Here is a 119,589-nt window from a genome sequence, read left to right as displayed (position 1 = left end):
TTAACTCGGTATGGGAAATGCCATACCTACATTTCTTAACTCAAGATGGATTTGATAATACCATACCTACATTTCATGTTCAAGATGGATAATACCATACCTACATTTCACAACTCAGTATGGATGATACCATACCTACATTTCACACTTTGCCATGGAACAACCATGGTCTTATCCAATCAATTCATCACACGTCACGATACTGAACGTACTCAATCCTGCGTTTTTCCTAATTTGCATTTCCACATTTATTCTTTCATTAACAAAATCTACACAATCCCACAACAAATTCAGTATATAATAACACATTATATACTTCAATCATTCACAAATAAACATCTAATTTCAATCATATGAACTTACCCGGCTAATTTGTAGAAGATATTGAAATTTTGGGACTATTCATAACTTTTTCTTTTCCTCGTTCTTCTTTGGATTCTTGATCTATAATATAAAATATTTCTACTCATTAGCATTTATTTGATTTCTATTTCACTTCACAATTTATGCTGTTCAAATTTCGAAATTGCACTTTTACCCCAAAATTTACAGTTTTCACAATTTAGTCCCTACTCAATTCACCCATCAATTGAACTAATTTTTCTCAATTAACACTTTATTTTATCATTATAAACTATTTCAAAACCTTTTATATTCTGAATTTCAACAGCAACCTTCAATTCACAACTTTTTCACAATTAGGTCCTAAATATCATTTCCTATCAAAATCACTTAATAAAACCACCTTAATATGAAATTAGAACTTAAATTTCATAATAATTCATCATAAAATTCCCTTATACATCCAGGGTAACTTCCAATTTCACCCATAAAATCAAAAACTAATGAATTCTACAAGTGGACCTAATTGTAAAAGTCATAAAACATAAAATTATCAAGAAAAGCAAGAATTAGACTCACATGATGTAAAAATATGAAAACCAGATTTCTCCAGACCTTCTATGGCGTTTTGGCTGAGAAATTATGAAGAAAATGTCTAGATTTTTCAATTACATCATTATTTAACTATTAACTTTTATCTATTTCCAATTTTGCCCTTGTTCACATTGTTTTCTTGCTTATTTCATACCCAAACCGTCCAGCCATTAACCTTTGGGTCTAATTGCTCTTTAAATCCATCTTTTTAAATACTTAAGCTATTTACTCACAATTTAACAAATTTTGTGCTATTTTCAATTTAATCCTTTTCAATTAATTAGCCATCCAAACGTTAAAATTTTCTAACGAAACTTTAATACAAACTCAATGACACTCCATAAATATTTATAAAAATATTTATAGCTCGATTTTCAACTTTGAGGTCTCGATACCTCATTTTTGACCCGTTTGACCTAATAAATTCTTTTAATTCACTAATTTCACCATTTCACAAATTCTTCTAAATTCTTACTTGACTCATAAATATTAAATTACTATCTTGTTCAATCTTATTTGTCGAATTTAGTGATCTCAAATCACCATTTCCGACACCACTGAAAATTAGGCCGTTACAACAATTAAACATTATATTTCTCATTTTTAAAATTTGAATTTCTTTTGAAAATGGTGTAAATTAACATGGTACCAATTTTGGGAGTTGTTGTCGTGTTATAATTTTCCCTACGTGTAACTGACTTTTGAATTTTCTTTTTTTTTTTTTTTAAATTCAACGTAGACCTAAATTATTTTTTTAAGGTGTCTGATCACACTTAACTAAAAAAAATCGCTACGGCTCTCTATTTTTAAATAAAACCCCAGATTTTGCAAACTCAAAATTTTTTTTGGTAGCAATTGCATTATGGCGAGCTCTTTAAATGATTTTTTTTTCAATATTTGATGCCACATTAGATGGTCCAAGGCAATATAAGAGAGGTCGAGAGATGAGCCAGTGGTACTAAAAAAAGTGCATTGTAAGAATCATTTTTCGAAAAATGTCACATAAGTTTATCTTTAACGATTGAAGATTGAATAAGGTTTTTCTTAATAGCCTCTCATTTCTTTTGGCTAAAACAAGATTGAAGAACATCATGCTTTCAAGATCTCTCATACAGAATCAATCAAACCTTTAACCATAACAAAGTTTATCTCAAAAGAAAGTGAATAATCATAAAGATAACAAATCAAGGACACAAGGACCCATTGATTGTGCCAAATCATAATGTCATGACCACTACCTATGTTTCATTGAAGACCTTTTTTGAGCAAGTTGATACCCCTCTTGAATGCTTCTCCAAATTCGAGTTTAAGAATTTAGCATTGCAAACTCTAAGCACGAAGATGAGGGAAAGTAGATGAGCCCAAAAAGTATCTGAATTAGAAAATAACCTCCAAACCCATTGGACTAGAAAAGCAACGTTAAAATTCAAACATACAATTTAAAATTCCAAACATATTCTAAAGGAGAAATTAAAATTTATTGTAAAATAATAATTAAAAATTTGGGTACCATATCTGCCAGCCTCCCTGTGCCTGGATACAATCTTTTTTTGGTTGGTCTATTTTCAATAATATTTTAATATTAGTATTTATGGCAATGTATCTAACAAAAGAATAAATCTATCGTTGACCAATTAATCTAACAAATAAAATTAAATAAATTTATACATACTTAAAGGCTATTGTTATATTTTCTGGAATTAAGTGAATAATTTATCAAATCAACTTTAATATCGGACTGAATATTAAAAAATTAATATTATTATCTTTAGATATTAAAATATATAATTTTTTTATTAAAAACAGTATTAAATTGAATAAAAATAACACAAATATCATATTAAAAAAATAATGTCAAACTCAGATGACAAATGAATTATTAAGCAATCTAAAATTTGTAGTTTTTCTTTTTTAACTTTTGCATTTAGAAAAACACATTTGAGCGGAATAACTTTTTTATTGGAATAAATAACATTTTTAACACTTAAATATCTAATGTATAATATTTATATTGAATATACTATTATTTTTATATTGAAATTTATTTTATTTTAATATCTAAAATATAATTTATACATATTTAAATTAAAATTTACAAATACTTTATGTTAATTATTTAAAAATATTTAAAATTTATGTTTTATATAAAAATAAAATGTCGATTGATTATTATCAGGAGGGCATTATCACGCTAAATCTAACTTTTAAAAACAGTTTTCCACTAACATGTTTTAAAAAGAATATTTTAAATTCAGACATGAATAGGAACCCATGTAATTACGTGTCCCTTGTATGATATTTACCCAATCCAACCGCCCCCAAAGAATAATACTGGTAACTCTTCAGAGTAAACTTAATCTCACAATTCCTCCTTTTTTTTTTTTAATCATAGTTTTTGGGGTATTATTGATTCCCCATTTGCTTTGTGTTGGTTTCCCTTTTTGGTAAAATTGGATCGCTGCATTTTCTGGCTGAGATTCGGTCTTAGATCTGATCCCATTGACTAAGATTTTACTTCTTTTAGAACGAGATAAGATGCCCCTATAAACTATAATGTGATATTGAGCAATGGGTTGGGTAAAAATCCGAATTTAGATTAATTTTTAAAGTTTGGGTCGGATTAATGGGGACTTGTTTTAGCATTGAAGAAGAGCCGGACCGATCTCTCAGCAACCCTCCAGGTTACACTTCTTGTGATTTTCAACTCTTGTTTTAAGTATTATGCTTATGTTTTTATGCTTTTATGGTGGTTTGGTTTTCTTTGTGTTTTCTTTTTACTTCGTTTCCCTGCTCTCGGTGTTGTTGTTCTATTTGGAACTTTGTGTGTTGATTGGTAGAAGTTTATTAGGCTTTTTACATTGTTCAATGTTCACAGATGGCGTTTTCTGGTTTTGATTTGTGATTGTGATTCATTTGAGGTTGCAATTTTGTGAAATGGTGTTAAATTGGAGAGTTGTAGTGTGGAAGATTTTAATCAAGATGATTGCGGGTTTGTTTTTCATAATTTAGTTCACAACTTGTTATACGCCGTACATTTGAAAAAAAAAAAAAAAACTAAAATCTATTGCAGAGAACTAGAGAATCATGACGGTACGGGTGTGTTTGGTTGAGTGGGAAAGAGAGAAGGACGGAAAAGGAGAATGGAGAAAAGAAAAGAAAATGAACTTTTGAGTGGAAAAGTGAGAGAATCATGATCCTCTTTTATTATTGTTGAGGGGAGGCCGACAAATTCCTCAACAAGTCAGGATTATTCTCGGTCAAAGTTTTGTCTCCTAATTCTGCGGAGAGCCCGACTGCCTCAGGCAGGATCAAGTGGTAACATACTTGCCCATTGTTGCCATTTAAGGTGCATGGGTTCAAAAACTACTAAGCACGGATGCTCATGTCCCCTTGGTAGGTGGTTGTACACCATGTATGGTCCAATCTTATGAGGTGCTCTTGCCCTATTAACTTGCTGCCTTAAGCATTCAGGCTCTTTGTAGAATCAGGAGAGAAAAACTTGTCTAGGGACAATACGATCTATTGAGGGATTCGTTGGCTCCCGACAGATTATACTTTGAAGATTTTCCCATAAAGAGTCGGCCTCCATTCAACAATTTTAATGCAAAAAAGTAAATTGTTTCAAATTAAAATGTTAATAGGAGAGAACATGAGAGAGATGTTATTTAAATGTATTAATTTTTTAAAATTTATATTCTTTCCATCTCATTTTTCAATTCTATCAAGTAATGAATAGAATAAAAAGTATATTTTCTATCATTCTACTTTTCTAGTTTTTCCATTTACGATCTTTTTTTATTTTCTTTTCATCTTATCAAGCAAAGCCTAATTGTTTAGGTAGAATTTGAACAACCTGTAGAAGGTTGAACTCAAAGTTGTTTTCATTTATGTCATGTGTGACCAATCTTTTCTAATCCGCATTATGGAATTATTGAATAAGATGGATGTTGATGTTCCATGCTTGCAATATTTCTTTATTATGAACAACTTCAGATGGAGGACATAAAACTTCTGCATCCTCAAGAAACCAGGAAATGGCGAACTCACCTATAACCAAAACCCCAAGCTTCATTGCTTTGACGGCTAAGGATGTCAAAGATCTACGGCAGAATCCCGGATATAGCAATGTTGACATATTCTCATATCAAGAGATGAGGTTAGCTACAAAGCAATTTCGGCCAGACTATATTCTCGGTGATGGTGGCTTTGGGGTTGTTTACAAAGGAGTAATAGATGGGAATGTGAGACCTGCTTACAAATCTACAGCTGTTGCTGTGAAGGAGCTTAATCCCGACGGATTCCAAGGTGACAGAGAATGGCTGGTAATCTCCTTGTATAGTTTAATCGGCTTCTTCATGTAGTTCTTTTAATTTGAAGTGGTGTTGTTTCATATCTACATATATGCATACATAGTCTTTCAAGTCTGTTAATTTTTGTTTTTGTTGACTTAGGATAGCTGCCTTGGGTTAGATAAAAAAAGAAGTATTGTTTAAGCATTAAATTAATGTGTTATATAGGTATGTATATATTTTTAGGCTGGTGAATGTACTTGAGAGGTCCCTCTATTATATGGACCTGATCAAATTAGTACCTCTACTATTAAATGGATCAATTTGATTTCTGTACTATTTTAAAAGAATCAAATATCATTTAAAAATATCATTTAATAGTATTTACTATTTAAAATATCATTTATTGTTTAACAGAGTTAATATCTTTGAAGTTTTTATGGTTTTGTAGATGAAATCTTTTGTCTGGAATTAAATTGCAATTGAGAAAAATAATTTTCAAGACATTTTTTATACAGTAGATGTTAACTCTTTTACAATTTGGATTTCTTTGATTCTTTTTAATAGTATAAGCACTAAATTGATCCATTTAATAATAAAGTGACTAATTTGATCTAGTCCTTATAGTACAGGGACCTCCCATGTACTTTAACCCGTTAGGCATATACAAAATTTTAAAAGATTGATCTGGTTTTTCATATTATTTTATATTTGAGAAATATTTCATCTAGAAACAGCTGTTTATGTTACTATTTCTCATTTTATGGATACATACATGATTCAACAACAATTAGTCAAGCAATAAATGGGACCTGAAAAAGAACTTTTATCAAGTTGATATGTTAGATTATTGTGTACCTTCCTTTCTTTCATCATTTAGAATAAATGTTCAAGATCTTTTTGTAGTTTGTACCTCAATCTTTGTTTTTGCAGGCTGAAGTCAACTATTTAGGGCAACTTAGCCATCCAAATCTCGTGAAGCTAATTGGATATTGCTGTGAGGATGAACATCGGCTGCTTGTCTATGAATACATGGCCAGTGGAAGCCTCGAAAAACATCTTTTTCGGAGTAAGTAGAAGGGAAAAAAAGTTATTTGAAGTCTACGTTTACGATATAAATTACACTATGAAGCTTTTAGATAACAACATATGCATTAACACGTCTGCAAGCGGATTGAGATGATGCAAGTACCGTGTACACTTTCGGCTATACAAAAAATGGAAGCATTTTTTATTTACTGTATTTATTATTGGTTGTTAGGGGTTGGTTGTAGTTTGACATGGTCAAAAAGAATGAAGATTGCTTTAGATGCTGCAAAAGGTCTTGCTTTTCTCCATGATGCAGAACGACCCATCATATACCGTGATTTCAAGACATCAAACATCTTGCTAGATGAGGTTAGTCATCATTTCTATGTTATTCATCGGTTGGCTGTAAATTATCGAGTGCATGCTATTTATGGGATCTTTATGAATAGGAAGACGGTAAAAGTACCATAGAGGCTCTTGTACTAGGAGTTGGATTGTATTTTGCTTCCTCTACTAAAAAAGTGGCAAATTAGTTCTTATAAGCTAGATCAAGGAGCAAACTAGTCATTTTCTTAAAAATTCTATCAATTTCTTTTGTTAAAAATTGGTCCTTGTATATTAACATGATGTGCATGTTACTGGTCAGTTATTCCATCAACCATGCAAGTTTTTAGCCATACAAATGGATACAATTTTTAATAGAAAGGATCAATGTGCTCCTTGTTTTAACGTACAGAGACTAAATTACCAATTTTTTTAGTAAAGGGAGTAAAATGCAATCCAACTCCTAGTACAGGGGCTTCTATGTTACTTTTACCGAGGAAGAATAATAAACTGGTATATGATCACATATGACTAGATCTTTGGAAGTTTTAGTTTTTATTTCTAAATATGCATTGTAACATGTAGGACTTCAATGCAAAGCTCTCGGACTTTGGACTCGCAAAGGAGGGACCGATGGGAGACAAAACTCATGTGTCAACACGAGTGATGGGCACATATGGATATGCTGCTCCCGAATATGTGATGACCGGTTAGTAATTTAATTAATTGTTCTGTTCCAAGGCAACTGAAAATCTTCATCATTGCAAAATAAATTAGGTACATTCCTAGTCAATTAATAGTAGTTTTTCTCTTAGACAAGAGCTTAAAAACTCGACTGGGGTTTCGTGGTAATTAACATTATGTTTGGTTGAGTGGAAGCTGGAAAGTAGCATATTCGGAGTTTCCTTTCTCTTGTTTTCATAGAACATATACCTGGTGTTGCGGTAGCATACATCTTGATATTCCCGAAAATGCAATTTACACTATGTGAAATCATATGACAAAAGTCTACTAATTTTCGAACGATTTCAACTTTATTTTCACAGTCAAATGTTTGTGTTATAGAGCAGTTCTGTGATGGGTAAAAGTACCATAAAGACCCTTGTACTAGGAGTTGGATTGCATTTTGTTTTCTTTTACTCAAAAAAATGGGCAAATTAATTATTGTACATTAAATCAAAGAGTAAACTGATCTTTTTGTTAAAAATTTAATCAATTTCTATAGTTAAACACTGGTCTCACTATATGTTGGCGTGAGGTACATGTAGCACGCCATGCGTAATTGTTTGGTTATTTTATTAGTCACACTTGTTTTTAACAGCAGAAATGGATGAAATTTTTAACAAAATGGATCTATTTGCTTTTTGATCTAACATACAGGGACTAATATATCTATTTTTCGAGTAAAATAGGCAAAATACAATTTGACTCCTAATTCAAGGGCCTCTATAGTACTTTTTATCTTCTGTGGTGCTCTTCTTTTGTTAAATCCTTTCATAAACTTACTCTTAATGTTTAAGTTATGTCGGTCCTAAAACCGATAAAGGCTAACCAAGTTGCAGTACTTGATATGACCAGGCCATTTAACGGCAAGAAGTGATGTTTACGGATTCGGAGTAGTGTTACTCGAAATGCTCCTTGGAAGGAGAGCAATGGACAAGAGCAGGCCTAGTCGAGAACATAACCTAGTCGAGTGGGCTCGTCCTCTCTTAATCCGTAACAAGAAGCTTATGAGGATCTTAGACCCTAGAATGGAAGGCCAGTACTCAGCTAGAACTGCAATGAAGGTAGCCAATTTAGCATACCAATGCCTTAGCCCAAACCCAAAAGGGAGGCCTGTAATGAACCAAGTGGTCGAACTACTTGAGACTTTCCAGACAAAAGCGAGAGATGAAGAGACAATGATTAACAGCGGGGGCAGTGGCATAACCCTATACGAAGCTCCCAGTAAGTCATCCCCTCACTCCGGGAACCCCGCGAGAAGCGAAAGTCATAGAGAAACGAGTGCAGCACAAGGAAGCAAACTGGAAAACGAAAGAAGCAAGAGTGAACTTCCGAAAGAGGTTGATCTTTACGATCCTCCGAGTTTTGAAGCCGAAGAACCCACCAAAGGTTGAACATGTAGAAGGAAAAAAAAAAGGGTGGAAACCTAAAACTTGCAGTGCAAGTAAAGTTGTGTCAACTCTCCAATGGAAGGTAGGTTTGTTGTATTCTATTATCTGTTTTTCTTTTTCTTTTAAATTAACAGTAGGGTTTTTCTTTCAAACTTTTGTGTTTGAAGAAGAAGCTGCAAGTTGTAGTTTTTGTTTTTTTCACCTTCAATATGAAAATTTTAATTTAATATTCATTTTCCTCTGCTATCCATCAAATTCATGGTTTATATGTACAGTACAAATCTCTTGACTGTTTCCAGCTTATTTTTGCATGGTTATGCCTGTTTAAACCAGTTAAGGTGTTTCTACTTTATGAACTCGCTGACATTCTCGATAGAGTTAGAAGATAAAACTCAGATCAAAGATGATATGAATTAGTCGCTATACTATATATGCCTTTGCTGGAAAAATGATCAAATTAGATTTTGAATGTTAGATGGAAGAGTAAAACGGTCCATGTATTATATTTTAGATTGCATTTTGGTATCTCAACTTTTACATTTTTATTCAATTTGGTTTCTACTCGTTTATTTTGAACCAATTGAGCCTCAACCTTTAATTGTTAACGTGATACTATTTTTTTTTAAATTTCAAAGAAAAAACATAAATAAAAATCACAAATTTCAAAATTATTTCATAAATTTTAGAATTATACTTTTTATTATGAATTTTTTTTATTTTTAAATTTCTATAATACTTAAATTATTTTTCGACTTGAAATATACAATAAAATAATGTCATGTCAAGAAAATGGATCAAATTGAATAAAGATATAAAGATTGATAATTAAATTTGATATTATACTTAATATAAAAATATCAAAATAAATCTTTAACGGTATAATTTTAACTCAAAGTCAAATGCATAACCTAATCAGAAACTGTTATGATACTTTTATCGTTTCTCGATAGACCCAAAACACATCAATATATATATATATATATAATGTTGAATTATTTGGTAGGTGATTGTATTATTCGTAATCGGAGCTCTAAAGATAGTTTTGCCTTTTTTTTTTTTCATTTAGTTGTCTTAATAATTGAAGTCTCTTAGAATATAAAATTGTGTGTATATTATTAAATAAATTCCTATCAAAATCAACACTAATTTTTGTTTGATGCCAAATACGTAAGTATTTTAATGTGTTGTTCCATACATTACCACCCAAAATCATCATTTTATTCTTCTTTGTTTTTTTCAAGCATATATTAAACCAGCTAATTAAGTGCATTGCTGCTAAGAAAAAAAGAAAATGTGGAAGCTCAAGGTTTCTCAAGGGGACGATGAACATGGACTCAAATCCTTCAACCAACATATCGGCCGACAGTATTGGGAGTTCGATCCCAATCTCGGCACGCCACAAGACCGGGCTCGAGTCGAATTGGCTCGAAACCACTTCACCAGTAACCGGTTTCGAGCCAAGCAAAGCTCTGATCTTCTAATGAGGTTTCAGGTGCCTTATATCGATTGCACATTAATTCTTCTTCTTCGTCGTCGTCATCGTTAATATGCATGTATAGGTTGTTTTTGTGGTAGTTTGCGAGGGAGAATTCATCAATAGGCTATGAAACGAAGGTGCCTCTTGCTAAAGTCAACAACTCTTCTGGAACTGAAGAAACGGTGAAGATGGCATTACGAAAGGCTCTCGGATTCTATTCGACTTTACAATCGCATGATGGGTTCTGGCCGGCCGACTATGGCGGCCCTTTGTTCCTTCTACCAGGATTGGTACCTCATTTTCAATTACATTTATGCATGCTAGCCTTCTTTTTTTTTTTTTTTTTTTTTTTGTAAATATGCTCCAAAGTCATTATACATCCTACATTTAGAATTTAATTTCTTAACTTTTGAATTTAAATATATGAAAAGGATAGGAGATTGGAGCATATTTTAACTTTTTCCTTCATTTCCTTTTAAACAAAATTTGGTTAAAAATTTTAAATTGATCTCTAAATTTTAAAATATTTTAATCGAATCTTCAAAATAATCAGATAGAAAATATTAAATCAAATATAACTGAATATATAAATAAATTATAAACCTGTGTGTATTTATCATTATTAATAACTTTGGACCTAACATATTAAAGATGATATATTTTACGATTATTAACTCTGTGTATTTACCATTATTAATAACTTTGGACTTAACATATTAAAGATGTTATAACTAGAACATACTTTAAACTATTTATGAATTACCTAAACTATTTATGAATTATGGTAAATATATTTATAATTTAATCTCTATATTTTAAATATGTAGAAGTGGTTATGCTGTTTGGTTGTTGGTACATAAATTTGGATAAATTAAGATGGATATTGCAATCATCATTTAACTTATCTGTAACCTAAGAATTTAAATAACTTTATTGAAAACGAGGTTCCATCAATCAACATTACCTTTCAAATAAACTTAAACAGTCCCCTCTCATTATGCCTTTATATATATATATATTATATGCATTGGTACGTTTGAAATCTATAATTTTATATATCAATATATGGTAAAATTATATTTTGACCACCTAAAATTATAAAATTTTGATGTAATCTTTTAATAAATGTAAAGTTATAAGTCAAGATAATAATAAAGTTAGCATTTTAAGTCTATAATTTAAGATCCCAAAAATATTAACGTGCTTAGACAGACCACCGGGCATTGACAAAAAATTAGGCCTATTTGATAGGCTCGACTCTAGCCCAGCCAAAAAAATGGGTTTAAAATTTTATTCAAGCCAGGTCCGAATAAAAATACTAAAACTTGAGCCTAGCCCGTCCTATTAAAATTCTTTTATATAATTTTAAAAAAATATAATACATCAAAATTACTAAAAGTATTAAAATAAATGTTTCTCAACAAATTGTAAATAAATTAAAAAATCTTTATACTTAAATAACACTAACATAAGCGCAACTTAATAGGCAAATGCCTGTAAAATAGTAGCAAATTAAACAATAAAATAAGAGTTATACAATATCCAAACAATAACAATAAAATCAATTAAACAATAAATAAAATCAAAGTAATAGTGAAATGAAAGCAAAACAATCAAAAATCAATAAGAAAATAGCATATTTTTCTTTTCTTTTTGCAAATATGGGTCGAACTAGGCCCAACCCAAAAAAATTTTATCCGAGGCTTGACCCATTTTCTAAACATGCTTTATTTTTGTCCAAACCCTCTTACTTTTTGAACGGGCCTTCGAGCCGAGTGGTCCGACCAATGTACAGATCTAGCTTGACGTCTAGTGCATATAATCACTTTTGCCCTTATAGTGTACTAAATAATAATCAATAGCTATATACTTAATATCACAAAAGGTTTCATGCAAATTTATTTTTAAATATATAATGTTGAATTACTTGGTAGGTGATTGGGTTGTTTGTAACCGGAGCTTTAGACATCATCTTGCCATCCCAGCATCGACAAGAGATACGTCGCTATCTATACAATCATCAGGTTTTGTTGATAAACATTATTGGCATTTGTTTAGTTGAGATATAAAATTTGAGGGAAATGAAAAGTTTAATGGGTGTGGGAACAGAATGAAGATGGAGGATGGGGCATACACATAGAAGGGGACAGCACAATGTTTGGAACAGCACTCTCATATGTCACCTTAAGGTTGTTGGGAGAGACAAAGGATGGTGGGAATGGTGCTATTGAGAATGCAAGGAATTGGATCCTCAACCATGGTGGTCTCACCTTCATTCCTTCTTGGGGCAAGATGTGGTTTTCTGTAACTCTCTCTTTCTCTTTTATATATATATATATATATATATATATATATACACATATATATTTTCCGTTCCAAAGTCATGTTGGATTTGAGATTAATCTCTATTGAATCGGGAGTGCTAGTGACATGACCTTCCTAACATGTGCATTTCTTAGGAATTTAAATTCATGCTATTATCCATATGGGGGAAATGTTGTTACCACCTCAATTAACAATTTATTAGTTATATATATAAAGATTATGATATACTCACGAGTGGGTTAAAAATATATTTATTAAGCATTTATATAATAATGAAATAAAACTTTAGTTGAAATGATAGAGTTGAAGATTTAAAAATAATAGTGTTTAGTTCACGCCTACCATGTATAGATTTTATTGGTTTTTATGAAAATTTATTTATTTTAAATAAAAACTTAGTAATAATTTACTTTATAAATAGAAGGGTTAATATAACTTTTAGTCCCTAAATTTGACAATTAAGTTTACTTTGGTACCTAAATTTTTTTGTCCACTTTGGTACTTGATCTTGACAGCTAAATTCATTTTGGTCACTGAACTTGGCAAATGTAAAACTTTGATGACGCAACACTTTTATATTTTGCCATGTCATCACCTAAAATTTTAAATATATATATTTATTAAAATTTTCAGGTGATGATGTGATAAAATCTTAGAGTGCCACATTATCAAATCTTGATGAAATCCAAGTTCAAGTATAAAAAAGGACCTAGTTGTCAAATTTAGATACCAAAGTGGACTTAATTGCCAAGTTTATGGACTAAAACTTATATTAACAGTAAATAGAATGACTTCTAATTATTTCCCAATTGAGTTAGTATTTGATTAACTTGAAAGATAAACTCAATCAGAAATATTATGCATATTGTTGAGGGGGGTTGGTTCTCTTATTGGGAGAAGTACTACTGTCCTTTGAGTTGTTGATCGGACCCTCAAAGAGTAGAGGTATTGTGCCCGAGGTGTCTATACTTTGTTTTAGCCTTAGGTTTTATCTTACCCATTAAGACACTTTAAAGACATGGGTTCAAACCTTACCAAGGCCAAATGCTAACAATTTCTTTAGTGGATTTGTAGCTCCTGCATGCCAAATTCTGTGAACTTGTTTGGGCTCTCCTTGGAGCAAGGAGACAAAACCCGAGACTAAAATTGAGTATAGACACTTTGAGTACAATACTTTCACTGTTTAGGGGTCCAATTGCCTACTTAAAGGATAACACTTCAAATATATACACATATTTGTATATGTAATAAGGTAGCTAGCTGATGGTGATGATGTGAGTTGAATTTGACCGATTGAGGTGCTGGGAATATACGAGTGGAGTGGGAACAATCCATTACTACCAGAACTATGGCTACTGCCCTATCGTTTGAACCCCATACACCCAGGGCGGATGTGGTGCCACAGTCGAATGGTGTATCTGCCGATGTCCTATTTATATGCCACCAAGTTCGTAGGCCCTATCACTTCCCTTATTTTGTCGCTCCGTCGTGAACTCTATCCTCTTCCTTATCATCTCGTTGATTGGGATTGTGCTCGTTATCTTTGTGCCAAGGTACCCTACTTTTTCATTTCCATTTCATTACAATGCTATCACAAGGTCTTAGCTCAATGATAAGGTTGAGATTCTGGGGACTTTAAGATCTTAAATCCGAATCTCATTATACGAGGGAAAAGACAAATGGGGGCAGGCAATAGCCTTGCCCCTCAAATGGTAAATTTGTCATTTAATCTCTTAAAATTTTATGAGATTACATATTAGTATAATGATAAAATTGCACTATGATCTCCAAAAATTATGATTCATCTCTGAGTTTCCTAAAACAATTTTTTGACTTCACCGTGTTACCATAAATTCTATTTTTGTTTCTATTATTAACATTAATTATATGATAAACAATGTTTTGGCAGGAAGACCTATATTATCCACATCCCATTATACAAGATGTATTATGGGAATGCCTTGAAAAAGTAGTAGAGCCTGCTTTAAAGAAATGGCCATTGTCTAAGCTAAGGAAAAAGGCTCTTCACACTGTGATGCAACACATCCACTATGAGGATGAAAGTACTAATTATATTTGTATTGGCCCTGTCAGCAAGGTTAGCAGCTATTTGCTCCAATTTAATTTAATTACTTGTACATTAGTCATATATATAAAATATATATATATATATATATATATATATGTATGTCTGTGTGTGTGTGTGTGTTGTGCATTGCAGATCCTGAACATGGTATGTTGTTGGGTAGAGGACCCAAAGTCAGAGGCATTCAAGTGTCACCTTTCAAGAATTAAAGATTACCTTTGGGTTGCTGAAGATGGCATGAAAATGCAGGTTTATACATATACTCAATTACATTACCCTATGCTTTTTCCCACTATTTTTTCCTAAAGTATTCATGTTTAAAATTATATTCAATTTAATAAATATATTTATAAAGAAATTAATATAATTTATTAATAAAATTTTAATTGAATGGTAAAATAAAATGTTGAAAACTATAAAAGCTTAGATTCAAATACTATTACGATGCATTTATATTTCTATTTTTATTACACGACACCAAATTTAATAATGAGTTTGATATTAATAGTGATAATTTCCTTTGTAATTTTGTCATTACCAAATTGAGATGATATTTAATGGACTCGTGACATCAAATTCAATTTAGTAAAGATAATTTGTTTCGTAAAGTAAAATATATTTGTTAATACTCAACTGAGTTGATACCCAATTGTCTCGTAATAATAAACTCTTACAATATCTATGTATGTATGTATAGATGAAGAAATTTATGTACGATGCAGGGATACAATGGATCTCAATTATGGGACGTTGCTTTTTCAGTACAAGCAATCATGGCAACTAACCTAGTGGAGGAGTATGGTTCAATGCTTAAGAAAGCTCACAGCTTCATCAAAAACACACAAGTATATATATATATACACCATGATTAAAATCTAAAATCGATTTTTTTTTTCGCTATAACATTGTCTAAATTGGAGAATTATAATTATAGTAATTGTGTTAGTGTTGGATTAATTAAAAGGTAAAAGAAAACAGTGGAAATGGCCTTAATCTATGGTATCGTCACGTTTCTAAAGGAGGATGGCCTTTTTCAACCCCGGATAATGGTTGGATCGTCTCCGATTGTACTGCGGAAGGGTTGAAGGTAAATATTTTATCGGTGAGAAAGATATTACATGCTTAAGCATATTTGAATTTATGGTTTTTAAATTGTTGCAACAATCAATAATATTTGAATCAAATTGGATTGACCGATCAGACTGGTTGGATCAAGAATTGGTCGGAGTATCGATCTAGAGAATAGCTTTGAACAGATTAGATTGGAAACTGGTATGGGCCAGTTGGACCAACTAAAAACCTGGTTGAACCAGTTAAATCGGGGTTTTTTAAAAATTTTTAAACATTTTATTTGAATTTTTAATGATTGTTTTAATCAAATCGATCCATGAATAGACAACCTAACTAATACAACCACCATCTGATTTTAAAAACATTGACAACTACAATCAAGCTAAAACCCAAATCAACCGAATTGATATATAGAGGAAAAATGTAAGAGGCTTTGGCTGCTTCAAAAGTTTTAAATCTAATTTAAAAAAAATTTAATTTGAACTCAAAATTTTTTGAAAATTTTAATCAGATGGAAGACTTAATGTCAAATTCTGCCATTGTTGATAGAATTAAGTAGATATTACTTATATGATATTGGGTGATTTATTTGGTGCAGGCAGCACTTTTATTATCAACAATGCCATCCTACAGAGTAGGTGAAGAGGTCATAACACCAGATCGATTATATGAGGCTGTTAATGTCATTTTATCTTTACAGGTAATCGATATAAGCCCAAATATTGAAAAGCTTGAGTTCAATTGATCATCTATTTTTAAATTCAAGCTCGATTTAAAATAAAATTGAGCTATAATTCAAATTTAAACTTAATTAAATTTCTTTATCAATTTTGATACTCAACTCAAACTTGAGCTCAACTAAGCTTGTATATATTCAAGTTCGAGCTCGACTTAATAATTAAGCTTAAGGTTAATAAACGTAATTTAATAATATAAAACATATTTAAAAAATATATTAAAAATGAAAAGCTCGATAAGACTCGGGAGCCGTTCAAACTAAGTATAACTAAGCTTGAATTCGACTCGGCTCAATAATTATCAAATCAAGTTCAAGTTTTTTTTAGTCAAACTCGATTAGCTTGTAAGCACTACTATCTCATTTACACCCAAATTTGAATTATACTTGTCAAATAGGTGAGTCGTGTTGGTTTTAGTTCGGATCAATATGCAATCGAATTTAAATTTGTTGGATCATTTTCAGTCCAAATAATTTTGAATTCAGACTGTTTCAAATTTAGATAATTTCAGGCTCAAGTTATTCTGGGTTTAGTTTTTTTAGTCAAGTTTTTGGGTCATCCTAGGTTCAAGCCATTTTGGGTTTAGATTACTTCAAGTTTAAGTCATTTTTTGTTGATATCATTTTTGGATTTAGGTTGTTGACTTTTTTATGATCAATCGAGTTGGATTGGGTTTTAACTCAAGTTTTCCTATTCAAATCGAATATTTGTATATACTACTGACATCCAATTCCTACTACTACCTATACTTGTAAACCTTTAGATCAAAGGATAATACGCATTTAAACAAGCTCATACCACTTTCTCTTGGTTGCTACAACAGCAACAATACCAATTAAATTAAAGCTCAATTAAAAATTCAACCATATAAACATATTTATTTACCATTTTTGCTTGTTCTTAATTCACAGAACAACAGTGGTGGTTTTGCATCCTATGAGCTCACCAGATCTTATGCATGGTTGGAAGTAAGCCTTAATTCATAATTTTTCATCCATTTATATGTGTGTATATGAACGATGGTTTATTTTATTTGAGATTTCTTAACTTTTTTTCTCCTATATTTATATTGCAGATGTTAAATCCAGCTGAATTGTTTGGAGATATAATCATTGATTATCAGTATGATCCAAAAATATGTCTCTTTTTTCCAAGTTTCCATTTAGCATATAACATTTACCTCGTTTGTCATCTTGATTTTAATCCTTTATTTTGATCACTTTGACTCAAAATATTCAAAATTTGGTTAATTTACTTTTCTTTGGATAGAATAATTTTCTAAACTGTTAAATTTAACAGTAATGACACAGTAGCATGCGTGACGGTTTGCATGTAATTCATAAAAAATTATATTATTTCAATTAGTTTTTTGTCCAACAAAATATAATTTGACTAACGTGAGAGGCCAAATTTATGATTCTGATTGCTATTATGGTTTAACTCTAAAATCAATGAAATTTGATGATTTTAGGTATGTGGAATGCACTTCAGCAGCAATTCAAGGCCTCAAATTATTTCAAAAGCTGCATCCAAATTACAAAAACAAAGAAATACAAGCTTGTATTAGCAAAGCAATCAATTTCATTGAGAGCATACAATTACCTGATGGGTCATGGTATCTTTTCTTCACACATTACTTATTTCATTATCATATCTAGAGATTTGTTCTATAAAATTAAACATATAGAACAAACAAGATATTCATATTTCACTCGAATCAATATATATAGGTAAAAGTACTATAAAAGTTATTGTACTAGAAGTCAGATTTCATTTTGCTTCCCATATTAAAAAAATAAGTATACTAGCCCATGTATGCTAGATCAAAAAGTAAATTGGTCCCTCTATTAAAAATTACATCTATTTCTAATATTAAAAAAAAAATCTCCATATGTTAGTATGAAGTACACGTGGCACATCACGCATAACTGTCTGGTTATTCAGTTAGCTACACCAATTTTTAATAATAGAAATGGATGAATTTTTAATAGAAATGACCGATTTATCCCTTAATCTAATGTATAGAGACTAATTTATTTATTTTTTAGTAAAAAGGAGTAAAATGCAATATGACTCTTAGCACGAGACATTCATGATACTTTACTAATATATATGTTTCTTTAATTCCTTGCACCTGAAGCGATATAACGGCTCTAGTACTTAAAATGCCCGAAATTAACACTTGTGATGTTAAGGTATGGGTCATGGGGAGTGTGCTTTGTGTATGGAACATGGTTTGGGATAAAGGGATTGGTGGCTGGTGGAAGGAACTATCACAATTGTGAGAGTATAAGAAAAGCATGCGATTTCTTGTTGTCCAAGCAAATACCTTCTGGGGGTTGGGGAGAAAGCTACCTTTCTAGTCAAAATAAGGTGAGACACATCACATCATATTTTTTTAATATTTTTTATATCATATGAGTTTAATAGATGAAAGTATCGTGGAGGCATTTGTATTAGGAATTAAATTGTATTTTGTTTCATCTACTAAAAAATGGGTAAATTAGTCATTATATATTAGATCAAAGAAAAAAATGGTCCTTATGCTAAAATTTTCATCCATTTTTATTATTAAAAATAAGTTTTTGTATGTCAGCATGAGGTACACGTGGCAGGCTAGGTGTAATTGCCTAGTTATTCTGTTAATTACACCAGTTTTTAATAATAAAAATAGATGAAAATTTTAATAGAAAGGGTCAATTCACTCTTTGATTTAATATTAAGGGACTATTTTGCTTATTTTTTGAGTAAAAGACGTAAAGTGTAATCCGCCTCCTAGTACTTGAGTCTTCATAATACTTTTATAGAGTTCAATCACCATTCATAAATAATTTTGCTCAAGGGTTTTCATCATCTCAAGTCTAAAGGTTTAGCTTATATTTTGGAAGGGTTTGAACAAAAATGTTATATTTGAAAAATGAATTTGGATTTTGATTATTCATTTATAAATAAGGATAGTAAAACTTGAATCTCATGTTTCCAACCGGGCTGAGCTGATGAATAGGTGTACACAAATTTAGAAGGAAACAAGTGGCATCTAGTGACAACTGCATGGGCAATGTTAGCTTTGATTGAAAGTGGACAAGCTGATAGAGATCCCACGCCATTGCACAGTGCTGCCAAGGTTTTGCTCAATTCTCAGTTGGATAATGGAGATTTCCCACAACAGGTAAAATGTTATGATATTAAGTAACATGTTTATATTTATATAATGCATTAAAATCTATGAAATTAAGCTATTGTGGAGGTTCTTACATTAAGAGTTAAATTGTATTTTTTCCTTCTATTGAAAAATTGAGAAATTAGTCCATATACATTAGATCAAAGAGTAAACTAATTTTTCTGTTAAAAATTCTATCTATTTTTACTGTTTAAAATTGGTTCATGTATGTTAGTATGAGGTGCACATGGTACGTCATGTGTCACTATCTAGTTATTTTGTCAGCCACACTAGTTTTTAATAGTATAGATTGATGAAATTTTTAGCCGAAAAGACCAATTTACTTTTTAGAGATTAATTTAATCATATGTTTGTTTGTTTATAATTTTACAGGAGATAATTGGAGTGTTCAATAAGAATTGCATGATAAGTTATTCATCCTACAGAAATATATTTCCCATATGGGCCCTGGGAGAGTACCTCAACTGTGTATTACTTGCCAAATCCAAGTAACTGAAGAAATCCTGTACTTGACTTTTCAAAGAAGGTAAAGAAATAAAAAGATGGTCCCGTGTGATGAAATTAACACATTTTATGAATTCATATGGCAGATTTCATAAATTAAAAAATATTGATTAAATTCCAAACCAAGAGAATTGATCTAAGGTTTATAAATTAGGGTTGAGAAAAAAATCGAAAAGTGATTCGAACGGATGATTTTTATTCATAAATTAAGAAATCAAGTTTATTCAAATCTAACAAATTTTTATTTTTAAAAAGAGAGGTTTATTAAAAAGACTTTGAAACTTTATGATATAAAATGTCGCATAAAGTTCAAAAACCCAAAAATTAAAATTAATATAAAAAAAAAAAAAGGGAGAATCAAATACTGTGTTATTGGAGGATTTAGTCCTTCTACCGTTTCTAGTCCCATTACTTTCAAAAATGTGTATTATTAATCTTGAGACCGACTTTTTTCCATTAAGTTCATCAAATCATTTGACGTGATTTATGTTTTAAAACGGATGATGATGCGGTATAATAGCCTTTGATATTTTTTGTTTTCTTAAAAAATTAAAGTAATTTAATCCTTGTCAATTCTGAAGTAAGCACTTAACGATAATTAATCATGACATTAGTGTTTTATGTCAATTGTACATACTTTTGATTGGTATGATAACAAATTTAGCTTGCAATATTTATGTAAATGTTAAGGCTAATTTTTTTTAGAATCTAGATAAAATTGACAAAACATATAAACATTGAGAGCTAAATTTATTGTTATACTGATCAATTTGTGTAAAATTGACTGAAAATATTAATTTTGTGATTAATTGTCCTTAATTGATAGGGGTTAAATTACTCAATTTCAAAATTAACAAGTTCTAGGGATTAAATCCTACCAAAACACATAATACATGGAATTTGACTGATAATAATAAATATTATGGTAAAATATGGAGGCTCTTGTATTAGGAGTCAGATGTATTTTGCCCCCTTTACTCAAAAAATAGACAATTTAGTCCCTACATGTTAGATTAAAGAGCCAAATTGGTCCCTCTATTAAAAATTTCATCCATTTCTACTATTAAAAACTACTCGATATACACCACATGTAACTATCTCGTTATTCTGTCACCAGTTTTTAACAATAGAAATAGATGAAATTTTTAATAAAAATGACTAGTTTACTTTTTAATATAATATACAGAGATTAGTTTATCCACTTTTTGAGTAAGGGAACAAAAAGCAATTTAAGTCCTAAAACAGGGGCCTCTATGGCACTTTTACCTAAATATTTCCTTTATAGAATAATGGTTGGGTTTTGTCGAGACCCTAAGTCCTTGAGTACTAAGATTCAAGTTTTACCATGCATAATTACGATGTTTAACATATACCTCTACTACTAACGGGTTTTATCCTGTTATTTTCAATTCTTCATCCCAATTATTTTACATTGGTTTGATTTTACTCTACAATGATTGAGTCCGAGTATAGAACTAGAGTTGATATGTTCTAATTTGATTCATAAAAATGTACGAAATCAAAGGAGGGTATATCCAACAAAAGATAGTTTGATGCTATTTTGAAGGGGGCTTAAATTAGTTGCCTCCGTTTATGCAAGAGGGAGAAATAACCAAAAATATACGTACGTGGAATGGGTTTTTGCAATTCCAATTTCATCTTCTTCATCATTAGCCATGGTTTGATTCATTTGGGAGGGTTTAATCACAACCCCAGTTTTCTTTCTTTTGTTTCTTCCATCCCTTTTACGACCTCATAGTCTCCTCGCCGATGAGAGGAACGTAGAAACCAAATCGGATCGAAATTAAATGAAGAAATGTCTCAATATGTGCGAGGGGAGAATCCGGAAAGAAAGGATAGATTAGTAGCTGTTGGTGTCGATAAGGATAAATATAGTCTTCAAGCTCTTCATTGGGCTGTTGATAATTTCCTCACCAGAGGTCAAACTTTGAGGCTTGTTCATGTTCTTCAAAAACCGATCAACCCCTTTCAAGGTAATCAATGCTCAAGCTACAAATTTTATGTTTTTTTAAAGGGAGTTAAAATTGAAGTATAATTTATAATTGTATTAATTTATTATTTTGGAATTTTGAAGGGATTAAATTGAAATTTTATCATCTTAAGAGGGGTTGGAGTGCAATTTTATTACTATATTTGTAATTTCAAAGCTTTAGAGGGATTAAAATGAAACTTTATCATTTTTGGAGGGACAAGATCCGAACTCCCAACTGTTCCCTTGTTGTCGTTCTTGGCCCCGCAAAGCCATAAAACATTTTTTAGGAGAATTAGAATTAAAATACAAATTTTGAAGAGTTAAAGTGTAATTTTATTATTATATTAATTTACATTTTAATTAGTTATAAATAGATTAAAACTGAAAGTTTACCATTTTGGATAAAAGGACCATGCTTGCCCCTAATAACAGGGGCGGAGCCAGAAAATTTTTTAGAAGGACCGAATAAAATTTTAATTTATTATAGTTTATATCTTTATAATTTGTAAATGATTAAATCAAATTTTTATAATTTTAAGGGGGTTAAAATATAATTTTACCTTTATTAATTTAAAATTTTTAAAAAATTTTAAGGGCCTAAAATGTAATTTTATATTTTAGGGGGTCGGGGCCTATGCCAGCCCCTAGCTTCGCCCCTGCCTAACAATGCCTTTATATTTAAATCTATGGGATAACCATAATGTTGTTTAAGGGGTCAAAGATGAATAAGATTTTTTTATTGGCTAAATTATAAATTTATCATTATATTAATTTATAATTATATCAATTTTAAAGGAATTAACAGGATAATTTTACGACTTTGGGGCCAAAGTAACTACTTGCGCTCTTTGTCTTCGCCTTTGGGCATAGTTAGGAGCAAGTGGGGCTTTGAACCCTTGGTTGAATAGTATAATTTCACTCATTCAAATATCATTATATTAATTTATAATTGCATAAATTTTAAAAGGATTAAAATGATTATTTTCCCAAATTGGAGGACCAAAGCTACTGCTTTCCTCGTTGTCTCCCCCTCCGCCTTAGGGCGTAGCTTGGGACAAGTGAGGTCTTGGTCCTTGATTCAATGGTATAATTTCACTCGTTCAAATATCGTTATATTAATATGTAATTGCATAAATTTTAAGGGAACTAAAAAGACAATTTTACTACGTTGGAAGGTAAGTTACTGCCTACCCTTTCTGTGGGGTCTTGGCCCTTTGGTTGAATATTATAATCTCACTCACTTAAATATAAATAGTTTAATTGCCAATGAGACCGTAGTTCAAATGGCAAAGATAGAGCCTTGGGTCTTGAGTACCTAGGTTTTAGACCTATCATGTGTAATGACACCAATCTGAATTTGGGTCTCTCCAATTCAACTAGGACCCCTCAATTCTTGACCCAACTTTCTATCAAAATCAAGATCGAGAAAAGGAAGTTTTCTAATCATTGACTCAAATTCATTGGCGAAGTCCACTCAACGAAATATGAGGATATTTATGGCAGAATAGGCCAATCTAGTATTTCATGATAATGTGTAAGTTTTTAAGTCCAATCATGTATGGTTGTCATGGGTGAGTTTTAGTCAAGTTAGTCTAGTTGGTAATTTGAATTGTATTAATTTTTATTCTCTTTGTGATGTAATAGTTTAATATTTATAGTTACTCGGACTATATATTTGTAATAATTTAATCTTAGGTGATTGTGTTGACAACATGTTTGGTTGTTTTGTATGGATTGAAATCAGACGAAAGTAATGTCGGAGGAGAACGACAAGTTGATAATCAGAACTTGGACCTTTTCCTTCCTCTCCGAAGCTTATGTGCTCGTAAACAGGTTAGTTAATTAATACTCGGAAAATATTAAGGTCAAATTCTAATTTTGGTCCTTCAATTATGTTAGAAATTGAGATTTAATCTTTATATTTAACTTGGTATGATTTGATGCCACTACTTGTCATTAGTTAGTACAAGTAATTAATTTGTTAAGTATTTCAATTCAATGCATGGGAAATTCTATTTTGTATTGGAATGGTGTCTATTGAAATAGTCAAGGGAATTATTAATTATTAGTATAATGTTAAATTTAACCCTCAACATTTATATTTTTTTAATTTTATTTTCTTAGCTAAATTTGGTGCTCTGGCTTTAAAAAAAAAAGTCGAATTTAACCATCAATCTTTAAAAAGAGTCAAATTTTTTAATGAAAATATTGACAAACATTGAACTTTTTAAACATATCTCCCATAATAATCCACAAGTATGTCATGCTTCTTTTTATGAACTTTTTATATATTTTTTAATTTTGATTTTATTTTTATTTATTTAATTTTTTATAATTTTAAATTATTTTTCGATGTGTCAAATAAGACAAATAGGATCATGTCAACATAAAGTCGCATGGATTGCCATGTGGGTTACTAGGACGACATTAAAAAATTTAATATTTTAGTCAGCATTTTTATTTTTTTGACTCTTTTTGAAATGATCAAATGTAGCTCAAAAAAAGAATAAGGGTCACACTTATATGGGACTAAATTTGATATGATGCTTTAAATTAATTAATGAGATTATAGAAATAGAGATCACAATATGCCAACAACTCAAAGATGCAAGTAGTTATGAGCTTTAGGGTTGAAATCCTACCAATAACATCCCCTTCCCCCCAATATGTAATGTACCAAGAAAAGCAGATGCACCAATTTAAAATACAGTACTTGATCTAAATTATGAACATAGTAGAGGGACCAAAACAAAATTTGATCAATTCTAGTGTGTTTTTTTTTATGTGTGTATGTCAGATACAATGTGAAACAGTGGTGCTAGAGGACACAGATGTTGCAAAAGCACTTGTTGGATACGTTAACCAATATGGAATTGAGACTCTGTTTGTTGGTGCTGTCTCAAAGACTGGAATTTCCAGGTAATGCCTGCATCTTTACTTCTACCTGTCAACTGCTAAATGCATGCATGCATGCATGGATGTAAGTATGTTTATGGTCTGAGTTCGGTGTTATGCACGTACAGATTATTCAAGGGTACAGATACCCCATCTAGCATACTAAAACTGGCACCAGATTTTTGCAATGTTTATGTTATTGCGAAACGAAAGGTTGCTGCGGCACGACTTGCTAGTCGACCGGCCCCCGGTAGAGCTCAAAGCTTGAACAGTGAGGATGACTCAATCATGTAAGCTTTTACCATCCACTGCTTAGTAACCCCATCGATTGAACAATTTTTAGATGTTACGTGAATTCATCAAGTGTTATTTATTTATTTATTATATTGAATATTGGGATGTAAATGTAATTAAAAAAAGATGAAATGTCCAGAGAAAACGATGGGTTATTCTATGATGATGAAGTTTCAGCACTTGACATGAACTCATCCTCAGGGGCAGGCAGTGATGGCTTGAATTCGTCTTTATATCAAAACCTTGGTACTTCCTTGAGATCACCCCCTGTTATGGACCCCTTCCGACGGTCTTTTGCGGTGCCGGTGACCTCGTCACCCGCCCTGGACCTGCCTGCTTTTCGGACTGGCCAGAAGCATCATTCCATTCCCACCACTCTCTCTGAGTATTCGTCTTTGTTGGAGTATGAATCACCATCTTCTCCGGAATCTGCAGTAAGTCCTACTCTAGTTTCAATGCCTTCAACACTTTATCAACTTTTTACAATGGGTCATATATATCTTCGAAGTGTCGTCCGCTAGGTAATCGATCAAATCCCCATCAATCAAAGGTATTATTTTTGTGTCCAGATTGTCTCTTGTACTTAATCAAAAACCAGTGTACCATGAGAGCCCCGATTAGTATAAGAGCTAAGAGAAGGCGTGTAATAATTATGGAGCTCACTTATGCGTTGTGGGAAGGAGAGGAGGGGGAGGTGGAACCACAGGCTTGAAGCTTAAGGCCCTTACTTGCAACCATGGTACCACTAGGACTATATACCAATAGTACCACATTTCCCAACAAGTGACTTATATACTATAGGTTAGAGGTTCAAGCCCCACAAAGGAGGAGATGCTCATGTCTCCTTGATGAGTGGTCGTACACCCTCATACAATCAAGTTGCTCCTGGCTCTATGAACCAGTCACTTAGAGTAACTACTCACAACACACTAACTCTCAACAAAGTATACGAGACGAATTCTCTAGAGGACAATACCTTCGATTATTAGAGGATTGGTCGATTGCGTGAAGAATGACACTTCAAAAATCTTTTTCAGAAGGAGTCAGCCCCTCAACATGTATATATGCTCGTATATTCAGACATTTATTTATGTTCTTTGAAGAGAATTTTGATAACTAAGTTCAATTCTAGCTTCACATTGTTCGTTTTTCTTCTTTTTATAAATAGCCGGAAGACAATGATGAAACAAGAAGGTTAAGGATAGAGCTGAAACAAACAATGGATATGTACCATGCAGCTTGCAAAGAAGCATTGGCAGCCAAACAGCAGGTAATATATTATATTAATGGTTAAGGGTTTAGGGAATCTCTTTATGTATAATAAATAATAGAGATAAAGTGACATTTAATTTTTTTAATGTGGCAACTTTTTACAATTTAATTTTTTAATTTTTTTTTATCCACATTAATTTTGGAACTTGACAATATTTTCCGGTTTTGATCTAACATGACACATTAATATTGTGCCATGTTGTTTAGGTGATGATGTGTCCCAATTTCATATTCTCACATCATCATAAAGACTAAAATTGAGAAAACTTATCAAGTTCAAAGACTAATATAGACAAAAAAAGGTTCAAAATCAAGTTAAGAAAACTTGTCAAGTTCAAAACTAAATAAAATTTTTATCCGTAAATAATATTAATAGTTTAGGGTATATATACATGCATAAATGTATAACATAAAAGTATATCATATGTATGAATATAGGTGATGCAACTCAAAGAATGGAAGAGAAGAGTAGAGGAGAAAAGAAAAAAAGGAGGAACATTATCATCAACAAGAAAAACAAGAATAACAAGAACAAGAGTTGATGTTGATGATGAGTCAACTCAGGAACTGGTGGAGATAGAGGTGCAAAAGAGGGTGGAAGAAGAACTTCAGAAAGCACTTTGTGAAGCAGAGGAAAGAAGAAAGTTGATGGTTGTAGATGATTTAGGCCATTCCAATTTAGTTGTCAAATACCAAAGCTTATTTCATATTTTAGTTGTCATTTTTCTATTCTACTTCTATTTTACTATATATGTCTATTTTACTATATAGTTTAGTACCAAAAAAAATATAATCTGTAAAAGGGACTAAGTCCCAAAATTACACATAAATTTTGATATAATGTGTAATGTGATACAAACACTTTGATTTCATTCAATTGTTTACATGTAACTTCGACTTTGATCAAATTTTACATGCCATTAACAGTTAAACTTGAATTTTGAAATCTAAAAACTAAAGGAATTAAATTTTAAATTCTCTAAGAGTACAGGGACTTATGGGATATTTTAACGTAAGCCTTAAACAGGTAAGGCTGATTAAAATTACGTTGGCTGTCAATAACAATCATATAGCATAGCAACATCAGGACAGAAATAGCAGCAATTCATCACAACACAAGTAGCAAATATTGCAATTTCCAGTTAAACACAACAAAAACTTCAGCAATTTGCTCCCAAAGTAATGCTTATTGACCAATGCTTAAAATTTAACTAGCATATAAATCTATTACAATAGTTCATTTTCCAGCAGGATCAAATATATAAGCAAAATCTCTCTTCACCAAAATTATGTTCATACATCCCCCACCCCCTCCTCCCTCAAAAAAAAATTTTGGTCAACTTATTCCAATGGCATGAGGCAATAATTACTTCGTATCATCTTCACTAAATAAACCAAAGCCTTCTACCTTTATTTGTATTGTTGAGAGACTTCACATACAAGCTTATCCATGAACTGGCATTTTTTGTCAAATCCCCAACCAGGGTTGCTCTGCATTAGACAAGCCCAAGTTAGATCCGGAAATTTTGGACAGTCATGATTGATCAAACATGGAACACGGCATGACACCGAAAAAAGGGAACAAACATGATACAAATATACCAACATGTCAAAATATACATAAATAGAACTATTAACGTATCAAAATTGATATATTGGATATAGCGCAGAATCTAACATCCCTGCATCAGAATCTATGAGAAAGGTGATTCCAACCCTTCCATTTTACAAGAGATATCAGCAAAGTAAATCCATGAAAGCGTTATGCAACTAACTCATTCATACATGGTTCTAGCAGCTAAAATACTAAATTCTGGAATTTTCAATCTACATTGTGCTTTCTCTTATGCTCAATCCAACTAACTAAAATCATCACCCATGGCTCAGGGGAAGCCAGGAAGGTGACTCATTTCTACCTTTATTAAAGAGAATTTATACAAAAAAATAAAAAGGACAAACAAAACAAAATTAAAACTTCCACTTTACTATAGTTCCTGTCTTCTTATGCCTCATGCAAATAGCACCTTTAGGGTTACTTCTAATAACAAAACTCAACCATAAAGCTTGTGCCTGCTAGTGTCTTTAGCCTTCTTGATGAGCAGGGATCTCATACCTATGGCAGACAAGTTCTTTCCAAATGTGTCAAATCTATTACGCAAGTCCAAAAAGAATGTAAGGAAGCTAAAGTTCAAATCCTGTTATCTCACAATTGTACATCACCGGAGAACATGTTCCACAAATGCAATTGTGCATGGAAGTAACATTAGTTGAGAATAAATGGTAACCTGAAGAGTAAGAACTGCACGATTTGCAAACTGCTTCACAGAAGCAGGTACACTTTTGGGAATAGTTTTTGCAACTCTTTCTAACTCCTCTTGCTGTTTCTTTGCAGTTACTCTATCAGGTCCGCTGTAGTAATCAATGATCTCTTGCAGTAGAGGCACCTTATCCATTGTTTCCTTGATGGCTTCCTGAAATGTTAAGAATGTGGAAAAGATAGTATACAGCTATTCACACAAAGAAGTCATCTACAAGAGACTATCAAGAAAAAAGAATTATCGGTGTCCTTGTCCAGAAAATGCAACAGGTCCAAAAAGAATGCCTCCATTCAGAAATGAAGTGCTGATTTTTTCTCCATTAAGCATAATGAATATTTCTTCCAATATGGAGTTCCACTGTGATTCTTTTGATGTGGAAAACCAACAGAAGCAGAGAGATATTAGTTCTTTGAGAACATCACGTTATACAACAAAGCAATATGTTTGACAGCTGACAAAAAGATACAAGGTTTATCAGAATTGATAAAGTTGTGTCGATTTCACAGGTTAACCATCCAATTTCTTTAAGAAAAATTGTGTGCTAAAATTTTTTTACCATGACATCCTTAATTCCTTACGGTGACTTACTGGCTTAGAAATTAAGGACATAAACTAGTCCAATTTCAACTATAGGATTAACTTAAAGCAGCATGTCCTCCAAAAAGAATTTGATTAAAAAACTTACTATATCAGTAAATAAGAAATATTTCTAGTTCTCCATGTCAATCATATAGAAGAAATACAGTCTGTTAACAACGAGTCAAGGCCAAAGAAATAGAATATACCTCCCACTCCTCTTGATTTTCAATTCCTTCATATGACATGAGGAAAGGCTTCACCTTCTCAAGTGCATCTCTAAGAGACATAGGTGGTTTCTCATCAATATCTGGGTTAGTCCCAAACTCTTCCATCAGATATTCAGGTTCGAACTCTATCTGCAACCCAAATAAGTACATAAAAGCTTTGAATCAAGATTCACACAAAAATATCAATGTTGACAATACAGTCCATGCATAATCTTGTTGCAATGTTCAATTAAGGATATGGTTGAATTAGTTTGATCTTGTTTCAATTGTTCTTCTTTTAAATGTGCATTATCAATTGTATCTACAACACATAAACCTATTTGTTAGCAATGCTTCGCATTACCCAAAATTCTAGTCCAAGGAAAACTTATAGCAACCAAGTATATACCTGCTAAACAATCCTAATGAACCGAGCAAACTGGTAATCATTTAATTACATACCAAAAACGCCTTTATAAACAGTAATTACTAAGAAAAAGAATCAGATGACTTACCAGCCCAAACTGTTATGTAGCATGCAAGTAAACACAAATTTCAATTTTCTTGATTAATCAAAGTAATTGACAATGAGCTCATAATAGCCATCTAATACAAGAATTTTCAAGAACAAACCAAAAATACACTCCTTGAACAACTTCAGGAATATCAAACAATTGCTGTACATTATCGTCAGAACAAGTGAATCATTGAAAATCAACAAGAATATATTAAATTATTCTGAACAAATTACAGAATGCAAGGGCAGCAATGTGAATATAATTTCACACCAACCAATTAGAGCCCAACATAGTTATAGAGTATTACCAGCCTCATATATTATAAAATAAATAAATTACTCAGGCATATCTTTCAGATTAAAACTTATTACTGTACTTGTCACCCCTAACGCCCATCTACTATCTTATTCTAGATAAGCCTCAAACAACATAATGACGACTAACAGCAGTTAGAACTCTGTCCCAACCCAGGTTTTTCATTTATACATTTTCTATCGTAAAACAATTAAGATTCATGGGACAGAATTCGAATCCTTAACATCATACATACAAATTAATCCTCGTTTTTCAATCAAGTTATACTTTACATCATTTATCATACTCTCGGTTGCAAACTAAAGTTACCTTCGTATTTAAAATAAAAGCACAAACACGAGTAAATGAACTTCCAAATTAACATTGAGACCTTATACAAGGTATTAGACATGGTGATAACTGTGAACATAGGACTAACTCTAATTCTAATCTAGCAATCACCAGCTTTGACTAAGTATGCCATTAAAGCAGACTATGAAGCAAGAAAAGCACTCCCATCCCTAGTCCCCACCCCCATATTAAATTGTTAATCCCATCCCTTCCCATAACAACGAGTAAGGGAAAGATTTGCCCACACTAGCCAACCCCCTCCTTTACCATACAGGAAATCAGATTCTCCACCCTTAATATTATTCTGCTACACAGTGACTCTATTTTCAGATAGGAATTCTCTGCAATTTATCTAAAATAAAATATACTTAAAACATTCCCTGAGTCCAATTCTACACAACTTACAAGAAAATTTAGTCTATAATATATGTGTCACCAGGCCAATTCTCTTTCAGCTGATAGCATACATAGAAAAAAGAAAACAATTTAATATCTAATCCTAATGATTGAAAATAATAATGATAATAATCATGGAACAAAATTTTAAAAGGTGAACTACTCACCATAAAGTTGGTATGCAAAGCTTCCAAGTAAGCATCATCCATAGGAGAAGGCAAAACTCTACTGCTAATCTCTTCAAACCCTTCAACCAACTTATTCATACTGTCAGCTCCAATAGTTTCGGCCAACCTCTCCCCATCCGCATTGTTCCCTAAGTAAAGTTCATCTCTAAGCTCTTTATCAGCTTCCTCCTCTTCCCCTGTGTCTTCTCGCTCCCTTCTTCCTCTTCCCCTACCCATTCGCGCACCTCTACCTCTACCCCTACCTCTTCCTCTACCTCCACTCCTTCCCATATCCTCCCTTTCATCACTTTCGCTTTTCCTTGAAAGAATGCCCATTGCTTTCTTTACTGCTTCTTCCTTACTCAACCGGGGCGAAGGAGGCTGTTGTTGTTGCTGCTGCTGCTGCTGCTGCTTCAGCCTGATATGCCTATTTTCTTCCTTCGTCTGCAAGACAGGCCCTGGTTGTTTCACGGGCTTGCCCCGCCCAGCACCCGATAATGACGCGACTGAGGGTGTCCTAGGTGAAAAAGTTCGCTCACTCGACTGAACCGACTCAGCAGGTAGCTTGGCAGACAAATCAGTTTCAATCTCATCCTGCTTCATAACAAAGATCGGCTGCTTTGCTTCCCTCGGAGGAAGCGGAGGCGGAGGCGGAGGCGGAGGTGTCGGCCGAACTGACTCATTGGTGACTCGGCCTCGACCAGACCCATTTTGGGAAACAAAAGAAGAGAAAGAAGGGATAATTGGTTCAGACGATAAGGGTATTCCTCTTCCACGGCCATGGCCTGATCCGACAGCTTGTGATTCAGCCGAGTCACGCTTCGTGTCCTCTGAATCAGGTTTTCCAAGGGCTGGAGTGAAACCACCGAACGTACCAGAAGGGGAGACGCCCTCACGGCCGCGGCCACGGCCTCGGCCGTCACCGGAGCTGGAGGAAGCGGAGAAAGGGGAGGAGGATTGGAAGAGAAAAGAGGTGCGTTTGGTAAGAGATGTAAGGTAGTGATTGGTAGGGTTAGAGAAGGTCCTGCCAATGCTTCCTCTCATTTGGAATCGGTCGACTGAAGATTAAACTTCCACTACTGCTAAAACGAAACCATGGGCTACATAAGGTTAGAGCTAAATTAAAATATGAATTTTAGCGTTAAAAATACCATCCAGGCACCTCTACTAGTAATCAAATTATATTTTGCCCCTAACAAATAAGTTTATACATTAATTGGAATAGCAAATTAGTCCTTTTGATTAGAATTTTCATTCATTTGTATTGTTATAAACGGGTGTGGCTAACAAAATAACTAAATAGTTATATATGGCATGTCACATATAAATCATACTAACATATGGGGACTAGTTTTAAAGTAGAAATTGATGAAATTTTTAACAGAATAATCAATTTACTTTTTGATTCAACATGAAAAGATTAATTTACCTATTTTTTAGTAAATGAGGAAAAATGCAATATAATTCATAATACAAAAATTTTAGAGTTTAGACAAAGGCATAAATTAGATGGGTCAGGTCGATTTTAGGCTGTGTGGAGTAAGATTGAACCAATTTGTTTTTAAGATTTTAAGTTTAAATCATTTTGTAGGTAAAAAGTATTATGAAGGCCCCTACATTATGAGTCAATTTGATTAAAGAGCAAATTGATCATTTTGTTAAAATTTTTATCCATTTATACTATTAAAATTTATTATTATACGCCGACATGAGGTACAAGTGACTTAAATGAAAACTCTCAAATAGCTCAAAGACTATTTTGTAACTTTTTAAAATTGAGTGACCAAAATGTAAACTTACTAATAATTTAAGTGAAAACACAGTAAAGATTACTCAACTATTAAAGGTTGCAAGTCATCCAACTATTCAATTTTGTTATTTTTTATCACATGCAAACTAAAGTAAAAATAGAAATACCCAAAAATCTCAAATAGTTGTGTGACCAAAAAAGATAAAAATGAATAGTTGAGTGATCATTTTGTAAAATTTCATAATTGAGTGACTGTTTTGTAACTTTTCATAATTTAATGACAAAAAAGAAAAAAACATAATTAGGTGACTACTAATGCAGTTTACCCATAATTTAATGACCTTAGGTGTAATTTACCCTAAAAAGTAATAATTGTTCAATATCACAAGAGAGATATCGCGAGTCTTGGTGACTTGGTCGATATATACTATAGCCACATTTACTGGAACAAACCCTTAATTCCAGAAAATAAAAAACTCAGATACTTGGTCGAGGAAGAAGGCAAAGCACAGCCAAAATGTCGTCGTTTTTGCAATCACTTTTGGATCCGAAGAAGAGCTGGTTAGCTTCTTTGCATATGAAAGCCCTTACCACACGCCTCCGCAAATACGGTACGGTTTTCCCCCAAAAAACCCTAACCCTAATCTCGTCTCCTTTGTTTCTTAATTTCAGTTAAAACATATTCGGTAATGTGTTTAGGCCTTCGTTACGACGATCTGTACGATCCTTACTATGACTTGGATATCAAGGAGGCGTTGAATCGGCTGCCCCGTGAGATTGTCGATGCTCGTAACCAACGCCTTAAGCGTGCAATGGATCTCTCCATGAAGCACGAGTATCTCCCAGAAGATCTTCAGGTTTTTCTTTTTTTTTTTAAAAATCAGTGAAGATTTTTTGAGAAATCTTATTTGAGTATTTTATCTTAGAGGATTGACCCCTTCTTTTTCCTGTAATTGTGAATAAAAATTAGCTTTTTAATGTCTGGAACCTTGAATGAATCCTATTATAAATCCTATTGCCTTTAAATTTTTGTCATTGATACCTGTAATTTTTTTAACATATATAAAAGGAGAAAAGTCTTGATAAGGTATGTATGAATTTGATTTCTGCTTCCTAATTCTATAGTTAATACCATTGGATATAGAAGCCTAAATTACTGTAAATTATTAGAATGGAAGTTGCAAAGTCGGAACAAAACTCTTTTTTACATAGAAAGCACAGCCCCTGACTAAGGCTATTTAACAAACTCTATGCGGAGCTAGGAACTAATATATTGTAATTCATTTTAGTACGATTAAGCTATGACTTTTTTTGTTAACATTAGTTGCTATGTTTGATTATGTTTATAATGACCCATATATGCTTGCCACTTTTTTTCATTTTGTAAGAAGAAAGGGATTGAGGAAAAACAGCATTCTATAAGTTTTTTTGCTTGAAAATGCATAATCAATTCTAATTCATTGGATTTTATCTTTCCTTTGCAGAAAATGCAGACACCATTTAGGAGCTATCTTCAAGATATGCTTGCTCTTGTAAGTTCTTGTATATTAAAAGTTCTGTTGATAGCTTGACTTGGATTTTGTTTTGCATTGTTTGGCTTTGGCTATTCATGAAATTTCAGTGTGCAGTATATGTTTGGCTCAGTTATTCTAAGTTTGCCTAAAAAAGATAGTAAACCATATATTTGTCAAATATGTATCCTACATGTGTTCTTTAGAAAAACTGATAATTGGAGTAATTTTGACATAATATACCCAGTAATTTATATGAGGTAGTAATTAGTATGCTTTAATATAATTGTATTATTACTTGGTATGTTTTGACAAACATAATCTATAAAGTAATAGTCCTAATTTATATTTCTATGTTTTTATCTGAGTAGGGAATCACTGTTTATAACGCACTTTTAGTGGTCTTTGCCTCAGTTTTACTAGTCATACTACAGACAATCTTTATGATTATTTCTAGATTCAGTGCCGACATGTCCCAGTATATAAGCTGTAAAGATTTCTAGGAATAGCTGTATTGAATCGAATAGTCTTTTTAGTTGTTGTATTAAGTTTTGAAATGATATAGTTTTTGCTTATATCTTGTAGGTGAAGAAGGAGAGAGCAGAGCGAGAAGCATTGGGAGCTTTGCCTCTGTATCAGCGAACCATTCCTTAAGGGTTTTCATGCCGTATCTCATAGTCATTGCTGTTGAAATTTGCGTTCGATTATCTGTATGTGCGTATGGTATTTCGATAGCGGAAGTGGACTGAATTTTTACAATTCCTGGTTTGGTTGGTTTACACAGTCATCTGTGTCAGTTTTTGAACTGAATCACTTATTTAGGTTTAAGTCTGTTGGCAGTGTCCCAATAATAAACAGAACTGTGAACCGCATTTTACACATTCAATGCACGCAAAGCAATTCTAGAATAAACAAAGCCTTTGAACTTTGATTGTTGGAGCAAATCTGTAGACTGCATGCCCTGATGTCATTCTTTTTTGTTTATGTTACTCAAGGTTTTCAGAACTAATGAGCAGTGGTCAATCTGTCAGACCACCGGTTATTGGTCCGATCAGTTTGATCAATCTTATCGGTTTACCCATTGCAATTGAATAAATTGTTTAAAAAAATCGTAATATTAAAAATATTGAAAAATAGAGAAAGCTTATTCAATTAGTTTGTATTAGTTTATCAATCAATTGGTCGACCTTTTATTTCAAATTGATATTTTGGTTGGTTTTTGTTCTAATTGGCTGTTAAGCTCCGGTTTTGAAAATAGTGGTGTTAGTGTTATAGTCTAGTGGGGATTTAAGTTCTATTAGATAGATACCGGTGATGATGAGATTAGTTATTGTAATGGTGAAATCGAATAATTTAGCACTGAAAATAAAATCAATAAGGTGATTTGTTTTGATATTAATGTAATGATAATAGTGAGGTGAATTATGGTTAGGTAATGACATTTTTAATATAATATTAGGGGTAAGAGATGGGTCACAAAATTTGAATTCATGTTAAACAGGTATCTAATAAGAGATAATAATAAATTTAATCATCATTTCATACAAGTCACAATATAGTGAGATAATGATATTTTTTTTTAATGCTGTGAGACTATTATAATTTATTAGAGAATGACGTTCTTTAATATAATATTGGGGCAAGAGATAGTGTCACAATTAGAATTCATATTAAACAGGTGTCTAATAAGAATTTTAATTATCATTCCATACAAATCATAATTTATTATATAATTTAACTAAAAGTGAAATCAATTACAAAGTAGAAAATAAAAAATAAAAAAATTTCCACATAGGTCTCCTGTGTTATAATTCAAGCACAACATACACAACATTAATTGGTAATTAATTCTTCATCAATAAATATCCTTCAATCCGGTGAGATTTTCGTTGATACAAAAAAATATTGGTAACTGTTTTAAGTATTATAATAGTCAATTAGTTGTTACAATATAGTATAAAGCTTTATCGCCTTCACATGCTTGTGCAATGATATCCAACACATAATATGAATACGTATAATTTTTAAATATACATAATAATAATAAAAAGAAAAATAATAATTTTAGCTCTTGCTTTTAATAATTTATTATGATGCAATCACCCTAAATAAAATATGATTTTACCAGGGATGAAGGACATGTTTCCTTCCTCTAATTAAAAGGAAAGAAACATACATGGTTTTTCATTAAAAACATCCAAATGAAAAATCTACAAAGAAACATCAACTAAATTTTTATGGCATTTGTTTTCTACAAGCAAACAGTCCCAACACGAACATACCGAAACTAACATGTATGCAGAATCATGTAGCAAAAACCAGTATTTTAGCTACATAAATTCACATCATAAAAAAGGGAGGCATTAATATGTAATACCTTACTCTAAAGTGCAGGTTTTGATCATTAATCTTTGCTACCATCTTCTTCATAATTGCTTCTACTCTCATTACTGTTACCTTTTGAAACAATGCAAGGAGTGAGAGGTGGAAATGAGGGCACGGCTTTTAGCATGAATTTACGGCCACTTCTTAACGATCCCGAAGAGCTTGACCCGAGCTGATGCAATTTGTGAGGAGGTGAAACTCGTTTTCCGTTCGGGGAACTTGCTTTCACAGACTTTAAAGGTGTAGAAGTGTCTTTCAACATCTCGGGTGTATCATCCTCCAAAATGTCATATAGTCCACCGTCGGAGTCGAGCTGTTGAAGCTCTTTGTCTATAGGGGATTTTGGTGTAATAGGTGAACTGCGCCAACGAAGGGAACCTCCTAAAGTAAAACAACCACTTCTAGGACCTAAATTCAATCGTGAAAGATTTGTCAATTCCCTTGGTTTAGATGATGATGAATCTATAATAATCGAGGGATGATTTGGTAGCGGAGTCTGATGACAGTCATCGGCAAGTATGTTGTCTGCATTATTGTAGTTGATTTTGTCACGGTGAGAACCGACATACAAATTTTCTTTACTTGTTTCCAGAAGCATGTCGTTGGTATTAGAAGTCCTTGGAGATTTTGCAAGTGATACGTTAGTAGGATCAGACTCGGGTGATGGAAGGCATCTCATAGGAAGAAGTCCTGATGCAGAGGCATTCTTTCCAGGGCTGAATAGAAAGGTAATAAGTAAATAAAGTTGAATTGGTATATGAAACTAGGATGTCATAATCGTAAATCTCACTCTGAGTGTTCGAATGAAGGTGTCGTAGGTGTAAGATAGTGTGGATTACACAACTCAGAATGCAAGAAATCCTTCTTAGCTGCGACTGTACTTTCCGATAGCTCCCCGACACCTCTTTTCACAATTGCTTCAGTCACATAATAATCTGGAAACATAGAAATAAGGATTACATACCGAAAGATACTAATCTTCAGCTCCTATATACCCTAAAACAATGTTGGAACGAGTGAGCATGTTTCTCTATTTTCTAGTTTTGGAGATAAAAGACGAAAATGCATTGAGAGACAAAATTCTAAATGATAATTCTTACAAAACTCACCTTCCTTCTTGCCATAAACATTTTTACACCCCTCACATCGACATCCAATGGAGCAACCAACATTAGCCTTAATATATAAAATAGTTTCATAAGTCCAGCAAAGATTTACTAAGAGATGACATGGAAAGCATTGCAAGATGATTCAGGCAACTGTAAATTCCAAACCTGGTAGCATTCACAATATTTTTTCAGACACATTGACCTTTTGCAATTGCACCCTCTTTTATGTCTTGCTGAAGATGGCGTCTTCCAGTTTCCATCTTCCTATACATGGAAAGTAGACCAAAATTAGTAAATTTGAACCAAAAGAAAAACCTCTCTGTTTCAGGCTAAGTTCATTTATACCCTGCTGTTTACTGGAACCTCAGTGACTGGTTGTACAATCTTGGGAGCAAATGCTAGTGGATTACGCGATTCAATTTGTTGGCGTGTTTCAAGGACAGTACTTTCATACTCAGGTCTGTTGAAGCAACCTTGACATGAGCAAGGTTCAGCACAATAGATACCGGCAGCAAAACAGTCACAATAGCTTCAAAGGAATAAGGAGGACAAAGTTAGCATATATAACACTAAAAATAGTTACGTAAGCAGATGTCAACAAAGTAAAAGCAAAATTACTTACAGTTTCAAGCATTTGCTCTTCTTGCAATTGCAACGCTTGCAACCCTCATCGCTATCTGATAACTTCTTCCTACAGAAGCATAAATGATCCTACTTATTGAGGGAATGTGATAACTATCAAATCAGCAAGTAGTACTTACCTTTTATTTTTGGGGCTTTGCTGGTTAAACACCTCGTTAATATCTCCATCCCCTGAGCTAAGCTTCCTTTTTCTGTTTACGGTCATGTGACACTCTATTGACTCCATGGTGCAAAGTGATTCAGAAGCTGCAGAACCTTCAATTGTAGAAACCTTTGCTTCAAGTGTTCTATCCTGAGGAGCAGTTGATACTTTCTCAAATGCATCCGAGCAGTTCTCCATGTTTTCCATTGACTGACAACTCGTAATAGATGCTGATTTTATGCCCTCCGTACCCATAGTATCCACTGCCAGCTTCATGCTCACAGTTCCACCTTGATCTGTTGGTATAGCACTAAAAATGCTGTTTAAGTGTAAGCCAATACCTGACGGCTTGGAAACAGTTAAGGAAGACCTATTGTCATAGCTCTGGGGAATCATGTTTATTGCTAATTGGGACAAGTTAACTAGTCGTCTCTTTCTTGATGTACTTGAATCCACATGAGATGAACCCAAACTCTCTGTTTTCGAAGATGTAGCAAGTGGCACTGAAGTGATCACATCATTTACTAGATTTGAAGAACCGCTGCAGTTTGCTGTAGATTCTGGTTGAGGTTCTCCAAATTGAAGGCAACGCCTACTCATGCCACGTAGGTGTTCGATGGCCTGCAAGTACTGGTGTCATTATTCCATTGCAAAATGAAAATCCTAGTAACATTTAATAACTAAAACAAAGCTAAAAATATGGAGTCAGTTAATATAATTAATCTCTATATATCAGAGCTACTTTGAATATTTTATACCTCAAGATCATGTGTAGTGTCATAAAATGGAGCATCTGTGACTCCCCCAACATTTTCAGCAAAACCTTCATATGCCTGAACCATTTGTAAAGATCCAGGCTGCAGTTGAAGGAAACCATCACATCCATAACCATCATCTTCTACTCCTTTCTGTAAAAGAGAAGAAAAGACAGTGAAATGAGTATACATGGTACTATTTCCCACCTTGATTTAGGACATAGAAATCAAGCATTACCTGAGGATTCAAGTTTTTACTTCCTTGTTCCTGAGAAGAAAGATCAAACATATCAGAATCAATTTGTTGGCAACCATCAGATATCCCTTGACCACCATGTTGATCTTCTTTTATCTTCAATGGCTCAATGTCAAAGGTTTCAAGGCCTTTTTCACTCTGCCTCAACAGCAATTGAACTGCATCAGCTTCTCTCCCTGAGTAATGTTTGTCAACAGATTCTAAATTCTTTGAGCATGGCAAACCATTTGCTGATGATTCAAGCACATTATTAGATTGTTTCAAGTTTAGGTTAACTGAATATGCAGAGTCAACACAATCAGCTTCCACGGGGTCGGCCAAGTATTCATCAACACATCCAGATGAACTACTAGGTTGGACTGACATAGAATCCTTGGTATCATCCTCCTTAATATCAACGATCATTTCTCGGTGCAATTCACTAACAGATCTTTCCAAATCACCAGACCTATTGGTACTTTGCTCGTCTCCTTTAACATTTTGAGATACTTCCACATTGGATGACTGAGGCCTGGAATAAGGTTAATTTCAGTGAAATCAGAGCTCAAACAAGGAGCTATTCAAGTGGAAAACATTAAAGCCAAAATCCTAGGGGTGACAAACCTTTTTAGAGTATTTATACGCGGAGACGTAAAAACTAGAGGGGGAGAACTGAGTCCCAAGAACCTTGGTGCTACATGGGGTACCTTGTCATGCTTTATAGGAGAAAGATTGCTAACAAAATTGGAAAAAGGGGATTCCTGGAATCAAATTAAAATAATGATAAATAAGATGTCTAAAAATTCATGAAAAAGGAAAATGGTATCCACTTGCAAAGCCTATGCAGTTATATTGATAAGTAACTAGTGAAAAAGAAAAAGTAAGGTGGCAACTGCAAAGTAATGGAACTTAATCAAAATCAAGTTTGAAGTTTTTTGCAAAGTAATGGAACTCAACCCAAAAGCATATGATAATTGCCTTCAGATCATTCCCGCTTTTCTTTAACCAAAACCGGCACATAACAAAACAAATAACTCATCCAAAGATTCCAAACAGAGGGAAACACAACACTATTACCTTGTGCTAAATCTAAAACCTCAATAATTTAAACATCCATGCAGCATTTACTCATCAAAGAAACCATTTTTTTTTTCCCGGATACCTCCTCTAACAAAACAGCACCAATAAATCTACTTCAAAGTTCAAAAGCAAGCGACCATTCAATTAGAGAACAATCACATCCTTTTTTTTCTTTTGCAAAGTTTAGTGTTTTATCACTTCATTGAAATAAACCTCCCAATTTCTCCACAAAAAAACAAAATTTTCACGGATAAACCCACTAAATTAGTGAAATTGCAGTCAAAAACCTAAGTCAAATCACAATTCCACCAACAAAAATAAAATTGTCACCTTAACAAACATTTTATGTTCACCGATCCCCAACCCCCTTTCCCAAACGTTAACAACATTAACTTACAAACTCCAATTTTAAATCAGATACTAAGAAAAAAGAATCCCATCAAGCAGCAACATTTACCCCTCAAAAAAATCTAAAACCAAAGCCAAAAAAAAGAGTAATATCTATCAAAAGAGAAAGATTACTTGAACTGGGGAAAAAGAAGAAGAGGGTGCAGCAGAAGAAGGAATTGGGGATTTAGTAGGTTCAGGAGAATCCATGCTTTGATAGCTTAACCCTAAGCTGTCCCTGCATTTCCACTGTGATTTTTGTTTTTTTTTCCTTTCTTTTTTTAAAATTTTTTTTCTCTCCCTTGAATCTGCAGAATTTTGACGTTGAAAATTTGTCAATAATTTTTTTTATATAATTTTGGTTTTAATTTTGCTTTAAAATGAAAAAAATGCTTGAGGGAGACGTAGGCTAAGAGAGAACAAAAGGCGGGCATTCAAAAACCGAGCGGGAACATCCCTCGGCCTTTCTATTGGATAACTTTCTGGGCCTTTTTCAGCTGGGCCTTTTGCTCTCTTTTTTTCCTATTATTTTCTTAATTTTGTTCTTAAAAATTAGAAATTATTTTAATTTTTATTCCATTTTAATTTTCACTATGTATGAAGTATCAACATTATTCAAATATATTCATACTTTAAATTCGGATATATTTTTATTTTAATTCAATTACGCTTTAAAATGCTTATTTCTAATTATTTAATTTAATATATTTCCTATTACTGTATTTTGTAAAATTTAAGATTTTATTCTTAAAGCTGCATTACAAATAAATACTACATCTGAATTTTCATTTCATATTTTATTCTAATTTAAGTTTTACATACGTAAATTCTATTCAAATTTATTTTAATTTATGATCCTCAAATTATTAATTTGATTATATTTTATTTTATATTTTTAAAAATATAAGAATAAATATTAAATTTACACATAAATTTTAGCTTAATGTGTAATTTAATATATAAATTTTGATTTGATATAATTATGTACATAAAATTTGAATTACAGTTTATATGTATAAATAAAACTTTAATTTTAATTTAATTATTCATATTTAAAAATAAATATTTATTTATTATTATATTAAATTAATATAATTATTTATGTATGCAATATGTCAACATAAAATTATATTAATCCAATAAAGTTATTAATAATTTATAAAAATTCAATCAAATCAAAATTTAATATATATATAAAAATTAAAATCAATAAATAATTTCTTAATATTTTTCCCTTAAAATTTACTCCAACCTCTACCTCATAACGGGGCCATTAGGAATTCCCGAGAAAGTCAACCATTTGTGATCCAAGTTACATCATTTGGAAGATCTCAATTTATTTTTGTTAATTAATACTAATCTAATATAACCAAAAAAAACAATGGAATTAAATCAGAAATAAAGCATGTATACTTTGCATAATATAAGAAGAGATTTATAAGCACAATCACTCAATTAGAAAATTTTGCAACTTAATTAGGTCAAAATTATTCATTGAGATTAACTGAAAACAATTAAATTCAAAAATTAATTAAAGTTAATTGAAATTAATTAACATTAACAAATTGAAAAAAGCTAATTAAATCAAAGTGATTGATTAAGACACAATTACAATATACAAATAATACATATTTAAATAATTAGAATTAGAATTAAATATTACAAAACACAATAAATTGATGATTGAAGTTTCTTCAATCAAGACCCACACATGATAAGATTTAAATTAAAATAAACATGGTAAAAACCAACGATCATTTAAATAATGAAATTTGAACAAAAATCATCAAAATTTTAGAACTCAATTTTACAAATACAATCAAAACATCATTCTAGGAGACTATTTAATTCTATATATAATATAAAATCAACTCCTTTTAGAGTAAATAGGAGTAAATAAAGACAATGTTAGTATTTAAAAAATCTAGGGTCAAAATAGATATTTCATGAAAATAAAAGAGTACTTAAAATTTTATTTGAACTTATGAATTTTAAATTGTATTAATTACTAAACTTTTAATTTTGAGTTAATCATGATTTTTCTTTGCAATGCATGTATTTTTTTTTTTTTTATATTAACTATTATTTTCTTTACATTACATGCAATTTTTCTTTTATTTCTAAATAGACCTTTAGTTTTTTTATTATAGGTATTATATACAAGTTTTAACTTTAAATTGCTACAAACATTTTATAATTATCATTTTCTATGAAAATATTTCTTACTTATTATTAGTATGAGTTATCACCATTAAAATAAATTAACTTTTCATTTTTGGAGTAACTAGGAGTAAATAGAGATAATGTTAGTCTTTTAAAATAAATCCAATGTCAAAATAGGTGTTTCATGAAAATATGTAAATTACTTAATTTTTTAGCTTATTAATTTCATATTGTATTAATTACCACGCTTTTAATTTTGTATTAACTTGATTTTTCCTAACATTGCATGTATTTTTTTTTTATTTCAAGATAGACCTTTAGTTTTTTAAATTTTTTATATATTATATATACAATTTCTATTTTTATTATATATTTTATTCTTTAAAATTTTCTTTATAAAAGCTAAGTTATTTTTATTGCTTATCAATTAATTATATATTTTTTATTGATTGAGTCTTAGCTCAATAAATATCGGCACTGTTGTCGATGTAGAAGGACGTAAATTCAAATGCACTAAAGCGTATTATCTTCCTATTTAAGGATTGAAGAAGAACTATAGATAATTATAAGCATTGTATAAAAAAATAGATATGATAAAACCTATAATAAAATTATATTCAAAAAATTAATTTTAATAGCATTACAATAACTCAATTACATATTTTATTATTCTCTTTTTTATATATTTACATATTTATATAAACTAGTAAAAATTATTTTAGATTTTATCAATCACTTTTCTTTTTCATTTTATTTTCTTAAATTCATTTAGATTATTTACTTTTATAACTTTTGTTCAGATAACCAAATTTTATAATTAAATTATCTGTAGTAAGTAAATGTATTCATATTTAATAAAAACTCTTAAATTTAACGAAATTGTTACTTTTGATAATATTTTTTAAATTTAATTTTATATATATTTCTAGATAAATTTTAAAATTAAGATTTTATAGATAAATTAAATCGTTTTTATATAAAAAAATGTAACATGTATACAATCTAACTTTTAACAACTTTTTCTTTTTAAATTTATATAATTGACTTACCTTAAATAAAATGACAAATTTTTCATCTAAAATTTGATTTAACTTTACATTTTACATAATATTTTGTAATCACTTTAATGTTTATAATACTTAAATTTTTAATCTACAATTTTAAATTTCAAAATTTTTTATGAAAATATAAAACTAATAAATCATTTTTTTAAATAGCAGAAGATGAATCCTGCAATGCCAAACTATATTCCTAATAAATTAAATTATGATATACTCACAATGTTGATAAAAATAATTATGTAACAATTTTATAAAAATTGATATGAAAATTAAATAATATTTTGATTAAAATGATAAAATTGAAATAAAAATATTATAATAATTCAGATTAAAATCTCATAATTTCTATTATATATATTCTAAATTTATCAAGATATAAAAGAACAATAACACAAAGGGATCAATAAACTGCTTTAAACTTGTTCTCTCTTTATATATATATATTTTTTTTTTGGATAAATTTGTTGTCTGTTTTTAAGCACGGTTTACACATTGCTATCCCAAGAATCGCTTTTTATTTTCAGTAATGTGACTCCCATTGGCTGAATCTAAAGGACTTTTGTAGTTGCACATATAAAACTAACTGAGAAGGGCATCAAATATACCTGAATTGAGCTTCAGCAGCGCCGGACTCTGACCCATTAGTTTACTCAATTCTCCCACCACTCGGTCCATATACTGCACGTAAAGACCATTTCTGCTTTCTAAAACTTCAACAGATTTACGTGCTTGGAGAAGTGATGTCACCCACTCTTCGAAAACACCTGCAATATGCCTCTGCCAATGTCATTTATCATTTCATAATATGGTCACTACCCATGTTGCTGGGATTCTTCTTTATATGGAGATATGGAGATATAACCTTCGAGAATCCTTCAAATACACGGAAAACTTAAAAAAATTAATCATATCCATGTAATCCAAGTAATATGAGTTATTATAGCCCCGAGTTTTAAATATACCATTTTTTATCTCTTGGGGGCAAATTGTACCATATGCAATGAACATAAATGCAAAATGCAAGGGTCAAGGACGTTTTTCGTGCTTACAGTGCTGCCATTGCATGTCTGGTATTTGCAAAGTACTACATCGATACAAGCTAAATTATGAGGTGATAATTGATACGTTATCGGAAAAGTGCGGTGAATCAGTAGGAGGCAACAATATTATATATAAGAACTAAATTATCAGGTGCAGAAAGGAGTGTGATGCCTACTGTTTTCGAAGTCTTCATTTGTTGACCAGGTTAACAAGTAGTCCGATACCAAAAACTCAATAAGCTGGATCCTGTTACCCACAGAAATTAACAGGTCAAAACTGAGCTAGTCATTGAACATGAAGTCTAGATGCATATTCAAACCTACAGTATTAGATAGCCTTTTCATTTCATAAAAGATCCTTGGACATTCAAAGCTCCAGTCAACGTACATGATATTTCAGGTCTTTAAAATTTTAGTCAAAAGGACAATTCTGTTCCAATGGCATGCTAGATATATGGAGGAAAAACCCAAGATTTGACAAATAATCTGCAATCAATGATATATCTAAGACAAACAAACTTAATGATTCAAAATGAATTTCTGAGCTATCATGTCTTCTCCTCCATTGCTAGAAACTCGATACAGTACAACCATAATGATTCCAGGAGAAATCTTTAAATTTGAATAATAGTAAGAACAAATTCCAGTATGCAGAAGGCAAAACAAAAACCCAAGATGTAACATATAAATCCAGGATAATTTGTAGTTTATATAACAAATCATAATGCAATTTTCTCAAAGACACCATGCATGATGGTAAGAAAAACGGAAAAACATAGAGCTAAATCCTCACGTACAAGGAGGGAGACAGGGAAAAAGAAAGAGAGGTCAAGACATGATTGTCCAATCTCCTAATTCGAGACAACTGTGACTAATGATTGTAACATTTTGTCTTGCCAAACTAAAACTAACAAGATGCAGTAAACAAAGGTGAATTAGAGGAAAGCAAAACATGAAAAACTGGATAGGCTAACCAAGAAATACTTACATTACAAACATGCACTCATGCATGGCAGGAAAAGTTTCATCAAATGGGTCCGAGAAGAGTAAACTTTCTGCCAGTACAGATATTCTTTGAGAAATTGAAAGTATTATACGTTGTCCAATGTATGATTGACATCCAAGCTTACGAAGCAAATGTTGGATGTCCAGCTGGGAATTTGTGTCACTTTTATGTGCCTCTGTATTAGCATGTCGAAAACAAAAATAAATAACTGGTTAAAATTTAAAAGGAGACAAGAAGAGAAAAAAGACGCCCAAAATCCGAATTCTACCATCGACAGATGCTAATAAAAGCAAGAACCAATTTTTTTCTATTTATCACAAACTTACAACAAATATAAGTAGGTTCCAACCACGATGGACTATTTACCATCTCTTCTTGATGGAGAAGACATCTGTCTAACCAAACACATGATTAATCTGCTAACAACTCCTTCAACAGATTCCAAGTTCTTTCCCATCGATAACAGATTCTTCAATGCCGCTTAAGAAGACACGTGAAAGAGTAGGAAAAATCAGCACACAGATAAGTTAAGTAGAAAGCTTCAATCGTTAAGAGTAAGCAAAGAAAAGGCCCACAACGCAAAAGGATGAAATGTCGGTAGAAACTAAGGGAAAAGAGCACACAATGAATATGAAAATCATCGGGTATTCATTTACTTTCAAATCTCAAACAGCCTTTCAGACTCAACAACGCTGAACAACCACTAGTTTACATCAGACAAACAATCTTCGTTTTCTTAGCTTCCTTTCTCATTTACACAAGAAAAGAGAGCAATCTCACTGAAACGTGAGCTTTGCAGAATCCAGAGAGGGCCTAAATCTGGGTGACTTGAGTCCATGCTCAATTGAGTCAGATCAGGGATTCTCATTTCTCAATAACCTTTGTGCATTCTCATTTCCAAATATTCTATCTGCCTCTACAAATCCTCCAACTAGTACAAAACACAAATCATAAAAACAAATTTATAATTCTGTTTTTTCAATTTGATTTCAAGGTTAACCAACGTTCAAACATCTTTAATGTGCAATCCTTTCTATATCCTCTGCCTTTTCCATTGCTATTTCTAAAGTTTCATATAATAACTTGGTTTTAAAACACTTTATTCCAAAAGCAGCCTTTGAGCCATTGACTCAGATATAAATTAATCGGTGATGACAAAATCAGATATGCATATAACCTACTTTAGAATAAGACAAGATACGTTAAAAGGGAATAGAAGCTTTTCCTTCTCCAGTATTAACTAACCTTATGTGCCATGTTAACTTCAACCGTATAATATGGTAAGCAGACAAGGCACTGTCAAGTAATCAGGGTAATGCTCCAGTTTTGTTATGCTTTTATTTCATCTCCTATATTCTATGAACAGGATGAGTCCACCCAATTGTCAAACGTCTAATGGAGGAAAAGTTCCGTAAGTAGAGAAAACAAACAAAGAGGTTCAACTCTGTACCAACTCTGTTTCTTATAGAAAATAAATGACTGCCTTAATCGAGTTTTCAAATAATTGTCCCACGATCTGAAAATGAAAATGGCATTTGGCAAGCACTAATTGCAACTAATCCTGTTTTATTGGATTCGAAGAAACACCATATCCAGGAGCAGCAACAATCTAAATAGATTAGATATTCCTTTTGTTGATCTCTACAACATCAGTGCTCTAGCTCACAGCTATTCTCACCAACTATCTTGTGACTTTTTCACTATGCTATTGGTAATCTAAACAAGAAACAACCATGGGGCTGAGATATCTTAATCTTAATTGAAAATTGAACTTATAAAAGCAATTATATTTGAGAGAGAAGCGATTTTTACTAAATTAATTTGAATATATATGTTTAGATGGCGAGATTCTTAAAAAAAAGGCAATAGCGTGGAAGTCCGTGCATCGAGCTTAACAATTGAAACAGATCGCGCATTAATTTCTACTGAAACAAATTGCATAAGCTCCAATAAATGATAGTGATACCATTTCATGATTACCTAAAATGAAATCCACAGCTTGGTGAGACCAATTTTTGAATTTAGATTCCTGAACCTATAAGGAAGGTATGAAATAAGAACATATCAAACTATGGATTTACATCTCTTAGAGTGATGAACAAAAACCAGAAGAAAAAGGGAAATCACTCTACAGGAGAACTAGAACTGCAAAGCTCCACAAGAAAATCAACCGAAGCCCTAAGCTGCTCAGCTTGATCTTCATCGCTAAAGCCTGTAGTTTTAATAGAACTCCAATTAATAGTTCAGCTACAATAGAAAAGTCCATGCATAAACTGGCACTACTTTTGCAACGGTCAAATCATCGATAGCATACCTGTTGCCATAATTCAGAAGCTATGTATTCAAATCAATAACTACTACACGTTGCCAGAATTCAAAAGCTAAGAAACATAGATCGGGTCACTGACTTTCAAAGCATAGAGCTAGATTAAAGTGCAATATATTCAAAAAAAAAAGTCCACTCAATAGTCCTATGTACCGAAAGCACGCCGTTTTTGAGATGATCCACATGTTTTCCTTCTCTCTCTCAATCGAACTGCAAAGCAGAAAATGGAACCATAAAGTTTTAAGCAAGCATTGAGAAGAACATAGCTGATTCTGATTATTAACTAATGATGTTAATTTAACCTTGTCTGAGAAATCTTCGACGAAGAACATCATGGAATCTACGATCAGAACCGTCTCCAAGTCGATTAGGGCTTAGTTTCCCCAAATTATCAAAAAAATAACACTTGCAAGAAGCAGTTTGTGGGAAAAGATCACATTGCGAAGCCTCTACATAATACATACATAAACTCAACCTTAAGAAGTTCAAATAAAACTGAAAGTAGGCATAAGGGAGAAAAATAAAAGAGTAGAAAATTGTAAAGAGAACCTTCGGCTTCCTTGAGATCGTCCTTGAGCTTGAGAATCTCTTGCTTTCGCTCCTTCGCCTAAAATTACATCGAAATAAATTAAAAAATAAATTTGGTGAATGCAAGAGGGAAGTGGAAAATGAAAGAAACAGAGACCTTTCGCTTCCATTTAAGAGTGTCATCGGACAGGGAAGGAGGAGGAGGATGGCGCTGCAAAAACTTTGATCGGAGAAGAGAGATGGCAATGGCTAGCTTTAATGGTTCTTCTTTTAAAGTATTTGTCGCTGCCGATGGTGCTTGGTGTTCACTGGAGGACATTTCTGATTTCTCTCCAAATTTCAAAAAAGAGCGGGAGATTTGGCCTTTTTCGGGTTGTTTTTTTTCCCCTCCATCGATTTTTATAGACTTGAAAATTTTAAAGGTCAATTTTAAATATTAGCCCCTCTACTATGAATAAGTTTTAGATTTAATCTATATAATTTAATTTGATCAAATTTAGCTCATGTATTTTTGAATTATAAAATTTCAGGACTAACCCAAATTTTAGCAATTAAATCTATTTGATTAAAATTTTCTATTAGTCCAATTTGATAATTCCTAGTCCCTACAAATTTCGTAGTTTAAAATTTCGGGATCGAGTCAAAATGACAATTGTCAAATCTGTTAACTAGCATTTTGTGACGAATATATGAAAATAACAAACTGACTTAGCCCCAAATTAAATAATATAGAGGCTAAATCTATAACTTAATATAGTACAAAGACTAATAATTGAAAAGAATTTGACTGGAATTTAATTCACCAATGATAATTACACATAGTAAAATCGATGACCACAATATAATTATACAATTTAATCAAGTGGAAAAGTTTAGGGTTATTGATTTTTTTAAATAGATTGTCCTTTTATTAAAAAGTCTGTTCTCTGTAGCACGCTTTTCTGTCTACTTGTCATAGTATATTATTGTCTTTTATGTTTTTTAAGTTTTTGTCTTTAAGTTTGATAGCATTTTAAAAGTTTCTTCGTTTAGGTATGTTTGATACTTGATATTGAGAAGGGTTATCTATTGATTGCTATTTGGTTTCAACTATGGAGAAAGAGATGGCGGGTCTTAATATAGAAGATGGGGAAGACGGGGCATTGCTTTTGCCGATAGATTCAAAGTTGCAAAAATCGACGTATGAGTACTGTTTGATAGAATGTTTCTTAACAACCAGTGTTGTTCATTTTTTTTGTCATGAGGAATACAATAACGAATTTGTGGCATGCACTAGAGGTGTTCAGATCTCGAATTTGAGTGAGAGGAGATATTTACTCAAATTCTTTCATGAAATGGATGTTAAGCAGGTGATTGCTGGACTCCATGGACATTCAACAATTACTTATTGGCTATCTGTTAGTTAGAGAATAATAAAGATCTCATACAAATCCCTTTAATTTTCTCAACTTTCCGGATTCAAATTTATGACTTGCCTCCAGATTTCTTTTCAATGATCATGCCAAAACAACTGGGGAATTTTATTAGGTGTTTTTTGGAGTATGACATGAAACAGTTAAATCAGGGTTCAAAAATTATCTTAAGATTAAATTTGATTTGGATGTTAAAAGACCCTTGAAGAGAAGAAAGTTATAATATCTCATCAAAATTCATTTATGTTCATTTCGATACGAATGACTCACTTTGTTCTGTTACTTGTGTGAATGTTTGGGCCATAATGACACTTTGTTCTGTTACTTGTGTGAATGTTTGAGCAAAGGTGAAAAGGTCTTGTGATATAATTTAATCCAAATAATTTCATTTGATTTAAATCACTCAATTTCAAAAAAATTTAAATCAAAATAGAATATAAAATAAAAAACGTCAACTCAATTAAATTAAAAATTTTTTACTCAATTTAATCGAACACTCACCTCTAATCATATCCCTTAAAAGGTTAATATTCAAGCAAAAAATAAATAATAAATAGAAGTTGGATGCATCATAGAATCTTTAGCCAACAATCTGATTTTGTTCAACAGAAAAGGAAACAAACATTTTAAATTCTACTATTATTATTAATTAAAGGCTTTTACACTTAAGAAAGTGCAAGAACATTGTATCAAAATTAGTATAAATGACATCTTGATGATGATTGTAGGCAAGGCAAATCCATGGTACTAAACTTTGTTTTTTTTTGTTTTTTTTTTCTCAATAAACACACTGCTGGTGATGACCTTGAAAAAGAAATTATACAACTCGAGAAAATTTTACCTGTCCTTGGCAGCTGCAACTTTATCAAATAATACAAGTCCTTGCCGATACAGAACAACAATAATAAGCATGCAAAACTTAGAATAGATTCTGACAGGCCTCCACCTCGGAGGCTGATGCATCGAGCAGGCCTTGCCCAGATGGATTCAAGCTAATGGTCTTCGTTGCTGCATCGAATACAGCTTTCTGATAAAAGTTATCCTCCATTTTCTTAAGGATTTCCTTCACCACTTTAAAATCTAGTCCCCCAGCCAAAATGAGTCTCCCGATTATTTCTCCAAAATTATTTGGTGCTTTCGGTAAGTCAATGGCAATGTCATCCAGCAAGGCACCGTAGAGGAGGCATCCGGTCGCGATGTCTCTTGCAGCAAAAACTTTCTTGGAAAACAAGTATTCAAGAAGTTTCCAGACTGGCTCGACGCATGGTGGGCTTTTGTCCAAGGCAATTGAAATCGCTTCTTTCACAACCTCAGGGTGGTGTGATGGAGATTTTAGTTCCTCCACGCACAGCAAAGCTTCATCAAGCAGCCTAACGATGAAATACTCATCCAAAAGCGCTCGTATTTTTCTCTGAAGATCATCTGGATTTAGTATTGCAGCTGGGGGCAGAGATTTCTCCACAATTGGAGAGACAGCAGCCACAGGCACAGGTTTAGCAGAAACAGAAGGTTGTGCCATAGGCTCGGCACCCAAACTAGTGTTGGATTGCCAAGCAGGAGGGGTTGAACTTCCCTGCAATAGGGCACTTGTCCTGCCGCTCATAAGGTCACCACTACCTTGAGGCAACAGCCTTGGATTCATTGAAGATTTATGGATTGAAGGTGACTGGCCACGCCCTACAGGCATGCTTTGTGCATCACCCCTCGGCATTGACCGACCCCTAGGAACTTCCCAATTATCACTGTCCATTCCAGGCATACCAGGCATTCTCCGGGTTCCTGGCATTCCAGGCATCCCAGGCATCAAACCTCCAGTACCAGGGCGGGTGATAGGAAAACCCCCAGGACCAGGACTCACAGGACCAACTGGAACAACACGACTATTTCTAATACTTGCAGTAGCACCTGGACGCAGCCCAAGATTCTTTTCAGCCTCAGAATGAATTTCCGTAATTGTTTTGGCTTTCACCTGCAGGAATCCATACACAAAGAAAATGTCAATATCAAAGCCCATTCACATGGGCATGCCAACAGGACCCATCTATCTAATCAAACCCAAATGATAGCATTATGACCCACCTCCTCCCGTCTGGGAACCCATTTGTTTGCACGAAGATCAAGAACATCACGAACCATAAATCTCAACCTTGGAGCAAGCTGAGGATTTGTAGTCAATTCCTTCAATCTGCTGAAGTATGTATCATTTATTCGCCGCGATTTTGGGCTCTCATCAAGTTGCTTACCAATAGTGTTGAAGAACTGACAAATGGCCTCAACATTCTCCTCTGCAGGGCAAGCTCTACTGTCATGGCCCAAAAGTTCCTGTTTGGCACCAAAGGAAAAAAATTATTTAGCATGACTTACTGAAATTTCCAATTTCCATGGCTGAAAAAGAAGTAGCGGCAATCACCTGTACAATGTGATGGACTATCTTCTCAGGCACCATTTTCTGCTTCAGAAGCTCGCCAATTAAACGAATATTACCCAAAGTGCGGAGCTTGGCCATCCTTTCTTTATCTCTACGATCCATCTCTTGCTCAGGGGCAGTCATAAGCCTCACTTCTTCCCTAAGCTTGTCAGCTCCTTCAAATGCCTCCTGGCAGTTATTCAAGAGGACTCGCTTAAATGTAATATCTTTTCCACCAGGTTCATCAGATGGGAATGAGGGCAGCTTATCATTAAGATCAGAACATAAGAGAGAATACATAGGGCAAAACGTCGGTTCCAGAACAGCCTTCTCAAATATTAGAGAAATAACATCCTGTAAAGACACCATAGATACCATCAATGATTTCATCTTACATCCAGCAGTAACAATATAAGAACACAATATACATAAAATGTACATGCGTGCATATACATCCATATACATACAGAAAAAGGTGTGATCATGTCAAAAAATAAAACAGAAATGTAGAAATAATAACCTTCAAGATATCAGCTGATGTGATACCAGAATCAATAAGTTGGCCCTTCAGAAGATCATACTTCTCAGGAGTCAGCTTGTTCAATATCCTACACAGAAAACACACCCATTAAGTTCAAGGTTAATTTAATAATGCAACAAAAGAAGGCTTGCCTCTTCTTATCACGCATATTCAAAAAAAATGAAACCACTTTTGCTAGTTGGCAATAAAGTCAAGGCTAACAAGGGAATCAAATGCTACATTCGCATCTTTTACCACCATGAAATTTTTTCATCCTGAAAGCATCTCATATTCAGCTGCTTCCAGAACTAAAAGTTCTATTACCAAAAAATATAAAAAAGACATTAAACTCTGAAGAACTCGGGTAGACCTTGAGAAATGCTATTGTTGTAAGCTCACAGAAATGCCTAGCTTCTATTAACTTATTAAGGAAGAAAATTATGTTTCTACTACATGATTTTGCTACATAGATTATTATGGCACCCTAAAACCAGATCCTGGATGACATAAACAAGTGCAAGGTCTTTTTTATGTGTTTTCAACAGATATTAGATATACATATATGATGAGAAAACCTAAATATCGGAGAAAAACCTAATTTTACCATATACGATGCAAGTAACATAAACATAATTCTAACATATTTACCCTTTAACACTCTTTAGTACACGATCTTTCTCCGAAAGATTTCCCCTTTTAGCCGACCATGGAACCTCAGCCTTAACCAAAGCTGGAGTAGATCCTCCCTGATTCAACAAAGAAAACCCAATGGTAATGCCAAAGAAAAATGATATACATAGCTAGCTGCAGCGATAAATAGGAATAAATACAACGCTAATATATTATCATCATGAAAAAAAATATCAATAGGACTGATGCCAAAGCTAAGCAACTTATATGCTTCCTAACTAATATACGATGGAAATAAATAAACAAAAAAAAAAAAAAAACAATCCCATATGCAAGGCTACTAATGCTGTTGAACAATTCATCATTACATGTCAAACAAATTTAAAGAAAATTCAGACCAATCATTTAGGTGTGCAACTTATTGAACCATTACTCTCAAATTGATATAAATACCAACAGGTTACAACCTTAAATAGAGTGGAACTATTGATTCCAGCACTGATGCCTAATCAAAGCTCATTAATAAAAGTTTTATGACCAAGGAATAAGCCACAAGATGCTTCAAATACTCGCCCAACACAAAAAATAAATAGTTGAAGACACAGGAAACCTTAATTGAAGTTTTTTATCTTACCCCTTGGCTAGAAGAGTTTTGTGCCCTTGAAAATTGAGGGTTGAATTGTTCTTGGCGATTAAATTTATTAGCTTCTTGTTGTCTGGAGTCGAACCGGTTCCCCAAATCTCTACCCCGAAGCGATTCCCGGGACCTTTCCTCTCCAGCCAGAGGAAACTGTGCTGAACGGCTAAACCAATCACGGTTGTCAGGTTCAGAGTAGCGGTTCTGACTATAATTTGGAGGCTAGCAAAAGTACAGAGAATGGAGAAACAAGTGTTAACAAAGAATGACTGCTTGACAAATTTATTTGAAAATAAAAGAACTTCATCAGGGCAGCTAATTGCTGTTAGGATAAGTTTGAAAAGTAAAAAAGTAAAGAGCACTTAGGAGTCTACATTGCTTTCTCCACGACTCCAGCTTTTATCTTCACCGAAGAGCTCCACTTCAAAATCTTGTTTGATTTTAAGAATCTCATCAGCAACTTTTACAGCCTAAGAGAAAGTGAGAAGCATAATCAGATATAGCATTATCAACTCAATATAATTGAAACAGAATGCTAACAACAATGAACATCTTGCATGCAAATAAAAAGCATATATTTGTTCTTTTCTGTGTTGTTTTCTAGCAAAATGCAACAGTAGTTTGCAGATGCACAGTTGACATATATTAAGCAAAAGTTTGTACAATTACCTCTCTAAGCTGTAGAAGTTGGTCCCTAGTGTACCGCACACATTCACGACCCTCAAAACGTGAGTCTGCAGCCTACAACAATAAGGAAATTGATAACTTCAGATTCTACCACCCAAAAGTATTTCAACAAGCAGCATGTTAACATTCATATCAACAATCTAAAGGATAAACCAAGAAACTAAAGGTGCAAATTATGAGGCATACTCCTAACACAGTTATAAAAAAAACTTACTTATCAAACAAAACCAAAAGGATAAGCCACACAAATATTAAGTAACAACAAAAAAATAAGATATCACAAAGTTGAAATCTAAAGATTTTGTATCATAAGAATGTTATCATAAGACCTAACCTTTTTGTACTCCACAGTCCTCAATCTGACTTAGTTAATAAGAACTCACACGGTTGGAATCTAAAGATTTTGTATCATAAGGATGTTCTCACAAGATCCAACATCTAGTACTCCACAATTCTCAATTAGGAGATCAATAAGTAATTAAGTAGCAAATATATATCTTATACATAAGTAGAGTTTAGAAACTCCACGAGAGTGACCGTGCATTTAAGTATACATGTTCACTGAATAATTTACCATTAACTTGTTTATTTATACTTAAGCAGACACGTGATAATCAATTAAACCAACTTAAAAGAGCTTTTTAACTCACACAACAACCAAAAATAGAGAAACCTTAACCTAAGTAGGGTGGCACTGTTTAAGGTGAGATACATTATAGATATATGATGCTTAAGTTCTGCTTATGCAAACCAGTTAACCTTGACAAAAACATCTTCTATATACAACCATTGAAACACAGCTAAGAATACTGACCCACAACTAGGACAAATTATTTAATTTTTGATCAATAGAACACCTATATTTGTTTAAAAACATAAAAGATCCTTTCTATTTTTGTAGTTGTAGGTCCTTTGTGAGTAATCAGGAACTGATTCAGTACCAACTTAAAGCCCTACCTAAAGCCTACATATTTTTTTTTCCTTTGTCAATATTTACAGTAAGTACACATACTAAGTGACCCACCAAGAATTAAGACAAAGCTAATTAAATTCTTCCTCTTTAAAGATACAATGTAATATTTAACTCTATATTCTTTAATTACTCAAGTATTAAAAACAATTCAGCTAATACCAGGGTTCCTATTAGAGCTAAATCACATTCTTTCTCTTTTGAAGTTCTAATGCAATACCTATTACCTAACTCTATAGGCTTTAATTAGTCAACATCAAATAGAATTCATCAAAACCAAGTTGTTAATTAAGAGGACCTCTACTGCAATAAAAACAATGTTAGAATCAACAATAAAAATAATCAAATCAAATCTACCAGCTAGGGATTCAATCCCTAACAGCTGCTGCGCTAATAATTACATATAAAAAGAATTCCTAGCAATCACTCACAAATCAAAAAGACTAGATCAAAAGGGATAAAAATATTGAACCTTAAGAGAAGAAGCACCGCCACCGCCATGGGAACGAAATAGAGGAAGATCAGAAGAAAAGGAACCAAATGCTAATGAAGAAGACGAGGATGATGATGACGCCGAAGATGACGAAGGACCACCAAAAAGTCTGTTCCCTCGACCACCACCAGGTCTTAAACTCAACACCGTTTGATCACCTTGCTGCATACCTAGATCTTATCACGTGAGATTCAATCTGTGCCGACCGATTCAAAAAAGAACAAATAACTCAGCGATACGTAAAAACGCTGAATCTGAATATATGAAAGATTAAAAAAAAAAAAAAGAGGGAGAAAATTTAAGTTTTTTAAATGTAAAAAAATGGAATCTTTTAGGGGGGGTTCTAGAGAGAGAAAGGAGATTGAAGGTGAGAGTTTCTCTCTCTTCTGCGGGAGAGCAAAGAAAAGAAGAGAGGGGCGTATATGTGAGGACGGTACTAGAGATCGAAAAACAAACCCTTGTTTTTTTTTTTAATTTTTTTTGGTCATTAATAAATAGATGAATATATTTTTATTTATGAACTGGAGATTACGTCATAATTTTTACTGGAATTTTTCGTTGGCTTTGACTGACAACTTTGCCCTTCCTTTTTATTAATTGTAACTTCTATTTTTATTTTTAAAGGAAATTGATTGTAGTTTTGAGAAATTACAGATTCCAAATTATAACAGGATTGTTGAAAATCGAGACACGTGTCCTACTGGTAGGTGGATCCGACTCAGACAAAATAAATTTGTTTCAAATTAGGTTATTAATGGAATGGAAAAATTATTATTTAAATTCAATTATAAAATATATAAATGTTAATAAAAAATCTTTTAAAACTTCTTTAATTAAAGATTGAATTCAAGTGTTAACCGAAAATGCTTAAGTTTAACGTTTTACATTTCTAGTTTTTAAGAAAAATTATTAAAACATATTAAGTAACACTCTAAGATTATCTCACTTTCCCGCCCAAAAGTTTATATAAATTTTAAATTTTCAAGTAATAATTTGACATAATCTTAGAGAATCTCATCAAACTTTTATATTTTTTAAGTTCAATAATCAAAATAGACTAGTTATCAAGTTCAAGTACCAAAGTTAACTAAAAAAAAAAATTCAGGTAACGAAACTAACCTAGTTGCCAAATTCAAGGCCAAAAATTATATTATCCCATAAAAAAACATATTAAGTCGTATTATTAATAGTAGTTTAAGAATTTCATAAAAATTAACTCAAAGCATTACTAATAAAAGTGTACATGTAAACAACCTTAGCCCCAAAAGGGTAACAGATCAACCAAGTTTCTATAAATGTCAGATGGAAAACCAGAATGCCATCAACAACATGGCACAATTGAGGGAAAATCTCAAAACGATTTCTTTTCATAAGAAACCAAACCATGCACTCCACCTTCGGCTTGTGCTGCACCGGTTCGAACCTGTTCCAGTTTCAGGACAACATGATAGTGTACCATAAGCACCAATAATCAAATCACAAACCAGAAAAAAAAAATGGGATCTTATAAAGGAGATTAATCATACCTCAAACCTCAGTGTGCCTGATCTCAAGAGTTCATGTGCAGACGGTAGAGAGGAAGCACCGAGATCTTGGAATCCTTGCTTGACTGCTTGCATTGTGTAAGGTATAAATTTTAGTACAGAGCCTTTATCCGTGACCGCTCCAACAACCCCTTGTGCGATCTTCAACTTCGCGGTATCACCCAAATATCTTTGATCACTTCCCTTAGTCATTGCTTCTAGGGAGCCCATGCCACGATATTTTTTGACACGTTGACCATTCTAATAAAAAGAAAACATGAGGGTTTGCAGAAAAGGATTGATTTAAATTAAATGTGAAATGCATATATATATACATATATATGTTTCTTTGTGTTTGTGTTTGTGTTTGTAGAAAAGAGTGAGTGTTATATGCGAAACAAGTGATGACTAAAGCAATGAAACTACATAAGGCAATGAAAGAAGAACCAAAAGTAAAGCAGAAAAGTTGTCATTGGATAAGACTTACATCTGAAAGAATCAGACTCTCACTAACTCCTGTCTGGTGAGCAGTGCACCATAATTTATACTATAATGCCTAAAGCTACAGAAAACAAACGCAGTATCATACCTTATACTCATAAGCTCCAGGAGCCTCGGTGCTTCCAGCTAAAAAGCTTCCCATCATCACAGTAGATGCCCCCAAAACCAAAGCCTTGACAATATGTCCAGAGTTTGAAATGCCACCATCAGCAATAACAGGCACACCATGCTGTGCCGCAATAGATGACACCTTGTAAACGGCTGTTGCCTGAGAGGTAGCAAAAACAAAGAAAATAAATTTGGCAACTTATAATGAAAGATATAGTCCAGTAAAATGATATTTTCAATTAATTCTTTAACAATGTCAGCTGGTATTAGTTTCTGCATAGATGATTCATGATAGACGTAGTTATATGCACTACAAACACCTAATAAAACTCTTAATTGTGAAACAAAAATAGTAGTATGTTTATTTATACATATATAAACAGTCCATCCAATGAGATAATGATAGGTAATCTCAGCATATATCACACATAAAATACGATATAATATAAATAAGTCTACTATCTTTTATTTAAATGCGTGTTTTCCACTGGATAAGAATCATAAATCTCCACTAATGATCACTCCATTTAGAGATTTAAATAACATTTGCAGACGTATTTTTTTTTGGTTGAAGCACATTTATCGCCATTGTAGACATATCAATCACTATCCCGTCAGATCGTAATAAAACCTGAAAATTGCAACTGTAACATCACCTTGTAGCTACTATTTAAATCCATGGAACTCATTTTTCCTACAAAAGACCATCTTGCATATCATTCCAATTTATTTTTCTCTATAAACTACCAAAGATAATATTGATAGGCAAAAAAACAAATGCTTTGAAGACTTGAAACTATCCCGAACATAAATCTGAAAAGTGAAGAACATTCATACGAAAGAACATGCACAAAGTTATCAAACTATCATCATGAACTATTGAAGAGAACACATGAAATAAAAGTTTCTATTTTTTTTACCTGTCCTCGTCCAACAGCACAAACCTCTTGTGTGGTGCAAATGGACCCAGACCCCATCCCAACTCTTAATCCATCTACACCAGCTTGAATCAAATTCTGTGCTTGTGCCGTAGTCACCACATTCCCACCAATCACATCCAATTGAGGATATGTCTTTTTAATGAACTTAATCATCTCAATCTGATATATAGAATTACCCTGAGAGCTATCCAAGACCACCACATTAGCCCCTGCCTTCACTAAGTGCTCCAACCTCTCCTTATCCGACTCTCTTGTCCCTATAGCTGCACCCACCATCCATTCCCCATCAGCTCCTACTGTTCCCGCCCCTAATTTCGGGTACCCCTTTAGCCTTTCTACATCTTCTTTGATCACCACATTGACCGCCTCACCATCCCTTTCCAACACAACGAAATCACTGTCTTTTTCATCTAAAAGAGTCTCAATCTTTCCCAAATCACAATCCCAATTAACATACTCCACACTCTTACAATCCCTCTTGTAATCAAATATTTTTACTGGTTTATCTTTCAAATTCTCACAATCAGACGACGAAAGATAACCCAATAACTTGGATGGCAGACCACCTGTTTGTAAAAATTACACAAACATTAAAAACCCCAAAACAGAAAAAAAAAAAAAAAAGTAGAGAATTTAACCCAACAAGGATGCTAATTAGTTTCCAATTTACCTGATTCAGTAATAAAAACATATCTTCCATGATAAGCAGGTAAACCATCTACAGGAGAAGCAAATGAAACAGAGGGAGTAATAGGAACACGAAGTGCCTTAGCGGAACGGATAATGGAAGCTTGTTGAGAAGAAGTACAGTTGTAATGAACAATAGCGATACCACCGAGGGCAGCCATTGAAGCAGCCATGTGAGCTTCGGAGACAGTGTCCATAGGGGAAGCAACACAAGGGATAGAGAGTGGGACATTGCGAGAGAGACTGGTAGATAAAGAGACCGCATCGGTGGGGAAGTCAATGTAATGAGGGAGGAGGATAACGTCATCGTATGTCAATGAGTAACCTTGGTTGAATGTTTTTGAGGCTGGGAAGCCGTCCTCCATGTTGATTGCTTGCTTTTTGGTTTTGGGGATTAGGGTTTATGTCGGAATGGATGAATGAGGCTTACGTTCGAATGGTTTAATGGAGGAGGGGTTTAAGTAATGCCCAAAGGATTTTGAATTGTAGCAAAAGATTCCGTAAAGTATAAAGAAGGCAGATTATACTTTCCTTTCTCGATTAAAAAATAAATTAAAGAGTAAAATGATATTTTTTAAAAATTTTATTTTTATGTTAAAATTTATTCCATTTATTTTTATTGTGATTATCTAATAGAAATATTAAATTAAAGAGTAAAATAATTTTTTGTTAAAACTTTTATTCATCTTTACAGTTAAAGTTTAGTGCATGAATGTTTAAATAAATAAATAGATGAAAATTTTAGTATAAATAACCGGTTTACTTTATAATATGTGAATCATTGATTTATTTTATTAAGGTTAATTTTGTAATTTGGTAATTAAGTTAATAAAATTAAAACAAAACAAATGATGTTCATTTGTTCATCTTCTTTGACTGAAAATAGAGAAAAGAAAGAAGCTATTGAAGCTTTAGGTATTCAGCACCTTTAATCCTTGATTAAGGTATGATTTTGATTGGTTTTTTATGATTTTTATGTTTTTGTAATCGTTGCTTTGAGTACTAGCTAGCCCGTGTTTTAATTTTCAAATTTGATGATAATTTTGTGAAGTGTCATTGATGAATGCTTGAGCTCTTGAATGTTTGATGATGGAAACTGAGTAATTGTTGATAGATTTTAATGTTTTGTAAAGCGATTTTTGACAAAAATGTCAAAAAATGATTAAATTGTGAAATTTACAAATTGAAGGGCTAAATATGTGAAATATTGATAAATATGGGCTGCTAGGGGCTTAAGAGTAATTCGGCCAAGCATGAAATATTTAGATATTATGTAATTTTGTGTATTTGTAATATAAGGACTAAATTGTAAGAAATGTGAAAGTTTAGGGCCAAAATGCAAATTGGCTTAATTATGTGTTTGTGAATGAAATTGATTGAGTTGGTGATTAAATGGGTTAATTTTGAATATATATAGATCAATAAAGAAAGAATTCAGATTTAGATTGGGGAAAATCGAAGGTTATCGAGTAATCGATCCGATTCGTCCTTTCCAAGTACGAGGTAAGTTCGTATGTGGTAAATTCATTATATATACATGTTAAATTTTCATAAACTGTGATTACGAGATTACGGATAGTATTGAATAGTGAAAACGACTCTATGAATGAATTTGATGATAGAAACGAGAGGTGTAAAAGCTCAGTTAAACCTTAGGAATAGTTAAGACGCTAATAACATGTCATTTGGCTATGGTGTTGGCTTCGGGCCATGAGATCGGCACTTCAGGTGTGAGTGATACCTTGGTTTGGCTACGGGCCATGGTATAGGTACTTATCGATTGAGATATTGAGTATCCGACTACTATTCCCAATAGTTCAACGCGTAATGAATGATGTATTTGAGAAATAGGTTAGTACGAGGTGGTACAAGTACGTATGGGACCGAACCTTTTCGAATATTACATTGAGAAAGTTTAATAAGATTATATTGGATCATGTTTTGAAACATGAGAAAGGTTTGTAGTTAATGCGATTTTGATTTGGTAATGTAAAAATGGTTGAATTACATTTATTTGATGAATTGAGTTAATCACTTACGAGCTTACTAAGCTATGAAGCTTACTGTGTGTTATCTGACTATGTTTTATAGATTATCGAAACTAGCTTGGACTTGGGGATCGTCAGGAAACATCATTACACTATCGATCATTTTGTTGGTACTTTTGAAGCTTTGTATATATGGTATATGGCATGTATAGGCTAGTGTCATCTTGGTATGTTTTGAGTTATGATTTTAGCCATGAAATTTGGCTTGTAAATGTTGGTGTGTATGGCCATTTAAGTTGGCTTAAATTATATGTTTGATAAATGATATATGTGATGTATATAATACCTTATATATTGGCTTGTTTTGGTATGTTTGCCATAGTTGTTGATATAGCCAAATGGTTGTTCATTTGGTTAATTAGTAGAGTTGATGTATTAAGGTTTGAAAGATGGCATGTTGTGGTTTGGTTTTGAGATGATGAAATGGTATGTTTGAAAACATAGAATAAATGATAAAATGATAAAATGATAAAGAAATACATTTAAAAGTTATTTGAGTTTGGTGATTTTAGCATAATGATTTGGTATGTTTTGAATATAGAATTGAGTAGTTGAAATGGTTGTGGATAGATGGCATAATATGTGTATGAATTGGCATGTTTTAACTGCCTATATATGATTTAAAATGGTACCAATTTGGTTACTTTGTGTACATGAGAAAATGGTGGCAAATTGGCTTTACAAATGGCCTATTTTTATCCACATGGGCAGAGACACGAGCGTGTGTCTCAGCCGTGTACGACACACGGTCCTGCTGCACGGCCGTGTGTCCCTTAGGGTACCCTTTCGAATTAAGTTAGTATACCCTATAGGTTTAGCACGGCCTAGACACACGGGCGTGTCTATTGGTGGTGTATGGCACACGGGCTGGCACATGGGCGTGTGGCCGGCCGTGTGACCAAGTCAGTAACCTCTCTAATTTAATTTTCCAATGACCATGGCACACGAACGTGTCTTCGGCCGTGTGGTGTAAGTTAGTATGTATGCCCTGTTTTCACACGGCCTGTGATACGGGCGTGTTTGGTAGCCGTGTGAGGCACACGGTCTGTTCACACAGGCATGTGACTCTTAAAAGTTTGAAAATTTTCTAAGTTTCTCAAAGTTTGCAAATGTTATCGGTTTAGTCCTGAACCACTTCTAAGCATGTTTTAAGGTCTCGTAGAGCCTTACAAGGGACATTGTGAATGTTTTGAATGGATTTTGAGTAGGAATGTATAAATGCATGTGAATGAGGTGAATTATTCAGTAATGCCTCGTAACTTTATTCCGGTGACGGATACAGGTTAGGGTGTTATAGTGTCACCCAAGTCAGAGAGTTACACAGGGTTAGACATGGGCTGAGACACGACCATGTACTCCCATTTTGAATGTCTACACAGCCTAAGACATAGGTGTGTCTTGCGGCCGTGTGAGACATACGACCTGGCCACACAGGCGTGTATCCCCTATTTTGAGAAAAATTTCAATGTTTGTGAAAGTTTTATAAGTTATCGGTTTAGTCCTAACCCACTCTCAAAGCATGTTTAGGGCCTCGTAGGCTCGTATTAGGGACAAATTGTTTGAGATTGAATAATGATTGTATGAAATGATTAGCTTGTGGAACAATGGCTTGTCCAGTGGAAAGCCTTTCCGGAGTCAGCTGCTATTTGGGAAGATCAGAGTCACAAACTACATGTTTTCCCTGATTAAAACCTTAAGGGCAAGGTTCTTTCTGACCGAATGGGTACTGTTATGAATGTTGCGGGGCAACAAACTAAATATTAATTGGAACAATGGGAGTAATTATTTTACATGCATTTTTAATTCAATTTATTTTAATTAAATTATATATAAAGGTCACTCATTTACAATTTCATTACTCAAATTTTAAGACACTTTCATTTTAGTCATTTAAAGGTTAATCTCTAAGAGCGATTGATTGTATGTATCATATCATGTTTATAATTTTATTTTGGTCACTCAACTTTTAGGTCACTTTTATTTTGGTCACAAAAAATCTTTTTAAATATTGGTCAAGGTAAAAAAGAAACGGTATAAACTAAAATAATGCATACAATTTAATTATATTTATTTATCTCATTATTGAAAATTCTAAATTTATTATTTTATTATTGAAAATTTAAATTTTAAAATCAATTAAATAAATTATTCACATTTCATATCCCTTGTGTTAGCCGATTATTTATATAATTTTAAAAATCTACACTTTCCATGGAAGAATGTTCTAGAGCCAGTTATGGCGGAGGCAAGAGCGTGTCTACAAGCAGTCATTATGGCAGAGGAAATGGGCTTCCAAGACGTTGTGGTGGAAGGAGACGCGTTGATTGTCATACGCAAACTTAAATCCCCTGATGATGACCTGTCGAACATAAGTAGTTTAATTAGAGAAATAAAAGGGAGAACCTGTAGATTCAAAAGTCTGAGCTTCAAATATATACCCAGGGAGGCTAACAACGCGACTCATGGAATGGCGCGAGTAGGAAGACAATACGAAAGCCCCCAATACTGGATAGAGGAGGCACCGATCGAGGTGGTTGAACTGGTAGATTGCGAGAGAAATCGAGATGCTAACGGTCGTTGAATGGTGAATCAGAGTCCGGATGGGTTGGCAAGGGATTGGCCCGAAGAGCTCGAGTTGTTAACAGAGACGGAGATTTCATAGATTGATATTAGAAGAAGAATGGTCTCTCATTTGGCTGAAAAAGAGGGATTTTTCAAGCAAAAGTGAGAAAGGGATTCAGGCCTGCGCTTTTTATTTTCTGTCGGCTCATTTCGTACTGTTGATTTAATGGTTTTTCTTTCTTTTGTTTAGCTTTTAAATGTATCGTTTAGGTACCCTATGTTTTGTTTACAGCTGTTAGTTTCTGGTTACTAGGCCTGTAACCGTTTGAATTTTTCCCACAGTAATAAAGTATTAGCTATTTGCTATTTTCAAAAAAATAAAAATAAAAATCTACACTTTATATCCCAAATAAAACTATATGTTAGTGGAAATAAATTTCAAGTTAATATTTATAGCAATCAAAATTTATTTAATTAATATATTTTCATGAAAATATATATTTTAAAAAAGATATATATTATATTTAATTGCTCTAAAATTGCCGATTGAGTCATAACTGTATTGGAATGAGTATTATTGCCAATATAAGAGAGCAATAGTTTGAATGCGCTGAAGTACATTATCTTCCTATTTATAGGTTAAGGAAGGCCGATATTATCATAATTTATAATCTCAAACAAACGAGACTTCAATTAAGATGATTAAATAAAATTTGCGAAAATTATTATGTCCTAAGTTTAAATATGTTTACACATGCAATTTTTCTTTTTTATATAAAAATATAAATAAGTAAAATATTCTTAAAATAATATAACTTAATTTATTAATTAATAATATTTTAGTCATTATTCAATTAAGTTAAATGCATGATATATATAGCATAGATAAATAAATTAGGAGCTGATTAAATATGCCATTAGTTTATGTACAATTCACAAATTAAGAATTTAGTATCTATAATTTTATCTGTAACATCCCGAAATAGGGCCTAAATGGAACAGTGGTTGCGAAACCACAAATCCGAGGTAGAATGTAACGGCCTAATTTTCAGTGGTGTCAAAAATGGTGATTTCAGATCACTAAATCGGACAAATAAGATTGAACAAGATAGTAACTTAATATTTATGAGTCAAGTAAGAATTTAGAAGAATTTGTGAAATGGTGAAATTAGTGAATTAAAATAATTTATTAGGTCGACGGGTCAAAAAGCGAGGTATCGAGACCTCGAATTTGAAAATCGAGCTATAAATATTTTTATAAATATTCATGAAGTGTCATTGAGTTAGTATTAAAGTTTCGTTAGAAAATTTTGATGTTTGGATAGCTAATTAATTAAAAAGGACTAAACTGAAAATAACTCAAAATTTATTAAATTGTGAGTAAATAGCTTAAGTATTTAAAAAGATGGATTTAAAGAGCAATTAGACCCAAAGGTTAATGGCTGGACGGTTTGGGTATGAAATAAGCAAGAAAACAATGTGAACAAGGGACAAAATTGGAATTAGCATAAAAGTTAATAGTTAAAAAAATGATGTGATTGAAAATCTAGACATTTTCTTCATCTTTCTCAGCCAGAAACACCGTAATAGGTCTCCTATGCTGGTTTTTCATATTTTTGCACCATATCAAGAATCCAAAGAAGAACGAGGAAAAGAAAAAGTAAAGGACTAAAGTGTAAGGTTTAGTCACATTTTGTATCAAGGTAAGTTTACAGAAATAAATGCAATATTCTTTTATTTTACATTATTATTGTGAATTTCAGCATTTATATATTTATGTTATGAAAATATTTAAAGTCGAATTTAAGGTGAAGTGACAGAGGAAAAGTGTTAGAAAGCCCGGTTGAACCCTAAGAATGTTAGGATATTAGGGTTGACAGACGAACGAAATGAGCCATGTAAGTCCATATTAGAAATATGGCTTTGGAGACAGATTGAGCCATGTAAGTCCATATTATATATGGCATTGGAGACAGGAATAATTCATGTAAGTCCATGTCAAAGACATGGCATTGGCAGGATATTGATAGACAGGAACGGCCCTAGTATCCTTAGTATTCCGAGTGGTTCAACGGGTCAGGATACGAGTTAAATTACAGTGAATTAACAGCAAAGGAAAAGTAGATTATACTTATGAAAAAGGAAAGGTCAGGTAAGAAAGAAGGTAAGGGAATAAAGAATAAGATAGAAATTGAGAAGTAAAGAAATTTATGATGTTAGATGATATTATGCATAATTATCCATTATGTTGAATGTTGTGATTTATTTGCTTGTAAGCTTACTAAGCCTAGTGCTTAATCTCTTTATTTTCTTCTTCTTATAGTACTTATCTAGTCACTCGGGGATCGAAGGAAATGTCGGAGGCCGATCACACTATCAAAGAAATAACTCGGTATAACTAGTCGTTTTGTTTTGGGTATGGCATGTATAGAAACTTAGCTACTTTTGGTATAATATGAATAATGAATGATGTGTAAATACTTGCCAGTGATTAGCTAAGAAAATAGCTGATGATATACATGTTTATTAATATGTATGATTGAATGATGATTATCACATGAAAATTATGAAAAATGTGAAAGTAACCTAAAAACAGATTCAAGTAATGAAATGATGTAACTTTGAAAAATCACTAAAATTGTAAAACATAGTTTGAAGATGAATAATATAAGAAATTAAAGCTTATTATGTATATTTTCTTATGGAATAAGCAAAACAGGTAAAAGTATTATATTTTATGATATATCTGAGTTTTAGTGAAACAGGTCGAGCGATTTCTGGATCCCTGTTTCAACTTTGAAATTCACCATAAATTGTACAAAACTAATTAGAAGGTATAATTTATATGGTTAGAATGCTTGTTGAATCTAGTTTTGAGAGAAACAAACGACTTAGTCATATGAATTTTGTACAGGAAGAAAAATGGTTCGTAGTAAGAAGAGGTCAGTGCAGTAGAGTTTTGAAACAGGAAAAATTTAACTAATAAACTGTACTAATTGGCTAAGTCAAAATTCTAGAAAAAATTAGTAGATATATATATGAGTCTAGTTTCATGAAAAATTTACGGATCTTAATTTCGAGTTTTGAAACTCGAGAAATGAATTTTAAGTAACCATGATGCAGAAAAACAGTTTATTCCGAAAATTAAAATAAGTGATTTAGAGTTGTTTAAAAGGTAAGATAAGTTTAGTAACACCTCAAGCTTGACTCCGGTGACGGTTTCGGGCGTGGGGGCGTTACATTATCTATAGGAATTTAGTCCCTCTACTCTTAAGGTTTTGAAATTCAAGCCGAACTAATATTGTTAAAATTATTTTGTTAAATTCGAGTTGATGAAAACATCAATTTTTTTAATTATGTGGCTATCAAATTAGTATTTTTTATTTCAAAATGTCAAGCTAATAAATTTAATAAAAATGTTAACATCGTTAATAATTAGACTTAAATTTTAAATTTTAAAAATTAAAATAACTAAATTTAGAATTTGTGAAAATTAGATACGGAGTTTGTTCTAACTTACTCTGTAAATTTAGGTCTAATGGTTAACATTGTTAAAATTATTTTATTAAATTTAAATTAATTAAAATATCAGATTTTTTATTACATTACTATTGAATTAATATTTTTTATTTTAAAATATTATTTGATAAATTTAATAAAAAATATTAACAACATTAATAATTGGACTTATATTTTAAAATTTAAAATTTAAAATAATTAAATTTGGAATTTGTGAAAATTAGATAGGAGTTTGTTCTAACTTACTCCATAACTTCTGGGGCATTAATTTGTCTGTGACTCACTTTGGGAACTACGTACCGTTACGCAAGCAAATTCCATTGACAAAATAGAGTCTGGTGGTGAAGAAATCTATTCCATTTTGGGTTTCAAAAGTCCAAGGTTTTTTACGCGATCTCAACTTTCTCACCCGAGTTCAATTCAATCCCCTTTATATATATATATATATATTCTATCCTAAGGCTGAGAGGACCGAAAGTGCCGGAGTTAATGACGACAGCGCTATGATCGGTGTCCCACTCTCGGAGAATTGATGGACGTACGTATAAAAGCGATTTCATGGGGGTAAAGTTAAAGCAGGTTCTCATGTTTCCATTTGTGAAGTTTAGGAAGAAGAAGAAACAAGCAAAACCCTTAGCAAAGCCGTCTTTGTCTTCGTCATCTTCTTTTTCTTCGAGTAAAAGGGTGGGTTCCGGTGGTGGTTTTTACGGTGGCTTTTGTTGCACGCGACCTCGTACTTTGGAATCAGCCGATAATTCCAATTCCAGTGACCCAAATGATCCGAACTTCACATATGAGATGCTTAAGACTTTGATTGAGAAGAATCAATTCTACTCCAAAGAATGCAATCCCCATTCGGTTTAGATTACTATATACGTCATTGATTTTGGAAATTCTTTTGCGTGATGCCGTTGTTATTCGTTTCACTTGTCGTGTGATTTTTTATTATCGATATGATTTCCGCAAGGGTGATTAAGTTTTTGATTAATTGTAAATTTTCATCGAATTTGGTCCTTATGTTCTGGAAATCGCGAATGTGGTGCTTTGATTGATCATATTTTACTTTATGGGAGATGATAAATTTAGCTTCCCTTCTCTTGCTAGTTATGGCTGAGTACCTAAGTCAACCCAAATTTTGAGCCGTTGAATATGCGACACAAATTAGACTTGTTCCATTTTTGTGTCACTTCACTGCTTGTGCCAATTCAGCATTGCAAGCAAGTTTCAGGATATTTGAAATGATTGGTTTAATACTTTAGGAGGTATTGTTTTGTTCTATTAGGGCCAGTTTGGCATTGCTGTGTTGCTGTTTGAGAATGTTTTCGAAAAGTTAGGTTTAACAAAAAAGTGCTTTCGAAAACTATGGTGAAAAAGTTTGGTTCCTTAATTTCAAGGGTTTGGCATTGCTGTTAATAATTGCGGTGAAAAGTTAAAATGTCCTTTTTAGACATGATATTGGGTAGAGAAAGGAATTAATAATGGTGTATTGGTATTTTCACTCGACATGCTCAACAAGCTAAAAGCACACTATACCCGGCTTCTCAGTTTGGGTGAAAAAGCACTTTCACGAAGTGTTTTTGATTGGAAAAGCACCTTGTTTTTGAATGCTTCTGCTGTGCATAAGTGCTTTTAGCACTCCAAACACAATGCCAAACACATGCTTAGTTGAGTGATGATGAACAGCATTAGGAAAGGTGTCTGAATAATCAATGATACAATAGGGGTCATGATTGATACCTTTATGTAGATAGTTTAGACTTCAACAGGGTCTTAGCTATTTTCTTGTTGATGCCAGCGAATTTTACGTGCATGGCCAATTTCATGTTATAGCTAGCTTGAGCAAAAATCAACTTGAAGTGTCTGTTCACCTCTGCACATTTGGAGTTCAGGTACTGCTTTCTTTCATGAACCTGCATTCAAACAGATAATTGGCATATGCTCTAATCATACCTCAAAAAAAAAGAGGAGAATGTACTGTTACACCAATTTAAGCATCTTGTTTCAACCTTTTCTTGATTGATTCATCAGTAATAAGTAGTGCAATTGGTATATATATATATGTATGTGTGTGTATATATATTCTATTCCTTAGATTAAGGCACAAGTGGACTCTTCTATTTATGAATCCAAAATATATTTGGGATCAGGATAAGGCACAAAGGTGGCGGGTACCTGAGGAATTGCTGAACCAAATGTTTGGAATTGATTTAGATGCATATGAGGAGGTATCGACTTCTTCATCATCCGAAAGTTGGTAAAACTCATGAAAGAAGCTGGCGTGTCAACTTTCGACATGATTGTTGCACCTGCTGCAGCAAATAGGTCTGTTCTTCCATGGATTTGATAGAGGTATTTCAATGCCTAATTATTGACTTTTGTGTGCCGAACTTTAGCATTTGTTTTCACTTATTTATAGTGAGGGATTTGATGTGTACAGTCTGTGAATCTCAGATTTCATATTGAGAGCATTGAACTGAAGTTGTACGTGGAAATTGTAAAATATAGTTATTTCAGTGACATTTGATTGTTTGTTATTCCCTTTTTTAAAGTAAAATATTGGAACTATTGGAGATGATGAGCATGGGGGACTGTTATTTTTGTTTTGAATTATTTGAAAATAATTTATGTTTCTGGTCAGCTTGTTGTTCAACAAGGAAACTAGTTATGGATTGAAGATGTTTTTAAGATGGATTTCTTATTTCTTAAGCTATTCATAACAAAAAATATAAATTTGAAAGAATACAATCTGTTTTCACTGAAGAGCAAAAGAGTACAAATGAGGGTATTTCTGATATGTCCGAAGTAGTATGGTTGACTATTTGGACAATGTGCCGTGCCCGTGTGAGGAAATGCTGAAAGGAAGGATGGACGGCTTTGAATCAAAATGCGGGAACCACAGTGCAAGGAGAATTTTAAAGTTGTGGAAGAAGGAGTAAGACATGCATCGCAATTTATTGAGTTTCATGATCTCAGTGCTCGATAATATAGGATTCAAGAGGAAATAGGAATGCAGAAGGTATGTATATAATTATAGTTAGTCATAGAATATGGTATATTTACTTCACAGTGAGTGGAAACTGCTCTAGTTTGTGCAAAATGGTGAAGCAAAAGAATGAGGTAATCCCTGTTTCTGAACCATCCAATGAATTGATTCTTGAGGTCTGGAAAATAAAGGCCTTGATACAAGTTATTTTGGAACAGGTAAGTTCGCATAGCTGTTAATTTCATCTTGATTCAAAGCATGTGATTACTTCGGTATTATAGGCTAGCTTAGTCTGCCTTTAGTAAACCTCCTTCATCTTCTCTAACTATTCAGCATCTGCATTCTTAAGCCTGATAACTTCATTGATGTTGTGTGACTGAATGTTCTTGGGAGTGTCGCAATTTCTATTAGAATATAGGCTTTGATTCGGATGATTAAGAAGTTTTCCATCCTTTTGTTCTAGCAGGCATTGAAGAATCTCAATCTTATTCAGGCATTGAAGAATCTCAATCTTATTGAATGGAACAAACTTAAAACCATTAATAAGATTATTACTTCTGCTTGACTAGGCATATAGCAGCCGTTGAAGATGACATATTTTATTGACCTGAACTTATGGTCCTGACGAGCAATTTGTTCACATTATCCCAAGAATGAGTCAGTGGATGAGGAAATAACATTAATGGAGTTTTGCAGAAGGATCTGATTCAAGACAGCAAAATCGAAGCTGACGTGGCTGCATTTAGTTGATGGACTTTGACTATCAAATAACGAAGAAGGTATCCATTTGCTATTAACTTAGATCTGGATTGTTTGTGCCATTTTGTCCTAAAAATCAACAATAGCTAAGTTTTGTAACTTTGTTCTTCATTTGCTCCTGCAATTTTAAAACTACGTGTGACTGTTTGGTCTGTAATCTGTATAGCATCCTGTCAGGGTGGTTTCTCTTCCATAGTTCCATGTTTACACCAAAATCATATATGCATTCAATTATACATGTAACTCTTGTTTTAGAATGTCACATATGTGAGGCACATGGCTGCGTTTTTGAATCTATTGCAAGTGTTGCAGAAACTAAGCTTATGGTTCTTATTGTTTTTTGGGAACTAAGCCATGTGAGTAGAGGATTTTTTCTGTGGATTTCCATTGGTAACCACTGTTTTTTTTTTTTATGCTGGAATTGGAGGGAGTATCATATTAGTGTAGTTTCATAGTTTGCCCTGGATGCCTCTATATTCATTTTATGGTCCACGAAGACGATTCTTTTGGTGTCCATGGCTGACCTTTTTAATAATGTTGTATTCAAGGTTCGAACTTGAATTCTTCCATTTGATGCGCAATGCATCTTGTAACTGTGCTCACTTGTTCCGCAGGTACAGTTTCAGGTTTCCTGTTTCACGGTCACAATAAATAGGAAGTGTGTGCGTGCATGTGCAATTTTAAGTTTAATCTTTATTTTTTGACACTATTATATTCGATAATTGTATTAGACTTTAATTTAATTTAAAAACAAACTGAGCTGAATCCATAAACGAGGAGTAAAACTCTATCAGTATTGTTTTTCTATATCTACCATATTCAAATTCAATAATTCGATTGAGTATTTTTTTAAAGACAAAAGGGAAATTACAATAGAATATTTGTAAGCACCAAAAGTAGTTAAAAAACTATCAAATTGGCTCAAACCAAAGCATAGGAAGTATAATTCAAATTATCAATTGAATTATTGCATTGTACAAAAATATTTAGTATAAAAATGAACTCGAAAAGAAAAATTGAGATTTGCTTAAAAATTATAAGGTTTTTGCTTTAATATTGAAAGTTTGAATGCTGTTTGAGTTTACCCATTTTCAAGAATATAATAAAATAATATTATATATACTATTATGGAAATTTATCAAAATGATCAAAATTTTAATATAGAAGTTATACATTTAAAGGGTTATATAGGTTACTTATTAACAAAATTTATGACATCTTTCATTACTTAAGCAATAATAATAATAATAATAATTATTATTATTATTTTTAAAATCATAGCCCAAATGTTTTTTATATCATTTTATTTTTCTCACTCAATGTTTAAAGATTAAATATAACATAAACATAAAATTATGTTAAAATTTACATATTTAAGATTGTACCAAAATATATAAATTACTAAAAAACCAGAAATCGATACAAATATAAACTTATATTCGAACAAATGAGTATAAACGTTAATTTCCAAAGTAAGTTTTTGAAATTAAAAAATAATCTAAAGTCATTAAATTATTAATAAGTTTATGTTTTAGTCTTTCAATTTAAAAAAAATTATAAAATGGTCATTGAATTATTTGAAGTTTTCATTTAAGTCAATTGGCTGTTGAAACCGTTGATGTAGTGATGTATAGCCTTATTTCATACCACTCAGGGGCGAAGCCAGAACAATTTTGTAGGGGGGTCAGATGGAATTTTAGTTTTTTATAGCCTATATCTTTATAATTTTTAAAGGATTAAATTAAATTTTTATAATTTTAGGGGGCTAAAGTACAATTTTACCTTTATTAATTTAAATTTAAAAAAAAAATCTCAATAGCCTAAGTAGCAATTTTACATTTTAGGAGGGCCGGGGCCCCTGCTAGCCCCCTAAATTCGCCTATGGTACCGCTTGCATCAATCGAAAGCTTTCACTCTTCTTCTTTTCTATAGTTCAATTTTTTTTCACAAAACAACTTTGAACGTCACAAATAGACGAACCCAAATTCAAATAGCTTTATTCTCTAATCTTCATCACTTGTAGTTTACTAGTTGAACTTAAAAAAACCGTAACAACCTAGTGACTTAAATGTGGCTTAAATGAAAACTTTCGAATAGTTCAATGATCATTTTGTAACTTTATGAAGCTAAGTGACTAAAACTAAATTTATTTATTGTTTAGTGACCTTTTAAGTGTAATTTACCCAAAAAGAGAGGGCAGTCTCGTGAATCCACACTTTTTTCCCAATTTCATTATTTCCCACCCATTTCTAAATTACTTTTTCCCGCCCAAAAAATTAATTTTCCCCCTCCCTTTCTCTCCCCCTCATAAAAATCTAGGGTTTTCATTTTCTTCCAATTGCTTTTTTCAAAAAAAAAAAAGCTGAAAAATGCCTGGCCTTGGAAATCTTTCTCACTCTTCATCTCTCTCTCTCTCTCCTTGCCCTAATTTGAAGCTTCTTTCTGTTGACTCTGCCGATTCTATTGATGCTTTTGACTCTCCCACGCTCAAAACCCTACCCGTAAACTGTAAGTGGGACCAGAGATTGGTCCCAAAACGCGCGAACTGTAATGGGAATGGGATAAGGGTTTTGAAGAAGGTGAAGAAAGGGTCTAATGGTAAAGCTTTGCAGGATTATTTGAGGGATTGGGTTCATAGGAAGATGGAATCTGGTCTCCCCAAGTCCTGCTATTTTCTTCCGTTTCTCGTTGGGGCTAAGAGATTGGTATGTGTCTTTCTTCTTTGTTGGTTCTTTTGCTGTTTGGCGAAATAAGGTTTTTTTTTTTTAAAATAATCAATCGGCGTACTGAAAATGGCAGAAAGTAATCTAAGAAAAAAATGTTGAAGTTTGTAAAACGTGAAAATGTGTTACTGTACATGAAACAATTAATGTTAGAAGAAAATCTGCTTTTCTTGTATCTATCTTTTATTGGCAATTCATTTACATGGGTCATGTTAAGTCCTTAGAATTTGTGTGAGATAAAATAGTTAGACAAGATGGTGGATAGAGATGTTAGGTTATTTTGAGAATGGATATCTGGCCTATTTGGTTTGATATTGTTTTGTTCGCACAAGCAAGTGTAGCCGCTCTAGAATTAATGTTTTTCTTTTTCCAATAATTTCTATGATATTGTCTGCATGTTATGCTAATTTTCTGCCACGTTCATCCGTAGCATGGTCAAGAACTCCTTTTGATACGTTGTGTGTATTGTAAATTGGTGATGGAATGTGGCAAACAAGTGATTTAAAATGGTGTTGATGTGGCAAAATTAGGATTGATGTGGACCTTGATATTGAGTGTTGTGAGGTGAAAATAGTTTGGAGTAGGATACTTGAAAGAGGAAGTAAGGTATATGAAAAATGACATTGAGAGCAAATATGTGAGATAGGGAGATCTGTATTCAAGTTTTGTTTGCTGATGAGACCCATGCATTGTATATATACAGAATAGAGAGGAGGTGCTAGTTCATTATGCTTGATAGATGATAATGGTAAATCTTGAGGCAATTCACTGTTATTGCGAGTTTGTCATAGAAAGTTGAAAGAGTGTAATGTTTTGTCATAAAAGAGTGTAATCTTATAACATAGGTTGGAAACCTATTCTAGAAAAGAAAGAAATCAACTGAAATGAAATTGCAATCGAGAAACTTAAGCCTTAATTAGAGAAGAGAAATAATGGACTTTCCTAACATAAGTTCAGCCTACAAAGCATCCAAAATATGACTTGTGCAGATAGCGCCTATACTTTGCTGGACTTTTTCCCTTTGGATAGAGAATTAAAATTGTGTAAATATTTCTTGAGAGATTATAAATTCTTTTCTAATTTCCTGATATGTTGAGACTGTACTATTAAAGCCTCATTACAGACTCTTTGATATTAGTTGGTTTCTTCTTACTGGTGAAAGTGAACAATCTATTACTTTTCTGCCTTTGTACTGCTTTTTTTTTTTTGTATAAACAGGTTTTGGAGATCTGTAATCAATGGTAAAATTCAGTTTAGGAGGAACTAAATATGTGATCTTTGGTGTGCAAAGTAGGTGTTGTAGTTATCTTCTTTTGCCATTCAAGATTATTTATTTATTGTCTTGTCTTGTGGTTTTGTGTTCACGGGAACTTATATTTTTGTTTTTAATAAGCAGGTTGATATTTGACTATTTGCTTACTTCTGTCTATTCCTTCATTTTGAAAATTCACCTCAGGTTGAATGTCTTGATTGCCATAAGCTCATCTATCCTGGGGAAGAGGTCCTATGCTCAGTTCGTGGTTGTCAAGGAGTTTATCACAAAACATGTGCCGAAGAAAGTTTTAGGATGTCCAACCCAAAAAAATTCCAGTGTCCACAGCATGTAATTTCAGCATCTACTAATTTATTGTTAACATTCTTGATTTTCTTTGGTTAGTCATTTGCAAAGTAGAGAAGGAAAAAAGGGATGGCAGACAGATATTCATAGATATGCATGCATACATACGTGTATTTGCAAATTATGATTTTCTTTTGCCTAGATAGGAATATTGGTAGATTTTTTTTTGATGTTTTAGTTTTTGGTTGTGTGCATTTACCTTCTTTTCACCTGTCTTCTTATTGTTGTTTGATTAAAGTCTGCCTGGTCTCCACCCCCCTCCCCCCAGTTGTTCCCATGATGCTGGGAATGCTATACTGTAAACATAGTAACTACAGAAGGGTGACATGTTCTTTTTGAATAAGTACTTCCTCTATTTTGAGACAACCCTAAATTTCAAGATTTTACAATGTTAAAATCAATTTTCAGAAAAATTGACAGGAGGTCAAACTAGTGAGGCCTCCGGTTACCAGTTCAAAGGTTCATCCTAACCAGTGGATCCAGTTGGTTGCATTAAAATTTAAAACTAAAGTGTTTAATAAGTAACTTTAATACCAAATAAGTATTAATATAGCAAAAAAATAATAAAAATATGTATTTTACTTAATGCTACAAATTTTAATATAAATTCAAAGGATTAAATCTCCCAATTCCGTCATACACAATAATCTTTTCTGAAACATGCTCATAATTATTGGTTGCAGTTTGCTTATATACTTGACATTTTCAATGAATAGGTATGCTTCGTTTGCAGACAGAGATTACAATGGCGATGTGTATGTTGTACAATGGCATCTCATGATAAGTGCTCCCCATGGCCGGATGCAGTGATTCATTTGAAGGACAAACCAGGGAGAGCAATTTGTTGGAGGCATCCAACTAATTGGCGACTAGATAAGAAGGTCAATTTCTTCTTTCCTTAATCAGATATGTCTTTTTTCTGACTTTTAGCGTTAGATTTTTTTCTCCTTTTGGAAGGCTTCCTGCAAGTACCTTTGATAAAGCCTTTAGTGGATGGATTAGCATGCTAGTGGTTGAATTTCTTTTTCACACGTGCTACTTATGTAATATGGGATCTCTAAGTTATGTTTGATTAATATTTCTTGTTGCCTAAATCTATTTCAATGCCAGAATATCACTTTGGAATTTTGTTTCCAATGAACCTTTTATTAATTGAATTGGAATTTAGTCATTCGTATGGGTGGAATATTTCAAACGTAAAAATATTTGGTTTATTAATCTTGGAAACTCAAAGCTGTATGGAAATTGAATTTGAGGGGAGGGATTCAATTTCATATTGATTAAAAATTATGTGTTTGAAAGTACTTCAGAACATGCCCTGTACGATTGAGTTTTAGCTTGCTCATGTTTAGCTCACCAGTTATAAGTGTGGTTTGGAGCCTGTTGCTTGACCATAGTCATCTTCAGTAGGCTACAGTGCATGCAAGATCTTGCACCTATTACTTTTTTCAAATTTGAGATGTGGAGATCCCTTGTTCCTTGTTGGAGTTTGAGCTTTTTGTGCTTGTGTGCTTGTATGCATGGTTACATTTGATATGTTTCATGCACTATAAAAGCTTCCAAATCTGGCCGAGTTAGCTATTAAAAGGATGCATGGATTTGTCTGCAGTTTAGTTGTCCTGACTTGCTAATTTAGTTTTAACTGTGTGATTGTGTTTTATCTTGAGGTTTATCTCTCCGTTCTTATTTTCTATTGATTAGGCTGGCTGACAGGACTTATATATTTATTGAATGAGCAGCATGCAGATCCAGCAACTGAAATACAGGTTAGGTTTTTTTTACCACAGTTTATCGGTGAAATTTCAATTTATATATTACAAACTTCTACTGTGGATGTTCATTGTTGTATAAATTTTTAGTATGTGCTTATGGAAAACAAGAAAATATTATGATATAAAATTTTCAAGTGACCAAACCAAAATGTTTTAGTAATCTGGCATTTGTCAGTTATTATTATCCGTCTTAAATTGGAGTGAGAGTGTATGTTGCCTTCTAGACTTCAATTATTAGACAAAATTTGAGGGCTAGATTTACCTGGTACCTTTTTTCCCTTCTATACTTTGGATGGTCCTTGGAAATTCTTTTTGGCTTGTTGAGAACCTGAAGTCAATAAGGTATCCCAAAGAAAGTATAGAAAAAAATATTTACCTGTTCATTTTCTTGTAAGTATATTAGAGGCATTTTTTATTATTGTTTTTGTTGTTTGATAAATGATAATGACTAGTAAAGTAGTTTTTCAATGAGAAGCACTTTGAGATTAGCAAGATCAAGTTTATGATCTCTACCATGCTTACTCATCTGCTCTTTTTATTGGAAACTGTTTGGTATCACTTAATGATACTGTCAAATATGCTTCTTGGCTCCTGATTTAAGTAGCTAACTTTTTCCTGTCTTATATTTCAGGAAATTTTCTGTCAGTTGCCATTACCTTACATGGATGAGGAGTTCAAGCTTGACTTGACATGGAGAGATTTAATAGAGAATAAGTTGGTGCCACCTCCTTATGTCCACATCAAACGCAGTATCCTAAGCTTATCATTACTATATCAAACCAAATTTCAGGTCTATATGTTAAATGATTGCATGGCACGCTTGTATAGTTGGCTCTCTTATTCTAATACTAGCTTATAGATGGAAATGTTTTGAGAAATTACTTATTAGTATGAATATGTTTGAATTTGATTTTGTGTGCATAAATTTACCTTCATATTGCTTGTTCTGGAGAATAATTTGCATTCAGTTGAAACCACAAATATAGAAAGAATTAAATGACCAAAGATTTAAGATTTTGCAAGTTGTATAATGAACTTTATTTGCCAGAAATCTGTCAAAGTCTGCGATATTTAGTTGTTCAAAGGTGCCACTCCTTTGTTTATTTATGCATTGACGATGATGTATGCTTGATTATCATTACACCCAAAAATAATAGAATTAGAGAAAGAAACCTTTCTGACAATAGTATTTTATTACAAAAATAATAATATCTGCTGTGCTGAGTATTCCAACAAGTGGAGAGATAGTCAAGATTTCTAGTGTAATATTTTTGGTATTCTAGTATACTTTGTGCAATCATCTTTATTAAACTGATGCCATAATTATTTAAATGTAAATATAACTTTTGTAGTTTAAGTTCTTCAATTTTCCAATATTATATAATTTTCTTAAATTTTTAGATATAACAAACTTAGACATGCAAATCTATGTACATATATATACTATTTTCCTTCAAATATGTTTGCATGTAAATAACTAGGGACATCTTAAAACTGAATAAGAAAAAAAAGTTTTTAATTTGTCGAATAGGAATTCAGCAATACATGACACTGCCTGATGTTAAAATGTATCTTATCTTTTGAGGTTTTGAATGACATTTCCAATTTGGCAAATGAAAATTTTGTTTCATTATAATTGTTGTTGTTTACATTTTGTTTGACCTGCCTTAATTGGAGCTAGATGTTTACCTAGTGAAGAAGAAGCGTGATGATGTTGTTGATGATATTGGATGTACAAGTTGCAGTTCCACATGCTCTGAGGATTGTGTATGCAGGTATTTATTATTTGTCATTCAAGTTTATATTGATTTAGACGGGTATAGTAAGTGGTGGTACACAAGAGTATTAAATGAAGTGCTCTTCCTCCCCCTTCTGAGCTGCCTTTTTCTAAAATATTAACATGCAAGGTTCCTTATACCTGATAAGTTGTTTTTTTCCAATAGAAAATTTTAAATAACAAAACTTGATTTATTTTACCTTGTTAGATATCATTTGAAGGCTCCAGTTGGCAGTATTATGGCAAGCAATTATGCTAATAATTCTTTTTTATTTTCTTATCAGCCGTTTATTATGATTTATTGATAATAAGTTCTAACATGCTCGTGTGCCATATGCCAGAGTTCAATGCATAAGCTGCTCAAAGGCTTGCCGCTGTCCTGAATCTTGCACCAACAGACCATTTAGCAAGGAGAAAAAGATTAGAATTGTCAAGGTGACGATTGTTTGTTTGCATAGATTGAATTTGTTATCTTTATCTCAAATGGTCTGTGTATGCACAGATGACATTTAGTGTTGGTTTTAGACCATTCTTGAGAAATAAATTGCTTGCAGAATTCTCATCTAGGTAAATGCTTATTTTCCTTTCAGACTGAACTTTGTGGTTGGGGAGTAGAGGCAGCTGAACCTATTAAAAAAGGAGATTTTGTAATTGAGTATATTGGGGAAGGTAGTTTCACTTTTCGACTTCAGTTTTTTTCGGTATATCTAAATGCAGTTTTATTCTTTACTCTCCGTTCTTTTTGTTGAAAATATTATTGTCAACTTATAGTTACGAAAAATAAAAATAAAAATCCTGCAATCAAACATCCCTGAAAAGTTCTCTAATACAGTAAGCATGGATTTATCTGTCACCAGAGAGGTCTAGTCTTTGTATAAAGTACAGCATATCTCTAGCTTGTCCTTATTCTGGAAGCATACGAAAAGTATCAATCCAAGAGATATGAATCATGTATTGAATTGGAAGATGCCCTGTCCTCCTAGAGATTTAAATTCATAATTTTAGTAAACATTCCAATCTCTACTCCACATAGTTATTGCTCACCATTCCATATGCCCAAGGATTTGTTTCTTATTCCTCACAAACACCAAATAACAGTTGACAGGACATGAAGTGTTAAAAGTCCCTCTGAAGGGGGTTTATTTCTTTTTCTATGTCTTCTGTAAATGAATTACAGTTAGGAATTAGTTAACAATCTTTTCATGATACAGTTCCACTTGTACTTGTGAATCATGGATAGATATGCTCATATGCTAGCCTGTTGAACTCTCTTGATGTTTTGATGACAAAGATCGTTACACATGTGATAGATGTATCTTTAGGACTGATGGTCTGGTCTCAAATCTAACAATTCAGTTGCAGGTATGGGCATATGTGCAATCAATTTGATAATTAGATATAATAACTGTGTTTTTTTTTATTACTTGCGAGTGTTTCAAGTTCTACCAAGACACATTCTTGCTCCAATTCCCTGAGTGCACTATGAAATTGCATCTGTATATTGAATATTAGCATGCTTTTTATTTATGCATGGCCTTCCTCAAAGTTTCATCTTTCATTTTATTTATATAAGAGTTGAATACTGATTAAATAACTATCTTCCTTTGCAGTTATTGATGATGCTCAATGTGAAAAGAGGCTTTGGGACATGAAACACAAAGGGGTGAAGAATTTTTACATGTGCGAAATTCGAAAAGATTTCACAATTGATGCAACTTTCAAAGGCAATACATCTCGTTTCCTAAATCACAGCTGTGATCCCAATTGTGTTTTGGAGAAGTGGTTGGTATTAATATATTGCTTTTTTATTTGTCGCTGTTAAATTTCTGTATAATGCTTATGGTTTCTTAAGATTGAAAAGCATCATATTATCAGTTAAGCTTTTTATTGAAATATGGCATGTTCATCTTCAATGAAACTCCAAATGCATGGCATCGTAAAAAATAATTTTTTTGCACTATTGGTTAGTTGATCTGTTATTTCAACCCCATTTACTTCTGGATATACTCTCTGATCATGTGTATGTGGCAATATTCTTTATGTGCTAAAACCAATGTAGTATAACCATCTTTGGTAACATTTGGTTTTAACCATATAAATTTTCCATCCCGTTAGGCAAGTTGAAGGGGAGACCCGTGTTGGGGTGTTTGCTGCTCGTTCAATCAAAGTTGGTGAGCCACTGACATATGACTACAGGTATTCATGGTCGCAATACTGCTTGCACACCTGAAATTGCTGCTATTTTTGTGTTTTTATTAGTATATTCACAGCAATGATGATGCATGAATAGACTTGAATGTGGATATTTATCGTTACATTCCTCAAAACTGACTTGTTATTCTAATGTTTTGTTTTCTTTTTCTGTAAGTAAATGTTAGACAATTTTGATAGCTAAAAATATTGGTTAACGAACCTTGGCTATATCTGATTGTTGTTACCTTTTTCTATGTGGAATTGTTTCCAAGAAAATTGGTTAGTTTAATATATAGGCTTCATTTAATCCCTTTATGCTCTGAACTTGAGCTCTTGGTTGCTGTTCCATGTTTCAAAAAGCTATATCATTTGTACCCAAACTCCAGTCATAGATTCATGCAAATTGCCTATTGCTTTAATGTCTAGAGAAACAAGTGAAATGTTTGTCTGTGTGTGTATATTTAATGAGAAATGTTACATGCGTAGTTTGTGAAGCTGACTTGCCAGTGCATCCTGGAATCTGGGGTGGATCCCTCAGTCGTAACGATTTACATACTAAGCTTTGCTTCTGAAGGCGTGGAGTAGTTTGTTGTTAACCCCTTGTTTCAGCGATTAAGTCTAAATTATTTTGATCCTCGTTTGTGTTTTGCATTTGTAGATTTGTGCAATTTGGACCAGAAGTGAGGTGCCATTGTGGTGCATCCAATTGTCAAGGTTATCTTGGGACCAAACGAAAGATTGTTAAACTGGATCTATGCTGGGGGTCCAAACGCAGGAGAACTTCAACCGCCTGCTTAGCCATCATAACTGTATAGCTTTGTACCAGCTGCCTGTTTAGACATTTGGCTGCTTTTGTTGTATATTAAAATCTACCACCATGCCAGAGGGAAGAAAAAAGTAAATGAAAAAACTCAGATCAGTGAGTCAAAGGTTGAACATTCTTAAAAAAAAAAATGTATCTTTTTGTTTCCACAATCTGATTGTAGTTTCTAAAAAGGCTTTGTTGTAATTCATGTTGAGATGGGGTTTGTGATTTACAGTGGATGTTGTTGTACACGGTTTGGCCGAGATAAAAAAAAAAATGAAAATTGACTGTTTCAAGCATTCAACATTTTATCCTATTATTTTTCCAATTGTTGCCAATTTTATCATATTTCATGTTCTCAAAATTAATTTGATACAGAGGTGTTCATGGGTTGAGTTGGGTTTTAGTTGAGTTTATGCATGATTTTAATATTTTTTATGTTGTTTATTTATTAAATTTCTAGTCATCTTAATATTTTTTAATGTCTATATTATAATAGTATATAATAGATTTAATTTTTGTGTTATAAATTACATAATATATAAAAATAACAGAATATAAAATATTATTAATTTAAAAATGAGTTGAGTTGAGTTTGAACATTGAATTCAACTCCTATTTTAAGTAAGTTTAATTTTTGTTTAAGCCTATTTTTAAACTTGATATTTTATTCAAACCCTCTTAATTTTTGAGCGAGCCTTGAGTTTTGGCAGGTAGTTAATCCCATAAACAGATCTAATTCGATATAATTATGCATATGGAATTTTAATAATGGTTCAAATGTATACATTTAAAGAAATAAATATATAAATTTATATTCATATTAAATAAATATAATTATTTGTGTATGTAATATATAAATATAAAATAATATTATTAATAATTATATTAACAATTTATGAAAATTTGAACAAATAAAAATTTTATATACAAAATTAAAATTTCATATAAAAGTATACCATAAATAAAAAAAATGAAGAGATTTATTTAATAACGTTTTGGCCGAGAAAATGAAATCCATACACGTAACGTTTTTGTTATACCAATATACGATGAATGTATTATAGATGTGGGTAATTTAAACACAATTATGACACTTTTATAAAAAAGAAAAATAAAACACAAGCATCACACATTATAAATAAGATATGAATCATGCCACGTTATAAATGAGATATGATGTAAATTTTGATTTCATGTAATAAAACCATGAATAGTATATTATACAAATTTGGGTAAATTTTATAATTTGTCATTAAATTATGAGTAAATTTTGTTTTAGTCACTTAATTAAAAATTATAATTATCATTAAATTGTTCGAAAATTTTGATTTAATTTATTAAATTATTTAAAAGTTTTTATTTAAGTTACTGGGTTGTTACGTTTTTTTAAAAAAAAATTCTGCAAATGAATTCCAAGTGACGATTCGACAATCAATACGGTAGATCAACAATTGAGATCCATTTTTAGAATGCAGTAATTTATATGTGAGGGTGTGAATCTGAGTTTGTGAAGCTGTAATTAAGGATGACAAAACATTGAAGGTCCTATGAGTACTAATAATACAATGCTTTACTATGCAGTCTGATAACTTAAGTCGAGTCATGGCATTAAAGGCACAGACATTTAATCCGTATTGTAAGACTCGAATTGAAATTATTTTTTACCTTTTGTACCTACAACTCCCTCAAAGTTTTTTCATGTTAACAAGTTGTTTTAAGATATCATTAGAGTGAAGTCTAGAAAAGTTTTACAAGAAATAAAAGACTCATAATTATAAGATATTATTATCAAAATCATGTTGTTAAAAACATTTCACATAAAAGACTAGTACATGTTGAAGTAAGCAATTAATCTCAAATGTTAGAAGTTTATGAAAGATTTAAGATAACATGATAAATAGTTCTTATAACTTTAATACTAAATTAATTTAAATTATGAAACAAATATAAAATATTGCATAAAACGTAAATTGAGTTTTAGTAAAATTGATATAAACATTATTATCAATGCAAGAGAACTTGAATTTAAATGCATTAAAACGTATTATCTTTTATTTATGAGTATAATAAAATATTAAAAAATACCTAAAACTAAATTTCATATAAGGTAATTTTCAATAACCATAACCCATTAATCTTTTAATGATTAAAACCCTAAACCCTATCTGTATATCCAAGCTAACATGATGCTACAACTTTTACCAATGGGATAATACCCTAAACCCTAGCCCTCTTTTCTTCTTCTTTCTAAAGATCAAACGTGGTCAAATCCCAAAATGTATAATTATCACTATAATAACAAAAAGTAGAGGAAAATTAAAAACTAAAAAAAAAGGTGAAGAAATTAAAAGTGCCCTCATTTTTGCCACACAATGTGGTCTCATCATCACAAAATCATCTCTTTTTTTCTACTTTTTTTTTTTCTTTTAGTACTTTATTTGCTTTCTTTTCCTCAGTTGTCAGAGAAATTTAGCTTCCTTCTACCTTTATTTTCAAATATTTTATACTTAAAAACTGATAGCTGTCCAAGTTGGAACCATGAAAACAAAGCTACTTTTGTTTTGCAAAAAGAGTGAAAAAAAATTCTCAGAATTTGCTCTTTCCTTTTTTCTGTCTTAATTTACACACTCACCATTGCTCTTTTTTTTTTTTTTTTTTTTACTTTTTAACATAAATTACTTTAGTAGTTACTAAACTATAAAAAATTATAATAACTATTCAATTATTCAAATTTTTCGTTTTTGGTCATTTAATTATTTTAGGCTTTTGGGTGTTTTAAGTTTTATGTTAGCTAATAGTAATTAAAAAAAAGTCAAAATTAAATAGTTGAGTGACGAAAAAAAACATATTTAAATGACTACTAATGTACTTTACACTTATTTAATTTAATTTAATTTAATTTAAGCAACATAATTTCTTTTTATAACACTAGTATGCTTGATTCTATTTTTAAAGAAAATTTAAAAAGTTTACTTATTTAAAAATAAATTATCTGTTTATAATCATAGAATAAGGGCATTGTTGTCATTACTTAAATATACAATGAGACTCTAACTTAATAAAACGAGTTAAAAAATGGATAGATTGATTGCTAGAATTCAATAGATGGTTAAATTTGATGATGCTTAACTCAAAACATAAAGATTTGGTTTTGTAAATTAAATATTTTGAGGTTTGACATTAACCTGTAAGTGCTTACAAGATACTTAAAAAACAAGAATACAATCAACCTCCCTCCAAATTTTTTTGAAAATTTTACGTTACTTGTGTTTGTTTTGTTAAGTAATTTTAGTCTAGAATCTGCCTCAACATGACTATACATAACTTATTTTCGAAAAAGAAAAAGAATCAACTTTGAGATTTCATATCCGTTGTTTGTATGTTATATATATTATTATGATTATTAAAAAAGAGTATTCATATCTTTCCCCTCATCCCAAATTCTTAAGATTACTTGAAGCACTATATTAATGTTTATCGCTTAAAAATCTTTTAATTTCATCTTATAAATCTTTAATTTAACTGGTTGAGTCTTAGTTCAACCGAGGATTTCAATGTGTTGAAATGCATTATTCTTTTGTTTATAGATTGAGAAGGGGTCATGAATAGTTCTATCTAATTAAATTTTTAGCTCGATTGGTATGGATATTTTTTATACATTGAGCCATTAATTCTTATTAAATTTTTTACATATGCAGGACACAAAATTAATGGAAGCCTAGGTAAGAAGTTTCTAAAATTTAAATATTGCCGCCTGTTACCGTTTCTGACTTTCCCCATGGTAGGCCACCAACCCCAAAATATGAAACTTTTGGTCATATTAAGCATTTTTCCCTTTTTATATTCCATGTATCTTTTTTTTTCAATATTTATATCAAAATTATGTTCATTAAAAGGTTATAATAACAATTTTTTATAATTTTAAATTAAAAATAATTAGTAAAACAAGTGTGGTAGAGGTCAATTGAGTTTTAACTTGATTACCATGGACATTATTTGTAATGTAGGAGGATGTTGGTTCAAGTAAGTTAAAATGTATTATCCTCCTATTTATAGAGGGGCTATGAGTAGTTCTAGATATTGTGTCAAAAAGAGTAGATCGAACCTATGATAAATTTGTTCAAAAAGAGATAGATAGATTATATATATATATATATATTCAATAGAATTAGCTAGATTTAAAGTAAGATAGAAAAAAGAGATTCAATATTCGATAAAGCTTCTATAAAACTTAAGAAATCCTCAAATCAATATTTTTACAATATCCATTTTACAATATTCATTTCTTTAAAATTTTTATTTTAAATTATGCTCTATAGGATTTAATGTCTTATTTAACGTTTAAAACGGTTTTAATAACAAAAAGCATTATTAATGTAAAATCGATAATTTAAAGATGTAATTAAAATATTTTAATATTTAAGATTGTTGATGTAATTAACTAGTGTTTGTCATTATTCATAGTGCTACCTATCTATTACAAAAGGACTGATAAATAAGTTCCCCATTGTTCACATTATCACACAATCTCCCATCATTGTCTCCATGAGCAAAGAAACTTTAAACAGATGAATACATATGTGCTGCTAGTAGTGCACTCTATAATTGTAACTCCTTTTTGTCTTTTTCCTTTATTTTATATTAAAACCGATGATATTTGATTCACTAATAATGTATAATTTTATACATATTATTACTGAATTGAATATAATTAAAAATTAAGTTTGATAAATTTAATTTTATAAATTTTTATGATTATCTGTTTAATTGATAGTGTATAAAATTATACGTTGTTAGTATTAGGGTGATCTTGGCCATCCAAAATGGTAGATTTTTCATTTAATCCTTTAAATTTTTATAAAATTATATGTTAGTACAATAATAAAATTGTACCATGCTCTTGATAATTTATTATTCATCTTTGGCCCCTACAATAATTTTCTTGCTTCATCCCCGATTAGTATATCTCATATATATGTAGTTTCGATTTGGTTAAAACTTTCTATTAGTTAATGTACTATACTTAATTTATGAATTTAGTCTCTATACTTTAATTGAGTCATTATACTTTTCGAGTTTCAAATTTTTAGTCATAACCAATTGGTAACTATTAAATTCATTAAGTTAAATTTTAGCAATTCCAAAATTTTATGTGTCAAACATATTACCACATGTGTAATGTCATGTTAGCTTGCTATTTTCAGTATTACTAACAAAAAAACCAATAAATAGATTTAATAGCGTTGTTTTATGTCAAAATTGAAATTTCAAACTTTAAAAAGTATATATGAGTTAAGAATGATCAAATTGACGATTATGAACTAAATTTACAACATTACTAATAGCAAAACCTAATCAAGAAAATTTAATTGTTACTGTTTGTGTTAAAACTAAAATTTTAAATTTCAAAAATAAAAAAAAGCTAAAGTTTTATTTTAAAAAAATTTATGCATTTTTAAAATAATAACTTATTATAAATTTTATTTTTTAAGTTTTAAAAAGTATTCTTATATTTATAAAATATTTAGATTTTTTATTTTAAAGTAGCAAATTAGAAACTAAATCAACATTTAATCCCTTCTATATATTATATGAAAGATTTAGTAAATATAAAATGCATGGACATGAATATGGATTCGATATTACTCAAATAGTTAGGGCTACAAGCCTACAACACCTTTCGATTTGAACTCGAGTTGTTGAATTATGTTCCTAAACAACAAATAGGTGTGGTTTAAGAGTATGATACGACACTCATTTGATACGGATTAATCCTGTCGTTCATCCTTAATATTGTATTTAAAAAAAGGGTAAATTATATTATTAATGACTAAATTATGGATAAGTTTTTGTTTTAGTCACTTAACTAAAAAAAGTTAAAATTTCGTCATTAAACTTTTCGAAATTGTTTTTTTGCTCACTTAACTGTTAAATGGCATTTTTTAGTTGTTGAATTTAGTGCCTAAACAAGAATAGGTGTGGCTTAGGGATATGATATGATACCCATTTGACACAAGTTCAAATTATGTGACCTTATTTCTCACCTTCAACATTGTATTAAGGAGGATAAATACGCATTAGTCACTAAATTATGGCAAGTTTTTATTTCGGTCACTTAACTAAAAAAGGTTACAATTTAGTCACTAAACTTTTCGAAATTATTTTTTTGTCACCCGACTGTTAAGTGGCACTTTTTAGTTGTTGAATTAAGTGCCTAAACAAGAAATAGATGTAACTTAGGTAGGGATATGATATGATACCCATTTGACATGAGTTCAAAGTTCATACCATGTGACCCTCGTCTCTCGCCCTCAATATTGTATTAAAAAGGGATAAATATGTCATTAGTCACTAAACTATGGGTAATTTTTTACTTTGGCCCCTTAATTAAAAAAGTTACAATTTGGTCACTAAACTTTTTAAAATTATCCTTTTTGGTCACCCGAATGTTAAGTGGCACTTTTTAATTGTTCAATTAAAGGCCTAAAAAAGAAATAGGTGTGGCTTAGGGATATGATAGATACGGGTTCAAACCATGTGGCCTCATTTCTCACCTTCAACATTGTATTAGAAAAGGATAAATATGCTATTAACCACTAAATTAACTATGAATAAATTTTCATTTTAATCCTTTAACTAACAAAATTACAATTATTAATTTTAATCACCCTATTAAATATCACTTTTTAATTGTTGAATTAAGTGCCTAAATAAGAAATAAATACGTTATAGAAGATATGATATGAAGGCACTGATTTAACATGAATTAAAGTAGTAATATATGAAGAAAAAAAGACAAATTGGTGCGAAAATGATAAAAACCGAGTGGTTGGTCTAAATATGGTAAATAAAATCCATTCAATACATGTGGAAAGCAAGAAAGCAACTAAAGACAGACACAACAAAAGTAATTAAAAAACAAAAAAGAAGTAATTCACATCACATGACACTTTGTGTTAACATGGAATACGTGAATTTCGGGGCTTCCTTTTTCTTATTCTACCTATCCCCCACCTTACACCCAAATGACCCATCAACCCTTTTCTTCTTTCCTCTCTCAGCACCATCAATTTTATTAACACTAAATCCTGCAAATACACACTATATCGAGTTTGTATATACACGAAACATCAAAGATTTATCTCTACACCACCAAACCCTCACCTTAGAATCTGATTCCTTAATGAATTTTTTGTGCATTTTTCCATTCCGATTCAGTAATCATCTGAATAGCCAATATAATTCCCCTTAATTTAACTTTAGTATTTTAAATTTTTATTTAAGTCGCTAAATTATTTAAATTTTTTTATTTAAGTCATTGGGTTATTTGAATTTTTTTTTAGGTATAGCTAGCAAGCTTCGAGTGGCAATTTGACGATCGCTATGATAAATTAGTATCCATCGATTAGTAAAACAACATACCTTAGATCCAAGGTTAGTGTCGAAGATCGGAGAAGAAAGTTGTTTAGATTTTGGTTTCGTAGATTCGTGATGTTTAAAGTTGTTTTGTAAAAAAAAAAATTGTAGAAGAGAAGGGAGAAGGAGAGCTTTTGATTGGTGTAGGTAGTGCAAATAGAAAATGTCGTACAACAACGATTTTAATAGCCCAGTGACTTAAATGAAAACTTTTGAATAATTCAATTACCATTTTGTAACTTTTTGAAGTTGAATGACCAAAATGTAAATTTACTAATAATTTAATGACATTTGATGCAATTTACCCTAAAATTTTTAATTAAAGATAGTAGTGTGGAACAATTGTGGATATAATTCATATATTTTTTTGCACACGAAGGAGGATAAAACCATAACTAGACTAGGCGAGATCAGGTCATTTCAGAGTAATCATCATGTAGCTTTTGAAGAATTTTATCCTGGGGTTGCATATAGCTATACATACCCAAAGGCCTTCAAATGCCGTTACTTTCAGTCCATCGCGCGGCTACTCGGTTACCCTCTCAAATAAATGTGTCACCCTAATCATCCAAGGACGTTGAATAATTTCTTTAGTAACTCGTAACACTACTGAATGGTAGAACTCAACTGACTCATTTTGAATAAACTGAATTGCAATCATACTATCTATCTCAAGCATAATCTATCGAAGGCCTAGACTCGAAACAATTTGTAGTCCCTCCAGAGCTTCCCAAAGCTCAGCGTTAAGTGCAAAACAATAGCCAATATATTTAGAGAAATTAGAAATCCGCGTATATTTACTTTATAATAATTACTTTCCATAATAACATTTTATTATAATAATTAAATTTATTGTAAAATCGATTTTTGATATTTTATTTTTACTCTTTATAACATCAACACTCATGAAGCATGAAGTACACTCTTCACTAAATTAATTGTTTATAATAATCTCTTTTATTAAATTTTAATAAAATTAATTTGTTCTTAAGGAAATTAAAATAATAAATTTTAGTCAACATATTATTTTAATAAAATATTTAAATATTATATAAATGGTTATAAAAAGATTGACCCTATAAATTAGAGTTAATATACTATTCAAAATATATATTTGACTTCAAGATTCAATTTGACGTCGAGTTTGGTTTTAATGTTCAGTTTAGTCCTTGAAGATTTTTTTGTCATAAAGTATTTAAATTGGACTTTAACATTCAATTTAATACCAATTTATTAAGTTCCAGGTCACCAACATAATTTCATATTTTTAGCATTATTTAATTAAACGATTATGATTTTTTATTTTTATCTTTTAACCATAATCATTAATTTAAAAGAATATCACAAAATAAGACTAAAATTAAAAAATTAAAGACCAAAAAATATTCAAACTAAATATAAAATAACTAAAAACCCGATTCAGATTGAGGAAAGAGGGTGGGAGTAGGACGTAGGTGGGTTGTAGCTAATTAAAAAGGGTGTGTATAATAATCCATAAAATAAAAACAAAGGAATGTTAGGGGGGAGAGGCCACTGTGGGGGGAGGCGTGTAGCCGTAGGGTTTGTTTTTCGGTGGTCGTCTCGATAAATCACGCCTCGGCTTTGCTGCTGCCGGTTTGTTCTGACGCTGTCAGTATTTTATTATTAATAATAAACACCTAACAACAAAAAGGCACTGCTGCTGCCCTATGATTTTTCAAGTTTTGAACGTTAAAAGAAGAGTTAATACACTTTTGGGTTTAAATTTCATAACTGTTCTAACATTAGGGTTTCAATTTTTTTTTGAATAAAACAAAATCAAAATGGTTACATTAAAATACTAGAAATAAAAATTTAGTTGTTTTATTTTAACATAAATATTGTAAATCTCCTTAGGAGCTTCCTAAAAAAATATGCACTTTCACAATTTCATCAGCAATTTGATTATCTTTCTTAGAAATATATTTTAAAAATCACAAACTTTCATATTTTAATATATCTTTGATTCTTTTAACCAAGGTTAAATTTGAAACAGTCGATTGTTTAATAATTTCTAGGCTATCCGTATGAATTAGCACTCTCTCATATTTTCGTCTATTTAAAATAGTCAACTCATCTAGAATGTCCCAAAGCTCGGGTTCAAATATTGAACAACTCCTAAATAATGATTATATCCTAGAATCTAATCCCCAACTTGATTTCGCAACAATCCCCCGACAGATGCAAATCCTTAAATTTTTTAGTCCGAGTCAATTTTAATTTTTTTTTCAAGTTAATCCTTAAATTTGACATTTGTTTTGCATCAGAGTCTGAATTTTTTTATAGATCCATATTAATCTCTGACATTTTCTTGATAATCCTAAAATTCACGTATCAATGTGGAAACAATTGTCAAGTTTAGGAACTAACTTGGATTAAAAAAAAAAAGTTCAAACCCAATATGAAAACAATTATATAGTTCAAAGACTAATTTAAGTAAAAAAAAAAAAAAAAACAGTCCCTTAAAAATATTTAAGAAAATAAGAGGAAATATGTATTCATATATTCATGCATACATAGAACAATATAATAATACATTAATTATTATTAATACAATATAATTTCAAACTTGCACACCGACGCACGCACACACTTTTCACTACCACACAGGCGAACCGAACATCAATGGTACACTCACGATATAAAAGAAAAAATATTAAACATATATTTATAAAATTATTAAACATATATTTATAAAAATATTAAATAATTAAATTATAAGTAAAGTGATAAAGTATTTATAATTGAATTTTATTAATCTTAAAACATTTAATTTTAAATTATTTTATATAAAGATTTCATATAAAAATAATAAAAACAAATAAACAAAAGCGAAATAAAACCTCAACTGAAATGGTAAGAAGTTAAAATATGCAATAAGTTGTTGTATTATTCATAAATTTAGAATTTAGTTTTTATATTTTTATTTATTGGAATTTAATCACTCTATTTTTGGATTTTAAAATTCAAGTCCAACTATTAATTATGTTAAGCTTATTTTATTAAATTCATGTTCATTATAAATTTTTTTTTGATAAATTGCTAGTAAGTGAATTTTTTTAATTTCTAAATATCACACCAACATATTTAATAAAAAGAAATAATTGTATTAACATTTGAATCTAAATTTTGAAATCTGGAAAGGAAAGTGATTAAAATCTTTAAAATAAAAGTACATGGACTAAATTTCAAAATTTTGAAGAGTACAAGTACCTATGACAGATTTTAACCTTTTGTGATCCCCAAACACGGGGAAAAGGGGATAACAAAGGCATTTTCCCAAAAGATGAAGGGTAAGCACAGAAACAAGAAGAGGGCCAGAGGTTGTTCGCGCAAATCTAGCAAATCTGGGCCAAAACTAAAAATGTGAAAAATGTGGGGTTTAAAAAATTAAACCACAGCTTAATGCAAAACAAACCCCCTAAAGTACTGTACCAAAAAAGCAATAATCCCTTTATTTATTTCCCCATATTTTTTACTTCTTGTTTTCATTAATATGTGCTTTAAGACAAGAATATCTCCAGTTTCTACTTCCTCTTCTTGTTCTTGTTCTTCATTGTAATAATGTTTTCTTTTTCTTTCTAAGATAAGGACAAAAGGGGGAAAAAAATATAAAACCCACAAACCCATCAAGGTAAGCTTTGTCAAGGTAAATATAAAGAACACAGAGTAGACACCAAAGTCATTTTCAGATTTATGTTACTTTTATTCTTTTTTTGACAATTTTGGTCTCTCTCAGTGTTCAATAATGGTGATTGCTGTGGATTCATCTGCAACGAAAATGGCAGCTACTATAACGATGGGTTTTGGAAGCTCGTATAAAGCGTGGAGTAACCGTAGAAGGAACCGGTGACGGTGGCGGTGGCGACGGCTGTGATATTGGCGGGTTCGGCTCAATCTCTTTTTTTAGTTTTTGGTCCCATAAAGTTGGTAAAAAGCAACGAGTAGTTTGGTTTTTTATTTATTTTCTTTTTTCTATTATTAGCTTCTGCTTTTGGATTCATTTTTATGCTGTTGCTTGGTTCATGAATGGAAAAAAAAAAAACCATAACTTCATGGGAAGTTAATTTAAAACAAGAAAATATTATTGCAGTAAGAGGTCTTTTGGAACAAACAATGCAGACTTCAATGCCGTATACTGTTTCATTGTCCTAAAGCCTCTGTCACTGTAATTTTCGTTTTCTTTTATCTCTGGGAAAACGTGTAGCTTATTAGTACTATATTGTTATTTGTTATAGTATGTGACAACCCCATTTATTATTATACAGTCAGTTGATTTAGTTATTCTATTTTTTTTTTCTTTCTATAATGAATTTGCAATGATTTTTTATCTTATTCATTTACGATGGATTTTTGTTGTTGTTGTTTTTGTGATTGGGGTTCTAACTTTTGGTGGGCGGGAAAGGTTGACCTATTGGATGGTAAAAGTTGATTAAAGGTATATTATATTAAAAAGTGAATTAGTTATTTTTATTAAAATTTTATTTGTTTTATTGTTAAAAATTAGAGCAGTTGATAGAATAATCAGTCAGTTACATATGAAGTATCATATATATCTCATTATGATTGATAGGGATTAGATTTTAGTAATAGAAATGAATAAAATTTTTAAAAGATGAGTTAGTTTGTTCTTTAATTGAACGTATAGATATTTATTTATCTATTTTTTGAGTATTGGGGACAAAATGCAATATGACTCTTAGTACAAGATTGTCCACGACATTTTTACTGAAAATTGTGTTTATCACTTGAAGAAGATGAATATGAACAAAAAAGTCGATACTTTGAACGATAAAATTCAAGCACAGCATATATAATTTATGCATGAATTTTTCTTTGAATTTATTTCGGTTAACTAATTAATTTGAGTTCAGTGTAGTATTTATAATAACTTATTTTTATTAGAAATATAGAAATAAAAAAATGTTTCATTTGATATGTTTGGTAAATATCAAAAAGGGTTTTATATTTAGACAAGTCATTTTAATTGCTCAAAACCTAATTAATTCAGACAAATCACTTTTATATATAAGTTCAAGATTTGAATCATAGGCAAATTGAGTTGTAGTTCAATTGACATCAGCATTGCTATTAATGCAAGTGGACATAGGTTTAAGTGTGTTGAAATGCGTTATCCTTTTATTGAAGGGTTAAGAAGAGATTATGAGTAGTTTTGAGCATTGTATCAAAAAATAAAGATCAAGAATCGTTCTGTTGCACTCATATTACAAAAGAAAATAAAATAAAAATCATTTTTTTCTCTTTTCGTATTCATTAGTAAAATAATAAAATAACTTGAAATTTAGTATAATCAATTCATGATATATCACTTTTAAAAGAGGGGATTTTATTAGTTTGAGATTAACATTTACAATATCTCACCTTAATTTTGATTTCATTTATATTGAAATAGCCCAATATATATACACACATATATGTAACAGTAGCTTATGTCTGTTTTAAAAATTGTACTTGTGAGGTTGGGTCTGGATCAAAGCTTGAATGAATATATTTTGTACCGTATTTATTTGTCCTAATGCTGCTTTGGTTTAATTCTAAGATTAAGGTCGTCAGACTTTTGAGAATTTATGTTCAGCAGTGGATTCTAGAATTAATTTTTAGTGTTTATAAAGAAATTTGGAGTTCAATAAGAATTTTAATAAAAGTTTAATTAAAAATTTTATTTTAATTTAAAAAAATTATTTAAATGCCTATTTATGCATCTTAGCTCGGTTGACATTGATATTGTTGTTAGTGCAGGAAGACGTGGTTTAAGTGTGCTTAAATGCATTTATTTTCCTATTTAAATATTCGGGTGAAAGTATGAGTAGTTTTTAAGTATTATATCATAAAAAGTTATTTAAATCTAAACAATGTTATGAATTTATTTATGTTGGCGGAAACAAAATACGACAGAAAAGCTAACATAAATGTTATGTGCTGAATTCTTATTTCATTTCATTCCTGTCTTATCTTTATCTTATTTATATAATTTTTTTAATTTATCCATCTTTCTTAAAGGAGCCAATATGAAACCAAAATTTCATATTTGGTTTTGAATTAGAAATACTAAAAATAATGAATCGACATTGGATATGTATATATATTTATATTAGGGAATTGTTTAATCGAAATACTGACTAAAAAACATTAACAATTTAGCAATGTTGGCGTGCCAATTCGCATAGCAGTTACACTTCGTTCTAGCAAGCATTATTTATCACTTTCTTGTTTTTCGAGGAAACATAAGAAGAGGTGGTCAATTACAATTGACTCAATGGAAATTCTTTCAAAAAAAAAATTTATTGGGAACTTTCTAAATATGCCACCAAAGATTAGCAATTAGATTTTTTTTTGAACAACCCTATTATAGGTTCTAATCATATCAGCTTTTTTTGACACAGTACTTAAAACTACCCATAGCCCTTCACCAACTCATAAATAAGAGGATAATGTGTTTCAGCGTACTCGAACTCACGTCTTCCTGTATTAAGATTCATATCAATTGAACTAAGACTAAATTTTTAGAGCAAAAGGAACCGAAAGATGAGAAAGATGTAGTGATGCTATCCCACCATTGTTTGGGGCTTAAAAATCCCACATCCCGAGGAAAATAGCTAAAGCACGATGCACACTATGTAGCTCATGCGAAAGGGCAGAAGAAAAGAACATGCTTAATAGATTCCATCTCCTCTTTGCCTGATAAGCAATTGGTGGTCTTGAAATTCCCTGATAAGTTGTTCAACTTAGTGCTATCGTTTGTTGAATTCTAGCCTCTTGGACCACCGGGTCACTTTCATTGTTCACAAGGCATTTTGACTCAAATTTGATTTCTTTTTGCCTCCAATCATTTTCATATCAAGGGATAAGATAATATGGCAGTGGTCCGAGGCTAATGCCACCTTGTAAATTCAATGAGCATTTTGAAAGCTTTTGCTCCACTCAATAGTGCATAAGACTACCATCCTCAGTTTTGACATTATGGTCTTCTACACAGAAAACTTCGCCCTTTCTATTTATGTCTGGATAAGACATAAATTGTTGATGAAAGCATTGACGAATTCAATTTGTCTCCAGTCTTCTGATCTATCTCCATATTTCTCCTATTCGGAGCATATGGCATTAAAGTCTCCAATACAACACCAATTGTGCTTATCCTTAGCTTCTAGGTTATCCATTCCCTCACTTCCTTCCATCCTTCTTCATAGGCAGTTTCGTACTCAAACGAGAAATGCCAAGGAATATGCATAAAATCATCAACGATTTGATTGTCAATTAATAAGTGAGAACTCTCTTTAACAATAATGTTCCACTCTGAGCCCCGGCACAAAATCCATCCTCCACCTCTACTATTAGGCTCAACATACTAGCTCTACCATTACTCGTTGTAAAGCAATTTAATATTAATTAAATATTAACTAACTAGTAAGTCAATATGTGCTTAACCATTTGCTTTACATGCAAACTCATCATTGACATTCTAACATGGAGATAATAATTGACATTTGTATATTTCGACGAATAATCGTTTTAACCATTTTAATAATTTATCAAATACGATGAAATTATTACATTTAGATAAAAGGAAATCTTAATAACATCGATGGAGAAAAGCCTTGACTTAAATTGGGTTGAATAATATGATTTTTTTCAAGTTTTTATCAAGTTAATTGATTTTCGATTCTGATCAATTCTTTTCGGTTGACACATTTTCTAGTTTTTATTACAAATTTAAAATCTTCAATGACCCAAAACTTGGGTTCTATTTGATAAATTAATGAAAAAGTTTTAGTGATTTTTTTATTGGGACAAATCTCAAAATGATACATGAACTTTGATTTGGTGCAATTATACACTTGAAACTTTGATTGTGGTTCAAATATATACATGAAACATTAATGTTGATTCAATTATACTCATTTTAAAGAAATAATTAAACACATTAAATTATTTTTATATTGAATAAATATAATTATTTGTGTATACAATATATAAACATAAAATGATGCCATGTCAATAATTGTGTCAATAATTTATAAGAACTGAATCAAGTAAAAGCTTTCATATATAAAATAACACATTACACCAAAATTCATGTATAGTTTTGAAAATTTTCTATTTTTTTATTAATGTATTTGATTTTTCAATTAAATTAATGGGAAAAATCTATTACCCATTTATGTTGTCATAGTAAACCAAAATATTATATATCATAAAATTATCATTTAAAGTTTTAAAATTAAAATTAAAAATTATCAAACAACACTTTATTTTTATTAAAATACCAAAATCATTTTTACAATTAGAAAGAACAATCATAAAACATCTAATAGATTGGAAACATAGGTAAAAGGAAGCTATAATTAATACATTCATCAATGTATAAAATTCATTAAAAAATTAAAATTTAAACATCTAAACATATACACCTACAACAGTCGAGAAGTTACCTATCCAATTCAACCCATATTGGATTGGGCCTGCAGGAAAATTTATCTTATTTGGCCCAGTTTGGTTATGTAGGAATTATTATTTATGTATATATAAAAATAATTATTTTTATTGTTGATTGCATCTTAGTTCGTTTGGTATAAATATTGTTGTTAATACAAAAGTATATGAGTTTAAGTGCATTAAAGCGCATTATACTCTTATTTTTAAATCGGGAGGCTATGCTTAATTTTAAGCATTGTATAAAAACAAAAAGTAGAAATCATTTAGAGTTTTGTAGTTTATTTGTAACATTCCCAATTTTGCTATTTTGCCTTAGAATTAGATAGCTTGCTGGTGGAGGTGGATGATAGAATTAGACATGTAAATCTAATAAGAAAATTTTTGAGATCAGAATTAAGTTAACTACTTTTATAATAGTTGAAATATAAATTCATCATTGTATTAGTTTATATATAATTTTTAAATTTTTAAAGAGTTAAATTAAAATTTTATCATTTTTAAGAGAAAATGTAATTTAACCATTTAATTTTATAAATTTTATAGGTTAAAATGCTAAATTCCCATTGCCCTGCCAGCCCCAGTTGGATGGGTTAAATTAGGTACAATTGATTCAAGTTTTAATATTTTTGGATTATTTTAGGTAATTACTTAGAGTTTGGACGGTTTCGAATTTTTATCAAATTTGAATTTGAGTCATTTTGGGTTTTGAAGTTGTTTCGTGTTTAACAATGGGATAGAGCCATTTTGTATTACTTGTTTATATATTTTCGGGTTTGGATAGTTTTTTAATTTTGCTTCAACATAGTTGATGTGTTTTTTTTTTTTTGTTGCTAAATGTTCAAATTGGGGTCAAATCTAACTCACATAATTACAATTTTTTTTAAAATAGTCAAATAAGGACTAATATCTTCCAAATGTGCTAAAATAGGTGGGTTAAACATTTAAAAAATACTAAAATAAGGGTCAAATCTTTCAAAATTATCAATTAATGACTAAATTTTTTTTAAATTTACTCAAATAAAAGTCTAATCTTTCAAAATTATCAAATAAGTGGCAGACCCTTTTTTAACGTGGTCGAACAAAGGCTTTTCAATTGTTGTATATTATGTTTTAAAATATGTTTTTTTTTTTTTAAGTAATATCTGACATAGCTACCCTGTGTTTAATTTTAAACATGTTAGCACTCACCTAATTTTGTACTAATAGCTTAGGGTGAAATGCTTGAAAGAACTCCTAAAATATTTTACCCTTATGTTAACAATCCTAAAAAGATTTTACACTAATTTAAGCATTTAGCTTCTTTTTAATATCTAACTATATTAAAATTTTTTGATACAATATAAGTTCAAACTCACACATCTACACACTACACTACCACGTAAACAAACTTATGATTTGAACCTTGGTATTAGGCATAGATGAACTCAGAACACTTTAATCAATTGATTTATAGTTTGAGTTCAATACATATTAAAACTTGAATAATCAACTTTTAAGAAAATATAATGAAATTTTATTGTCCATTAATTAACTTTTGCTATTCATTTTATAGAAAAAATTCTAGATTTTCAACCTTTTTAACCTAAATCTCTAATTTGTTGACGGTGGTGTCAGCCTTTAGGCTAGTTACTGGTCATGATTGTTTCAACATTTTTTTCGAGGTTTTTACTTTGTTTTTTAATCTCATCCTATATTATCGTAATCTAGTTATCTTATGTCGTAAATATAAGATTTGACAATGTAAGGGCATCACCGGATCTATTAGGAACTGTTCTCGAAGAGTCTTATCGTGATAAATCATAGTGATAGTAATAGATTTCAAATGATGACAAGGATAAGTCATCTAAAACTTGACATTTTGTAAATCATTGATACAATGGGTCTTTTTGAGCTTTTGGCAGTTGTCTCTTGGTTGATCGGTGTTCATTGTCAGGTTGAATGGTTGAGTTAGGATATAAATTTTAACGATTTGATACTTATCTGATTTTTTTTTAATTATTCTAATATTGCACTTATTGTTAGTTTGTCTATTTCTCTTCATTTTTATTGAGATTATTCTAAAAACGTAACATTTGTATATTAATTTATAATGATTTATTTATAGTTTATATTTTTATTTTAATGACACGAGTCATAAGTAGGATGGAATTAATTGAGGGTACTATAGACAATGACGTGAAAAGACCCCTGAAATAAATTTCCCCTCACTTGGGTCATATATAGGCTGAATTAACATATACATAGGGTCCAATATTCGAATTTATAATGAAAAAAGTAAAAAAAATCTTTTAAAAATATTTAGTAAAAGCAAAATTTGTTTCAAAATTTCAATAGTTATTTTAATTTTAATAATTAGACTGTCAGCTATTAGTTATATTTTATTTTTAAAGTTTAAATATAGGGAAGAATTTTGTAATATTTTAAACTAATTTTAAAGGACATTAGTTTAGAACTATTCTGGCAAGTTGGAATCTAAAATTCACCAAAAAGGAAAATTAATTATAATAATTTTTTAATAAAAAAGTTTAGGCTGCTCACCAAAATAGATTAGATAGTTGCGTAAGACAAAAACTAAGTTATACTCACTTTACCGTTTATCCAAATTCACTTTTAATACTCCAAATCATGGGCACAGCTGAAACTTGAAACAAAAATAATAGATGAAAACCATAAAAAATAAAACATTTGGGGTTTATTCACAAATATTAAAGAAATGTAGCCCCACAATAGAAAAAGCAATAGAATTGTATTTTTCTACTCAATTTACTAATTAATCCATACTAACCTCACCTAACTCACAGCTTTCTGGAATAAAAATTAAGGTAAATCATTAAGGTTATATTGGTCATTTGCATTGAAGTACTGCCACGAAATCAGTCTCATTTTGAAAATTAAATAAATTGAAAGGGCTTTTCGTGTAAATTCAAGTAACAAGGCATTATGATATCTGCAACAGCAACCCCAAATCCACCCAAAGCTACAAAAAAGAAAGAAAATAAATTCACACACCAAAAAAAATAATAAAAAAAACCAAAAAAAGAAAAAGAAAAAAAAAGCTCTCAAAAATTAATAAACGTTTTTGGGATTGCAGGTATCTTTCCCTTTCTTTATTCTTTTTATTTTCTTTTTTTATTAAAAAAATCCATAAATATATATAATTTTGATATTGCTAAAATTAGAGAGGTTCTGTCTGTTTATCTTCTATTATTCTCTACATAGATTCTTCTCTTTCTACTACTGTAATAAGTTTTTCTTCTTTGGGTTTTTAGAAGTTTTTATTTTTAATTTTTAAAAAACAATGTTACAATGAGTTAATATTTTTATTTTTCTGGGTAGCTTTAGAAACTTGAAGTGAAGCTGTTTCAGACAAGTTACCTAGGAATCTGGAGCTGTTCTTTAGTGTTTTTGGTCTGTTGTTGGATTCAACAAGATGTCTCAAACCAACTGGGAAGCCGATAAAATGTAAGTCTTTTTTTTTTTTCCCTTCTTGTTAAAGTTAACTTTGTTTTGGGTTTTAAATCTTTATTATTATATTTATTACAATTTTTTTTAGCTTTTTAATGTGGTTTTTGATGTTTTCCCTTTCTTTTTTGGTTTTATTTGAGTTCTGGGTATGTAAGCTTTTTCTGGGTTTTTATTTGTTCATTTTGATGTCTTTAAAGATTTCAATTTAAGTTCTTTGAAAGCTTGGTTTTTTTAGGGTTTTGTTTGTTGTGGAACTTCAAGTTACTGTTCTTCTGTTTTGCATTATTATTTTTATGTAAAGCGATAAATTTGATTTAGGGTTTTGTTGTTTATCAGATATTCGTTGTATAAAGCTTATAATTTTATTTGCTTATGGAGTTTTTAGTTATGCTTGTAAGTTCTGATTTTGCTCTTATAAGCATACTGTATGGGCATGTATTTTGTCAACAACAGGTTAGATGTATATATCCATGATTATTTAGTAAAGAGGGATTTAAAGGCTTCAGCTCAGGCTTTTCAAGCTGAAGGGAAAGTATCATCGGATCCTGTAGGTAAGCAACTAAACGGGTTCGGGAATTATGTTAAAGCCGAAGATCTGTTCTTTTATATTAGATTGTTTAGTACTTTCATTGATGCTGGAGCTGAACTTGGTATCCAGCTATCGATGCACCTGGAGGTTTTCTCTTTGAATGGTGGTCTGTTTTTTGGGATATATTCATTGCCAGGACTAATGAGAAGCATTCAGAGGTTGCTGCATCTTATATTGAGGTTGGTTTTGATTTTATTTTTCTATTTTGAACTGTTAATTTGTTTCGAGTTTGTACTTGCTATGGATAACCTACCATCAACATTTTATTTTTTGTTTAATTTGTTGCGGATTGTTTTCTGTACTTGGAAATTGGAGTCCACTCCTGAAAGCATATTGCATGATGAGCTTGTATCAAAATGCTTTATGGGAACTGGTAGTAAAAGTACCATTGAGGCCCCCATACTAGGATTCAGATTGCATTTCGCCCCCTTAACTCAAAAAATGGGCAAATTAGTCCTTGTATGTTAGATCAAAGAAAAACTGGTCATTTATGTTAAAAATTTCATCCATTTCTATTGTTAAAAATTGGTATGGCTGACAAAATAACTAGATAGTTACACATGGTGTGTCACTTGTACCTTATGCTGGCGTACAAGGACTAGTTTTTAACAGTAAAAAAAGATGGAATTTTTAACAAATGGATTAGTTTGCTCTTTGATCTATCATATAGGGATTAATTTACCCATTTTTTTGGTAGAGGGGGCAAAATGCAATCTGACTCCTAGTACAAGGGCCTCCATGGTACTTTTACTGGGAACTGGGCAACTGGCTAACTAAGGGTATTTTTATTATTGAAAGAAAGGAAGCAATCGAGGGCAGGAGAAGTGTTCCCTGTTGTATTCTGTTGAGAATGTTTATTATAAAGTAGATTACGAAATTTTCTTGTCTTCCAAATGATTTCTTCTTAACATATGTGATGTATATGGTGCATTGATGTTGCAGACTCAATTGATTAAAGCACGGGAGCAGCAACAACAGCAACAGCAGCAGCAACCTCAACATCAACATCAACAGCAACAGCAACAGCAACAACTGCAGATGCAACAGCTTTTATTGCAGAGGCATGCCCAACAACAGCAACAACAGCAGCAACAACAGCAGCAACAACAGCAGCAGCAACAGCAACAGCAGCAGCAGCAACAGCAACAACAGCAACAACAGCAGCAACAGCAGCAACAACAGCAGCAACAGCAGCAACAACAGCAGCAACAACAGCAACAGCAACAGCAGCAGCAGCCACCACAGCAGTCCCAGCAGGCACAACAGCCTCAGCAACGAAGGGACGGGTCTCAGCTCCTAAATGGCAATACAAATGGACTTGTTGGAAACGACACTCTCATACGTCAGCCTGCTGGAACTGCTAATGCCATGGCGACTAAGATGTATGAGGAAAGACTAAAATTGCCACATCAAAGGGATTCTTTGGATGATGCAGCTATGAAGGTTGGTTGATCATTTTTGATTTCTTAGAAATGTTTTCTTCTTTTAGTTGATCATTTTAGGAGTTCCTTACAGCAAAGGTACGGTGACAATGTCGGCCAGCTCTTGGATCCAAATCATGCCTCGATATTGAAGCCTGCAGCTGCAACTGGTCCACCTTCCGGGTGATTTATTTTACTTTCCTTTTATTACACAAAGAAGAGTCTTTGAATGCAAATGTTTTCTGAAGTGAAACCTAAACAAAATTTTCAGCAGTGTTAAAGTAAGATAATTCGGTTAAATGCTGCAGAAGATTTACAACAAAATTTTTACAGTAATTCCCTTGTGTCTTGTGGTCTATCTGCTCTAACATGAACTTGAGCCACTGGATGCCATTGAAGCCTCCTTTTTCATCTAAAATTGTCTTATGCATTTAGGGTTTATTCAAGCATCCTAGACTAAGTTGTCTTCAGTGATAAACTTATTTGGATTCATGTATATTTTAGGCAAGTATTGCATGGTACAACTGGTGGTATGTCTCCGCAAGTTCAAGCTCGGAGTCAGCAATTGCCAGGAACAACACCGGTAGGGTCACCTTAAATGGATCTCTTTCATGTTTCTTCCCTTTGTCATGTTCTGAAATTTTATATGGAAGCAGGATATAAAGAGTGAGATGAATCCAGTATTGAATCCTAGAGCTGCTGGTCCCGATGGATCTTTAATGGGAATTCCAGGTAAGTTTCTCTTTTAACAGGTTTTTCTGTTTAAATTGCATCTTTCCTTTGAAAATGGCCCACTAATGATAGTACGTGCTTGTCCTTGTGATTGACTTGGGTCATTTTACTTATTTATTTGGAATCTAAGTTCATATTACTTGTATATTTGGAATCTAAATAATGTGATTTCATGTTTCTCAGGGTCAAATCAAGGTGGTAATAATTTAACTTTGAAAGGATGGCCATTAACAGTAAGTTTTATCTTTTCATTGGAATGTTTTTATTCATACATGTATTAGTGAACTGTAAATTTTATTTTTCATCTTATATTTCCTTTGAATGGTTTTCATTTTATCTGTTTTTAGGGACTGGACCAACTGCGCGGTGGGATCCTTCAGCCGCAAAAGTCTTTTATGCAAGCTCCTCAGCCCTTTCATCAACTTCAGATGTTGACACCACAGCACCAGCAACTCATGCTTGCTCAGCAGAATCTGACATCACCATCTGGCAGTGATGATAATAGAAGATTGAGAATGCTATTGAATAATAATCGGACCATGGGCCTCGGAAAGGATGGCCTTTCTAATTCTGTTGGTGATGTGGTTCCAAATGTATCATCTTTGCAGGCTGGCAGTCCTCTCATGCCTCGGGGAGATACAGATATTCTAATGAAGGTATTACTGTCCCTATGAAGTGTGCTTTTACCTCGCTTTATTCCTTGGTATCTTTCTGTTTCTTATATATTTCATTTGCTTTGTAGTTAAAATTAGCTCAGTTGCATCAGCAGCAACAGCAGCAGCAGCAACTGCAACAGCAACAGCAACAGAACAGTAACTCACAGCAACAACAGCTTCAGCAGCATGCACTTTCGAATCAACAGTCACAGAGTTCTAATCCGAGTTTACACCAACAAGATAAAGTTGGTGGAGGTGGAAGTGTCACTGTGGATGGGAGTATGTCAAACTCATTTCGAGGGAATGATCAGGTCTGCCCTTTTCTGGTTATATGTAATTCAACTTGCCAATATCATTCCTGGTTGAGGGTTGTATCTGCTTCCATGTGACACCCTTTGCACATGGTGCTATGGTGTTTAGCTTGAAAACTTATTTTTTTTCCTGGTCAAGTGATTTTGGTTGTAATTATAGGCTATTTTGCGGCCACATGTATGCGAATTGTTATGTAAAGTTATTTAGTTCTGATTCTTAGCTTTATAACATATATGATTAGGTTTCTAACATGATTTCCTTAAATTCATTTTAAGGTTTCAAAAAACCAGAATGGAAGAAAGAGAAAACAGCCAGTGTCTTCTTCAGGCCCTGCCAATAGCTCAGGGACAGCAAACACAGCTGGACCTTCGCCTAGTTCTGCACCTTCAACACCATCAACACACACTCCTGGAGATGTGATTTCAATGCCTGCAATGCCTCATAGTGGCAGTTCTTCCAAGCCTTTGATGATGTTTGGTGCTGAGGGTGCTGGTACACTTGCATCACCTTCAAATCAATTGGTGAGTCTATAAGTTATTTTCCCATGTTTGTGGAGGAATTAAAAATTCCTTGCATAAATTCTCATGGGAATTCCATTTTGGCAGTGGGATGATAAAGATCTTGAATTGCAGGCTGAAATGGATCGATTTGTGGAGGATGGATCTCTTGATGATAACGTTGAGTCTTTTTTATCCCATGATGATACGGATCCTAGAGATGCTGTTGGCCGATGTATGGATGTAACTAAAGGTGTATAAATATTACTTGTATGGTTGTTATGATATGATAAAGTCTACTGTTGTCGGGAATCTATTGTAGCGTATTTTTTCAAACATTGTAGTTTCACTCTATTGGCTTTTTTCACATCCCCAGTTATTCTTGGATACGATATGATAATGTGCTAATTCCTTTGTCAAACGGTTATGGCAAATGATACGTCCGTATATCTCATTAAACTTTTGTACATTTTAGTGTTATCCTCTCTAAATTATTATTATTTTAGATGTTGCTTATTGCTACTAATTCATGACCTTGCTTCATTGTTTATATATCAAAATGCCAATTGAAATTGGCCCAAGAAATTGTGCAATTGTAAGGGCGGGATCATCTATCCTGTACGCATGTCATATTCAATTGTTATGTAACTACATAATGTAAATGGATTACGTTTGATGCTTTTATATCGGAAATGGACTAGTTTTACAGTGTACCAAATTTGCATTTGACTTCAGGTTTCACATTTATGGAAGTAAATTCTGTTCGAGCAAGCAGTAGCAAAGTTACTTGCTGCCATTTCTCGTCAGACGGAAAGTTACTAGCTACTGGTGGCCATGATAAAAAGGTGAGTTATAAGAGGGGAACAGAAAATTTTCATTCTTTTGAAATTTTAGATACTAGTGCAATCATTTGCATTTTTTTTGCAACGCAGGCTGTATTATGGTACACGGACACTTTGAAGCTGAAGTCTACGCTTGAAGAACATTCATGTTTAATTACTGATGTTCGTTTCAGCCCAAGCATGTCACGCCTTGCAACATCTTCATTTGACAAAACTGTCAGAGTCTGGGAAGCTGACAGTGTTAGTGGACATTTCCTTTCAATTTTAGTCCTGGTTATTTTCATGCCATTTCCATTTATCTGCATTGACATATGCTATTGTCATCAAAATACAATTAGGCGTTTTGCTGAATCCTTATGCATGTACCATATTAGCATTTTCATATCGATGACGCATGCCATGTCCCAAAACAGTGATCGAAAGGGTACTGGTTTGGTTTCTGCATTTTTCTTTGTCATGCTTGCTTTTTAAGTCTTTCTATACTGTGATGGATCTGTTCTTTCAAATTTTCTGCAGCCTGGTTATTCGCTTCGTACATTTGGGGGACATTCTGGTAACGTTATGTCACTTGACTTCCATCCAACTAAGGATGACCTTATCTGCTCTTGTGATGGTGATGGTGAAATACGATACTGGAGTATCAACAACGGGAGCTGTGCAAGAGCTTTCAAGGTATGATCTTGCTTCGGATTTCCTTGCAATGCAAATCTATATCGAACTCAGGCATCTCTCTTTGAGGTTGATGCACAGCTATTGAGATTGTTTCCTTTGTGTGGATCAGGGTGGTACGGCCCCTGGTACAGCTCAATTGAGATTTCAACCTCGCCTCGGAAAATATCTTGCTGCAGCTGCTGAGAATGTTGTATCTATACTGGACACCGAGACTCAAACTTGCCGGCACTCTTTACAGGTGAATTAGTCTACATGGGTTATAAACTGTATAAAAGAAATCCTAAGGAACTAGCTGACTCAAACGTGCATTCCAATGGTTACTACAAAAATATTTTTGGACTAGCCAATTATAGCCATGGTTATCCGAACTGTAGTGTTTGGTTTGGTTTTAATTCAGGTTTTATTATATTACGACTAGACAGGCGTAATTTGAAAACTTCTTATTAAGATAACCAAATAAGGCTAGCCGAACCGATGTTTGTTTTCTGGTGACTTGATTAGTTGAGTGAAAGGATCCAACAATAGTGATCTCATTTATACGTATTTTAAGCATTTTCCTCCATTGTAACATGACTGACTTTGGTTTTGTGTTCTGATTTGTAATAGCAGGGACATACTAAACTGATCCACTCTGTATGCTGGGACCCTTCAGGTGAGCTTCTAGCATCCGTTAGTGAGGACGCTGTTCGAGTTTGGTCCTTTGCGTCAGGCAGTGAAGGGGAATGTGTTCACGAATTGAGCTGTAATGGCAACAAGTTCCACTCTTGTGTTTTCCATCCTTCGTTTCAATCACTGCTCGTAATTGGCTGTTACCAGGCAAGTAACTCTACTTTTAGTCTTGTATTTGCTGTTATATATACTACCTTGTCAATGACATGCTCCCTTTCCATGTTGGATTCAGTCTTTGGAGCTATGGAATATGTCGGAGAATAAGACCATGACATTGTCGGCTCATGAAGGACTCATTGCTGCATTGGCTGTATCACCAGTGACAAGGTTGGTTTCTTCCGCAAGTCATGACAAGTTCGTTAAACTGTGGAAGTGATTTGATCGCTTAGCTTGTGGCTGTTGTGGTTGCTCGATCTGTCCGTTTTCTGTGGTTTGTCTTGGCTCCCTGTGTAACCCTAGTAGAAACTAACCCTGCTGTTGTTGCATGCATGTTTATGTAACCCTTGTATCTTTAACTCGGACATTCTTGCTGTTCATTCACCTTGTGTTTTTGATGTTTTGTTGGTACTTCTGTTTTGTTTTTGTTTTTTTTCGAAGTCGGAGATGACTGTTCATGGATTGGATAAGATGCATATTCCTTGAGCTTGAAGATTTGAAGCCATGGATGGTAACATCTTTGATAGTTTTTGCGGAATTTTTGTTAATGAAATCAATGCATGTATGCATGTTCGAATTTGAGAGCTAATTAGTAGCAATAAAATACACTGATTTGAATCATTGAAATGGAAGAAGGAAGACAATCTTATAATTACAGGCTTTTTAATAAGTCCGAAATCTTTTCTGGGGTCGAAAAATGTAGTTTTATTATTGTGACATTTTCAAGTTAAAATCCAAATTTATTCGTTAAATTTGACTGAGAACACACAAATAAATAAATAAATTAAAAATACCAAAAAATTCAAGATATTAATTTTTATCTTTTTTCAATATTTTAGAAACAATTCTCAATGTCGCAAAAAATAAAAAAATAAAATATAAATCACACAATTTGTAAAGTAGGGAATTAAATTATTTTAGGATCAAGATTAAATTGATATAATTTATAAATACTGAGAGCTAAAGTTGTTATTATATTATTTTGATATCGAGTAAAAATGTCATGGAGGTTTCGATATTAAGAGTCAAATTGTATTTTATTCCTTTTACTTAAAAAGAAGAAGAATAAATTAATCTTTGTATGTTAGTCAAAGAGTAATCTGGTTTTATTAACAATTCTATTCATTTTGCTATTAAAATTGGTTATTGTAAAAAAATAAAGCAATAGGTTTAAATGCATTAAAATATATTATCTTTCTATTTATAAATTGTGGAGGACTATGAATAATTTTATGTATTATAAAAAAAAAATCTAAAACTAACATTTTCTACACCAACTCAAAGGCAACTTCATACTCACATTAGTCTTCCCTCTCTTAAACAATTTTTTCTTACTCACAATGCTATTCTCCCAGAATTCTCCTCTTTTACTTACCCATTTTGAAAAAAAAGATGAACAGCGTAAGCAGAAAAATTGGTAGTGACAAATTTTTCAACAAAAAAATTCAATTGTGAAGACAATTGTAATTTTGAATTATTTTTAATGCTCAATCAGTCAATCTTCTTTTTTGTTTTGTTGGAAATTAATAGATAAATAAAATTCTCATTCAATTGATCGAGTCAGAGAGACTGCCATACAGTTAGTCAAAACTTTGTTTCTTATCTCATTTTTCAAGTAAAGGTTACGGTACGAGTTATTCACCTTAATTTCATCCTCCAAAATAAAAATTGATGAAATTCATCTTTATATTATTAAATAGTAACAGAAACGAACGACAAGGGTAAAGTAAAATTTGTTCTCTGCGAATTAAATTATATATTTTTACGATAATAATATATAATTTTATTATTTTAATAGTTTATATATCTATAATTTTAAATGATTAAATCAAATTTTTATTATTTTAGGGTCGAGTGAAATTTTATCATTACTAATTTAAAATTTTATAAATGATATATGGGGTAAAAGAAAATTTTTCATTTTAAGGGGGGTCGAAGCCCTTGCCAGCCCCTGGCTCTGCCCTTGATTAATGGTGCATTTCGACATTAGTCACTCTAAAATTAAGATAAACAACCCGTCAATCACTCTATATAGGGGTTGTTCATATTTTAGTCACTTCAAATTTTTCGAACAAATGCACCGTTAAGCTTCCGTTACAATTTAATGACAGAGTGACTAATTTTATCAATTTTTTTTGGATAATCAAATTAACAAAAAGAATTGGGGTGACGAAAATAAGTTTGTTTGTTTTGTTTATTATTATATGATACATCATATATTAAAGGTATAATGATAAATTAACTCTCAATGTTTATATCTTTTGCCAATTTGGCTCTTAATTCTTTTTTTTTGAGCTAAATTTGACCTTTCAAAAAGTAGTCAAATCGTTTTTTTAATAGAAATGTTGATTAAAACATCGATTTTTTAATGATGTTGTCGAGGTGCTTAAGTGGCACTTCACGTATGCTTCATGCTGAAATGATACTATTTATTTTATATGCCACGCCAACAATAAATTAATAATTATAAAAATGTTTAAAAAATAAAATAACTTAAAATTCAAAAAAATAATATAAAAATTTAAAAATTAGCATGAAGTACATGTGGATTGTCATGTGAGCTGCTATGTTTAAAAATTTAACATTTTAGTTAATATTTCGGTTAAAAAAATAACGATTTTGTAGAAGCCTAAATTGCCCGGACCCGATTATATCAAAACCCAACCAAACTTCTAAACCCACTAAAACCCTTAACCCATGACCATTTACATCTACCCAAACCCATTACAAAACCCAAATATTAAACCCAATTCAAAAGCCCATTAAGCCCTCCCCAAAAAAAAAACCTAACAAAAAAAAAAGAAAAAATCTAACCCAAAAAAAAAAAGAAAAAAACCTAACCCCCCCCAAAAAAAAAACCAAGAAACCTTAGCCACCTAACCACTTTCCCACTTGTCCCATTTTTTATCCCATTTTTGATATTCATTGTCTACCACCACCACCTACAAAATAGAAAAAGAAATAATAGAAAATCATGTAAAAGATGGCTATAAAAAGCCATTCAAAATCATGTAAGAGGGGATTTTACAAAAGATTGAAAAAAAAAAGAGGAGACAAACACAAAAATCCCTTTAAATTTTGAGCACAAAAGAAACATCAATAAAAAGGTTGCATTTTTTCCTCTTCTTTCGAATCTTTTTTCTTTATTTTTTTGTGTTGTTTTTTTTCTTTCTTTATATATACATATATTGTTAAAAAAAAAATTACCTTTTCCGACCACCGCCCACGGTGGCCATGACAATGACGACCGACGATCGACAGTGACCGCCCCCTTTGGCGGATTTCCTTTCCCCCTCCCTTCTCTCTTCTTTCCCCTTCTTTTTTTAGGTATTTTATATATATTATGTATATATTTTTAATGCCATTAGTTATATATTTCTTATGTATATATTCTTAAATACTATTATATATACATATATATATATTAAATACCATATTGTGTATATATTATTATTACAAATTATTACTATTGCTAGTATTATTATAACTATTATTATTTTAGTGTATATTTTATGTACATATGTATATATATTTGTACATATCATTATTTTATATTATTGTTGTAAATTTTTATGTATATATTTTTATGTACGTTTCCTAATATTTTCTTTTATTGTAGATATTATTATTATTATTATTACATACTTTTATTATATGCATATATATATATATATATATATGTATTTTATGTACATATTATTATTTTATATTATTATTACCAAGTATATTATTTTTCCTATTTTATTATTAGTACATGATTTGTTTTTATTTTGTAAAAATTATTATTATTGTTATTCTAATATTCTAGTATTCCATGTTAATATTTTTCATTAATGATATCATTTTTTTTTATGTCCTTTATCTATTTTAATTTCTCACTTTAGGAATATTTTTATCATGTTTTAATTAAGTTCAAAAATAAGGCAAAGTACCGATTTAATATTAAGCCATCGATTTCATCGCTATGTTGGGTGAAATTTGTCGGCTTGTGTTAAAAAACGGGACACCCTTTCTAAAAAAAAATCGAAAACTAAAAATTCTCATTTTTTAATCGGATCACGATTAAATATTATATTGAACTCGTATTTTTGAAAATCAAGTCAACACATGTTTATGAGATACCAATTTTGGGCGTCGCGAGGGTGCTAATATCTTCCTCGCGCGTAACTAACTCCCGAACCCCAATTTTTCTCTGGACTTTCAAGTAGACCTAAATTTGGCCTTCTTTTTGTTTTAAAATAATTAGGTGTCCGATCACACCTATAAAAAAGGATCAGTGGCGACTCCCTTTGTTAATAAAATCGAAAGTTAGTTTTCAAATGTTTAATAAATCGCCACAATTAGCGACCAAGCAAAATTTTTTTTTACGTCACATACTCGCGACTCAATCTGGGAATCTTTTGAGAGTCGAGTCGAATTAAACTCGCGTTGTCAAAATTTTTAAAGTTCCTTGTTCAAATTAACAGTTAGTCGTGATCCTCAAATTTTTTGTTTTCAAAAAAATCATGCATTTGCATCGTGTTGTATATGTTCTAACTTGTTTTATCCGGTTGTTTTTCAGCTTTAAATTTTTGTGATTTTAGTTTTGGTTTAGTTTTTTTAAAACGTAAAGGTTTGCAAGTTTATCCCCACACACTGTGCATGTGCATTTTTGTTACATAACATGAGCTCTATACCCGGGCTCTGTCCCTGTTAAGTGAAAGTAAACGCTACGCCTTCGTGAGTTAACTCGTTCCTCCGCACAGGCTAGTGAATACTTTCGGGTTACATATGACTTATGCTTCCGTGAGTTAACTTGTCCCTCCGCATAGGCATAAGTAAATGTAATCCTCAAATTGATCTCGTAAACCTATGATGGGCCATGACCGAGGCTCAGACTAATCTTAGTAGATGACAAGTCAGATTTATTGAGTACCCATCTAGAACCAAAACCGCATATAGTGAACCATACGAGCCATCCAACTAGAGCCATGCCGAACCTCCGCTCGTTTAGTAGTCACCGAAATAAGTACACAGGAAAAGCACATCTTACCTTCTATTTCTTTTACATTTGTGCTTTCTAAGCAAGGGAATCGAGTCCACTGGACCAAGTAGCTTAATTTGTTAGATTTTCCACAGTTTTTCTCTGTTTATATGTGTTGCGCTAACCAAGATCGTTTGTATGTATTTTTATTTTTCATCATGCATCGAAGGCATCTTGTTAGGAAGGTGTTGATTAGAGATTGGTTGCCAAAAACGGGTTTCTAATGGAGGAGTCAATTATACGAGTGATCGAAACATTGTGTAATACTCCTTTGATTAAGGAAATGCCTAAATAGGGGCTATCTTGAAATTAGCACCAAATTTTTTCATATTCATTCATGACTGACATTCATTTGACATTCATGCATTCATTCATGCATTGCATATCCCATACTCGGTCGCTGAAGATAAAATATATAATTCGCAGTTGTAATACCACAAGACTGGAACCATGTCATCCGTATAAAATGCACCGACAAGCTAGAGTAATGGAGGCTGAATTCAATGGAAGATATCTGCAAGGAATAGTTAGGGCTTTAAAGCAAGTGCACCACAGGGCCCGATACGGTTTGGGGTTCTAGCCTGACATGGGTCAAAGAAGAAGATAGTGGAAGAAGGATCAAGAGAGAAGAATTGCAAGAACTTTGGGCCGAGAACCAGAATGGGAACCAATAGAGTACCCTCCTTTGTCAAAAACATTTACATCTGCGGGAATGATGTACCCTGGACAAGATGATCCACGAAACATACTGGGGTTAATTGAAAGGGGTTTTCAGAATGTCAGTATAAATGTCATTGACAAAGGGGCTGGTGCAAGTAAAGATGTCTCGAGGATACGCCCTTGCCCTCCTGGTTTCATGTTGAACAATTAGACTGCCGAAGACCTTCTTGTAGTTTATAAGTCTTCAGAGTAATGCTCAAACATTAACCTTCTATTGTGTCCTTAGATATAATAGAACTCTTTTGTGAGAGCTTGCATTCACTCTTTATCATTTAAATTAATATCAATGAAGATGCATTTTATCACGATCTTTCGCATTATCACTAATTTCATAATCATATCCTCATTTCATAGCCTATCTGTACATTTGCCTCATACCATGCCATAACATTTCGTTTGTTGGTTCCAATACTTGGATGCCCCTCTATAGTTTCCTTTTCCATTCAACTTTTAGGTGCTCGGATATCAATTGCATGAACAAACCCGTTACGAGTCCTGAAATCAATTTTGAGAAGGCTGTTTGTTTAGGAGAATTCGAAGCTGAAGAAAATGCTGAAGACTATGTTTCGTCTCCTGACTTGCTAAGAATGGTGGAACAAAAGGATAAACAGATTTTGCCTCATGAAGAATCTGTGGAAACAATAAATTTGGGCACTGAAGAGAGGAAACAAGAAGTGAAGATTGGGACTTCTATTTCAGAAAGATAAGGCATAGTTTGATCACTTTACTCCGCGAATACAAAGATGTTTTCGCATGGTCATACCAGGACATGCCAGGGCTAGATGAAGATTTAGTGGTCCATAAGCTCCCATTAAAGCCAGAATGCAAGCCCATCCAGCAAAAATTAAGACGGACGAGACCCGAAATGCTGTTGAAAATAAAAGAAGTCAATAAGCAATTTGACGCTGGCTTCCTACAACCCTCCAAATATCCAAAATGGATGGCTAACATAGTCCCGGTACCAAAAAAAGATGGCAAAGTACGAGTGTGCGTGGATTACCGTGACCTGAATCGAGCAAGCCCAAAAGATAATTTTCCCTTGCCACATATTGACACGTTGGTGGACAACACAGCAAAATATTCATTGTTTTCTTTCATGGATGGATTCTCGGGGTATAATCAAATCAAGATGGCCCCTGAGGATATGGAGAAAACTACCTTCATAACAATGTGGGGAACGTTCTGCTACAAGGTGATGCCATTCGGGTTAAAGAATGCTGGGGCAATATATCAGAGGGCTATGGTAACATTATTCCATGACATGATGCATAAAGAAATAGAGGTCTACATCGACGACATGATTGCTAAATCCCGAGGGGAAGAGGAGCATGTAGTGAACCTCAAGAAGTTGTTTGAAAGGCTGAGAAAGTTTCAGCTAAAACTTAATCCAGCCAAATGTACATTTGGGGCTACCTCAGGAAAGTTTCTAGGCTTCATTGTCAGTGAAAGAGGTATCGAAGTTGATCCAAATAAAATAAAAGCCATCCAAGAATTACCACCTCCGCGCATGCAAAAGGAAGTTAGAGGATTTTTAGGGAGATTAAACTACATCGCTCGATTTATCGCTCAACTTACCAACCAATGCGACCCAATCTTTCAGCTTCTTCGAAAACTTAACCCGAGAGAATGGAAAAGGAATGCCAGGTGGCTTTTGATAAGATAAAACAATATTTGTCCAGTCCTCCAGTGCTAGTATCGCCAACTCTTGGAAGACCATTGATATTGTATTTGACTGTGTTCGAAAGTTCAATGGGTTGCGTACTGGGGCAACACGACGAGTTAGGAAAGAAAGAAAAAGCGATCTACTACCTCAGCAAAAAGTTCACTGAATATGAGGCAAAATATTCGTCCATTGAGAAATATTATTGCGCTCTGGTTTGGGTAGCTCAGAGACTCAAACAATATATGTTGTATCACACGACATGGCTAATTTCAAAACTGGACCCAATAAAATACATGATGGAATCGCCGGCACTATCAGGAAGAATGGCACGATGCCAGGTCCTCCTTTTGGAATATGACACTGCCTATGTAAGTCAGAAGTCGATAAAAGGGAGCGCAATAGCTGACTTCTTAGCAACTCGAACGACAGAGGAATATGAGTCTTTAAGATTCGATTTTCCAGACGAAGACTTAATGTGCATCACAGAAACAGAATCCGAGTCATCAAAAGAGAAGTCATGGAAGATGTGCTTTGATGGTGTGTCAAATGCTTTAGGGCATAGAATTGGAGCAATCCTGGTATCACCAGACGAGAATCATTATCCATTCACCGCAAGATTGAACTTCTCCTGCACCAATAATATCGCAGAATATGAGGCCTGTATCATGAGGCTTCGTGCAGCTATCAAATGAAACATCGAGATCTTGGAGGTGTATGGGGACTCAGCCCTAGTGATTTACCAAATCCGTGGAGAGTGGGAAGTGAGGAACTTAAAATTGATTAAGTACAGCGATTTAGTGGCTGGATTGATCAAGGAATTCAAAGAAATAACTTTTCATTACTTCCCACGAGAAGAGAACCAACTGGCTGATGCCCTGGCCACTTTGGCTTCAATGTTCAAAGCAAGTAAAGAAGCAGAAATAATGCCCCTCAAAATGAGCATATACGAGGTCCCTGCACACTGTTGTAGCATTGAGAAAGAGGCAGATGGATGGCCATGGTTCCATGATATCTTAGAATATATCAAGAATCAAAGCTATCCTGAACAAGCGAATGAGAACAACAAAAGAACAATCAGAAGAATGGCAGCGGGATTTGTTCTTGATGGGGATATCCTGTATAAAAGAGGAAAGGATCAAGTACTTTTGAGATGCGTGGATGATGTTGAAGCCAGAAAGATACTTGAAGATGTCCATGAAGGAATCTGTGGGACACACGCCAATGGTTTTAGTATGGCTAGAAAGATTATGAGACTCGGTTACTACTGGTTGACGATGGAAAGCGACTGCATTAGTTTTGCCAGAAAATTCCACAAATGTCAAATCTACAGCGATAAAATTCATGTAGCCCCTTCACCCCTTCACGTCATGACTTCTCCGTGGCCTTTTTCTATGTGGGGCATGGATGTCATAGGGCCTATTTTCTCGAAACCTTCTAATAGACATCGATTCATTTTTGTGGTCATTGATTACTTCACAAAATGGATAGAAGTCGCTTTGTTTGCCAATGTGACCAAGACTGCAGTTTGCAGGTTTTTGAAGAAGGAAATCATTTGTCGATATGGTTTGCCTGAAAGAATCATTTCAGATAACGCCATGAATCTGAATAACAAGATGATAAAGGAAGTATGCGAGCAATTCCAAATAAAGCATCATAACTCCTCGCCCTATCGCCTAAAGATGAACGAACGGGTGTTAGAAGACCAATAAAAATATTAAGAGGATCATTGGGAAAATGACTGAGACGTTTAAAGATTGGCACGAGAAGCTTCCATTTTCTTTGTTTGCATATCGCACATCTGTGCGAACATCTACGGGAGCAACTCCCTTCTCTCTGGTTTATGGAATGGAAGCTGTGCTACCTATCGAGGTTGAGATCCCTTCTCTACGAGTCTTAATGGAATCAAAGTTGGAAGAAGCAGAATGGGTACAAGCTCGATATGATCAGCTGAACCTCATTAAAGAAAAGCGTCTTAGGGCAATTTGTCACGGGCAGATGTACCAAAAAAGAATGATAGCAGCCCATGACAAGAAGGTACGACCAAGAGAATTCCATGAAGGAGAATTCGTGCTGAGAAAAATTCTCCCAATACAAAAAGATCTGCGAGGGAAATGGGCACCAAACTGGGAAGGACCGTACGTCGTAAAGAAGGCATTTTTAGGAGGAGCTTTGATCCTTACCGAGATGGATGGGAAAGAGTTGTCAAATCTAGTGAACTCAGATGCTATGAAGAAATATTATGCTTAAGATGAAAGCCCAAAAAGGGCATCTTAAAAAAAAAAAGGGATCAAGGCGAAAACCCAAAAAGGGCGTCTTGATTAGTACAAAAAGATTAGGATGAAAACCCGAGAGGGCGTCCTAATGAAACAAACCTGGCGGTCGAACGATAGGTCAAGCAGTGAGGCTACAGTATTTGAAGCATTTCTGAATAAATCTTCTACGCAAGAAGCCGCGCTCGAAAAGATTTTTGATTGAGGAACGAGGAAGAGTTCATGTGTTGAATATTTAGAGCATTTGTATCCGTTGAATA

At 32.2% G+C, this 119,589-nt stretch overlaps 11 protein-coding genes, 3 long non-coding RNA genes and 1 other non-coding gene across 40 annotated transcripts; 9 read left to right on the top strand and 6 right to left on the bottom strand.

The window, feature by feature from the left end:
* Positions 1 to 3,177: 3,177 nt before the first annotated feature.
* On the top strand, positions 3,178 to 8,947 carry LOC108465258 (probable serine/threonine-protein kinase PBL17). The gene is made up of 6 exons (XM_017765580.2): positions 3,178 to 3,617; positions 4,930 to 5,258; positions 6,159 to 6,294; positions 6,487 to 6,623; positions 7,164 to 7,287; positions 8,157 to 8,947. Exons 1-6 carry the CDS (start codon positions 3,560 to 3,562, stop codon positions 8,693 to 8,695), a joined length of 1,323 nt encoding a protein of 440 aa, XP_017621069.1. The 5' UTR covers positions 3,178 to 3,559; the 3' UTR covers positions 8,696 to 8,947.
* Positions 8,948 to 9,803: 856 nt separating this feature from the next.
* On the top strand, positions 9,804 to 20,061 carry LOC108465255 (cycloartenol synthase 2-like). The gene is made up of 16 exons (XM_053024344.1): positions 9,804 to 10,184; positions 10,268 to 10,459; positions 12,104 to 12,193; positions 12,279 to 12,473; positions 13,793 to 14,047; positions 14,404 to 14,592; positions 14,716 to 14,829; positions 15,303 to 15,425; positions 15,545 to 15,667; positions 16,250 to 16,351; positions 17,300 to 17,356; positions 17,464 to 17,510; positions 17,860 to 18,003; positions 18,584 to 18,761; positions 19,393 to 19,557; positions 19,942 to 20,061. The coding sequence occupies exons 1-16, from the start codon at positions 9,984 to 9,986 to the stop codon at positions 20,059 to 20,061; spliced, it is 2,295 nt and encodes a 764-aa protein (XP_052880304.1). The 5' UTR covers positions 9,804 to 9,983.
* Positions 20,062 to 21,640: 1,579 nt separating this feature from the next.
* On the top strand, positions 21,641 to 27,435 carry LOC108465254 (U-box domain-containing protein 35). Its single transcript, XM_017765576.2, has 7 exons — positions 21,641 to 22,067; positions 23,811 to 23,899; positions 24,864 to 24,985; positions 25,090 to 25,251; positions 25,395 to 25,689; positions 26,424 to 26,525; positions 26,966 to 27,435. The coding sequence occupies exons 1-7, from the start codon at positions 21,890 to 21,892 to the stop codon at positions 27,296 to 27,298; spliced, it is 1,281 nt and encodes a 426-aa protein (XP_017621065.1). The 5' UTR covers positions 21,641 to 21,889; the 3' UTR covers positions 27,299 to 27,435.
* A 196-nt stretch (positions 27,436 to 27,631) lies between these two features.
* On the bottom strand, positions 27,632 to 32,499 carry LOC108465260 (uncharacterized). Its single transcript, XM_017765581.2, has 4 exons — positions 31,357 to 32,499; positions 29,631 to 29,780; positions 28,813 to 28,998; positions 27,632 to 28,018 (listed from the first exon to the last, which is right to left on the bottom strand). The coding sequence occupies exons 1-4, from the start codon at positions 32,398 to 32,400 to the stop codon at positions 27,938 to 27,940; spliced, it is 1,461 nt and encodes a 486-aa protein (XP_017621070.1). The 5' UTR covers positions 32,401 to 32,499; the 3' UTR covers positions 27,632 to 27,937.
* Positions 32,500 to 33,485: 986 nt separating this feature from the next.
* On the top strand, positions 33,486 to 35,533 carry LOC108465252 (cytochrome b-c1 complex subunit 7-2, mitochondrial). Its single transcript, XM_017765575.2, has 4 exons — positions 33,486 to 33,717; positions 33,806 to 33,963; positions 34,591 to 34,638; positions 35,203 to 35,533. The coding sequence occupies exons 1-4, from the start codon at positions 33,624 to 33,626 to the stop codon at positions 35,269 to 35,271; spliced, it is 369 nt and encodes a 122-aa protein (XP_017621064.1). The 5' UTR covers positions 33,486 to 33,623; the 3' UTR covers positions 35,272 to 35,533.
* A 1,146-nt stretch (positions 35,534 to 36,679) lies between these two features.
* LOC108465250 (protein tesmin/TSO1-like CXC 4) lies at positions 36,680 to 41,810 on the bottom strand. Its single transcript, XM_017765573.2, has 11 exons — positions 41,488 to 41,810; positions 40,510 to 40,646; positions 39,889 to 40,417; positions 39,654 to 39,803; positions 38,873 to 39,516; positions 38,734 to 38,802; positions 38,457 to 38,640; positions 38,277 to 38,375; positions 38,112 to 38,178; positions 37,793 to 37,937; positions 36,680 to 37,718 (listed from the first exon to the last, which is right to left on the bottom strand). Exons 1-11 carry the CDS (start codon positions 41,560 to 41,562, stop codon positions 37,022 to 37,024), a joined length of 2,796 nt encoding a protein of 931 aa, XP_017621062.1. The 5' UTR covers positions 41,563 to 41,810; the 3' UTR covers positions 36,680 to 37,021.
* A 3,174-nt stretch (positions 41,811 to 44,984) lies between these two features.
* On the bottom strand, positions 44,985 to 49,845 carry LOC108465256 (protein MULTIPOLAR SPINDLE 1). The gene is made up of 10 exons (XM_017765578.2): positions 49,634 to 49,845; positions 49,498 to 49,555; positions 49,251 to 49,397; positions 49,102 to 49,158; positions 48,755 to 48,834; positions 48,603 to 48,657; positions 46,989 to 47,102; positions 46,605 to 46,797; positions 45,793 to 45,863; positions 44,985 to 45,340 (listed from the first exon to the last, which is right to left on the bottom strand). The coding sequence occupies exons 1-10, from the start codon at positions 49,793 to 49,795 to the stop codon at positions 45,156 to 45,158; spliced, it is 1,122 nt and encodes a 373-aa protein (XP_017621067.1). The 5' UTR covers positions 49,796 to 49,845; the 3' UTR covers positions 44,985 to 45,155.
* A 1,667-nt stretch (positions 49,846 to 51,512) lies between these two features.
* LOC108465257 (eukaryotic translation initiation factor-like) lies at positions 51,513 to 57,721 on the bottom strand. The gene is made up of 9 exons (XM_017765579.2): positions 57,212 to 57,721; positions 55,752 to 55,823; positions 55,457 to 55,552; positions 55,080 to 55,304; positions 54,464 to 54,561; positions 53,816 to 53,903; positions 53,299 to 53,649; positions 52,968 to 53,210; positions 51,513 to 52,857 (listed from the first exon to the last, which is right to left on the bottom strand). Exons 1-9 carry the CDS (start codon positions 57,398 to 57,400, stop codon positions 51,808 to 51,810), a joined length of 2,412 nt encoding a protein of 803 aa, XP_017621068.1. The 5' UTR covers positions 57,401 to 57,721; the 3' UTR covers positions 51,513 to 51,807.
* On the bottom strand, positions 56,665 to 56,786 carry LOC128287278 (small nucleolar RNA snoR103). Its single transcript, XR_008277975.1, has one exon. It is a non-coding gene; the product is annotated as a small nucleolar RNA snoR103 (small nucleolar RNA).
* Positions 57,722 to 58,377: 656 nt separating the features above from the next.
* On the bottom strand, positions 58,378 to 61,489 carry LOC108465261 (inosine-5'-monophosphate dehydrogenase 2). The gene is made up of 5 exons (XM_017765582.2): positions 60,976 to 61,489; positions 60,285 to 60,871; positions 59,345 to 59,524; positions 58,759 to 59,016; positions 58,378 to 58,655 (listed from the first exon to the last, which is right to left on the bottom strand). Exons 1-5 carry the CDS (start codon positions 61,355 to 61,357, stop codon positions 58,584 to 58,586), a joined length of 1,479 nt encoding a protein of 492 aa, XP_017621071.1. The 5' UTR covers positions 61,358 to 61,489; the 3' UTR covers positions 58,378 to 58,583.
* A 5,671-nt stretch (positions 61,490 to 67,160) lies between these two features.
* LOC128286442 (uncharacterized) lies at positions 67,161 to 68,195 on the top strand. The gene is made up of 2 exons (XR_008277001.1): positions 67,161 to 67,305; positions 67,926 to 68,195. It is a non-coding gene; the product is annotated as an uncharacterized LOC128286442 (long non-coding RNA).
* A 1,165-nt stretch (positions 68,196 to 69,360) lies between these two features.
* LOC108465253 (uncharacterized) lies at positions 69,361 to 73,648 on the top strand. 3 transcript variants are annotated; one of them, XR_008277469.1, is made up of 4 exons: positions 69,361 to 71,010; positions 71,269 to 72,137; positions 72,571 to 72,883; positions 73,478 to 73,648. It is a non-coding gene; the product is annotated as an uncharacterized LOC108465253 (long non-coding RNA). The 3 variants fall into 3 exon arrangements; XR_008277467.1 differs by lacking the exon at positions 73,478 to 73,648 and having other exon boundaries at positions 71,269 to 72,322; positions 72,571 to 73,158; XR_008277468.1 differs by lacking the exon at positions 73,478 to 73,648 and having other exon boundaries at positions 69,362 to 71,010; positions 72,571 to 73,158.
* Positions 73,649 to 75,132: 1,484 nt separating this feature from the next.
* Positions 75,133 to 84,055, top strand: LOC108465251 (histone-lysine N-methyltransferase ASHR3). 2 transcript variants are annotated; one of them, XR_008277086.1, is made up of 11 exons: positions 75,133 to 75,568; positions 77,043 to 77,189; positions 77,921 to 78,085; positions 78,944 to 78,970; positions 79,608 to 79,725; positions 80,658 to 80,751; positions 81,095 to 81,188; positions 81,344 to 81,422; positions 82,364 to 82,539; positions 82,869 to 82,949; positions 83,605 to 83,726. XR_008277086.1 is itself a non-coding variant. In XM_017765574.2 (11 exons), exons 1-11 carry the CDS (start codon positions 75,233 to 75,235, stop codon positions 83,759 to 83,761), a joined length of 1,470 nt encoding a protein of 489 aa, XP_017621063.1. In that variant the 5' UTR covers positions 75,133 to 75,232; the 3' UTR covers positions 83,762 to 84,055. The 2 variants fall into 2 exon arrangements, 1 of the variants encoding a protein (XP_017621063.1); XM_017765574.2 differs by having other exon boundaries at positions 82,364 to 82,535; positions 83,605 to 84,055.
* Positions 84,056 to 94,657: 10,602 nt separating this feature from the next.
* On the top strand, positions 94,658 to 95,472 carry LOC128286910 (uncharacterized). The gene is made up of 2 exons (XR_008277600.1): positions 94,658 to 94,837; positions 94,928 to 95,472. It is a non-coding gene; the product is annotated as an uncharacterized LOC128286910 (long non-coding RNA).
* A 7,095-nt stretch (positions 95,473 to 102,567) lies between these two features.
* Positions 102,568 to 110,242, top strand: LOC108479381 (transcriptional corepressor LEUNIG-like). 23 transcript variants are annotated; one of them, XM_017781936.2, is made up of 19 exons: positions 102,568 to 102,733; positions 102,979 to 103,104; positions 103,561 to 103,658; positions 103,766 to 103,875; positions 104,639 to 105,139; positions 105,212 to 105,300; positions 105,622 to 105,700; positions 105,774 to 105,849; positions 106,033 to 106,082; positions 106,197 to 106,505; positions 106,592 to 106,816; positions 107,108 to 107,338; positions 107,423 to 107,567; positions 108,050 to 108,159; positions 108,247 to 108,396; positions 108,673 to 108,828; positions 108,938 to 109,066; positions 109,435 to 109,644; positions 109,730 to 110,242. In XM_017781936.2, exons 2-19 carry the CDS (start codon positions 103,073 to 103,075, stop codon positions 109,871 to 109,873), a joined length of 2,844 nt encoding a protein of 947 aa, XP_017637425.1. In that variant the 5' UTR covers positions 102,568 to 102,733; positions 102,979 to 103,072; the 3' UTR covers positions 109,874 to 110,242. The 23 variants fall into 23 exon arrangements, with proteins under 23 accessions (XP_017637425.1, XP_052880149.1, XP_052880139.1 ...); XM_053024189.1 differs by having other exon boundaries at positions 102,590 to 102,733; positions 102,985 to 103,104; positions 107,450 to 107,567; positions 109,438 to 109,644; XM_053024179.1 differs by having other exon boundaries at positions 102,590 to 102,733; positions 102,985 to 103,104; positions 109,438 to 109,644.
* The last annotated feature ends 9,347 nt before the right edge of the window (positions 110,243 to 119,589 follow it).

Source organism: Gossypium arboreum, chromosome 13, assembly GCF_025698485.1.
Source record: "Gossypium arboreum isolate Shixiya-1 chromosome 13, ASM2569848v2, whole genome shotgun sequence".
NCBI classification, from domain to species: domain Eukaryota; kingdom Viridiplantae; phylum Streptophyta; class Magnoliopsida; order Malvales; family Malvaceae; genus Gossypium; species Gossypium arboreum.
Note: the sequence above shows the minus strand (reverse complement) of the source record. Positions and strands in the feature narration are given on the sequence as shown.

Excerpts from the sequence above, each read along its gene's own strand:
- LOC108479381 (XM_053024173.1), top strand. The coding sequence starts at position 103,073 with ATGTCTCAAACCAACTGGGAAGCCGATAAAAT. Across the intron at positions 106,506-106,591 it reads ATACAGATATTCTAATGAAG|TTAAAATTAGCTCAGTTGCA; the intron begins GTATTACTGTCC and ends TTTGCTTTGTAG. Across the intron at positions 107,568-108,049 it reads ATGTATGGATGTAACTAAAG|GTTTCACATTTATGGAAGTA; the intron begins GTGTATAAATAT and ends ATTTGACTTCAG.
- LOC108465255 (XM_053024344.1), top strand. The coding sequence starts at position 9,984 with ATGTGGAAGCTCAAGGTTTCTCAAGGGGACGATGAACATGGACTCAAA. Across the intron at positions 12,194-12,278 it reads GCTATCTATACAATCATCAG|AATGAAGATGGAGGATGGGG; the intron begins GTTTTGTTGATA and ends GTGTGGGAACAG. Across the intron at positions 14,593-14,715 it reads GTATTGGCCCTGTCAGCAAG|ATCCTGAACATGGTATGTTG; the intron begins GTTAGCAGCTAT and ends TGTGCATTGCAG.
- LOC108465256 (XM_017765578.2), bottom strand. The coding sequence starts at position 49,795 with ATGTCCTCCAGTGAACACCAAGCACCATCGGCAGCGACAAATACTTTA. Across the intron at positions 46,798-46,988 it reads TTCTCCATCAAGAAGAGATG|AGGCACATAAAAGTGACACA; the intron begins GTAAATAGTCCA and ends ATGCTAATACAG. Across the intron at positions 45,341-45,792 it reads AAATGAAGACTTCGAAAACA|GTGTTTTCGAAGAGTGGGTG; the intron begins GTAGGCATCACA and ends GGCATATTGCAG.
- LOC108465252 (XM_017765575.2), top strand. The coding sequence starts at position 33,624 with ATGTCGTCGTTTTTGCAATCACTTTTGGATCCGAAGAAGAGCTGGTTA. Across the intron at positions 33,718-33,805 it reads CACACGCCTCCGCAAATACG|GCCTTCGTTACGACGATCTG; the intron begins GTACGGTTTTCC and ends TAATGTGTTTAG. Across the intron at positions 33,964-34,590 it reads ATCTCCCAGAAGATCTTCAG|AAAATGCAGACACCATTTAG; the intron begins GTTTTTCTTTTT and ends TTTCCTTTGCAG.
- LOC108465257 (XM_017765579.2), bottom strand. The coding sequence starts at position 57,400 with ATGCAGCAAGGTGATCAAACGGTGTTGAGTTTAAGACCTGGTGGTGGT. Across the intron at positions 53,650-53,815 it reads CATCAGCTGATATCTTGAAG|GATGTTATTTCTCTAATATT; the intron begins GTTATTATTTCT and ends GTGTCTTTACAG. Across the intron at positions 53,211-53,298 it reads TAGTCCATCACATTGTACAG|GAACTTTTGGGCCATGACAG; the intron begins GTGATTGCCGCT and ends GGTGCCAAACAG.
- LOC108465250 (XM_017765573.2), bottom strand. The coding sequence starts at position 41,562 with ATGGATTCTCCTGAACCTACTAAATCCCCAATTCCTTCTTCTGCTGCA. Across the intron at positions 39,517-39,653 it reads ACACTACACATGATCTTGAG|GCCATCGAACACCTACGTGG; the intron begins GTATAAAATATT and ends CAGTACTTGCAG. Across the intron at positions 37,938-38,111 it reads TGTTTATGGCAAGAAGGAAG|ATTATTATGTGACTGAAGCA; the intron begins GTGAGTTTTGTA and ends CTATGTTTCCAG.
- LOC108465260 (XM_017765581.2), bottom strand. The coding sequence starts at position 32,400 with ATGAGAGGAAGCATTGGCAGGACCTTCTCTAACCCTACCAATCACTAC. Across the intron at positions 29,781-31,356 it reads CTTTGCATACCAACTTTATG|ATAGAGTTCGAACCTGAATA; the intron begins GTGAGTAGTTCA and ends TTTGGGTTGCAG. Across the intron at positions 28,999-29,630 it reads AAAATCAAGAGGAGTGGGAG|GAAGCCATCAAGGAAACAAT; the intron begins GTATATTCTATT and ends TTAACATTTCAG.
- LOC108465258 (XM_017765580.2), top strand. The coding sequence starts at position 3,560 with ATGGGGACTTGTTTTAGCATTGAAGAAGAGCCGGACCGATCTCTCAGC. Across the intron at positions 3,618-4,929 it reads ATCTCTCAGCAACCCTCCAG|ATGGAGGACATAAAACTTCT; the intron begins GTTACACTTCTT and ends GAACAACTTCAG. Across the intron at positions 6,295-6,486 it reads CGAAAAACATCTTTTTCGGA|GGGTTGGTTGTAGTTTGACA; the intron begins GTAAGTAGAAGG and ends ATTGGTTGTTAG.
- LOC108465254 (XM_017765576.2), top strand. The coding sequence starts at position 21,890 with ATGTCTCAATATGTGCGAGGGGAGAATCCGGAAAGAAAGGATAGATTA. Across the intron at positions 25,252-25,394 it reads AGTGAGGATGACTCAATCAT|AGAAAACGATGGGTTATTCT; the intron begins GTAAGCTTTTAC and ends TGAAATGTCCAG. Across the intron at positions 25,690-26,423 it reads CATCTTCTCCGGAATCTGCA|CCGGAAGACAATGATGAAAC; the intron begins GTAAGTCCTACT and ends TTTTATAAATAG.
- LOC108465251 (XM_017765574.2), top strand. The coding sequence starts at position 75,233 with ATGCCTGGCCTTGGAAATCTTTCTCACTCTTCATCTCTCTCTCTCTCT. Across the intron at positions 77,190-77,920 it reads AATTCCAGTGTCCACAGCAT|GTATGCTTCGTTTGCAGACA; the intron begins GTAATTTCAGCA and ends TTCAATGAATAG. Across the intron at positions 80,752-81,094 it reads TCTGAGGATTGTGTATGCAG|AGTTCAATGCATAAGCTGCT; the intron begins GTATTTATTATT and ends GCCATATGCCAG.
- LOC108465261 (XM_017765582.2), bottom strand. The coding sequence starts at position 61,357 with ATGGAGGACGGCTTCCCAGCCTCAAAAACATTCAACCAAGGTTACTCA. Across the intron at positions 59,017-59,344 it reads CTGGAGCTTATGAGTATAAG|AATGGTCAACGTGTCAAAAA; the intron begins GTATGATACTGC and ends TCTTTTTATTAG. Across the intron at positions 58,656-58,758 it reads CAGGCACACTGAGGTTTGAG|GTTCGAACCGGTGCAGCACA; the intron begins GTATGATTAATC and ends AAACTGGAACAG.